The sequence below is a fragment of the Falco biarmicus genome, chromosome 12, assembly GCF_023638135.1.
Source record: "Falco biarmicus isolate bFalBia1 chromosome 12, bFalBia1.pri, whole genome shotgun sequence".
NCBI lineage: Eukaryota > Metazoa > Chordata > Aves > Falconiformes > Falconidae > Falco > Falco biarmicus.
Window position 1 is genome coordinate 29,092,101 of NC_079299.1, and position 143,540 is coordinate 29,235,640.

At 41.7% G+C, this 143,540-nt stretch overlaps 4 protein-coding genes and 2 long non-coding RNA genes across 16 annotated transcripts; 4 read left to right on the forward strand and 2 right to left on the reverse strand.

Annotated features, from left to right (window-relative positions):
• Positions 1-9,477: 9,477 nt before the first annotated feature.
• FERMT1 (FERM domain containing kindlin 1) lies at positions 9,478-32,322 on the forward strand. 2 transcript variants are annotated; one of them, XM_056356733.1, is made up of 15 exons: positions 9,478-9,738; positions 13,246-13,418; positions 16,201-16,434; positions 17,961-18,107; positions 18,704-18,917; positions 19,925-20,027; positions 21,621-21,728; positions 22,632-22,763; positions 22,904-22,953; positions 25,471-25,595; positions 26,921-27,027; positions 27,763-27,984; positions 28,634-28,758; positions 30,612-30,753; positions 32,022-32,322. In XM_056356733.1, exons 2-15 carry the CDS (start codon positions 13,268-13,270, stop codon positions 32,193-32,195), a joined length of 2,034 nt encoding a protein of 677 aa, XP_056212708.1. In that variant the 5' UTR covers positions 9,478-9,738; positions 13,246-13,267; the 3' UTR covers positions 32,196-32,322. The 2 variants fall into 2 exon arrangements, with proteins under 2 accessions (XP_056212708.1, XP_056212709.1); XM_056356734.1 differs by having other exon boundaries at positions 9,558-9,738; positions 13,246-13,339.
• Positions 25,602-55,577, reverse strand: LOC130157330 (uncharacterized). 2 transcript variants are annotated; one of them, XR_008824809.1, is made up of 3 exons: positions 54,966-55,577; positions 49,630-49,750; positions 25,602-26,243 (listed from the first exon to the last, which is right to left on the reverse strand). It is a non-coding gene; the product is annotated as an uncharacterized LOC130157330 (long non-coding RNA). The 2 variants fall into 2 exon arrangements; XR_008824810.1 differs by lacking the exon at positions 25,602-26,243 and adding an exon at positions 39,636-39,753.
• Positions 37,613-47,317, forward strand: LRRN4 (leucine rich repeat neuronal 4). The gene is made up of 5 exons (XM_056356732.1): positions 37,613-37,883; positions 39,566-40,286; positions 41,529-41,733; positions 43,292-43,432; positions 44,598-47,317. The coding sequence occupies exons 2-5, from the start codon at positions 39,599-39,601 to the stop codon at positions 45,925-45,927; spliced, it is 2,364 nt and encodes a 787-aa protein (XP_056212707.1). The 5' UTR covers positions 37,613-37,883; positions 39,566-39,598; the 3' UTR covers positions 45,928-47,317.
• Positions 55,578-55,859: 282 nt separating the features above from the next.
• On the forward strand, positions 55,860-63,507 carry CCT4 (chaperonin containing TCP1 subunit 4). The gene is made up of 14 exons (XM_056356735.1): positions 55,860-56,103; positions 56,541-56,593; positions 56,838-56,927; positions 57,676-57,784; positions 59,018-59,160; positions 59,853-59,974; positions 60,061-60,193; positions 60,577-60,716; positions 61,022-61,118; positions 61,419-61,529; positions 61,835-61,965; positions 62,069-62,303; positions 62,890-63,003; positions 63,298-63,507. Exons 1-14 carry the CDS (start codon positions 55,986-55,988, stop codon positions 63,310-63,312), a joined length of 1,611 nt encoding a protein of 536 aa, XP_056212710.1. The 5' UTR covers positions 55,860-55,985; the 3' UTR covers positions 63,313-63,507.
• Positions 63,508-64,510: 1,003 nt separating this feature from the next.
• On the forward strand, positions 64,511-75,985 carry FAM161A (FAM161 centrosomal protein A). Of its 2 annotated transcripts, XM_056356730.1 has the most exons (7): positions 64,511-64,719; positions 66,070-66,317; positions 66,763-67,944; positions 68,350-68,517; positions 71,551-71,650; positions 72,589-72,743; positions 73,314-75,985. In XM_056356730.1, the coding sequence occupies exons 1-7, from the start codon at positions 64,600-64,602 to the stop codon at positions 73,786-73,788; spliced, it is 2,448 nt and encodes an 815-aa protein (XP_056212705.1). In that variant the 5' UTR covers positions 64,511-64,599; the 3' UTR covers positions 73,789-75,985. The 2 variants fall into 2 exon arrangements, with proteins under 2 accessions (XP_056212705.1, XP_056212706.1); XM_056356731.1 differs by lacking the exon at positions 68,350-68,517 and having other exon boundaries at positions 64,512-64,719; positions 73,314-75,984.
• Positions 71,739-108,549, reverse strand: LOC130157329 (uncharacterized). 8 transcript variants are annotated; one of them, XR_008824808.1, is made up of 12 exons: positions 108,373-108,549; positions 92,643-92,744; positions 90,429-90,504; positions 88,550-90,014; positions 86,453-86,652; positions 84,823-86,169; positions 83,444-83,490; positions 81,557-82,800; positions 79,733-79,822; positions 79,211-79,372; positions 78,697-78,804; positions 71,739-72,195 (listed from the first exon to the last, which is right to left on the reverse strand). It is a non-coding gene; the product is annotated as an uncharacterized LOC130157329 (long non-coding RNA). The 8 variants fall into 8 exon arrangements; XR_008824806.1 differs by lacking the exon at positions 84,823-86,169 and adding an exon at positions 87,493-87,556 and having other exon boundaries at positions 81,557-83,490; positions 108,373-108,544; XR_008824805.1 differs by lacking the exon at positions 84,823-86,169 and adding an exon at positions 87,493-87,585 and having other exon boundaries at positions 81,557-83,490; positions 108,373-108,544.
• Positions 108,550-143,540: the final 34,991 nt, after the last annotated feature.

Consider the following 143,540-nt stretch of genomic DNA (forward strand, 5'->3'; position numbering starts at 1 on the left):
TTGAAGTGCTTTGCAGAACTGATCCAGAATACATAATCTTACTCTTAGGAAAAAGGGCTCTTGGTAAGAGGAATTCAGGCTAGAGAAAGAGAGTCTACTGACGGTGTGCTCCCGGAGGTCTGCCCAAACACATCACAGATGCGCAGAGCAGAGCTCCTCCACGAGCAGCCACAAAGCCCCTGCACACACCTGCCTGGCAGAGATGATAAGATCCAACAGGAAAGAGATTTTTCTACTGGAGCAAATTGGCTGGAATAGCATCTGCAAGCTTGTAATACCCCAAAGAGAGATTAGTACAACAGCCAACTCCTTTTGCCCTTAATAAATTCCACACAAAAGCATGAATGACATAGACCCACCACCACCACATTCTCAAGTTCTCCTGCCGCCTGTACAGTACAGCTGCACTGGTTCCAATCCCAGACACCCTCACCACAGAGTCTTCTCCTAGCAATGTAAAGCCTCTGATGGGGATACATTTTGTAGGAGCAACAAGTTCTACACTTTGGCTTAAGAGGTACTTTTTAAATAGATAATGTTCCAGACAGACTTCATAGTCAGGTGGGTTAAAAATATATATTTATATACATATAAAAAATAGAACTACAGAGGAAGCTGTATGGCTTCCACTGTTTGCTTTTTTTAAAAAAAAAAAAAGTATATAAAAAACCAACCTATTTTTTTATCAAATAACATTTCAGTGGAAGAACTTTTCTCCCAAATATCATCTTTATACTTACAAAACCCCAATACAGCTCAGTAACACTATTTCATAAACATGCAACAGCCAGTGTTTACCAAATGCAGACCACAACGCCAAGCACGCCTGTCTATCATGGCAGAAACCTTCAGTGCCTGCTGGGCCCAAAACAATAGTAACCTGGAAAGAAATATAAATTGCACTCCTTGATGCAGGGGCAGAGATACCATCATGGCTCCCACTCGTACCATAAGGCAAGGGCAAACAGGAAATTCAGACAGGAAAACAAGATTTCCATAGATTCCTAAATAGGAAGGATGTCACCTGCCCTAAGAATTAACCATGTAGACATGTACATAAGGTGGTTTTACCTCATGTCTGTCCTGTACACCTCCAGCATCAGGTGGTGTCACAGATGCCATCATCAGCTAACATGACTGAGAAGGTCACCAGATGTCCCTTTCCTACGCTGCAGTCACATTCACTTATATCCATGTTGCGGTGGTCCCTGTTGAAAAGGCTGCAGTGGCATCTACTGGTCACAGCCCAGTGAGGCAGGCTGTATTTTTGTCGGCTTCAGAAGTTTCTCATGTGACAGAGGAGATTTTCAGGCTTCTTGCATAATTCCTTATTGTTGTCAGTTATTATTGTTGCTGTGAAGTTGTCTTGGAGATGTTACAGCAACGGATATTACAGTTGCCAATCATCAAGGAAGAGATAAGTAAAAACCTCAGGATACAACTGTATCACTCCAACCAGCCCACAGTTACGCCTGTATCCTATCAGTAGGTACAACAAAATTCAGTGCCATGTTACGCCTGGACTAGCTGGGGCTTCTGAGAAGGCCTACAAAACCAGTTATTTCCAGCCACTGAGCTGGGACAGTTGAACCTTCCTTGGTATTTCAGTTTACCACATCTTGCAATAGTTTCATTTCTTCGGGTACTCCAAAAGATCTGCATGAGTGAGAGACAGGATGTGATTCAGTTATAGGTAGAGAGAAAATAAAGCTGAACTCGGTCTGGCAAGAACAATGAAGTGAGACTGATGTACATGTGTGTCAGTACAAGGAAGCAGATTGCCATTAGGGTGTTTCTTGTTTATCAGTGCTCAGCTCTAACTGTAAAGCAAAACTAAACAAGGGCTGAGTTTGAAGAATGCAGTTAAAGCATCGTATTGTAGCTCTCAGTTTGTGGAAATTCAAGTATCCAACAGTCACCTGATCTTACAAAGAAATGAGAGTTTTCTTCTGTCACATGGAATAAAATAATAACTGATCCAACCACAAGTGCAAGCACAGGCAAGAAGCCCAGCATTGGGTCAGGGCCAGAAAACAGAGAGAGATGCAAGTAACACCACTATTATGACAACTGCTGTTTCAGTCATCTTCAAAGATGACTCCTTTTTAAAGAAATATTTAAGGCAGTACTTCAAGGCTTGAAAACCCTGCCAGTTTTTAAACAGTCATGCCCTGATGAGATTATTTTTTTTCTTAAATTAGTTTTAAAATTAATTAATTAAATAAGCAATACAATATTTGCTATTCGTTTTGGAACACACTTGAATCATATTTTCAAATTTTCCTCACTGTTCTCAAAGCCTAGCCTTGCTCTAGGGTGAAGCTCTGAGAAACATGAATTAACATAAGGTTGGCAATCCAGCCAGAGACTGGGGGAAAAAAAGAGCAAAAACAACAACAAAAAAACCCTACCCTCAGGCAGATGAATCTGCAACATGATTTTTCAGAGCGTTAACTACGCTAAAGTTTTCACTGGTCAGTCACGACCCTTGTGGGGAACTCTGGGTGCTGATCAGCCCTTTGGAAAAGGCTGACACCGATTTAGGTGCCGGAACAGAGACAGGGAAGTCTTATTTAATGTTTCTGTTTTTAAAAGACTGGGTCTAGCATTAAAAAAAAAAAAAAAAAAGAGTGTTTCAATGGGAAAACAAAATGTAGCAACACAGCATTTGCATTGCTGTCACCAGAAATTATTCATTCAGGAGAGTTGCACAATCCACTTTTGCAGAAGCATCATTTAAAAAAAAAAGTCTGCTAATGCGTTGCTTCCAAGACAGATGCAGCCTTCTGTTCCACGCCACGTTGTATGGACCAGGGACGATCTCTTCACTTGAGATCCTCTAATGCAGGCCTATGGGTCTAATCCAGCCAACAGGACACACTTATATGGCTGCCTCGGAGGCGGAGTTGTTGCACCTCTGCTCTCTCCAGGGCTGTAGCCCAAAGGCCAGGAAACAGGTAGAAGCAGCTCACAGGACAGGAGCTCCTTGGAAGCCAGCACAGATCCCACCAGCACCGCTCCCCTGTGAGCCACAGGGCTGTACGCCCAAACCCTGCCCTGAGCAGCAGCACTCTGCTCCCACCAGCCTGCCCCCGAGCTGGGGGCTCTGCAGGACCTCCCAAACTGGAGCCGGGGAACACCTGTACAACTCTGCTTCTCCCACCCATGGCTCAGAAACGCCTGACTTACAACTGAACCACTTTGCAACCTCCAGTTGTTCTTCTTTTTGTGCAAATGGGATAAGGCCACTTTTACTCCAAGAGGTCCCCCTGCTGCTGCTCCAGTCTCCTTGAGGCAAAAGACCATCTTTAGTCAATCCGCACAGACATATAACATCCAGTTTCATTTAGATCTTGTCATTAGAGCTGTAATATTTAAAGTGTCTAAAAAGGATGAAGAATGACTTAGGGTAGTATTAATATGAACAATTTTAAACCTAACAGGTCAAGCAAAGGTGAGCCTATTTATCTTAAAAGCTTCCATCCAAATAGCCCCAATCCAGCTTCAGATAATATCTCAGAATGTCACTCCAACTGAGAAATAGTATCCTAAGGAAAACAGTTATTATAACAGCATGCAATCAAACAACTATTTTGAACCCAGCCTTTTGCATTCCAGTTTTGGAAGGAATAGTACAAAACCCTGTTTGCCTTTGGGACTTTTTCTTCACCTGTTCCTACAGCTAAGAGTACAACTGCAAGACATCCCCAGCAGACATGATACAACACCTTAATAATAGACAGTCCAGCACACCACAGGGTGACACCGTACAGTCCTCCAAGATCTCAGAATGAGTTTTTAAACATAAAGGAACATTATTATCAAAATCTGCAGGATGGAGAACTGAGGCTCAGTTATTTGTGTGGTAAGCAGCACACTCCAGATCAGCATGTGGAAACCAAACCCACACCCACCCCCCACAAATACAGCCACTTTGTATTGTGAATAACTTGTCCTATTACCAAAAGGCTGTTAGAAACAAAAGATGTTCAAGCATTAGTTTTATGTACATGAAGTACAACGTGCACGGCCTTCCAGCTAAAGCCGCAGGCTTGACATCAGGATTTTAGCTTTAGTTCCATTCTCTAAAAGACATGTAACTCTGCACAGACCTGTAGCCACTCCAGTCCTCCTATTTCCTACTTGCAGAATGAGAACTGCTACGTCTTTTCTCACACCTACAGCAAAGCTTGTCATGGACATATTAAAATTTGACTTGGGATCTACAAGAAACACAACACAATAGGAGTGCTGACTAAATCCAATGGCCACCATTTTAGATAACGCTGTATCTTGTAGCCTGCAATCTTTATGTATGCAGTCAGGAATAAGAACTTCTAAGTCATAACTTTTACAACTCCACAGCAGGCATTCAGACTCTAAGGGTAGAGAAAGAAAAGGTATTTCTTTTAATAAACCATGCAGATACACATTTAAGGGCAGAGTTTTCAAAACTGACCAACATCCACTTGTTACCACACCCTTGTGGCCCTGACTTGACAGGAGCACAGAAAAGGTAACACCAAAAATTCCTGAAAGTCTTACACTATCTAGCCTTCTTGACAACGAAGCCACTAATTTTTCAAAGCCTGTAAGACAGTCCAAATCACCACTTTCTGCTCTGTGTTGCAACCACTGGACTGAAGGAAGGTAAAAGGCTGAATGGTAGGATGAGTTCACTCCAAGTCATGAAAAGCAGTTCTGCTTGCAACTACGCCTTTGCAGAGCTTCACTGCCTCAGCTGAAGCAGTATGACAGAGGTCTGAGTCATGAAATCAGCTGTCTGGAGAACATATGCATTGTTATGGTCCATTTCAGGCATTATTGTCTTTGGCCTGTTCTGTGTAACAAGACCCCTCCCACTCAACCTTCTCTGTTCCTCATATCAAAGGAGTTTCTGATAATGCTATTAAAAGACTCGGATTTTGCACTAGACATGTCAGTATTTCATCACGAGTTGCTTTTCAAGCATGAGACAGCCACAGACAGGAGGTTGACTTTCAAAATCCTTCAGAAGCACCTATGCCCAGAGGGTAGATATATTCTTTGCGAGCTTGACTCATTATGGATCATTGCTGTCTGCTCCTGCACCGAGGGAAACCCAATGACATCAACCTCAGACCCCAGTTCAGACTGGCAATAGAAGCCCGAACTCTAAAGGGAGAGTAAGTTTGGAGATTTATTGCTCCTCTTAATCCAAGTACTGCTTACAGGACTTCAATTCAGAGCTGAATTTTTTCCAGATTTTCAGATATTTAGACCCCAGCTACTGGTTTCTTCAACTGGCAGTATAGCCATGGGATACCAAAAGATACAGTACTACCACCGCACATCTTGACCATTCATTACAGAGTAGATTTTAAACATGGAGGCCGACAGATCAGGTAAAGGTCAGCTTTTCTCAGCCGCTTTGTCAGTATCACCTGGTAGCCATTCCAGGGTTTGTGTTTATTTTTGTATCCCTCCCATTACTGACCAAAAAATGAATATATATATATAAATATATATGCGTTACTTCTTCACCTAGAGCAAGCGAAAAATATTTTTATTTAGCACAACAAAGGTAAAGGTCATCTGCCTGCCTACTGTGTCTCAAAGGCAGACTTCAGAAATCACATTACAGAAAACCCACAAATTCTCCGCAGTGAGAGAGGGCACCACTCTTACATCTCTGCTTTTTGGGTTTGATGCTGTTACATGAAAAACAGGTCTCCGGTGACCAGCTATAGGACACGGGGACATGACACTGACATTCTCTTCTCAGCTTTATTAGAATCTTCACCTGAAATCTAAGCCAAGATATTCAGCACAGCAACAATAGCATCTTACCTTCAAGGCTTTAGTAAATTCAAAGGTGCCAGACACTTGCAGGGGCATCTGTAAGCCTTTTACAAATGCCTTCACGTGAATTTCACCTCAGAGCTCACCTACTGCCCTCCAAACCCAGGACACTCTCATGAGCAGTTACTTGGGAAAGCTGAGTGAGTAAGCATCTAAAGAGACCTCAACAAATTCAGCACTTGCAACAAGTTGACACTGTCCCTTGCCCTTCCTGCAGTTCTGTTCTGGAGCCGCTTTTGACACAGCCTGACACACCCCAAGTGGGAAAGCCTGCTTCCGTAGAAGAAGGAAGTATTACATCTATTACGTAGAGGATGTGAAGAGATTCTAAGTAATGCAAATTGGATAGGAATAGGAATTTGGAACACAGATGGATCCATGAACTGAAGTGACCCCAACAGTACTTGAAGTTTAATACTGAGCAAAAATTTTTCCCCATAGTTAAGGTAAGTCCATAATAGATATCCAGAGACCACCCAAGACAGGAAAAGACACTTTCTCCACACCTTGTTTGTTAAGACACTTTCTCCACACCTTGTTTCTTAATAGGAGCATAAACACACAAAACAATAGGGCCAGTCTTACATGCCCACTTGGTGATAATTTAAAACACCAGCCTAGTAAAAGTACAGAGAAGCTAAAAAAAGTGTATTGGAAGAAGAAACACATCTTTTAAGAGTATTTATTATTCTGTCTTTGTCATGTTACATTCCCATGCTCTCAAAATATACATTTGTCTTCTATGAGACTCTTAGCTATGGGAATTTAGTAGACTCTATAGTAAAAGGAATCAAACTCTAAACAGATCATGTTGAGTCTTAGCAAACTTCAAGAATGAAGTCATATGTTATCTATATCCAGTAAGCCTCATTCCTGAGCAGAGAATGGTTTTAGCATATAAACTGATTAAGAAGGTGCAAATGGACATTTCCTGTCCTTTTCCACGGGAACCCTCTGGCAGAGAAAAGTTGTTGCTCGGTTACAGTTCCCCCCACTCACCATCTCAAAGGATGAGAGAATTACTGGTCTCCAAATCTGACCTCCTCAGCCTCCCGTGAGCTGGCTGAAAATGAGTGTGTGGCCTCCAAAAACACACTTTAACTTTGCAACTCTTCAGAAGTAAACCATCGCTGCCTTTGATGACATGGGTATGGTCAATGCTGACTGAAAATCCACCTATTTCCAGACACCTACACCTTGTAACAGTTTATGCCAGATTCAAAGAGAACTTACCCAGACTTCTTTGTCTTCTGGCTTTTTCCCAAGTGTTTTCCTCTTCATCCAGTTCCTCCAGCATACAGTGAGTGCATTTCCCTCTCAAAGGGATCTGGCAGATGGATAACAGTTTTCTCCAGCAGTCCCAGAGCAGTTCGGAAGGAACATGCACCAGTCCTCCCAGCACAGCAGAACAAGGCTGACATCAAACTGTACAGTCTCTTCTATCAGGTTAGTTATTCACAGGCAGCTGTGGAGGGAAGAAAAAAATAACACTTCCACTTAGAAAGTCATGACTTGGACCAACCTGGAGATGACAGTCAATGTTTATTAATACTTTTGGCTAGGCAACCACCTTTTCTTGTGTCTTTTATCTCCCAAGCATCTTTTTTGCCCAATTTAATCAAGGGCCTGCAGTCATGCCCACAGGAGGAATGCCTTATTTGTTTAAACAACAAAACACAAGGATTTGTTTCTGAGCTGAGCAGCAGCAGACTCTGCTGTGTACAAGCTTCCTTGGACCTCTGCACCATGTCTCTACTTAGGCTGAAAGATGTGCCAAGAAAAGCTTATTTTTGTGTCCTAGCCACATAGGTAAGGCAAAACAAGCTCATGTAGCCAGCAAGAGCACACACCAGAATATTCTGGCCCAAGAACAACCTTTTAAGTTTTTCTAATTGCTTTTCTATTGAAAATTTTCTATTCCACTATTGAAAGTAACTTAGACCTGAATTTCATATTACTTCACGACCTTTTTCATGAAAAGTCATTTGCTCCTCTACATATGTACCTGTATTTTAAAGAAATAATTAATAAGTAGGTAGCTTACCAAACTGTCCTATGAAATCTAAAAGCCATCGAGTCAAGACGTAGCCAAAGAGCCGCAAAAGCAGAGCTTCTCCACATGGAAGGATGAGCTAGGATCACAGGGTGACCCCTTCAAGTGCTCCCACCGACGAGGGCACCCACAACATCATTCAGGCAAAGACAACACCTAGCCTGAGCTTACTAGAGCTCCTGGAATTGGTGCCAAGTGAGTCTAGCCAGGGCAATTAAAGGCCTATCTGTGCCCTCAAGTGATTGAGAGCCCTGAAAAGCACGAGGTCTCAAGTTTCTGTTTCAAAAGATGTCTGAAACTTATCACAATCTTGGTGCGTGCACAGACAACCTGAAGAGATGAGCATGACTAGAGCGGTTCGGTGACTGAGTCTAGGACAGCAGTAAGGGGAGCAAATATCTTGTGATTTTACCTGTGGTTTGGCAACTTTGCATCTGCTTTATTCTAATGAAAGTAACTGTTGCCCATGGAGTGTCAAAGATGCATCCTTTATACCTCTAGAGCCTCTGGGAGTTCTTTTTCCAGGCTACGAGTTTAACCTGAAAGAACTTTCCCCTTTATTCTCTCTGTTTCTCTTTCCTGTTGTTGGTTTGGGTTTTTTCCCCACTGTGTTTTATCTAGTTGCTATACCACCAAGCAAGCCAAAAGTTTAAGGCAAGAAAGGCTTTCTGTGGAAATCCACCTTTTGGAGATGCCTTTGTCCAGTTCCAGTCAATCCAACCCACCTTTATCCTGTGCATCATAACACATCTCTATATCACAGATACGATTTTTTATTCTTTGCCATTGCACCCTCAGAACTGAACTTATTTTCTCCGAGTAGTCTCAAAACTCTCATCAACTGCAGCCTAAAAGCAACAACCCCTTGTACGTCCAATGTGTGTTGATGGCCTCAGAGTTATGATGCTGCAGTTAAACATAGGATATTGGGAAAAATTTCTTCACTGAAAGGGTGGTCAAGCATTGGAACAGGCTGCCTAAGGTCGTGGTGGAATCACTGTCCTTGGAAGTGTTCAAAAAACATGTAGATGTGGCACTTAAGGACATGATTTAGTGGCGGACTTGGCAGTGCTGGGTCAGTCAGTGGTTGAACTTGATGATCTTAGAGGTCTTTTCTAACCTAAGTGAGTCTATGATTCTACAAACGGAGTCCCTCAAGAAACCATCCTTGCCACAGCGTGTCTGCACGTGGCTCCAGTGAGTGTCCCACCACTCCTTCACTCCGTTTCACACCCGACATCCAGCCTCAGGCAGGAACTCTGCCAGGACAGGAGGAGGAAATCCTTCAGCCATGGTCGCTACCGAGTGGCCTGTCTCCTTGGCTGTGTGCTCAAACACTGGTCGGTGTTGAAGCAGACTCAGAGCTGTTTGAAACTTTCCCTAAAGTTAACGTTTAACTTGTAAGTGGTATTTCTGGTACCGTTGCCCCAGTTCTCACTTCCCGAAGGGTTGATAGGGCAGCATTTCAGGCACGGCTCCCGGAGGGCAACTACCGGCTCCCCGGCCGCCTCCGCCAGCGGCTCCTTCCCGCCGCTGCTCCCACCGCCCGCTCCAGCCGCACGGTGGCCCCGGGCCGGCGGCGGCCGCCACCGGGAGCACACACTTGTGCGGGCTGGCAGGCAGCGCCGGGGCCGGGGCCGGGCACCGCCGCGGGCGCCGAGCTCCCCACCGGCCGGCCGCCAGCGCAGCGGGGCGGGGGGACGGGAAGGGCCGCCCCCCGGGGGCGCCGGCGGTGGGGCCGGCCCGCTCCTCCCCTCCCCGCCCGGCCCTCAGACGGCAGGTGAAGGCGAAGGGAGCGGAGCCGGCGGGGAGGCGCGGCACGGCGCTGCCACCGGAGACCGCAAGTGAGTGAGGGGCCGCGGGCAGGGGCAGCTCGCCGCCGGCCGGGAGCGGGCACGGCGCGGGCGGCCCCGCGGAGGGGCCGCAGGAGGCCTGCCGGGGATTTATTATTATTATTAGCAGCAGCATTTTTATTACATTTGTTTTCGGTTTTATTTTTACTATTACTGCACGGGCGCGCTTGCTGCCGCGGCGGCGTGTGGCGCTGCGGGCCGCCGGCGGGACCCCCCCCCGCGGGGAGCCCAGCGGCGCGGCCGGGCGCTTCCTCCAGCGGCCGCCCCGGCCCCGGCGCCTGCCGCGGAACCAGGCCGGGAAACACCGCGCTGCGCGTTACCCCTTCACCTTACAGCGGGGCTTTTCGTGCTCCGCTACGAGCAACAGCCTCCTCTACTCCCACACACAGTTTCAAGCTGGGAGCTGTAAGGGCTAAAATTTGCGGGGAGCTCGATCCGCAGAGGAATCGCTGCTTTTTTTGCGTGTCTACCTGCGTCGGCTGCAGCGCTCGGTAGCGGCGGGCTGGGCCGGCACCGCCCGACCGCGCTGTGGGGCCCGGGCAGCCCCGGCCTGGCCCGCGGGTCCCGCCGCCGTGGCCCCTAACACACAGCACCGGCTGCCCCAGCTGCTCGGCTTGCCTCTCTCAGGCCAGGCTTCTGTTTGTGCCGCCTGCTCCGGCAGTCAGAGGCACTCGTGTGTGTTCGGAAAGCCGCTGGCTGGAGGAGGACGCGGGCAGCGCGGCTCCGGGGATGACGGCGCCAGGCGCTGCGCCCAGGCCATGGTTTCCCAAGCCGGCGGGAATGAAAGGAAAGGTTTCACCCACCCCTTGGGCGGCTCATTTTCACCCATGTCAGCACAGGCATTCGTGTGCAGAATTAGACGGGGAAGCTAAACCAAATTTAAAAAGAAAAAAAAAAAAGTCCAGATCGGCTCCAGGATGTTTCCACTGGCACAAGAGGGCAGGTGAAACTGTTGCTTTTCTGTAACAATGCTGGCTTCTGGTGGACCAAGTGTAGCCAGATTTCATACCTGTGCTCCTGAAATGAAATCACCTAGTTCTCGTGCTTAGGCCAACTACAGATTTATTTTTAAAGCTGTTATCGGTGCTTAGGAGCAGGACTAGTGGCATTTTGACTTAGAAGTCAGGATTTTTTTGTTTTGCTACGAATACAGTGCCGTGATAACTGTTCTCTCCACCTTGTGCTGCAAGCCTCATCTGCCTGGGAGCCTGGCCCAGGAGCTGTGTCTTGGACACTGCCTTCAGGACAGACACAGCCCCTCTAGCCCCGGCTCCATGCCTTAGCTAGTAAATCCGTGTCACACGCAGCAGCACAAACTCAAAATCCCAGCTCTGTCCCACAGGCAGGAGAGCCACAGTGTTTCCCAGTGTCCAGCAGAATGACTATTTACCAAGGCAAACCAAATAAACTCCTTGGAAAAGTATCAACCCTTGTTGGTTCAGTAACTGTTTGCTGAAAAGGTGTAGGCTGGCACATTCAAGAACCTAATTAAAAACAGCATTTGTTCCTCAGTGTAAATTAGCATCTTGGAGTCAAATGATTATGAAGTCCCAGTTCTCTGAGTTAGAGCTGTCTATAAGTTGTCATGACTTTAGAATTTCAGGGCAGACTCCAGCACGGTTCCAGTGAAACTCCTTGGGAAGGTGATGTTCCCCTAAAAGGATGCCTTTGGGCTGGGCAGATTGTTTTGTTTATATTGTCATTCATTTAGTGGGGGGGATCGGTCTAATTTTAACAGATACGCTTTCATTGCCTTAACTTTTGGAACCACTTTTCATTGTCATTGCCGCCACATTTTTATTATCCCTTTGACACTGAATTTTATATTAGTACAGTTGATACCAGGCGTGGCCTAGGCCCAGAGAGTTCAATGAACCAAGAACCAAGTCTACAACAATAGTATTCTGGGGACAGACTTTAAAAGAACTTCACTGAAACATTTAGATGATTTTGGTTTACGTTGTACTACATAATCCGAATACTGCATGATATGTAATTTAACAAAATATTAGAAGTCTTCCTGTTGAAATTCTTAAACCGTAAGGTGTTCAGAAACATGAATGACACCTGAAAGTCTGGGGAAGATAAGGCTGTAACGGGCTGGCGGCTGTGTAGGCGCAAGGGCCTCCTTGTGCCTCTGGAAGGGAACCTCAGAATGAACATTGAACTGGGCTCTGCCCTGCAGTACTATTGTTTGGCACTAAAAAACTCTTTTATTATCTAAACAGTAGCATAAAGATTTGTTATTATAAATTGGTAAATAGGTGAACTTGAATTTTCACCCTGTTTCTAGATGCATGCCTTTACCTTAATTTTACATTAATGTAACCTAAGCTAGTCTGATCTTGTTCTGCAGTCGGTCCTAGAAAAGGTCATGCCTTCTGTCACTCCTCACCTGTGACAACTGTCCCTGATTTTTCTGGCTTTGACATAACTTTTTAGGTTAGGTTTTACTAAATACCTCTTTTCAAAAAGAGCTACAGAAGTCTGTTAACATTGTAACATCCCCTCTAGCCCTCTTTGTAAACAACACCTAGTTATTTTTTGTTAGAAGCAGTCTGTGTATGGCATCTTAAACAGAGTCTCCCTCTGTGACTTCAGTTCTCAGGTATTGCTGAAAGTCTGCAGTAAGTGGAAGTCATCTACTTCAACTGCAAAGGCTTGTTTCTTTGGGTTTGGTTTGACAGGGTACTGAGTGCTAATCTGCTATCTTCTGTCCCTGGTTAAATATCACAGATCCTTCCTGCAGCATCAGTCACCTTATACCTATAATTTGCAGAACTCTACTGATGATAAGCAAAGCTGCTACTTTGAGCATCTCCTCTAGTTTGGCTTGGCAGGGTTACTGTTCACCAGTCCTGGCAGGAGCTTGGTGGGATCTCAGACAATTCACCCTGCTGAGACAGGATACATGCCTACATCTCTGTGCAAGCAGACAGCAGAAACTGCAGTTATGGGCCTGGATATTGCCAGCAGAGAGCCATTAAAGTTATTTGTCTCCCCAAACATCTACCCAAATAGGTAAAACTACTCTCTGGTTTTGGTCCCATGGGACCAAGCTGACAGAACTGCAAGTGCAGACTTTCATTTGCAGTGAAAATTACAGCTGTAAGTGTACAAGTCAACAAAATTCCTTTGTTTATTGGACAGATCGCCAAAACAGATCCCACCCACAGCCACAGGCTTTGCGGTGTCCAGACTGGTGGATTAGCACTGTACAGTGGGGAAACCCAGGTAGAACCAGGCTGTCTCTACCCAACTGGAGACACTTGAGTTCAGGGGAGAGATCAGAATCGGAGTAAAACCAAAAAATCCCACATGCCTGTCTTGCAAGAGTCATCACAAGAGCACAGTCTAGTGCAGAGGTAACAAGGTAACACAGAAGTTCCAGCCAAGGCCAATGTGAAGTCTTGGCAGCGTGGAGGTATTGTGTGACTATGGAGAAATGCATTTGTTTCAGAGACTGAAGGGAAAATATTTTTGTTTGTTTTTTTGTAGAGCTTACATAGACTTTTCCAAAATGATTTCCTCAAGTGAATATGGGTCTCACTCCTGGGAGCTCTTGGTGACAGTTGATCATCATCATGAAGAGGTACAAAAGGAATTTTTACTACGGGTCACAGGGGACCTTCATATTGGAGGACTGATGCTGAAATTAGTAGAGCAAATCAGTGAGTAAAGACCTGTTTAATTTACACAGTGTTATTCAAGTAATACATGCAGCTTTCCCTCTACAAAAAGAGGCTCCTGCACATTGTGAAATGGCATTGCCTCACTTTCTTTGTAATGGTACACGGAGCATGTAGGTGCTGCAGGCTCAGGGTTTTTATGTGGCCAGAACCCCACCCTGTCTGTGACTAAACCCTCTGTACTATCACAGCGCAAGCAAATCTTTACTTTGTTTTTGTCTTCCAGTTAGACAAATATAATTGGACTAGACTAACTATTCAACTCCCTTTCCAGATAGACTTCACAGGTGGCTGGTTTGAGCGGCAATAAAGGTAGCTGATACCCTATTTATCCACCTGCAGCAGTCAGAGAGACAGGATTAGTTGTTACAAAGGCACTCCAGAAATTACTGTTTCCTGTGCTACTGTGGCCTTCTAGCCACAGTCTGAGCCACCTTATCCCTTGCATGTATCCAGTAGGGAACAGCTGTGAAGAGCAGAGATTGGCGAGTCAAAGCTAGGAAATGAAAGGTAAAATACCCCCTGTACAGTCACAGCAAGTCAATGCTGCAGGCAATAACAGAATCTAGGTTTCTTTAACTCAAAGCCATCAAACGGAGCTGCCTCCCAAAATAATCCATGTGTACTCTGAGCCAGCAGAATGATAGATACAGACAATATAGTACGGTACTTGATTAATGTAGCAATGCTACAGGGTTTTCATATGTGACTCATTATTCAAGTATTGTTCTTTTTCCTGGGATTCTTAAATCTAGAAGTCTTCGGTCACCAGCTTCACATGGAAATGAACCTGTTTGCTAGATAAGACTCGCCAAGTGGGAAGACCATGAGCTTTGCGTTTCTAGGCATTGCTCTAGAAATATAAAGATTTGCGGCAACAAAAATGTCACAAGAGCCTCCTTGAAACTTTAGTCTTTTTTACATAGCTTGACTTCAGACAAACAAGAAGAGAAAAACTGAGCTATAACAAAACGCTTCAGCAAAAGAGCATCAAGGAATTTTAAATCAGCAACTTAATTTCAGAGTTGTTACTACCAAGTGAAAGGTTTTGTTTTCAAATGCGAGTTTTGAAGGAAACAAATGGAGTTGCACAATATATTCCTTCCAAAAGACTCCCATTCAACGGAAGGACATTTTTACATGAACACCCTTTGTGACGGAAAAGCTGTACTTAAACACAGCGATTTTATCAGGGAATTTCTTTTCTAGCATTAAAGCAGGTAGCAAATCTGTAATATGTTTCTACCAAGTTCTCTGCATATTTGCACACACAATTCAGTCAGCAAACCAATGGTAGCCGGAGTTCTCACTTGGATCAGAAGGCTAATTTTTCACAGTATTTTTATAATTAGTAGTCAACTAGAGCAAAAAGCTTTCTATATTAAATAATATTTAAAGCAAATCTGTAAGTGATTTGTGTCAGCCGCTCTCTCGAGCCACAATTTTTACCAAGCAACTCCAAAATAGGATAGGCCTTTACTGTGTTATAGATACACTGAGGAGTAACCCCTACCTAGCAGAGTTGATGAGGAGGAATGAGAAATGATGCAGAAGACTGAAACAACTTGACCAAGTTCATACAGAAACTTTACCCACTACTACACATCATTGGCATCCGGGATCTAATCTTGGAATTCCCCATGGAACTGAGAGCAGCAATGCTTTATCTCTTTCTTTATGCACATGCTTCTCATGCTGATCTGGTCAAGGCTTGACACCTTTCAGGGCAGGATAGCTTACTGCTCAAGAGTAATCAAAGAAAAGCCACTGTTCTCCCCCTCCAAAACTCCTTAAGTCACGAACAAAGTCTCCTATCTGTCCTTGATTCAGAAAGCCTTACTTCATCTGTGTGTTTCAAAATACACAAACATTTTTTACTGAAGCAAAACACAGGCAAGTCCATGTTAATGAAATAAGACAGTCCTCTCTTGGCAGGCCTGTCTATTCTCAGAAGTTTTTGTAGGCAACCCTTTTCAGTCCCTGGTTAGTCATACTAGCCTGCCCTCCTGCACAGACTAACAGAAGATCTAACTGTACAATATTGCATCATGCCCGTTCTACCTCCCTTACAAGTTTCTACGTTTCTTACAAGTTTCTGCATCCTTTGTGGTAGAGAAGGTGGTCTTATTTGTTGGAGAGCTTGTTAATGCTTTCCTGATTGTCACAGGGCTACTCTCAATAATAATTCTTTTCCTTGATTATTTAAAGAATGTTGCACTCGGGTGAACATCCTTATTCGCCTGCCTGCAGCCACAGAGGAGCGCCGAGAACAGCCCTTAGCTGTGTGTCACCAAAACTTCAAGGGACTCGTTGCTGGTTCTTAACACTATAGAGAGGAGCTGTGCAGTGGTGCTTCCCAGGAGGCTGTGGAAGAACTTGTGCCCATCAGAGTGCACACAAGGTTTTGTGGGAGGAATTTCGGTTTGCACTATCAAGTTGTGAAGCGGGTACCTTTGTTATTAGTCTGTATCCCAGCACAATCCATGCAGCATTGGACCATGTATAGCACCAGAATCAGGAGATGATATTTCTCTGTGGATATCTGCAAGATTAAGGGAGTGCCACAGTCAGCACTTAGTTTAACTCTTCAGTTAACTAACAAAGTTAGTTCCCAGTGACTGCCACAAGTATTCAGCAAATGGGGTCTAGGTCCCAGGAACTGTAGGTGCTGCTTTAATGTAAATAAATGCTCCTTTTTGCAGAGCACCAAGTTTTCTGTGCATTTGCTCCGTTGTTTATTAATAACCATTTTGCCTTTTCCTAGAAATATCACAAGATTGGTCTGACTATGCTCTTTGGTGGGAGCAAAAAAAATGTTGGCTTCTGAAAACCCACTGGACACTTGATAAATGTGGGGTACAGGCAGATGCCAAGCTGTTCTTTACTACTCAGCACAAAATGCTGCGGCTTCGCTTGCCAAACATGAAGACTGTGCGACTGAAAGTCAGCTTCTCTTCTATGGTTTTCAGAGCTGTCAGTGATATCTGCAAAATTCTCAGTAAGTAAAGCTAAATCCCCTTTGGCAGCTAAGTTGGAGTATTTTGTTAGGTGACTTTGTTTTAATGTGAAGTCCTCACTCAAAAAAATGTTTAGCTCAAGGTGAAATTTGATTGAGTTGACCCAAGATCAAAAGACAGATATTTTTTTTCCTTTTAGTATCCAGCGCATGTCAGTGGTTCTCAGTCTTCGTGGTAACTGATGCAAACAGTGTTAGAAATGTGTCCCATGAGCTGCAGACTACTGGATAGTCGAAGTCTTGCTGATGGTTTTGAGAGGATCCTTGTCCTCCTTGAGAGGGACTCAGTCCTACTTATTCTATGCCATTAGTTAAGACCTTGAGTTTATTAATCTACGCCAGCCTTTACCATCGGCAGTTTTACTGGTGTCAACTGATGTATCACCTATTTTCACTACCATTAATGATGCTCAACTTCTCCTATTGGTTACACGTATTTACTTCAGAAGGAGCACGTTTTGAACGTTCAGAACTTCTATGTGCTGAAACCCCTTCAGGTCGGGGCATGCCTAACTACGCCAGACAAGCCCATCAATGTTTGGCACCACTGGGTCTCCAGGTCTCTGCTCTTTCCAATAATGGAGCACCTCCGAGTAGAGAAGAGGTTTTGGAGCATGCCAGACCTGTGTGCCTGTGATAAACAGCAATAAGTCAAGGCTGCAAACAGTCTTCAGAATCCCTTGGGTTTAAGGTAAAATGGGGATTAAAATCCTCATTTTAATTTAGATCTTCAAAGCTTAGCCCAATAACACATCCATCTTCAGAAGGAATTTACCGCCTCGTATTGACCACAGCGGAACTTTCAATTTAATCTTACAGCAGTGGATTGTGAAAGGTGTAATATGTCTTTGTTATACTGAACAGCTCTGATAAAATGATGCCATAATTGTTCAACTGACATTTGGCCAAATTAAATATTTCTGCCCACATTTTTCTTCCAGGTTGAGTCAGTAACTTTCCTCATGAGTGAATACTGTTAAAAATGTCTTTGCATATCCCAGGATAAAAATGTTTTTCAGAAACAAAGTGCCAGGTTTGCAACTGGCAATACATGTCTGAATCACTAGCACATTAGGGAACAGCGTATAGCCAAGACAGAATCTTGTATGTGAAATATAGTGAATAATAAAAGGCATGAATTTCAAATACAGTGGTTCCATTTTGGTTCATGCTTATTCATAAATCAGAAAATTCATTGAAGTTATGATGCTCAAGGGTGACTGCAGAGCCATTAGGGAGAAAGAGGTTTTCCCTGGTGTTCTAAAATACACTTACGCTCGCTACAAAAGCAGGCTTAAATCCTGTCACTCTTACAGCCCAAAGTCTTTGGCCTTGATATTGAATTACTGGATTTTCCACGGCTACTACTTTCAACCTGCTAAAAATAAAATCCAGATTGCAACATGGAGCTTCCCCAAATGCTATTGCCAATGATGGGCTTTTTTTGGATGTAATCTGCTAAGTTTCAAATGGTTTATCTTGCTTCACTTCCCAAATTGCCATTTTAGATATTAGACGGTCAGAAGAACTCTCTTTGTTGAAGCAATCAGAAGACACGCTGAAAAAGAAAAAGAAAAAAGACAAGAACAGCAAAGAACCAGTTACAGAAGATATTTTAAACCTGTGCAACTCTCCAGTGAGTTCTGGATTATCAGGTAATGAAAAATCAGTATGAGTTTATTCTTCTGACTGGAAGTCAAAAAGGGGAAGAAATTTTTTGTTATACCATTAAAACCAGGGAGACCGGCTTAATGTAGCTCAGTAGTCAGAGAGACACAGTTGGCCTGAAATTAGTGGCTTCAAGAAGTACTACATTCTCCAATATATCAGTATTTTTCTGTTGTCTGCATAAATGTTTTCCTTTCCATTGATATGAGAAAGGCCATACCAGAAAACAGGTGATCAGCTGCGGCCCTGCACACAGGATGTGCTGCTGCTCCGTGAAAATACAAGACCACTCTTAAATATTAAAATATTCAACAAGCACGGAAACCTGCAAGGAAAACGAGAAATAAAGGCTTGAAAGTATGTGTTTCCTTTCCTCAACACAACTGAGATGTCTCACAGAACAAGAAAAGCACCTCTGTCCCGAGGTCGCCTCAGCTGTGAAAGGACAAGGCCTGCTGCAGACAGCAGAGATAGGAGACTGTCTTGAAAGAAAAGGGTTAGTCGTTTACAACGGACAGCGGCAGACTCCCTAAGTCGGAAGGCAGTTTTCCCTGGAATAATACGTTACTCTCTTAACTTGCAGGAAGTCCAGGTTTATATAGTAAAACCATGACACCCATTTATGATCCCATCAGTGGGACACCAGCTTCTTCTACAATTACTTGGTTCAGTGACAGTCCCTTGACTGAGCAGAACTGCAGCATCCTCGCCTTCAGTCATCTCAACTGTTCTCCAGAAACACTAGCAGAAATGTACCAGCCTCGGACTTTAGCTGACAAAGCCAAACTCAATGCAGGGTAAGATGCCTCTCTTTGAGATCTTTGTTGGCTGGCTCAATAAGGGTACCATTAATCCAGCTTTTTTAGGTGTAAAGCAGAATTTGAAAACAAATCCATGATATATGGCTATATTGATACTTGAAAACATGCTTTGATCTAGGTTTTGTTTCAGAAATGCTTCTTCTTTTTAATCTTTTTTCCTTATTCAACGTTCTTGGTTAGGCAACTTTGTTTTAAAGTGATGACTGATGTAATGTTGCAGGTTCTGGACTAAATTCTGTTGCTAGATGAAGGCAAATCCAGTTTAGCACTGTGGGAGCAGCTAAAGGACAGTTTGGATAGCAAACTTTAAAGGCTTTAAATGGACAGTGGAAATACACCTGGATAAATTCAGTAAAGCATTACAAATAGGTGACTTACTGAATTATACACAAGCAAACGTTGTTTATCGTACACCACAGAAGAATACAGAGCACGAGGAGTTTTGGTGGTGCAAGTGTTTGAGAGGATTGTCTCTCTAGCATTAAAATACAGATTGTCATTTTTAGATTTGTGGAGCGTTTAACAGTGACGTGGATATTTATTTCCATTGGATTTCACTGGAGAACAGAAGTAGGTAGAATCAAACCCCAGAAAATACTGAAATGAAAAGTGGGAGTTCTAAATATTACAGGCATACTTTTGCCCTGGCTTAAATAAACCTCCGGTTTCTGTAAATCAAGAAGAAAGGATCTTATTGGCATAGGTCACCCCACAACTAGTTAATGCTCAGCTTCTCGCATCTACTTCTGATGTTTTGAACAGCACTGGAGAAAAAAGTAGGAAGACTATAGGTACTGTGTTTATACAGTGAAAGTTGGAAATCTGTATGAACGTTCCGCCTTCTCGAGTTACGTTAATTTTCCCCAGACTTGCAGGAATTAGAGCTGTTTGTTCCCACTTTTTGTTTCACAATTGCATTGGAGCTCTGCAGGTGTGATAGTTTTTCCTGTACAGATGAATCTGTGGGTTGTTTTCTTCCACAGCTGGCTAGATTCATCTCGATCACTTATGGAACAAGGCATTCTGGAAGATGATCAACTTCTTTTGCGCTTTAAATATTACACTTTCTTTGATTTGAATCCAAAAGTAAGAGCTTTGTTTTTATTGCTATTCATTGTTTGCCTGCTTTCATGTCAAAGAGCTATACAGCACAAGGATACCAAATTTTAGCTAAGATTTGTTACAGGCCCTTCAGAGATCATATTCAACTTCTTCCCCTCAGCTAAAGCTGCACTTTTCCCCTCTGGACACTGAATCACCCACCATTCCTCACCTGAAATAAGATCTTAGGTATAAAGATCATATCTGAAGAACGCCAGAAACAGTATCCAGATTTCCAGAGGGGCTGGTTTACTTTCTGCCTCTCTTTTAACAAGAAAAAATAAGGGGAAAACTAAACCAACAGTATCTTAAATGATGTATGGGTATAAGCCCTATTTTTGAAAAATGGACTTAAAAATGACATTTATGTTCTGCTGCCCTTCGCTGAATATTCAGTTTTTCTGGGCTGAAGCCCTCAGAAGTGCTCAGGCACTTAAATTTGTTTCAATGTGGCTGGGTGATTAAATACCTTTGGAAAGTTCAGCAAAAGGGTTTAAGTCCCATTTGAAAACAGGACGTGGTCTTCAAAAGTCACTTACATGTTTTTCTCAAGTTGCCTCTCGTTTGCCTTCATTTCCACTAAAAGGCAGTCACAGTGGTTGTGTTAAGCCAGTGCTTTTACAGCCTGGGTAATACATTTAGTGAAATAAAAGCACGATCATTGACCAGTGTAAATCAACAAGAGTTCAAATGTGAATTTTAGCGGATTTGGCCTTGATGTTGTTTTCTGTAAATTCTGTAAAACTCTTTCATTTCAGGCATCTCAGATAAACAGAAGGGCACTTTCTAGTTCCAGTGGCCTGTTTTTCGGTAAATGCCATCCCCACTAAAATTCTAGTACCTGTCTCAACTTCAGCAGCCCAAAGATTTCCCTTCTTTGCCCCAGAGGCAGCCATGGAGCCATAGGATGAAATAACCCAAATGAGCTTCAGGCAACGTCATAGCTCACCACTCTTGGGAGAGGTCACGCTCCAAGGTTTACCCTCCCATCACCTACATTTCAGCAGCTCTGGGGCTTGAATATTTCTGTGAGTCACTTCAGTTTATTAACGAAGATAATAAGAAACGATCACTATCTGAAAAATGGATAGTGAGTTAAAGCAGTTCGCAGTAGGAGCTGACTGACAAATGTCAAGCCAGTTCAAAGATAAAGCCAGAACTGAAAAAGCCAAGGGCAGAAGAGGGGAAGTGAGGAATAAGAGTTTCTGTCTTTTGGCAGTAGTAAGCTGTTGAATGTCATGTGTCGGCCATGTCACATTATTTTCACTATCACAGTGTGGTTTCACATTTCGGTTAAGCCAGTCCAAGGGCTACTACCACAAAAAGGGGATGTCTTAATCTCCCCTTCTGCTTCAGCTAAGGACTCCTAGTTAATTTTCTGTTGGATCAGCAAGCCACTGTGACCCTACACACAATCACATCAGCTAGTAACAGAATGGGAACATATGGCAGGGCAGAGGTGGGGGGTGGAAAGAAACAACCGTTATGGCTTCAGCCCAATATTAGATCAACTGCAGCAGATCATGAATCCATATCTTGATGGTCATTAATGACCAGTGTTGTTCTTTTTTGCTACAGTATGATGCAGTGCGAATAAACCAAATATATGAACAAGCCCGTTGGGCCATCCTGTTAGAAGAAATTGATTGCACAGAGGAAGAAATGCTGATCTTCGCTGCATTACAGGCACGTACTTGATGCAAGTTGCAAAACCCGTTTCCTCAAGAGACAGACACAAGCTAGGACAAGACTAGGATAGAGCCCAGGCCAATAGCTCTGCTTGGATTGCGGGTCTGCTCTTTGAGTGAGAAACAATAAGCAGCATCCATCAACTAAACAGCTAAATTCAGTACCAGCACACCATTATTCAAACTGACACACACAATTATGGAACCATTTACTAACACTATCTAAAGCAAACCATACCCAGGATATAACTCTGATACCAGTCTGTTCTGAAGGGGATTAGTATGATGTGTTGCTTCCCGTACCAGCTGCCACCCTTTCACATATTCTTCCTAGAAACTTCTCTAATGTGTAAGTACATACGTTCACAACAGACTGAAAAAAACCTATAGCACAATGTGAAGGCAGGGATGCTATGGAGTACATAGAAATTTAACATCATCTAGTGTGGCTTAGTCCCTTACTGTAGGTAATAAGGCACAAGTGTTTATTAATAATAAACTCCTTCCTTTTAAATGTAAACAGAGCTGCCAAAAAATTCATGGCCTGCCACTGCGGAACACCACAGAAACTTGCTGCGAAGTTTCCACCTGGTGTGGATGGCACTTACAGCTGACAGTACTAGGGATGCAAACATTAGCACTGTCAGCCCCGCAGAACAGGGACAATCATACAGCGAAGAAATACAAACACTGTCAGTTAAAATAGGAAACTGTTACCAGTAATTGCGCTGGAGATCATAGTGGATGTGCCTGTTTCCTTGTGAAAAAAACCATGGTTCTGTGCTGCAGAATTTGACACATTGTGCAAGACCCAGAAGACCAAATAGCCCGTTTTCATATGCTATGACTGTGTGTTGCTAATTGATTTTATATATATATATATATTGATGTTTTATTTTAGTATCACATAAGCAAGTTATCATTATCATCAGAGGCACAAGATTTCACCTGTGAATCAGAAGTAGATGAAGTAGAAGCTGCACTCTCTAATCTGGAAGTGACACTGGAAGGTGGAAATGCAAGCAACATTTTGGTATGTCCTTTCAGATCCCAGAATTGCTTTCACTGTGTCAAATGTCATTGTCTCTGATGAGCCTGCCTGGTTCCTTATGTTTTTTAACAGACAATTACAAAGTGCATTGTACTAAAATTATTCCTAATTATTCCTGATAGGAGGACATCACAGACATCCCGAAACTTGCTGATTATCTCAGGCTAGTTAGGTGAGTTACTAAAACCAAAAAGCTTAACCATACAAGAGATCTCTAGTTTTTCATCCTAATCTAACTGTAGGTCCTACAGCTATAAATTAACAAATACACCAGATAGGTCTTACTCACCTAATATTATCCTCTTCAAATCTTTATCTCACTGCTTCTGAGCAAGATTCTCAGCAAATCTTTCTAGCTTTTAGGGTGCTGGGGTAGCTATACTTTATGCTTATTAAAGACCAGGCTCTTTATATTTCCTAGCGCTAATCAGTCATAATCTCTAAACAAGAGTCTACAATTTTGTTTTCAATCACATTTTACTGGTTTTTGCCAATGAAAAGCTAGAAAAAAAAAATGGCTCTCCCTGAGAAGAATTTCTAAAAGCAACTCCGGGAAGTTATTTGTTTTATTAAACAAAAGAAACAAAAAAAATACCCCTTTCTAACTTAACATGGGGTCTGGTTTTTTTCTAATATCAAAACGCGTTTCTGTGATCTCACTGTAATACGTTGATTTATGGGTTATTTAAATGACTGCAGTGACCTCAAGTCTGTAATGCCTTTTATTACAAAACAGTCTTCATGTTCTAGAGAGAGAAAGTTTATTGCATGAATATTTATCAGAGTCATTCTATTGAAAAATCTTATTTGTAGTCAGGGAACTGAATACTGCACCTGAAAATTTGTTATCTGTTGTTAATGTTTAAGAATTGTTAATTATTAATTTCCAATTAGGAATTTTGGCATTCAATTTACTAAGGTGGCTTAAGATGAAAGGGGATTTAAGCCTTTTAAGTTCTGTCAGTTACTCACCTCCAACAATGGACTGTTTATTTTTCCCCAGTAGTAGAACCGTTTGCTTCTAAAAGCATTCAGCAGTTATTTTTCATCATGAAAAATTTCCTATCTACATGATAAATCGTTTACTAAACCTAAGACATTGTAGAAACTAGATAAGGTGTAAAACATGTCTTTAAAGGTACACCCACATTTTGTTACCATAGTTATTTGCTTAATTGTAAACCTAAATGCAAATCTCTGCATGTCGTACTGCTGACCGTTCATACAGTGAACTTTTATTCACATTTATTCACAGTACGCACCGCATTAGCACACTAGTAAATACTACTTTCAGGGAGGAGACAACATTGTGGAGAACAATGTGGAGAACATATTGTTGTGTTGTGCAGAACAACAAAAAGCTTTCAGCAACTTAATTTTTTTAGTCTAAAAAAATTATAGTCCCTTATTTTTGAAGAATGTCACTGTAAACTGTCACTTGGAAAACTAAAAGCCAACATATTTGGCAGTTTTGAAAATCCAAGTTACTTCTATAATTTAAACATAAGATCACCATTTCTTAGAAAGGTTTCTACACTGGGATTTCTAGAAAGGCTCCGGAGAAGGCAAGAGTGGATATAATAAATCACTGTTTTCCAGCCAGCTGTATATTCTTTGTACCAACATCTTAGATTTAAAGTACTAAATAGTGGAATTTTTTCCCTTTTTTCTTCTTTTTGACTTCATTCTTGACCTTTGTAGCTAATTGGGAAGTATTTCTCTACTGAAATAGTGCTAATACCTCTGGTTTTCTCTCCTGAAATACACTGAATCTGGGATTTTATCCTGTTTTATCCTGCCCCCTCCCTGTGGCTTTGTTAGCATATTCTTAGAATTAATTACAGTTTTTATCTCTTACTGAAGACAGGTAGGTCTGGCACAACGATTATGTTTAGCCGTTAGTACCTCTTGGTTAATCTTCGGTTCCAAATAGATATTTTTAAATTTACTCCATGAAGGAAATCAGTTTGCATTAGCGAAGTATTGAAATGAAGTAAAATAATTAAAATTAGTATTATATCCATCTATATATACGTGTGAGGAGCTGGATTAACACTGCCCTAGTGGAAGATGGTTTAAACTTACCTTGTCTTGGCCTGCTACAGAAGCTCCATAAACTTAGTGAAGGAATAGAAATTCACTGTGTTAGATACTATTCAGATAAAGCCAAAAAGATGATCTCTACTCCTGTACAATTTAATGAATACAAGTTTGTTTTATGGGTGCAAATCTTCTAGATCAGGAACTATGAAAAACCGAAGCTAATTCTAGTGCATGTAAACAAACCAGCAGGTTACGGTAGCATTACTGAATTCATGCAAAAAACAGAACTGGTCTGTTAGAAGGGAATGGCTTTGATTAGGAATGTAAGGGGGAAAAAAGTAAGAAAAACCACAGAGACTAGAAAGAAAAAAACCTGAGAGAAATCATAGATGGGATTCAGCTAGAATCTGTGAATAATGGAGAATAATTAATATAGAATAAAACCATGTCCATACCAGGACAGCTTGGGTAGGTATAATGCTGGTTCCAGGCGTTTGCCCCCTCACCATTGACACAAGTATGAGTAACCCAGCTGAAGCCACGTGTATGACCTCAAAGCAATGTGAGATCCACAGTAATATCTGTGAGTGACTTAGAAATTTGTACATTTCAATATAAATAAATGTGATTTCTTTTTTTCTTTTAGGCCCAGGAAGCTGTCACTCAAAGCTATCAAACCATATTGGTTTGTCTTTAAAGACACTTCAGTATCTTATTTTAAAAACAAGGAATCTGCACAGGGAGAACCTATTGAGAAACTAAACCTAAAAGGTAGGAATTTTCTTTTCCTTTTTTTCCTTTTTCTATTGCATTCATGAACTGAATAAATCAAAAAATCCCTGCAACACTCAGGAAGGCAAGCACATTAGCATTTAGTCTTGGAACTGTTTCAGTTATCGAGACTCATAAAGCATGCAGACTGCATCTACAGAAGAGATCTAAACAAAAAGGATTCAATAGCTCAGCCCAAACCCACATCATCTGGGCCTGGCTTGTAAAATGCCATGTACTGTTGAATTCACTTAAAGATGAGTCAGATAGAGAATGTGATCTGTGTGACACTTTTATTTCCAAATATTTTTGCTCTGTGTTAAATGGTAGTACTCACCTCTGTCCTTGCCAAATGCACACTGGTAGTAGAGGATGACGGATGATGCAGTGGACAGGAATGCCATAGGCTGCACCTAGATACTGCTGTGCAAGGACAGCTCCAAGACCTTCCCTGGGCCTTGTTTGTAACATGCATGGGGATTTCCATAGCTACAAGCAGCTTTAGATACTTCTGGAAGAGAAACCCCGGGTGTGCACATGGCAAACACCAGCACCATATATAGCCTCCATCTACATCTGCTCCTGCAGGGACATCATTTGTTCAGCGTCAGGGAACCAGTGATGCCCAGGATTCATCCTAGAAGAAACCTTTGAAATAGAAAGAAGATTGATCCCTGTGAACAAATGGCTCTGCATACCAATCTGCATATCCTCAGTAGGTCAGATAAATGCATGGTAAAACTAGCCAGGGTGGCTGGAACCTCACCAGATAGCCCACAGCCTTGGTGTCCCTTGACACAAGGGGGAACTGTAGGCATCCTTGACTCCAGCTGAATCCAGAAGTCCTGTAATAGCACCATCAGCATGAAATACCAGGTTCCTAGAGTTCTCTGGGATCCCTCAACTGGCTAGCTCTGTTGTAGATGTCATCTGCATCCCATTGTCAGTACTAAGTTGCTTCTGAAAATACAGTCCAGGCTTTCAAGTCACTTAGGGGAACATTTCCAGAAGTGCCCATCTCATCAGTTCCTCTCCATTTCAGGTGTTCAGCATTTCCTAAGATCAGGCTGACATTTTGAGAGCACTTGCATCCTTTCTTTTCCATTTTGACTAACATGCTCTCTGAGCATTCATCACCCTGGCAAGCCAGACCAGGCAGTGAACTAGAACAGAAACTTTTCACCAGGCCTAAGCTTCGAAAGTCTTGGCCCTTGATCTCAAAGGAAAACAACCATTAAGTACTGTTCTGTATTATTAATCAATACTTAAAGTTAGTGATGTAGTAACTAAATAAATTAATTTATTTCTGATTCTCTGTGACCTAGGATGTGAAGTTGTACCAGATGTAAATGTTGCAGCGAAGAAGTTTGGAATCAAATTACTAATTCCTGTTGCTGATGGCATGAATGAAGTATACTTAAGATGCGATAACGTGAGTAATAAGACAAGGAAAAGTCTGCATATCAGACTGATTGGCAGATTGTCTAGAAGACCCATTGCCCTGTTCTAGAATTTGATTAGAAAAATAAGGATGCTGCAGAGAGTTTATTATCAACATGTTTAGTAAAATTTAAGAATTACATGGTGATCAGTCTTAATGGTCGAGGGGACAAAAGGACAATGGTTCTGTGTTTATGATCAGTTTCCAAGTAAAGCTGCTGGAAAGAAAAAAAAGACCAAACTACCAAAAAAGTAAAAAGAAGTTACAGTATTTTGTTCCTGTGTTTTCAGAGACCTGAGGTTTGGGGTTTGTTCTTTTCTTTTTTATTAATTAGAACTCTCCCCATTCAGGTGAGGGTAGTGTGATAAGGATCTTAGAATAATTTTCAGTTTCAGTTTATTTCATTCATATTGCAGTGTATCAATCCAAATTGTGTGAAAATGTTCATTAGGTGGAAAACGGTCGTGCAATAAAATTTCCAAGAGAATGTATTCCAAAGTACTAGATTTCTTTGAAAATTTTAAATCAAACTATTCTGCAAAGGCAGTCCTGTAAGTGGAACAAGCCCAGTCAGGGAAGAACAACAGTACTATGGTAACTACGCATCCCCGCAAATTAAGCAGAATGACTCCAGAGGGGTTTTATTGCGCAGTGAAAGACACATGAGCAGTAGCCATCTTCATAAATGGTTTGTGCAAAAATATCCAACAGTTGTCTTTGTTGCAGGAGAATCAGTACGCCCGGTGGATGGCTGCTTGCGTTTTAGCCTCAAAAGGCAAAACAATGGCCGACAGCTCTTACCATCCTGAGGTCCACAAGATCCTTTCATTTCTAAAGATGAAGAACTGGACCATGTCTCCCCAAGCTGTCTCTGATCCAGAAAGCATAGATATGAAACCAGAATGCTTCGTCTCACTACGTTACACCAAAAAATACAAGCCCAAGCAGGTATCCTGAGCATGGCTCGATGGTTGGGTATGGGTGGTTCCAATGGTTGCTTAGGGGTGAGGCTGGAAACCATACAGTAGAATCACCGTGCAGTACTCGTTTGTCCCTTTGCAAGAGGCCTTTTCTTTAAACTGAACACAGGGACAGGTGTCTCAGCACTTCTTCTAAGTACTCCTACCTCCACACCGCCTCCTAAGTCACTCAGCATGTTCTCCTCCTGATAACGCTGTCCCTGAAAGTCTCTTTAGAGTAAGAAAGGAGGGGTTTTAAGGACGGGAAGTCACTGCCTGCATCTTAAACAACAGTGTCTTCCTGTCCTCTTGGCCTGTGTGCCTCTCCTTCCTCCCCACCTAATTCCTTGCCCACTGTTTCTGCTGTGAAAGAGTTCAGCCTGAGGACACAGTCTCCACAGCGGTATGCTGGAGCTAGACCCAGTGCAGCACAAGCCTGGACCTGAGTCCTTGCTGCACTGTTCTGCCCTTTTAGTTCAGGATCCGTCCCCAAGTGTTCTTTGCTGTACAGTGCATGAACAGTGATGTCCGAGTGTCTGAACATGGCATCAGAGCTAATGATGTTTGATTTAGTGAAAGCCAAGGGTATTTTTGTTCTCCAGTCAACTGAAACCTTTCTCTCATCCTGTGATTCCCAGCTGGTTGCTCGTATTCTGGAAGCCCACCAAAATGTATCCCACATGCCACTAGTGGAGGCCAAGCTGCGTTTTATTCAAGCGTGGCAGTCCCTCCCTGAGTTTGGCTTATCCTACTACATTGTAAGGTAAGCACACTGTTACACCGATGTCAAGCTGCCATAACATGTTCACGCTTAGTGATTTGCAGGAAGTTTTTTGACTCCCTGCTCTGGAAACATTCTCTGTTATTTTCCCCACACACAGACCTCTTTTAATTCTAGTAACTTCCATACTGTTGGGGTTTTTTTCTATAGCAGTAGCACTCAGTAACTCCGTTCCTGGAGTCACCTATATGTCTGCCTTCATACAGACCTGTCAAGTTTTGCCTGAAGTAACATCACTAAGATTAAACCATTATTGACATAAACTGAACAAGACGTAAAAAATGCATGTCTTGTTGGTGTTCTCGGGTTTGCAGGATATTTGTTTGCTCTGACTCTTGCTCGTTGGAATATGATAAAATGCTAATTTCTTTGGCATTTCATTAAGAAAATGGGAAATTACCCTTTTTTTAGGTTAATATGCAAGAGCAGTCAGCACAAGAAAGGTCCTGTTGGGTTCACAAGTTTCCCTGGCCACTTACCTTGAATATGACAAGGTTCTGACCTGCAGTCTTTTCTCTTGACAAAATACCAAAAATCTGAAAAGTACTGACACAACCATACTTGGAGGCACCATTCTTAATTTGTGCTTAACACCTCTTCCGGGGCCAGTTAGGAATCATCTGTAGTATAAATTGAACCAGCTGGGAACCATTTTCTGGCATGGCAGCCAGCTGGCATAGGACAGCCCCCATCTGTACTGTGAAACACTCTGACTTCCCAGAACCCAGTAGCCTCGTGTGACCTACCAGATCGTGTTGGTCCTTGGATGTTCCAGTTCCTGAGCTGTACCAGGGAATCATTTGAGAGAGCGCTGCTTAGCTGCAGCCAGAAGACTGTCTGGGACTCTTCTAGCAACTGAACAGAACATGAGTTTGGTGCCTGGGAATGTTCCCCATCACCGTTTAATTTACTAACAGATAAAGGTGTTTTGCCCCATCTGTCACCACTAATTCTGTTAAACAAACAAACCCAACATCTAAACTGCATTTTGGAGTGTAAGCAAAACATCTTGTGATGAATTTCTGCAAGCTAATGGGCAGTATCTCAGTGGGGGCGTTAAGGCACAAATTGTGGTCCAGGTTACATTTTTTCCCTAAGGGCCAGTTTCATCTAAGGAGAGAAGGTTCAGAAACAGGATCAAAAATATTAACAGCAGACGGATGATATTTCTTGCAGCTTTCAGCATGAAGGTAGAGGAAGGTGGTTTCTTCACTGGAGTATTCTTTTCCTAGCTATTCCCAACTCAGAAATTTCTGCCCCCCAGACAGTTCTGATACTTTTGTATTTATTTTTTGTCTCTAATCAGAAGAAAGTTGAAATATCTCAGTATTTTTGTAATGTGATTTATACTCAGAAACATGCATATATTGCTAACAGTTGTTTTGATAAGCTAATGATGATACATAATATAAAGTATCTTTTAAATCTATTTTGGTATGCTTGTATAATTTAGGTGAACATAACTAGAACATGTTAAAACGTTAGTGAAATGAAGCAAGGAAAATTATTGTTGACAATTTTCCAGTAAAAATATAATTAAATTCATGCATTTTGGCAGAACAGTAATTTTCAGTGGAAAACAATGAATTGGAAAGATTTCAGCCAGATCTACCAGATCTAGCCTGATTATTTCCCATCTTACACCATAGCTCACCAGCCTACATTTTAGCTTTATTAACAAATAACATTCTAATAAGGGTCCAACTCTCCTCAATGCCAGGCTGCTGTGACTTTTCCCATATTTTTTGCACTTTCAGAGGAGGGCAGGTGAAATGTTTCTCTAGACAGAAATCATTTCAAACCAGATCTGCTCAAAGGTTTTGGGTTTTTTTCAGGTTTAAAGGAAGCAAAAAGGATGATGTGCTTGGGGTGTCCTATAACAGGCTGATACGAATAGATATAGCCACAGGAGATCCTATCACAACATGGAGGTTCTCCAACATGAAGCAGTGGAATGTGAACTGGGAAATACGCCAGGTAAAACTGGAACAGCTCTCTGCTTTCAGTGACTGCATTTCAGACGCTGGAAGATGTTTTAGAAAATCTTTTTAAACCTCAGTGAAAAGAGTTTGAACGTGTTGTGACATGTTATTGAATAAGCAGTCTAAATTTTTTCTTAATGGAGTCTGTAGTCAAAAATCAGAAACTAAAAAGATCTCCAATTTTAAAGGTTCCTACCAAGCTTATTCTTTGTAAGTTGTCCTTGATTTTGATGGAATGAAATACAGTGTCTCAAAGGTAAATTCCAATCCATTATGTTTACTGCTCTGTCAGCAAAAATCTAATTTTAACTCTGTGTATAATCTTCTAACTCATGCATCACCCTCTAAATTGTGGTGATTCGGTCTATTACAGACTGAGTATACAGGAACCCAGTTTGTCTTTCAAATCCCAAAATGAGATTGCAGGGCCACAATGCAAGCTTCTCTCTGTCAATACGCAGTCCCAAGAAGCTCTGTAGTATGATTTATACTGGGGTGGTCCTGACCCCGATGACGGCTGCCCAGCGCAGCCAGCTGATGCCCAGCAGTCCACTGGAGAATTTGGGTTTGAAAGCTTGAAGCCAGTTCTATAAATTGTAGATTTCTAGGGTGGAACTAGCATGACCTGAGGTAAACTCAAGCAGCCTGGCAACTGTTCCTGCTTACAGTTTTCTGCATCCATCTGCAGGAGCTAGGAGAGATCAGGTACAATCCCTATTGCTCTCCTGCAGTACTCCCTGTGCCAGAGCCTGTAATTCTGGGCAAAGCTGCTGGGTTTGCTTTAAATCCCTCTCAAAAAAAGGCAGAATCCATAGGTAGCAACTAAGCTCAGGTTGGTGGATTTTAGAGCTGACGGTCGTTGGAAGTCAAAACCTGAACATCAAAAGCAAATTTAAGGTCAGCACATAACTATGGCAGTGTTAAACATTACTGGTTAAGTGTATAAAGAGTTGGGAGTGCCATTCCTGCTCTTCTCAGTGTTCACTTTATATGCCATTAGAAAAAAATCTAGTTGAAAGCGTGTTTTTGTGGCCTGCCTGAACAAGCAAAAATATTTTGACCACAAGAGGGCCCTGCCATAGCAGAAAATTGAGAAACAAGCAGCCAAACCCTGTCAATCCGGTAGACCCAGAAATCTTGGTTAGGAGGGACAGGTACTGCTTTGTCATGGTATTTCTGATCCAGCTGTGCTCTCACATTTGTTCTTTTTTCCTGGCTGCAGCTTATCTCTGTTCCTGATTTTGCCATATGCATTTTATTTAGGTTGCAATCGAGTTTGATCAGAACGTATCTATCGCTTTCACATGTCTGAGCGCAGACTGCAAAATCATCCATGAGTATATTGGGGGCTACATCTTCTTGTCAACCCGTTCCAAAGACCAGAATGAAACACTGGATGAAGATCTGTTCCATAAATTAACTGGAGGTCAGGAATGAGGCCAAGTAAACTCTCTCCCCTCCGCCTGCTTCTGCTCACAGCTAAGAAGACCAGAGATTAAACAAAAATCTCTCCGATTGTTAATTGCTGGCTAATAAATATTGTACATGTCTATCCATCTTGTAATATGACTGGACTGTTTACAGTTTTTGTTAAATATTGAAGCTGAGGTCACTGGATGCAGTACGGCAACTCCATCACCAGCACTAGGAAAATGAAGTCGTCTTTGTTTTCCTTTTGTACAGCTAGAAGTTTTTAAAAAAACAGTGTCTAGCCACTGGGCATTTTTGAATCTAGTATTTTTAATTGCAACAATCTGTTCAAGCATCCAGAAGAAGTAACTTGAGGATACTGTACAGCAAATTTTCTCTGTTACAGCCATGCAACTCCCACTGTTAAACTGGCTATTGTTAAAAGGCCAGCATTTAACAGAACTAAAGCTGAATAAATACATATTTTAAAGCTACATTACTTGTCTAACACTTGCACTGGGAACAGAAAACATTCCATCGGTGTTCCAAAGTCCTGAGCTATCACAACCCACGTAGTAGTACACAGTTGTTCAAAAATGTAGCAGCCATATCTACCTTCATCCACTTAAGTAGTTCCCTTAAAGCCAGAGAAGCTACAAGACACCTAAAGTAAAGCATTAATCTTGGAAAAACTGGATTCAAAACACTGATCTTTTGAGGAACTTTGTTAATTACCAGGTTGAAAAAAAATGCTTTAGGTACTATTTTCAAGTGTTTGCTTGTTAAAAAGGCCTCTGAGTGTAGGCCTTTCTATTTTCTGTCCCCATTACTCTGGTTCACTGTGATGTCTAACTAAACTAAACTTGTTCTTGAGTTAGGAGCTGAAATGCCTGTAGAAATGATCTCACTTATGTGATGCAGAGATGACTCGGTGATGCTGCACCTGAGGAACGAGATCAGTAGCAGCCAGCTCTGCATGCTGCAGGGAGCCACACACGTCCACCGAGTTGAAAGAAATTTGGTTCTACCCTACAGTGCAAAGTAATCAGTAAAGCAAGGAGAGAATGAAGCTAAGAGGATTCACGAAACTGCTGGAGAAACCAAAACTGGTTTCACGTATCTAAAGAAATACAATGGACAGGTGGTGTCATGTCACCAAAAGGTGTTGCACAAATCACTGCATAATTTGTAAACGTCACTGGGACTGGATATTGCTGATGTCCTCTGCTTTTCTCCAGCACCTGTCACTAGGCTGTAGTGGAATCACTCCCAATTTGTGCCAGTTTAGCCAAACTATAGCTTTACATTTTGCAGAAAAGCCAGCCGACAGCCTGCTTCCCAGACCTTCCTCAGCCCTTTTACAGAGGGGCTGAGGGACCATTCAGTTTTCCTTCAGCTGAGAACTTACCCACTTCTCACTTGCTTGACACTTGTATTTTCCTCAGGAGTGTGAGCACCACCTGTAACAGATAGTCCAAGCCCACACGTTTGCAGTAATTTAAAACCTGCCAAGGGTGCCATGGCAGGGCTGAATGCGAACCCTAGTGCCAGCACTTCTTCCACAGCCAGCTGCCTTCCAGCCTCGGCCTCCCCTTAGGCTTAGCTGCCAGGATGGTGGCCGTGCCTGCGCTGGAGCCCCTCGCTTGGAACCGACAGGCTCCTGTGAATTGCTCACTGGGAAGCGCAGCCCCACGGTGGCCGCTCTCAGAGCACAGCCTGTCCCTTGACTGCAGTGGAAGCCTGTAGTTGCCACCTGTTGTCTACATGATATGAACATACGAATGCAGAGACAAAGGAACTTTGAACGTCGTTCTTAGAAGAGCGTGTGGCTCATTTTACTGCTAAGTAAACACGCCTGTTTGCAGCCCAAGCTGTCTGGGCTGGATTTCAGAGAAACTATCAAACATTTCCGTTTTCTTTCCTGCTCCTCCCTCAGTCTCGCTCCATGTGTCACTGCCTTTCTAGTAAAGACTGCTTCTGCTCTGCAAGGAGGAGCTCTGCCAGCTCATCCAGGCAGGCTGTACGCCCCACCCTTTCACACTGTAGCTTTACAGGAACAATCCCTTGCTGCTGTCCTCTCTCCGTGTCTCTTTAGTTCATCAGCTGTCTTTGCTTGCTCCACTCACCTTGCAAGGCTTTTCCATGATAGGTATGGAACACGTAGGAAAGGAATCTGTTTCTATCCAGCTGCATGTGACTGTAGCTCTGCATCCTACAAGCAGCCCCTGGACTGGTCGGAGCAGGAAGGCACGACCCAGGCCACTGCTGCACCTCCATAATTCCCAGCTGGATACGGTCAGCAGCTCCTGAGAGGAGGCCTGCACCAGCCTGTTCAGCCTGGCGCCCGCAACCAGCCCAGCTCGGGGCCTGCCACAGCATCGAGTCATCCTTCATCCCACCCTGTGTCACGAGCATGTCCCAGCCAGACTCCAGATGTTCCCCTCAATACACACAGGGAACCACACCCTCCCTTACTCATGCAACAACCTGATTAGACTTGGCTTTCGCTTATTTGCACCGCCTGGTTTATACGTCGGGTTAAAGACCATAGGCTCAGGGGGCTATAGTAAGGAAGCTGTTAATTGCACAATGCCAGATGTGTGTGAGATGTTTCACTGAGAGAGTGAAAGCAGAACAAGGGCATCTGCCCTGAAATTTCACAATGCAGACAAAATCCTGGATAGGAATGTTGTTTAGATGAAAACAAAAACCTTTAGAAAACTTCTACCTCAGCTCAGCTGCAATCCTATCCTGTACATCGTGCTTAATTAAACCAAAGTCAGCTCAGGGTAAAACACTACTCATGTCAGATAGCTGGTGTCTGTTCTTACTCACAACAAATTCCAAAGGGGATTTCACCGCTGCCTTCAGCATGCGTTACTGCAGTGGACAACACACACACCCTGTAGTTTTCTGAAACCTCAGGCTAAATAATCCTGTTCTTGCATTCCCTCCCTGTTCTCTGTAGGAAACATCTTGCTTTGTGCTTGCTCTGTGGACTGACCTGCAAAATGCTTCTTTTCTTTTGTTGGCTTTGAAAGCCATTCTCCAGATTGTTTCAGGATATTTTCATTCTTAACCATCACTTGGACCATGGCCAGTGAGAAACACTCATCTCAAACTTTACAGCCTGGTACCATCCTCGCCTTCTCCTGCTCTCACCATGCTCCACTTATCTTGGTGTCACTAAGGAATGCAGGGCTCATCCCTAGCATTCCTGCAGGCAGAGGGGTTTTGTGCTGCACTGAATCAGCCCCTGGGAGGGGGTGTCTGGTTCAGCTCTTTGTGCATCATCCATGTGAAAAGGGCGTCAAAAATGCCTGCCTTTACTAAAGGTTCCCCCAGGTTGCCACTGAAACTCTTAGAAAAGTAGAAAAAAGGAGGATAATAACCTGAAGAAACACAGCAGCATAAGAACAGGCCAAAGTGACTCACGAAGGGGAAATCTCTGCCTGCTTTCAAGATTTCAAAGAAACTGGTGAGAGAGGGCTGCTGTCTGGCCTCGAAAACCTTCACCAATATCTGAGCAGCTGTTGGAGATGTAGTACCGTAGCAGTCATATTCCAGAGGATTAGCACTTGCAGCTAGGCAAAGAGCTGAGAAAATACAACGCCCACCGCAAAACCTGGGCATCCAAAAAGCAGAAAACAAAGGTGGAAAATAAAAATAACAAAAGCTGATTTTCCACAGGTGCTCTGCTTCTTGCGAGAGGTTCTCTAATATCACTCAGAAATCAAGCAGCTCTGGGCAAGGACTCCACCTCTCTTCCCCCTTCACTGAAATGAGTGGCCCACTTGCTGGGCTGCTTTTCCAGCCTTACAAGGCTGCTTGTCTCAGTCTCCAAAATGAAGTCAGTAAGGCTGTAAGGCAGTGAGGTTGAACACGTTAAAGGTGAGCCAGCATTTGGCTCACCAGGTTTCATGAAGTAGTTTTTTAAGAGATTAAAAACAATAAAACAACCAATGAAAATTCACAGTCTGTAAATACTGAGCTAACCGCAGAAACACAACACTTAAAAGTGTTTTGTCTTAATATTGCATAGCTCAAGGCAAAGAGGGGCCAACTCCCTGCTCCCCAGTTTCTCAAAGAGGAGCTTTGCAGCCATCAGGTCTGCAAAGCCAGAGGGAAGGCAAGGTTTCCAGCGGCCTGCCTGGAGCTGAACTTTCCTCCTATTATACCAGATTCTTTGGATTTTTTTAACCTGCTCCAATTTGCCCTTTGAACCTAAGAGAGCGCAGATCTCTGAAGGAACCTGTTAGTATGCACGTGCCCAGCCTGCACACTGCCCTCAGCCCAGGCCTGAGAGCTGCTCCACCGGGGTTAATCTGTGGGATTAGCCCCTCATTTAGGGGAACTATTTGTCTTGCCTTAGAGCCATTCCACACGGGAACAGTATGTACATCTCAGCCTCCAAGGGAACTGCAATAGCTCCAGAGAGTCCACTAAAAGACAGTATCTTGTTCTGTGGATGTTCTGGTGTTTATCAAGGCTCCCTCCCCACGCAGATAATGAATGGCACCATCAATAGATAAGGTCGCCTGCCTGCGTACATGCAGACTCAAGGTTTTTGGGAAACCAAGACCTTTATCTCCACTTTAGCACTAAAGCATACAGGTCTGTGTTGCCTTCATGTCATGGATCAGATCTGTTTTGTTGTCCTGATAAATGAAAAGCACTGACTACTGTTGTCCCTGGAAATGTTAGTCATTAATTGTCTTATAGTAGCAACTGAATAACCAACCTTTTGCTTTTACGTTGGAAGAATCTCTATCAACTCACCCCTCTTCAGTTCCCTGGCTTGACCCTCAGCTCTTGACCAGACTAATTATTATTTGAATTGTGAGAATGCTAAGAAACCCAACTCAGGGCAGGTCCCTTGGTGGGAGATGTTTTGCATAGTCACTCTTACATATCCAGCAAAGGATGAGAGAAGTAGCAGGAAAGGAATTCTCCCAAGCCATGCAGTACAGCAGATGCAGAACAGAGAACACAACCCACGCACAGCAGGATCGGAAGAGGCCTGCCAAGTCCATCACATACTGCGTGAGATGCCATAGGCCCTCTCCACAGGCTGAGAGAATTCCTCTCTGTGTGAGCAGCAGGTGAGTTTCACTTTCGACATTTCCCAAGGGCCTCCTTAGAAAAGTCCTTTGTCCTATGTGAGCATTTCCAGGACTTACTCCCAAGTGTAAGAATCTCAAGAGAGAAATATAAACACTTGAATCCTTTTATTGGCACCTAGAGAGCAACCAAAGCCCATGTCAGCAGAGCAAGCCTTAGCTTTACATCACTCTGATCTGTCAGCAAAGAAACACAATCATTCCTCTCCCTTCCCCCCTGTCAGTGGAAGACGTGAGAGCTGGGACTACTGACACTGATCTCTTCCCTTTACCCCCCTCTGCGTAGCCAAAGAGGGACAGAGCAGCCCTGCCTGAGCGTTGGGAAACAAGAGCCCTCCCACCCACCGACTCCAGGGCCAAGGGAGCGGGAGAGCTGCCTGGAGCCACCCCCTCTAGGCAGGGGGAAGCTGGATGCGGGGGAGCAGCCTGGAACAAACCTCGCCTGCGCTGGTGGGCAGAGCCATGAGCAGGGAAAGCTGGGAACAGAGAAGAGGCATTTCACGCTCTCGGCTGAGTCACCGAAGTGTATAAAATCAAGGCCAGGCAATCGGAGCCACGCAGAGCGGAGGCACGAGGCATCAGGACGTCTGGACAGGTACGTGCAAGCGGATGCGGTTTAGAGGCAGGGACTAAGATGAAATCTAAAATCGTCATCCAGCAGTCCAGTTCCTCCCATCCTCTCCCTGCCATGTGCTGTGGTGCAGGGAATCCAGCTGCTTCGGTGACCAAGAAACCCTGAGGCTGTTTGGTGCTTGCACAGTTCCAGATGATGAAAAGGACACAGGCAACCAAAATATATTCTTTTGCTGGTCAAATATACTATTTTGCTGGTCCCTACTTCAAACCAGCAACAGATGACAGTCTGGACAAGACCTGGCAACATTCAGGGAATAGCAAATAGCTGTTAAGGTTTGAAGTAAGTCTGAGATATTTCATACTACATGGGGCTTCAGCCACCCCCCTATACTGTAATATATTTTTGGATGAGGAACAAGCACAATGCCTAGCAGCACAAAAGACAGCTGAGTAAGAAAAGCGCTAGTGTTGGGCTGTGGTTAACTCCCTCCTGTGACACAGATTACCTGCGCAGCCCTGGACAAGTCACTTAGGACCCTTTTTTTAAAAAAAATTAAATAACAAAGGCAAAGCTGGGGTGGGATGAGGAGGGAGCACAGAGGGAACTGTAACACTGAATAAGGTGCTTCTTGGTACCCAGGCCTTTTGGGCCCTGATCCAGGAGCATACTCTTAGTTTCTGACCACTTTCACCGAGAAGTGGTTCAGAAGCTGCATCCTTCAGTATGTCCTTTCGCCAGCAGTCGGGCTGCGCGGCACGTCTGCAGCACCCACCTGCAGCAGGGCCCCACTGGCAGAGGGGCTCCAGGGTGCTGCCAGCCGGTCAGGAGTGGAGGAGGAGGGTGAGTCTCACAGTGCCTTTGGGGTCCCCATCATGGCTGTCACTCAGAACGGGGCAGAACTGCCCTGGCAGAGCCCACACAAGCTGCAGGGTTTTGCTGTTTCAACTTCTGCTAAGGGAAGGAAAGTCCTTCCTAACCTGCTTTTATCCTAACAACACTTCTGCCTGCCCACCCCATTGCAACTCAGCCCAGCTTGGGCTCATATGTCCCTTAATTTTGACAAACCCTCCCCTGCCTTTGGATCCATACGTTTGCTTTGTACATACAACCTCACAGACAAAATCCCTTGCTACAGTCACACCCAAGTTCAGGTATCACCCCATTAGATAATTCTTCCCACTGGGCTGGCCAAACTGGGCACTATGCAGCAGAACAAACCAGTAGAGAGCAATATATAGTCATATATAGAAGTCAAGTCTCGTAACATGGCAATAGCCCTCTCCTGCCGCTTGTCCAGTATAGTACCGACTGGTGTTTTTATCCAGGAGCAGCACTGGCACTCCCTCATCCCCCAGTGCTGCTGGGGAGCCCACCTTCTGCGCTGTGGCTGTTCTGGGTGCCAGACTGGTACTGGGGGTACTGGTGTGGGAACCAGACACGCGATACAACTTGGTTGCTTTCTGCATGGAAAACTGTAGGTACACTTAGACCGCACGGTACTTCTGTCCCCGAGGGTTCATGTTTACTTAGGTTTAATTACAGAAGAGACATTAATTATCACTTCACTGTCTGGATGCAGTAGGAAAGGACTTACAAATGTTTCACTTTTAAATAGCTTGTAGCTGCCTGGAGGGATTTTAATTTAGCTCTTAATGCTGATGATGGTTTGTTTTCCTCTCCCTGAAACAAAACCCAAACAGATCTTGCAAGTTAATTCCAAGCCGCTTAGGAGGATGTTTTCACCCTTGCTCGTCCTCTCCCTGCTGGTGGGGAACACAGCGTCCAGCCGGCTGAGCAGAGCCGAGCCAGCAGCATCCAGGGATGTCACCACCTTTTTCCAGCTGGCTCAGGAAGACTCTTGGGAGAATGTTAATCTCACCAGCATGTCCTGTGAGGATCGAAAGAATGCGACATGGATCACCCTGCAGCTGACCAACAGCAGCCTGACAGCTTTCCCCATCTGCCTACCAGAGGCCCTGGAGACCTTGGATCTCAGCAACAACCTCTTAGAAGAGGTGAACAGCACGGAGATAGCAAACCTCCCACACCTGCACACCCTCTCGCTGCGGCAGAACCCTCTCCGGTCAGTTAGATGGGGATCTGAAGTCCTCAGCAGTCTCCTCTCCCTGGATTTAAGCTTTAATAAACTGTCATCTGTGCCATCATGCCACAGCTCTGCCCTACCTAACCTGAGGTGGTTGTCCCTGGCTGGAAATCCACTGATTGAAATCCAGCCACTGGCTTTTTCCTGTTACCCTCAACTACAGTTCCTGAACCTCTCTGCAACGCTGCTCGGGCAGAATGACAGCAGAGGAATTAGGGAGTCTGCTTTTGCCATCAGCACATCTCCCAGTGAGGCCATGAACACAACTGGAAACACCATCATCGTGCTTGATCTGAGTGGGACCTTTCTTGAGAAAAGTAAGTTTCTGGATTTCCCGGTGTAGACATGGGGCTTGGTCAGGTCAGGGGCAGCAGAAGTTTTGCTGGGACAATAGCTCCTGTCCTGGCTGATCCCAGGATGGAGGGGGGAACATCCCATGCTGAAAGCTGCAAACAGCTGGTCCAAGTGTGAAAGGCACTCTCCAGCTGGTCGTGTAACTGCTGGGGGAGAAACTCTTAGGCAGACCAGCCTCCCAAAGGATGGGCAGAGACTAGACACCACGAACCAGGACTATTTGTCCCACTGCAGTCACCCACCTCCATCCTAATTTCACTGTCTGCTATTGACAGTCATCCCACTGTCAGCCCTGAGATTAGCTTTAGGACACACAGGAGGAAATGAATTTCTCTTTCCAGATATGTTACCGAAATCCTTCTTTGTCTATCCCCACAGTTGCACTCTGCTTTATACCGCTGTATTGAAGTGGCACAGAGAGAGAGGCTTTTTGTGTCAACCGCAACTGGCCAAATTCTTCCACACAGCGAGACAATCCCTGCCCTGAGCAATTTACAGTGTCATTTTTTTCTTTTGTCTGCTTCCCTGCCAGCCTCAGTTTATAACTGAGGTGGACAGATGTTAGATGCTTTGCCCAGCTGCCCTCTTCCTGGGTCAGAGCCAGGACTTAGGGACTCCTTGAGCTAGAGGTTTCACCTCAGCTCACATTTAACAGACACACCACCAAATTTCCTCCGTGAGTTTGCCTAATCCCTCTTGTGGTAGTGACTTACACAACTGAGTCATGGGATGGAAAGGCAGTTTTGTGTAAGACCTATTCTTTCAGGTTTATGCCTCTCGGCTCTTCTTCCTGTGCTAGGAGAAATCAGATATTATCTGCCCCTCTCACACCAGTCAGGACTTTGTTGATCTCTCTGATCAACCCCTACCCACCACTTCTCTGAGCAGAGAAGTCCTTGTTCATTTAATCTCACCTAACAGGAAAGCTATTCCATATCTCTTATCAGCTTTATTGCCCTTCTGTCTTCCCTTCTTTTCCTCTGTCCTGCGACAGCATGACCTGCAGGTAGTATTACAAAAATGTGATTGCATGGGTGTTTATACACTGGTGTACTGATTTTTGTTCTATTCCTTTCCCGAAGAGAATAGCTGCAGAAGACTACAGAGATATTTCGTACCTCAATGAATTCAAAACATTTTTCTAGGCAGAAATCCACAAGAATGCTCTATTTAGGCAACAGGTATAAATCTTTTTTCTGCTTCAGTTGAACCAGAGTGGACCAGAGACTTGCCCAACCTCAGATCACTTCACCTGACAAAGATGTCACGATTAAGAAGCCTCAACACTGACTTCTTCAAGTCCATGCCTGGGCTCCAAGAGCTGAACTGTCAAGACTCCCCCTCACTGGGTTTCGTGAGGACAGAGATGTTTGACAGTGCTCCTCATCTGAGCCATCTCTCGTTCGAGAAGTGAGTTTTCTTTTTTTTCTTCCTCACATAATGTTGCCTTTGCCTCACAGCACCATGGTGCCTGAGAGCTGATTTTTTTTGCAAAGTATGCTTCTTATCAAATATTTAGGAAGGAGGTATGGTCTTGTGTGCCATGGAGAAACATGCTGTCTTATACTCAGGTATGCCATGTAAAGCCTATGATGTAGACCTGATACAGTAGAAGAGGTGATACAGCCGAAAAAGGTGGCACAACACTCAGCACAGTTACTGGTTGCCTGAGATTGTATCCATTGTGCTCCCGCTCTTCTGCCTTATCTCCCTGTCCAATGGATGAATTTGTCTAGCGCTGGTAAGATTAGCACAGATCCACTGAAGCCCACGTGTGATACAGACCACGCTTCCAACACAGTTCCAATGGCAGTGTCTCACCAGAGGAGAAGTGGGTCACTGAGGGTTCCTTGCTCCACAAAGGATGAACGTGGACATTTGCTAAAATCTACACCTTGGAAGCAGTCAAAAATCCTGTCCCTTCCACTTTTAGCGGGAGAAATTAATATTAGTTCCTTGTTCGGCATTAGTAAAAGCAACGGCTTACTCGTTATTCTAGAGGTAACGCCTCAGTGTGTGATTTGCTTGGTATGTCACACGCCTGTTGAAATACTAAGGGGAAATAAAGCTCTGATTTATCAAAATAAGAGCAGGTAAACTGCACACTGAACGGTCAGCATAAAGGAAAAGATTTGGAGAGCACCCTAGAAGTTTCCTATAATACAGGCCCAGACTATAAACCCAGAAAACAAACACAAGAGCACTGGCTGTGCTCTAGGAACCATTCAGGGAAATAAACCCATTTAAGCAAAAAAAACCCCAGTGGATTCCACCCCCCACTGGATAGCCACACTGAATTTACACAGCACTTTACAATACCTACAGGAATACCAGTTCAAAGTGCTAAAAATCGTGACCCAAACTTAAAAAACAAACCAGAAGCAGTTAAAAGGCAAAGACAAAAGAGCATCTTCTGAGCACTCAGACTGCAGGGAGGCCACATTATCACACTCCTGCAGCTAGGCCAGCTTAACAGTGAAGGCAAGCAAGGTCTTCCTGTATCAGTCATTTGACTTTAGTAGGTGAGAGTCTATATTATGAAAGAGGCAATTAACATGAAGAGGATGATTGGCATACAGTCAAGCCATGACAAGCAGACTGAGAAGGAAGCTAGAGAAATGATAAAACGGTACGGTAACAAGTGTAGCCGAACGCATGATGGCAGAGCGATTGCCTTTCACGGAAGACCCTTGCCAAATGCTAAGCCCTTTCAGTTGCCACCTCTAAAGGTGTTAGCCCCTCACCATGCTTTTGTTACACTTTAACACACAGCAGCTACACTACACTGTGCAAATGAGAGATGGTTAGCCTGGACTTTAAAATGCAGAATGGTGATGTTGATAACTGGCTGCTTCCGAGGGAACTGGGAATATTGCTTTGTGTCTTACACATGCTGAGATACTAAGCACACTCCAGTCCTTGGTACGTAGCTTAGTGCTTGCTAATTATTTCATTTGTCATCTCGCAGCTGTAACCTGAGTTCCTTTAATCCTTGGAATATCAGTTCATCGAACAGCAGCATCATTATCAACTTGTACGGAAATCCTCTGTTATGTGACTGCCAGCTCTCCTGGCTGCTCTCCATACCCAACAAAGTTGTACTGCAAAAGTAAGTGAGTTCAAGGAGATAAAATAACGCTCTTCAGACACAACTTACATGTCTAAGTTTTTTGGGGACCAAACATTCACCATCATCTATGTTACTCAAATTCTTTTGTGTGTTCTTCCCTTCCACAAGAGGTAGAAACGCTAAACAGTCCCCTTCAGGGACAAAGCATGGCTGAGTTAGATTTGCATGTAGGCAAATCCAGTGGGTACATGTAGAACAGTATAAAGTGTTATTAGCTGTGGATTCTACTTTAAGGTGAGAACAGCTTATTTTCTCTCTATTTCAGTTCATATTTCTCTGTTACCTGGAGATAAAAAATGAGCTAGCTTGGTGGCCTTGATATGGGCCAGCACTGGGTGCAGAAACCGGACGACTTTGCAAGAACTTTAGCAAATTATTTTCTTCTTTGTCCTTGCATTCCCAAAGCCTACTTCAGCACAGGCGGTCAGCAAAATCCCTTGCAAATAGCACCATTTGTCACCTATTGTTTTCATGCTCTCCTACAGTTTGACAGACTAATTACAATAAGCTGTAGTTAAAAGAAGTACTTTGCATGTGTATGATCTCTTTCTTTTGAAAGGCCACCAAGAAGATTTGTCATTCTTAGCAGAGAGAGCAGGGAAGTAGATTGTTAACATTAGATTATTTCTCATCAGGATGAGCTTAGCAGTTGCATTCTTTACAAAAACAAGCAATGCCTGAGTAAAGAAAGAGTTTAGTCATTGAAAAGCACATCCCATAGCAGCACAGCTCCAGCTGCCTAAACCAGCTGGCTTAAGGATCTTGGGGACCACACTACAGCTTTCTGCATGCGTTCCCCTCTTAGTGTGGCATTAAAGTCTGACCCTTTATGATGAGTTGTCATGAGCCCCAACACTCTTGCTAAGGTTCACAGTCCTTGTACTAAAGGATGCTTCCTCTCAGGCAAAAGATATTCAAAACAAAATACAAAACCAAAAAGCCAGTCAGCTAAGTTCCCAGTGTTGTGGAAAGCCATCTGCCAAGCACAGGACTATTGTTAAGACAACTTACCTTTGGTCTAGGTTTCACGTCTTCTTTAATATAAAAACAGTTTTTGGACAGCAGGTTGCCAATTCCAATCTTGGCAGCCTTACGGGAGCCTGTAATGTTCTTGTGGATCTTTTCTAATTTGTCCCCCCTGCAGAGCTTGGAAGACTTTTTGCAACACATCCCAGGAAGACTGGGGCAGACCTTCAACATCTTTTTCACTGCTAGAGCTCTACAACAAATGCCAGTCTGAGAGAAATGTTACACTGCACGATTCAAAGACGCCCTCTCCAAAACACGATGCTTTCAGCCTCACCGGTTATGACACCACTACTGTAGCAACAACGGTAGACTCTGCTCCACTAACCAAAGACACTTACACCAGCTCCCTAATTCAGAAGAATGTAACGAGCACAACTGCAGCCAACCCAACTGAGCCAATGCTCACAAAGGCCAACAGTTCCTCCCATGAGGAGGTGGCAGCTGCTGAATTCACGAGCCATCTCCTTTCTTCCACGTCCATAACAACCTCCCTGGGTTTTCTCAGAGAGCTCTATAGTCAGCCCTCAAATTATGGCTACACAAGTCAAACTGAAACAGACCAGCTAAAGAGAGAGCTCAGAACAACCGATGCAACATTTCCCCAGAAAGGCCCGTTCAACCAACCCACTAGTGATTATTCTACTAGAGCAACAGGAAACCCCAACGCCACCGACCATTATATGCACTCCTTTGCCACTCGTGCTGGGGAAGGTACACCACGTATGAACCTACCACAGCTGAACTCCACGAGGACCGACGCTCAGTCAGAGCCTGCATCCACCAGATCACTGATACACTATGTAGATGACTACGATTACGATGAACAGTCAACAAAAACTCCAGTGCAGGCATATACCTCCTGTGACTACAATCCCTGTAGGCACCTTCAGAAGCCATGCAGTGAACTGCAGAATGCATCCCCGTGTTTATGTCCTGGCATGTCGAGGGAAGATGAGGTTCCAGATCCACCAAGGCTCAGAGAGGTGTCTGAAGTTACAGACAGCTCTGCACAGATACGCTGGTGTGCCCCAAATTCAGTTGTTCACACCTATAAGCTGACACTTCATGCCCAAGGCAATGAGGACAGACAGTTTGTCCTGGACAATATTTATTCCACAGCAAGGCAATACACTCTGTATAATCTATTACCATACACCACTTACCACATTTGTGTGACTGCTTCAAACAAAGCAGGGTCAAGCCAGCCAGAGAGTCAGGGAATTCCAGGTAATTCGTGTACCAAATTTAAAACAAAACCTAGCTACAAGTGTGTCTTTGCTGCTCTGTCTGCAGCAAGTGGACTCTTTCTCATTTCCACAATTATTTTGTCTGTTTGTCTGTGCAAGGCATGTAAAAAGCCTCAGAGTGAGCAATACGGTACACACTTAGTCTCTTATAAGAACCCAGCATTTGATTATCCGTTAAAACTACAAACCACTAATTAGCTGTAGGTGATTGTTCCACACCTTCAAAGCTCACTGTCTCTATCACCTTGGTACGTGTTTGCGAGAATCACAAAATGTCCTTCAGCAAACCTACAAAAGACCAGACTTCATAGCCCTTATGTTTCTAAGGGAGAGAAAAGCACAAAAAAAAAAAAGAAAAAATAATAATGAAGGTAGTCAAACAGAAAAAAGTCCTTGGACTCTTGTTCATTTGCTACGCAGCAGCAAACCTGGACACTAACCTTGAAAAGTTGTGTTTATGATCACTTACAAATATTCTAGCACACATTTCACACAGTGAGAGGCTGCCTTGCCCACTGTCTGTCTCCAGTATGTCTCATGAATACAGCCCGCTGAGAGCCATGACCCAAGATGCATCTAGCTAAGCAAGATAAGACTCTGCTTTTATTCGCGTAAGTGAAGTTCGGTTCTCAGTTTCTTCTAATGTCCATATAAAGTTACTATGCAAAAAGAGAGTACTACTGGAAGGAGTGAGAGAAAGGCCTCCTTGGGCTCAGTGGCAAGGTGCTGTGCAGACCTAACTCCATTAAATAACTCCCATGACTGTAACTGCTCAGCCTAACTTCAGGTCAGGAAACAGAAACATGAAGATTAATTGTAAAAAGGGACACTGCAGGGATACTTAGGGGAGAGATAATTGTTTTGTTCTGACTTTGTATGATGTTTTCTACAAGTGGGGCTCCCACCAGTTCGCAGGCAGTGAGGAGTCTGCAGTACAGCAGTAACCCACAGAAGCGGGGAACACATTAGCATTTGCCTCACAATTGATTTTAAGCAGAGGTGATTGCTCAGATCCCATCCACAGATTTCGCAGGCTGACGACTTACCTCATACAGAGGCAAAGAGCCAAGTAATGAAACAATTTAATGCCTGTGTTGCTGAGACTTGAAAAACTGAACACCCATCCACTAGCAGCAGGCAGTTATGCAGGCATTTTTCAAATGTACTTTTGGGTGCTAATTTCTGCTACAAAAATAGTAAGAGATGCTGAAAGTTCCACTTCTTCAGTGGCTTTGAGCATGCCATTAAAATTCCGAGATGTTTGTGTAAGGGGAGGCGTTTGTCCTGATCAGATACTTTCTATTCGGAGACCCATAGGTTTATGTTCCAGTAGCTGCGAGTTTCTGCTGCTGTGTACTGCTGTATAGATATGTAAAATCCCCCCAGAGCTCAGAGAGTGAAAGTTGCTATACAGTGTAAAAAAGTCTATGTTCTGTTCATTTATTTTTTTAATGTTTCCAGTATTAATGGAAATAAAAGGTACAGAATTGAGTTCTGGTTCTTTGTTAAAGACCTAGATCTTCGTGTTGTCTTTACTATCTACAACATTTAGCCTGAGAAATTAAACATTTTGTTGTTTTGGAACAAACTTTCAGCATATAGTAATGTTTTTATTATGGTAAATTCGTGTTCTCTGATGTCATAAGAGCTTTCATTTTGTATGTGCATAAGGTGGCCTGTGCCATCCTCACCACTATGAGCTGGTGGTCCTTTCATGGATGTTTGTCCTTTCCCCTACACCAGTGCTGGGAATGACACTGTCATCGGATTGATGCTTGTTGCAAATTCCCGCCGTGTCTGTCCTGAGCTGCTGAGCTTGGCTGAGCCTCATGACTCAAACTCACAATAGAATTGAAATGCAAATAGAGAAGCCAGGATGGCGTCACCTCTCACTTTGAAAACCTCTTTTATTTTCATATTCTGGTAGTTCAGACTTCCTTTTTCGTATTTATTTCTGGCCTTTTTTTCCCCTGCATTTTCTGGAAGGTCTAGTGAACAGGCATAGATGATACTTTAACTTCGTTTGGAGTGAGCAGGAACCTTCAGTCTTTGACTCACTATTCCAAAGTGGGGCAGAGATCATATACTCCCTTGGGTTTGCACAACACAGCTCTAAGAGACCTTGACAGGGGTCTTTGGTATTACCAGAAACAGAAACAAAGTGGAGCAAAATAAGAGATTTGTGAATAGCAATTTCTATAGTCTTGAAGATTAGCTCTAGAGGAGAAGGACAAAAAAAATACCACAGCTAAAAATAAAGATTGTTCCATCTTAACGATAAGTTAGCCCAAAGCCATCATTTACAATGAGATTTTGAGAGGATACATCTTAACTACACTTTACAACATTGCAACTCATAATCACTGCAACACCTAACTAGAAAGCCACAAGGCTCAGCAGAAGATGTGCCAGTAAGAGGATTTGACTTCTTGAGGGCCAGTGACCGGGGACACTCCAATCTGACACCACCTGGAAGCACAACCTTATACCAACCCTAGTCTCTTGAACCTTCCCACCTATTGTGAGATGCAGGTTCATCATGACTGATTCCTTCAACCAGTTCTCACTCCTGACTTTTCACAGGTCTTCACTGCCTTCAAGCCAAAGCAACATGTCAAAGCCTCCCATTCTTTAAAAGTCCCCTTCCTGGGAGCCAGGCAAATTAGTCCCACTCCCATGTCCCCTACTTGTACTTAAAATAGCCCTCAACAGCTGATGAAGCACAGACCCCCAGCTAGGGGTAGTATCTCTCTCTTGCCCAATTACGCTCCACCCTTTCACAAGTGGGATGTAAGAGATTTAGCAGCAGGATTCAAAACATGGGACTTTTATTTCTCGACATTTCTGGTAAATATCAGTGCTTCAGGTGCATAAGTGCTTTCCCCACCACTACCACTTTATAGTTTCACCAATTTTATTTTAGTAATGATCAACTTCACTGCGTTGTAATTTTTCCCTTCTGTTTGAATCAGTGCTTCACTTTTTCCTGATATTTGTGCTAAGCTGCAACCACTCTTCCTTGGATATATTATATATACATTCTGAAATAATTTTCAGGTCACAAAAGCTAATGGCTTTATCCTGCCATAGCTCAAAAATTCCAGCTTAGATAAAAAATCCTCCATTGTATTTCCACCCAGAACTTGCGTTGTCTTGTAAATAGCTGCTGCAGCCCAAGAAGAGGTAAAATGGCACTCTAGTCAAAAGGGCAACTTTCATTTGAGTAAGTCACAGTATTTTCAAAGTAACTATTCAAGTATAAAATCTTTCTTTGAAAGCACTGCTTATTGCTAGTTCTTAAAAACAGTGTATACTTCTAGAAAAACTGATTCACCACATTATTCCCTATAGATTTTTTTATTGTAGCTGTACCTACTGATTTAGAAAGTAAACCCTAAAAAGCAAGCAGTATTTTAATCATTAGGGTAAAGTTATCTTGAAGCCCATTTTCTGGCTTCTACATAATCCAAGTATAACTGCAGAAAAAAACCCTCTGTTACCCCATTCCCCAACCTCAGAACCCAGCGCTGCCATTCTTGTAAACACAACTAACAACTACTTTGGACATTTCCTGTATTGTCATTGCTTTGGATAGTCACAAGCAGTGGAGCCGGCTCTCACGGTGCTGCTTGGGACTGGAGCGGGTGAGGAGAGCAACCAGGGAGCGAAACGGAAACTCTCCCACCCACGCATAAAGCCATGTTGAAGTTGCCCAGCTCTCCTGGTTGTTCCTCCCCCTCTTCCTGTTTGCACCCAACAGCAAATCCTGTTTGCGTCTCCAACCCCAAAGACATAAACCTTTGGCAGTGTGACTGGGATACCCAAACATATCTGAAACAATTTTACAAACTAAAAAAAGCCAACCCATTAAAAAACCCCACAAACTAATAATCCACTTACTGTTTCACAGTTCAGCTTGTCCTGTTTCTCTGTGAAAGGAAGATCACTTGGGGGAAGCGCAGACAGCATTTAAGTATGTTTTCTGAAGAGCTTGTGTAATTTTTTTCTCTGGCTTTTCTTCCTAAGAAGAAACCATTATTTGCATTCCTAAGAACCTTCTCCATTTGCTTGTCAATTTTTTCTTCTTTTTATAGAACCAAGTTCAAGCAAAAGAAGTCCAAAATAGCCAGTGGTGCATGTGGGTGCATCCCCAGAGTGTCACGGCAGAAGTGCATGCTGCTCCATCTCTAACTTGGCATTTGAAAATCAGTCACTGAGTCTCATGCAGAAACACTCTGGGAAAGGGAGCCGATCCCTGAAAATGCCTCCGTACAGTAAAAAAGCAGCTCTCTAAGGGCCAGAACCCACGCAGGCAAAGGCCTTGCTGGCTGTCAGGGAACAGAGAGGGACCACCGTGTCTTTGGTACAACAGCTGCCATTTAGAGAAGCAGTCACCAAGAGCCCTGTCCTGGGCAGCAGGAGCGGGTGGGTAGGAAAGCCCAGCACAGCAGGACTGGGCGCTTCAGCCTGATCCACCTCGGTGACAGAAGGGAGCCTGCTTTTGAGAGTTGTCCCTGGCCAGAATTGTGAGAGGCATTTAATGGGCCAGCTGGGAGACAAAGCAGCCCAAGGCAGGGACCTCACATCATACCACTGGCTTTTATCAGCCTCTTCCTGCAAGGATGCAAAAATCAAACCACCATGCTCATTCGGCAAGCACTGCACTCCTCCGCAGCGATCTCCAGAAAAATGCATTCATGTGGTGTTAGAAATGAGGATGCCTCTGAGGGTTCAAGACCTTGCTTGCCAAGAATCATCTGATTTGCACTTTAGTTGTGAAATACAGAGATACTTATCACAGGTGCGAACATGTTTCATGTTTGCGGAAACAGACACTAATAAAAGAACATGTTTAAACTCCGGGTGCTTTTTCTTTTTATCAGCTGTCCAAAGTATGCAGAGTTTGTTTTGAAGCAGGGTAATATATTACAAAAATAATTCCAACCTCTTTAAAAAGTAATCAAGCAGGACAACAAATTATATTCTTTTGAAATATATTCAGGAAACAATCCCTTACAGCCAGGCTGGTGTTCTGCTGTCATCTAGAGGGAGCGAGTGAAAATCATCTCCCCAGGTACTCCCCCACACGGAAATACTCGCTTTCACCGAAGACCCTCAGCCTGCACCCTACAAACCAAGGCTTGCTAACTTACACTACCCATTGCTCACCTGTGTGCGCCTGTGTATGCTTATTAATAACAACCGAAGGGAAAGAAAGCAGAAGTGCTAAGAATTAACAGTAGCAACAGTCCCAGTTCCATAGCTGGCATTCAGCAGCTCATTTGTCCCTCCCTCTAATTCTTCCTGTAGCCTGACAACCAGCATTTCTCTGCCAACCTGACACTCATAAGGAAAAATGTAAAATTTTTCTTAAGAGCAAGGAGGGGATTACTGTCTGGGAAAACCCAAACCAGTAAATCAGTCTACAAGTGCAATAAGACTTTTTAAAAATATTGTAGATTTTGGAAACAGAGATCAGATACCATTCATTGCGCTTATGGGAGGGGGAAAGGCAAGAATTCAGTGTTTTTTCATTCAGCACAGACAAAGATAAGTAACATTAAGTATGTTTGTGTTATTTGGTATCTTGAAATTCATTTGCCGTATCATATTATTGTGGAATAGTACAATAACTGGATGGGGATCTTCTAAGCAGCTCTTACCTGCCTCAAAACCCACTGATGATTCAACTGATGCTTGTGGATTTTGTAGATCCAGGGCACAGTGGTGACTTTTATAGTGCTGGGCAGAGAAATGGACCATGCTCTGAGCCGTGCCGCAGTACCTACGCGGTCTGCCTAGCCAGGTGCAGTGCCTCTGCAGCATCTGGTTACTCAGTACCTGAGCAGATCAGTGCCCCAGGCCCACTGATACATATAATTGATCTGCCCGTATGCAAAATGTAGCGGCTTGCATGCCCCAGCTCTAGCACCTCTGAAGACTCAGGGGCTGCCAAGCAAGCGTGAAATAAATAATCTCCATTTTCACTGCTAGAGCTGACCAACCCCTAACTTCAAGCTGACATTTCCCATACCACAACACATTGTTAAGAGTGCTTTGACAAATGTAGCCACCTTTAAAGGACAATCTTTGAAAAAAAGGTCTGAATCTATAGGAATCTCTTATAGCAAACTGCACAGGATTAGCAATGTTTACGCTACTGTCTTAGCAGAACAAAGTCACTATAAACAGAGTATTTTTCTTCTCTCCCAAACCACAGTGCAGCACTGTATTTTGTACTGCTACTTAATCCTCACCCTTCCGTGCTGGATGGTATTACCTACAAGTACATGTAAGAAGATAATACTTGTATGGCACATTGTGTATTTCCTGACATACTACCACAGTACATGTCCTCATTTTTGCTAGATCTTTTGCTGAAAAGGCTGGATGAGCAGCATTTTCAACTCTTTACCATGGCTCTCAGACTATATATATTTTTTAAAGGAACGTAAGGGAGAAAAAACCCTCACAAGGGTTTGTGTGGAGGGAGTGTGAGAAAAGGGACAAAAAGTCTCCACAATACATAGCCTATTGGATACACCCAGAGCGGGAGAGTACCAAAGTAAATCAAAACAAGTAAAAGACCCCCAAGAGAAGTCCATAAACCCCATTCGCCGTCTCCTCCAGAAGGTGGAAGCAGCGGTGCAGCTAACCCTGCCATGCAGGCGGGCCGTGCCGGCAGGTCCTGCAGGGCTCTAACCGGGGCACAGCGCTCCCCCACCACGAACCATAACCTCTGGGCTGAAACTCTAGCCAGAAGGGAAAGGAATCACACGTTCAGCGCTAGGTAGAGACTTTCTTCTTCCTTGAAAAACTAAAATCTACTTGTTGTGCAAAATATTTTGTGCTAGGAAGTCATGAGTATTGCGTTTATTAAGTGTTTAGAAGCCACTTCTCTTATCTGAGCATGATTAAGTGACGATTCTTAATAACTTATCTAAGGCCATTAGGTGAAATGATGTCACCTTCTCTTTGGCAATCATTTGTTATGCTGTCATCAGTACTGCCTTGAGAATAGCTGGCAAGTTATCTCCAGGAAAAAAGACCCTACATGAGTCTGATGGTTATATCCAACCTGACGTAAGTGCAGTAAGTAGTAAAGATACACAACCCAGGCATTTTTTCCTTGCAAAAAGGACAGAGATGAAAATATTCCCAGAAGTCCCATTTTATCCTAATCATATGTTTAGTTGTCCGCTGACGATATTTATGCTGTGAAGGTTGTTCATGTTGTTCACATTGCAGCAGAACTAGCAAGGTCCACTTGATATTAGGACTCCATTTGACAAGATGCTGCACAAACAGCTAGTAAAAAAGCGTATCATCTAACTGCACCGGACTAGAAACAGTTGAGGAAGAAAAATAAGAGAGACAGAGGTGATGTGATCCTCCCAGAGTCTCAAGCACCTTGTACAGCTGTGACTATCAAGATGACACTAGATGACAACAGCCTTTAAATTAGCCAGACAACTCCTTTTAAATCCAGTGCAAACCTGAGTGCACAGGCTAACGCTTACAAAACCCTTAATCCTAACCGAGCCCTGAAGCCTAGCTCTAGAGAAGCAACCCTGCCAGACCAAAATTATTAGTAAGAAGGTAGCTGCTAACCATTGCAGCCCTAAACTTAGCTCACCAGCTTGTTACATAACAAGTGAAAGTCCAGGCTCTCCACCCAGCTATGGAAAAAACTCCAACCCCAAATGATTTGTAACACTACAGGGGCTGGTTTTGCCACACATGGAGCTATGTGTGGCAAGGTGGCTGTGACAGCAACACGTCTAACCTTCATTTCCTTCAAAATCCTGAAAAAACCTTGCTCCTAAGCCTAGCGCAACATCGAGCAGCATATGCTCACGGATGGTAAGAGCATACAAGCTAGCTGTGTCAGAAAACCAGGGCCTTTGCGCCTCTTTGGCATCACCAAATTCAAAACCTCGTTCAGCACCAGAGAAGCACTATGTGCCACTGCCTGAATTCACACAATACCCTGAAATGTAGCTATAACACTTACATACATTCAGGAGAAACCAGGAGCCTCCTGTAATACCACAACAAAATCTAAATGATGCCTAACTAGAGGCGACAAGCGGATGACCAGCTACAGCAACCTAAACGTACCTCAATAGCTCTTTTAAAAGCTTGGCACTCTATGAGTTCTAGCTTTAATGTTGCATTAGCGTTAAATGTCCAGGATTTAGTGCTGTTTCCATCGCTGCTTGAGATACTTTAAGATCAGCGTCAGAGTCCCCAGTGATCTCGGTCATTTATGATGTCTTTCTGATGATTTGGAAGGTGATATAAATGCAGGTCAAGCCTCTTACTAGCAGACCTTTCCCCTGTCTATGCCCTGGATGTATCGCTACCTTTTTATGTAAAACTCTTTTCTTCTCTGCCTGTTAAAATATGAATGAAAATAAAAAGTCAAAGATAATTCACTTCCAAAACCTTCTCTCTATAATCTCCAACAGACAAAGAGCAGTTATCTACGTTTCAGTGGTGCATAAATCCAGAGAAAAAAATCCAAAGCAACTGTTAAGAACAGGTGAGAGATTATGAAATCATGTGACTGCGGAGTCTTTTTTCCCTGTTTTTTTTCCTGACAACAGAGCTGTCCAAATGCTTGATTTTTATGTATCACCAGACAAAGCTGGCACTAGAAAATTGCTCGCCATGAGGATATGCTTCACGTGCAGTGAGCTCCTGATATAGATGAAGATACTTGGAAACTGAGCTCAAGAGCTCACATTCTTTGCCCGTTTCTTACAACGCACTGTCTTACATCAGCAGCACCTCACTAGTGCAGGGACACATTTCTTGTATAACTGTCTCTACATGGGAGCACTGTACTAGCACTGCCATATCATAGATTCTGACTTTTCACATCCAGTTAGAAAGGGATATGCCATAAAAATGCTATGGTTTAGATATTACTTGGGCATTTTTCTTTCAGTCAGAACTCTTTGGAGCTGCTGTGTCTTACTGTGTGTCTTACTTTGAACAGCATACAAAATTAATTCACTTTGTGGATTCAAGTATATGCTTTGCATCAGAACCGTATTTTGTTTGTATTCTGTTCAAGCTGCAGAAAATAATTTAAAGAGCTATTCAGAAATCCCCAAAAGACAGGCATACAGAAGCATCTTGTATCAATACAGTAGTTGAAGCAAGATCCTCCTAAGAGATGTGAGCTATTTTTCAACTCTAACATTATTTTTATTGGTAATAAAGCCTACCTTTTTACAGTGGTGATACAAGCTGAAACATGAGTCCCTCAGGCATTGGTTCTGTTCTTCTCCTGCAATTAAGTCGGCCTAACTCCACTTGTGAATAAAGCTGCTGCTTAAACCCCCTTTCTGGCAACAGGTTCTGCAAAGCACAAAAACCCAGGTGCTTGAAACCTGCCCAGAAGAGCCAGGATGCCATGGCAGGCCTTGGTCTTAGCAGGGAAAGGCGGCAAGGCGCCACACCAAGGCATGTAAAGGGCCAAGGCCAGACCCGCCAGGCCAGAAATGGCGCCGAGCTACAGCTGTGCTCCCGCCCAGAACCGCCTGCCAGGTGTTTCTGGCACAGGCGTGCAGCTGGATTTCACAGGGCCTGTGTGGTGACGATGAGACCAACGGCGGGATTTGGTGGCCATAACATAAGGAAAAGGTACCGCTCCTCACAGCCCTGGGAGCCGCCTTCCCTCACGGAGGCCCCCGCTAGCGGGACCCTTTCACCAGCCGCCTCACGGGCGCAGAACCCACGCACGGCTCCGTGCCTCTGTCCCCCGGAGCCCCGCCTCGGTGCCCCTGCTCCCCCGAGGGGCAGGCGGAGGGGGATGGGGGGGAGGAGGCGCCGCAGTGGAGGACGCGGCGGCCCCGCTTCCCGCCTCAGCGCGGGCGCGCCCCCCCGCCCCCTAGCGGCGGTGGCGGCAGCGCGGGCCCAGCCCGCCATTGGCGCAGCGCCGCCCCCGGAGCCCCGCCCCGCGCCGCTGGGCGCGAAGCCGTGGCGAGGCCCCGCGCGGCCCCTCGCGCAGGCGGCGGGCGGGCCTTTGGGTGTCCGCGGCGTTCGCCGGCGGGCGGGGCCGGCGCGTCTGGGCGCGCGGGGCGCGGGCGCGCGGCGGGCAGCCCCGCGTGACGTCACGGCGGGCGCCAGCCGGCAGGACCCGGGCGCGTCGAGGCGGGGGGAGCGGCGGCGGCGCCTTCTGGAAGGTTCCCGGCGGGGCTGCCGTTACCGCTCGGCCCATCCGTGCCCATCGGCGGCGGGCGACCATGCCGGAGAACGCGGGGGCCAAGGGCCACGGCGGCGCCGGGAACCGGGCCAAGGGCACCTACCAGGACCGCGACAAGCCCTCCCAGATCCGCTTCAGCAACATCTCCGCCGGCAAAGGTGAGGGGCGGCCCCGGCGCGCTGAGGGGAGCGGCCCGGCCCGGGCCTGGCTTGCAGGGCCGCGCCGCTGGGGTGCCGAGCCGTTCCCCTTGGCCGCCCCCGCGGTTGGTGGCGGCGGGAGGCGCCGGGCCCGGTGCGGGCCGTGTGCGGCGTGTGGCACAGGCCGCGGGCGGGCTGTTCGGCGTGGAACGGCCCCGTGCCCGTGCTCAGCTGTAAAATGGCCGTGGCCAGGCGGCCGTTGTTTCAGAGGAGCTGTGGGAAGCAGCCCCGAGGCAGCGCCGGGTGCCTTCGCTGCTCGGTGCTGGCGCGGTGGCTGGGCACTGCCCGGTGCCGGGAGGCGCCGCCTGGCCAGGAGAAACGTTTGGAATGGTGGAACCAGCGCTTGTAGCTCTTCAGATCTTCTTGGCAAACGTGTGGGTTTTTTTCCCTCTCCCTAGCTGTTGCCGATGCAATTAGAACAAGCCTTGGACCAAAGGGAATGGATAAAATGGTAAGCTTCATACTTAAACGTTTAAAATGTTAAGTTTACTGGAGATGCTGTAAAGTCAGCGTGGTTTATGTAGGATGCCATCTTCTGTCTTGAAATTATTTTCTAGTTTTCATTTACTTAAGGGAACGTGTGACCTAAATGCACGTCTCCGAAAAATAATGTCAGGAGAAAAGTTCTACATCAAGTATCAAATTAAAGATCTGTAGTTACTGATCAGAGCTGTGTTTCTCCTCTTCCTTCTCAGATTCAGGATGCTAAAGGAGATGTGACAATCACTAATGATGGTGCTACTATCCTGAAACAAATGCAAGTTCTGCACCCTGCAGCCAAAATGGTAACTGTTTGTTTTCCATTGCTTGGACAACGGCAGAGCTTAATTTCTGGGACAAAAAAGCATAGTAACACTTTATGTGGATTTGAAGAGCGTTACTTGCTAGTATCTCACTAGATAGAGCAAGAAGTTTTGTGCCGTGTGCTCCAGGAACATATATTTTGATTGTAAAATGTGCTGAAGAGTTCCAAGTCCTTATTTCTTACCACGTTCCTTATGCATAATAGCTCTGGTCATGCTGTAAGACACAAAAGCATCTAGCCCAGACTTTCACCTCTCATTTGAGAGAGAAGAGTCAGTGATGCCCCAGACCACTAGGACAGAAGAGAAAGAAAGAAGAGTATGAGTTAATGTTATGGTCAGGTGGCCTGAGGATAGGTAGCCTGGCCTTTTGAGATGTTAGACCTCTTAGATTTGGCTGTGGTTGGAGGTGGAAATGAGCCTCCTGTGACCCTCCTGCAGGAAGGGGAAAGGTAGACCTGTTAGACAGGTGTGATCAGATTTAAGCTTGGGAGAAAAGCTTTTTTGTTTCGTTTTACCATAGCTGTATTTCAGCGAAATAGGTGTACAAGTATGGGAAGTAAGTCACAAAAGGTACAAACTTCAGATTAGAAAAGACATGATTCGTCCTGATAGCAAGTTTAACTTCGGTAATGCTGCATTCTTGACTACCTTTTGTTGTTGTTGCAATTGTCAGTGTTTGCAATTAAGTGGCAGTATGTATAAATTTTTGTTATAATCTGTTGTTTAGTTGGTAGAGCTGTCAAAAGCACAAGATATCGAAGCTGGTGATGGCACTACATCTGTTGTTGTCATTGCTGGAGCTCTCTTGGATGCCTGTTCCAGACTTCTTCAGAAAGGTAAATAATATATTTAATACAAAAACATGACTGAAGGTAATTGTAAGTCTCTTAAAATCCTGCACGTATCTAATGAAGCTTAAAGTACCTGTGTCCGGTTGAAACATGAGAGGTAACTGGAGTCTTCACACCCAGGTTCTACTTGGGTCCCACTCCTGCTTAAAAAATCCATTTAGCTTTTTATTTTTAATTTAATGCATTACTGTTGATACAGGAAGTAGTAGCTAATCATGTGATAAATGTTTCTGTGCAAATACTCACTTTGATTGTATTTGTACTTCTTGCATGGACAGAGATAGTCTAAGAAAGTATAAATGAAATTTGGGACCAGTGATTCTGTAGGTTTTTTTATATTTGGCAAATTTATCGCCTCCCATCGCTTGTAATATATGGCTCTTGAAAAAGTCTAGTCAGGGAAAAAATGTGAGTTCTTTTCCATCATCTCAGGGCATTCTCATGTAGTCATCTTTCCTGCAGTTCAGGAGCTTTTGTAGCTGGCCAGCCACATAAGAATTAGGTTTCTGTGTGTGCTGGAAATAGTGAGGATGGTTGGACCTGCAAAGTTCTGTTCTGCCTCAGATCTGGACTTAAACTTGGCGTCACCTTGGCAGACACCATTTTGCTTGTTGTCCTCTTTCTGGCCCCTACCAGTAGTTTGCTTGTGTTCATTTACTTCCTTTCCTGGTGCTGGTGGTGCTGCCAGACCAGCAGCCTGGCACCCTCTGCTGTAAGAGGTAGTTAGAAGATCCCTGTCTTAACATTTGCCCGTAAGCTGCCTGCTTTCAAAAGATAAAGGGTGTGTCACACACTACAGAGACATCAAGGACTTTCATACACAACTTGGAGAAAACAAGTCTTTGGAAATCTGAAATGAGATTGCTGTTAGGCTCCTTGTAGGTAACCTGAACAGAAGCAGCTTTAAGAATGCCAAGGGCAAAGAAAACAGAGAAACTATGTTTCTGGGGTGTCAGACACTGCAAGGAAATGTGCTGTACTTGACTGTGAGGACAAATTATTAGGAACGGTAGAGCTTTTTTCCTCAGCTTTAAAACTGGAAAGTAGTGTGGGAGGTCATACACTCATGAAGAACACGTGTTGCTAAAATATCTTCAATTTATTCTGACAATTAGGAGCCTCTCTAATCTTAAAAAGGAAGGAGAGGGTGAGGAAAACCCAAAAAAACCACTGGTTTGAAAGCATGACTGTTTAACAGCGTTTTTATACTGCCCACAGGAATTCACCCCACCATCATTTCAGAGTCATTCCAGAAAGCTTTGGATAAAGGTATTGAAGTATTGACCAACATGGCACAGCCGGTTGAACTGAGTGACAGAGAAACCTTGCTGAATAGCGCAACTACTTCGCTGAATTCAAAGGTATGACTGATACTTGAGCTTGTACCTCCAGGGTAGCTGGGCCTTTTTTTTTTGTTCAGTTTTTCCCAGTTCCTGCTGCTCTTCGCTTGATAAGAATACCCTGTGCATCACAAATCCACTTGGTTTTCAGACATTGCCTTTGACTTTTCAGAAAGTCATGGTTGCCTCAGATTAAATTGAAGCACTCAAACTGAATGCCATTCTGAAATACATGGCGATCTCAGATGTCGACTGTAAGTGTAAAAACAAGCCTCAAGTGAAAATAGCAACAGAAGAATCGGGTGGGATACTGAGAGCTTTTGCCAGCAGTTTGTGCAGGGTGTTTTGGTTCATGTGGCAGAAACTCCTGAGACAGTATCCAAATCTGGAGAAGTGTGCTAGTTTCCCTTCCAGTGCAATAATCTGGGAACTCTCAAAAGTCTTCTTCTAAGAGTCTAAGCAAGAGAAATTAAAGCCGCTAAGCATGGGTTTTCCCCCCACATGGCTGTGCTTTCCTTTAAACGGAGCAGCCATTAAGAAGACGCCACGTTATGACATCTGGTTGATGGACAAGGAGGGAAAACAAGCTTTGTTTTAAAATTCAGAGTCAGACACTGAAATACAGTGTCAGTATTTTTTTGAGTTTACTGTTTATCAGTGTTAAATCTCTCACCTTTTTTTCCCTCTCCTTTCTTTACTATTCAATCCCTTAGGTTGTGTGTCAGTATTCTAGTTTACTTTCTCCAATGAGTGTGGACGCAGTGATGAAGGTGATTGACCCAACTACAGCTAGTAGTGTGGACCTGAGAGATATTAAAATTGTTAAGAAGTTGGGGTAAGAAACAGTTCGTAACTAGATGAATTTTGTCTCTGGATTCAGCTTCCCAAAGTGCTAGAGTCATAGATGTTTTTTGTTTCCAGAGGCACAATTGATGACTGTGAACTGGTTGAAGGACTAGTCCTGACTCAGAAGGTGGCAAATACTGGTGTAACCAGAGTGGAAAAAGCCAAAATTGGCCTCGTTCAGTTCTGCTTGTCTGCTCCAAAGACAGATGTGAGTTAAACCATGACCACAGTGAAACCTTTTGCTGTAGTACTTGGGAGATGCAAATGTAATGGTAACACGTTGGGTTTTAAGATGATGTGATGTCAGCTCTATTCCACAGCTATAATGAAGGTCTGCTGGGTATTGCATAGATACTCATAACTCTTTAAGAACTTGGATTTGGTATAAGAAAGAAAATAGTTCAAAAGTCCAGTATTTCTCATGATTTAAACAATCTCTAATTAGACATATTCTACTGTCATGTTTGTTTGCTTTGAATCGCAGGCTCCTAAGTTAAAGAATTTGGAACATCTTAACACTTGCTTTTAAAGTCAGGAGTGCATAATACTTGTTTTTCTTTCTCTTTTTTTTTTTTTTTTTTTATTAAATAGATGGACAACCAAATAGTTGTTTCTGATTATGCGCAAATGGACAGAGTACTGCGTGAGGAGAGAGCCTATATTCTAAATTTAGTGAAGCAGATTAAGAAGGCTGGATGCAACGTACTGCTGATTCAGAAGTCTATTTTGCGGTATGTTAATACCGATGTACTGACTTATGTGGGTGTTTGGGGGAACAGCTGGAATTGTTTGGAATACGTGGAAGATTGAAGCCAAATACTAACAGTCACACTTGGCAGAGCATCAGGCTGGCTGTAACAGTGACCATACCTTTAGAAAGCAGCACTAGTGTTGTCTATATTTTGAGTTTAATGACATCCCTACTTTGCAGTCTGAAGAATTTCAGCACTGCTGGTAAGAAGCATGCAACTGGCTAGTAGTATGACCCGGTTACTAAAATAGCACTGTGGACTGACTACTTCCCTCTTGTTTTTAGGGATGCTCTTAGTGACCTAGCCCTCCATTTTCTGAACAAAATGAAGATCATGGTGGTTAAAGACATTGAAAGAGATGACATTGAGTTTATATGTAAGGTAAAGTGAGTTCTATAAATGGCTGTTAAAGTAGCAGTGGTGTTTAAAGTCTACCCCAAAACTCTGTACCCAGCCAGTGCCATTTATTGTGACACTTCATGAGCTTCATGTTCCGATACATCCCTCAAAACCATTCCTGTTCTGTTGAACAGTCACATTTCTAGAAAGATTCAGTACAGATGTAAAAGTTAAAGTCCTAGCTGCGTTTTTCTGTAATAGGCAGAAGAAGTTACGTGGTGTACTTGCTGACTTTGCAGTTCATGTGCTGGATTATTTTTGTTCCCCCCATTATTTTTTCAGACAATTGGAACTAAGCCTGTTGCTCATATTGACCAGTTTACTCCTGACATGCTGGGGTCTGCTGAGCTGGCAGAGGAGGTCAACTTGAACAGTTCTGGGAAACTAATAAAGGTGAGTGAGTGACAAAATATTAATACCTACTTAATTATGTTAATAACAAGTGCTAACTTTTAATGTTTTTTTACTACCGAAATTACTACATTGAAGTGCCTACTTCTGATCCCTGAGTAGCCACTGACTTGGGAAGTGTAGTGGTTTTGCTTAGCCAGATGTCAGTACTGTTGTAGAGCTTGCAAATACAAACTCAAAACTCAATTTGTTTTGTTGCTCAATTTGTTGCAAATACAAACTCAAAAAAGTCTGTTTCTGTCCAGAAGCACTTTTTTTTGGTCTTAGTATTCGGGTTTATGTTTTAGATTACAGGCTGCACAAACCCTGGAAAAACTGTAACCATTGTGGTACGTGGATCCAACAAACTTGTTCTAGAAGAAGCCGAGCGTTCAATTCATGATGCCCTGTGTGTCATAAGATGCTTAGTTAAGAAAAGGTAACGTCTGCGTTTGGTTAGAGTAATCAGTGTGCTAATACTACAGAGAGCTAATCATTTAGGTACTGAGGTGAAATGGGGTGTAACTTTAATTTGTCCGCAGAGCTTTAATAGCAGGAGGTGGAGCCCCAGAAATTGAGTTGGCACTGCGCTTGAATGAGTATGCTCGCACTCTGAGGGGTATGGACTCGTACTGCGTCCGTGCGTATGGAGACGCACTGGAAGTCATACCGTCTACACTGGCTGAGAACGCTGGTCTCAACCCTATTTCAACTGTAACAGAGCTAAGAAACAGACACGCTCAAGGAGAGAAAACAGCTGGCATTAACGTCAGAAAGGTAACTGTTATATGCATAGCATAGCTAAAAAAATACTCGGGCAGTACAAGGAAAATACGCAGCATTAGGGCAGAGCTAAGGACAGGGCAAGTTTGTCTCTCCTAAGTGTCGAAATGTCCCTAAAATCAGTGTTCAGGTAGATGATAGCTTATTCGCTGAGGCTTTAACAGCTTATCTTGAGTATTGATAATAGCAGGTATTAAATACAAGAAACTTCCTGTATCTTTTCAAAAACGTTACTTCAGCTACAAAAGTGGATCCATTTAGAATGGTCCATCAATATTACCGGCAGCAGAAGGTGCCCGTATGCTACGAGTAGCACACCTGGGCTAGCTTCTTTCAGTTGTCACTCCTTAAGCTGGCATAACTGTGCTTATCTTTTCTCATGGCTGATTTTTGACTGGATATGCCAAGTGCTTGGGGGAGATGATGTGTACCATAATATTCCGGTTGAGGGTGGGAGAGTACAAGCCCTTTGATAGGCTAGTTTAGAGCTGACTGTTCTTCTTGGGATTCTACTAAAAGAAAACTTGCAAATCAAACTGTAGTCTGATTTGCAAAAAGTAAAAGCTCCTTGTTCTCATAGGGAGGCATTTCCAACATCTTGGAGGAGTTGGTTGTCCAGCCACTGCTAGTGTCTTTGAGTGCACTGACTCTTGCAACAGAAACTGTGCGCAGTATTCTTAAGATTGATGATGTGGTGAGTAGTGTTTGCGTTGTTTTGGTTATTTTTTTTTTTCCACAAGCACCAGGATGGTTATTGTCATCTAATTTGCTGTACCTCAAAATACAACTGTGGTGTAGTTTTCTCAGTTGTATGCTACTTAAACCATTTGGTCTTCTACTAACCGCAGTTGGAACAAAATGAAATGCATTATAAATCTGGCACTAAAGTAAGGAGCTAAAAGTGACTAAAAAGCCACGATGTTTAAGTGAAGACGTAATTGTTGCGTATCTGGTGGGCGTGACTGACTGTGTGAGCTCCTCTTTGCAGGTGAACACGCGGTAAGCTGAACCTCCGGAGATTGGGGACCGTGCCCTAGACCTCCTTCCCTGGGGTCTGGTTTCCTCGCCAGAAGCACCTGCGTGAACTGTCTTGAAGCCCCCAGAGGCTTACGTACTTTTATCAGGTTAATTTAAAAAAAAGTAACTGTTTTCAAAAAGGAAATCCTGTTTATCAATAAACATGCGGTAGTCTGCTTGAGTCTTCGTTTTATAAATTTGCTGGAAATAAGGTAAACCTTGTTATATTTGCTTTTGTGTGCCACATGCACTTAGCTCTGGAAAGTTTTAACAGCAAATAATTAGCTCTTGTAACATACTCTTAAAAACACCATTGAATTTGCGCTCTAGTGACGTGCTTGCTCGGAGCTGCTTCTATGAAAGTTTTCCAAATTGAGGGGTATTACTCAGTGGTGGAAGCTTTTAGACATCATAAGCTCCACACCCAGCCCCCGATCAGGCTGTTTTCCCCAAGGTGCGTGAAAAATCAAAGTATACTAAAGTATACTATTGTATAATAATGGAAATTACACTGTCTTAAACAAAGTCCTAGAATATCCCTTGAATTGGATTACTGCGTAAGGGAAAGTGACATCCCTTGTTCTGGTCCCTGTGTCTTGGTGCATCAGGTAGTGATGGGGGTAGGGTGAGCTGTAGTGTGGGGGTTCTCGGCTACCAGGGAACTTCACGAGAACTCAGTTTTGAGTTAATTTAGTTTGTTTTTAATGTTACATTTCATAGTTTAGAATAAACATTTTCCAGCTTCTGCTTCCTAGCCTGAGCTGTTGAATGTCCCATAGGACATCCAGCGATGATCTCTTGTAGCTTGGGTGTTAACGTCCATTAAAGCTTGCCTGCCATAGCGCGAACTTCCAGTTCTTGACAAGACTTAGAACAACTGGTGTGTGTGATTTAATCTATTCATCTGCTTCTTTACGGTAAAAATACTCGTAATTCCACTACCATAAACGTGTGGCTCGGTAACGCCTCTGTGCCGAGTTGGGAGAATATTCCCGCCGATCCCGGTTACCCCGGTTCTGGAATCGCTGAAGTACAGACGCGGGGGCGGGAGAAGATGCTGCAGAACTTCGAGGGGCGCAGAGCGGGGCCGGGCGGGGGGAGCGCGGCGCAACCGCGGCCACCTCGGCGGGGCTAGCGGGCGCGGGCGCGGGGGGAGCCGGCCCGGGGGGAGCCGGCCCGGGGGGCGGGCAGGGCGGCCGGCGCTCCCGCCGCTCCTCCCGCTGCCGCCCAGGCGCGGGGCGTGGCCCGGCCGCCCCGGAGGCTCCGCCCCGCCATGGAGGCTGCGCACCGCGCCGCGCGCCTGGCCGCATCCTGCGTGCGCCCGCCGCTCCACCCGCGCCGCCGCACGCCCGCCGCGCTGTACGAGCGGGGGCCGCCGCCCCGCGCCGCGCAGGTACCGCCGGGGGGGGAGGGGCAGCCGGGGGGCGCGGGAGGCCTGAGGCCGGGCGATGGGCTCAGCGCGGGATGGGAGCCCGCACGGCCTCTCGCTCGCGTCTGCGCCGCTGGGCGGCGACCTGTGGCACAGGCACGCGCAGCCGCCCACCCCCCAGTACACCCACGCACACAGCCACCTGCACGCTCACCCCCCAGTACACCCACGCACACAGCCACCTGCACGCTCACCCCCCAGTACACCCACGCACCCGCTCAGCCGTACAGCCACGCACCAGCACCCCCTTGACCCACCCACTTGCACACCCACCCACCAGTACCCCCATGCCGCCACCCCCGCGCAGCCACGCAGCGGCGCAGGAACCTGCCCGACGGCCGGGCGCAGCGCCAGCCTCCTCGTCAGCTTGCTGCACCGCGGCGCTCAGAGGGGGGATGATGCCCGGGGCCGGGCAGGAGCCCGGGTGGCTCCGAACAGGAGGGTCATACGCAGCGTCGGGGAGCGGGTGCAGAGCACTGCGCTCCGTAACGGCTCTTCACATTTACCTCTTTGCTCCTGTAACTCCTGTTGTTAGGTCGCTATGCAGTGGAAAAAAACGAGTCAGAGACTGTTGCAGTGAAAACCTGACAACATAAAGTAATTTTGTTGGAATGTCAGTTTATAAAAATCCCTCTGTGTGAAAAAATATCACTTTAATTTTTGATAAAAAAACCTGTGCTCTTAATTTTTCAAAACACGGTGCTTAGAAATAACACAAAGGAAGCCTTTGTAACGCAGACTAACCTGGTTTGAACAACTTCTCTAACTTCTGTAAGCTTTAAAAATAACTAAAGAACGTGCTTACCTGCAAACGGCTGCAAGCAGCCAGTGTTGGAATCATAAGCTGTGCAGAATCCCTGTTGTTTCACAGTAAATTATGAAAATAAACATTAATACACAAGATATCTAAGGACTTACTTTTAGGATGCTTGTGGAAATGGGAGGCAGAGAAGGTTCTGTTGTGGTTTTGTTTGCTTCTAAATAAGGGCTTTTTTAGAGCTGCATAGTGATCAAGGAAAAATTACACTTTACAAAATAGTTAAACTTTTTTCTTTTATTAAGTTCTTTTGATCTTATTTCCTGGTATAAATATATTCATTACAGGATAGACTTTGGAATTTTTACATGCTTTAAACAGGACCACTAGGATATAAAATATCATGCAGTAAGATTATTCCGTGTAACGCTGCACTTACATTATCTATTTGGTGTTACTGTCTCATTCCTTAGACTTAATTAGGATAAAGCAATGTTAAGAAGCTTGTTCCCCTTTCTTCTAACAGTGAGAAAATTTTACAAACATCTCTCTTCTAGGGTGGTTTTGAGTTGAATTCAAATACCGACAAAGAGCAAACTGTCTCTCAAAACGGAGACTGTGACGAGTGGATAGACGTCTCCAAAATGTGCCATTCAAATCAGGAATATTACCTGAAGCTAGAAGAGTTGAAGAACGCCCACTTGGAGACCATGGCAAAATTAGAAAGTATGTATCGGAATAAACCGCATTTAAAAGGAACACAACCCCTGGACAAGAAAAATGCCGCTTCTAAGAGGTGTTGTAGGTAAGTTTAGCGGTGCCTTATCTGAAGATTTTCAGATGCTTTGCAGACATCTGTAAAACAACAGGCTTTTTTTCTGGGGCTGGAAAGTGTTACTCCCCCCATCTGCTCTAAGCAGATAATCACAGAAAAGTTAGTTTTAAGAATAAATGATGCTTATTCACCTTGCTAACGGACTGAGATTTACAAGTGTGGGTGCAGCAGAGACTGGGCAACGTGTTTAGTAGAGCGCAGTGCCTTTTCTTGAGCAGTGCTGACTTGTTCGTGATCGGCACTTACTTAAAACTGTGATCTGGCGTGAGTGCCCAGCGCGCTTCTCTTTTCCCATCTCTTCCTCCTCTACTCATCCCACCAGTGCTGTTAATTTTTGGTTTTAATACCTTAAAGTGGAAGTTTTGCATCACTGTTGGACTGGACCCAAAACAATTTCTTTTTTCCTTTTTTAAAGGCCAACTTGGGAGAAGAGCTTGTATCAGCCTCTAAATTTGCACAAATCCTTTTCAGACTCTGACTTAAGTGATCCCTTAGGCTCAAGCATATCTGATGGGTCTGACAGAGAATCAGTGTTTGAAGAAGATGGTAGTGACACTGAATCATCTGCATTTGCTAAGCAACGGATCGAAAAAATGTGGGATGGGTTCTCTGTGGAAGACTACATCTCCCGCACCAAACACAGCTTACCAAGCTCGCCAGCCTTCAGAATGATACGGAAGAAACAGAAAGCATGGTCACCAAAAGTTACTGTGCCCAGGCCTTTCCAGATGACTATCAGAGAAGCTAGAAAAAAAGAACAGAACGTCAAATCAAAGTCACAGATTGAAATAGAAAAGAACTTATTGAAGAAGCAACTAGAGGAAGAAGCAGAGTGTCAGAAAAAATTTCGAGCCAATCCAGTGCCCGCTGCCGTCTTCCTTCCACTCTACCATGAAATTGTGCAACAAAATGAAGAACGCAGGAGGTCCATGAAAGAGAGAAGCAAACTCAGGCTTTTGGCTTCTCAGAAACCATTTAAATTCATGGAACGAGAGAAGCAAAGGAATGAAATCAGGAAAATGCAGTTAAGAGATCTTTCCACACCTGAAAAGAAAACAAAACTGTTCAAAGCAAAACCAGTTCCTAAATGTGTTTACAGTCCAGCTGTTAATGACAAGCTAAAGGAGGAAGAGCTGTACAGAGAAATCAGGATCAGGATGAGAGCTGAAGAGTTGCTACGTAATTCATCTCTACCCAACAGCAGACTGGCTTTAAAAGGTAATAATAAGAAGAAACACAAATGCGTGGAACCAAGGCAAACACAACACAAACCCCAGATCAAAGCAAGCGTTCCAGATTTTGAACTACTACACCAGAAATTTCAGGAACGGCTCCTGCAACAAAAACAAGTGAAACACCTTACAGTCTGTGAACCTTTCAACCTTCGGACTCCATATATTCCCTCAAACAAGGGGAAGATCTTGAAGGACATCCAAGAGGATGAAGAGAAGTTGAAAGAAACACGCTGGCCGTATGCCTCTCCAAGACGTAAACCGGAAATGAGACATTCGAGTGCAAATTCACCTCTCTCAGGATTCAGAGAATATAAATTGCCAAAAATCACAGAATCCACAAGACGACGGCTGCAAGCCATAAGGTGACTACTTTAGTGACGATCTCCATTTTATATAAACTTTAATAAGAGCAACTTCTTTTGTATTTCTACATATGTAGTTAATTCTTCCATGCAGTGAATATAGGACTTAAGATATTAATATAAGGGCTTAATTATAATATAAAACTTAAAATATTTAAATAGAGGACTTAATTAGTACTTATGATTGTTAAAGAAACAGTAGTGCATCTTTCTCAGAACATCCATCGGAAAGGGACAACTGGCTGCTGTTTCCTAGGGTATGTATGCCAGAATCCCTTAAAATGGTACATAGCTTGTGTCCTTTTATGCCAATCGTGTTTCCACCCTGTTTTTCTCTTTTGAATCTCCTTTGGAGTCTTGCTCTTGATTTAAAATCAATTCAGCCTTAGTTTATTTTTCCACTAGGAATTCACTTGAGGAAAAGAGAAAGCTGGAAGAACAACATAAAAGGAACAGAACAAAGCAGAAACAAAGAACGAAAAAACTCCAGAAAATTGTAACAGTTCGGGCTGAGGCCAATGACCCACATCAGAGCCTAGCTCAAATGTCTAAATCCAAATTAAAAACATTAAGGTATTTTGTGCATTCCCCTGAATCCTGAACCTCTCATTCTACATTGTATGTTAAACATACAATGTAAAAAAATAGCATAGTCTAAGCTTACAGGTTTACACATTTGATAAATTATACACTGTACAAGCAGCTAGTTAAAAAAGTGGCCAAATTCCAACTGGGAAATTGTTGCCTGTTCTAATGATTTCGCTCTATATGTTCCACCTTACAGTATTATAGATTAGCTACCAGGAGACTCCCGTGTTTTCTCAATTGACATACCAACTAACTAGGAAAATTTTAAAGGAAAATCAAAAGGAAAAGTAACAGTGTAGTTACAGAATATCCTTGCACTGCTGGATTGATGGGTGTTGGTACAACTTCAGTGCTAGCTGTCTCCTACAGTAGCAAAACTGCCACAGTTCACTTTGTGAACCCACTTAAGAAGGGAAAATTGGAGCAGGAATTTTAACTTGGCACACCTGTCAGCAGCTAACTAGGAAGCTGCTGGTGCTTCGGAGGAGTGGGATCCAAAGTTAACTTTAGCAGAGATACAAAAATTGTTCCGATGTGACTGAGAAAAGTAGTACACAGGGAAAAGCATCCGTGCCTTCTCAGCGTGCGGTAAGCTAGCCGGCCAGGTGGCTCCAGCTCCCTGATGCTGATCTAATTCCGGGAGTGCTGCTTGACCTCGCATTGGTGGCTAATTTAGCCATTGCTGCTTCTTGTTCTTTTTAACCCCGGGGGGGGGGTGGGGGGGTGGGAAATATTAGTCCTGTTTGACTGGGTCTTTAGTGAGGTTTATAATTTGCCTTGGCATGGTGGCACTGCAGCAGTACCGTCCATGTAAGGCGCTGTTAGGTGCAGACAGCGAGAGGTACCGACTGCTCTGCACCTGCTGCTTCAGGCACAGGCAGGATTCTTGGGCAGTGCCTGTGAATCCTAATTCCCAGTAACCAGGCACATTGCCAGCAACTGACAGTAGTAGGGCAAAACACTATGAGGGTGAATGGTAAAGAGATAGGCCTGATTACAAGAGTCATAGCTTGGGTTAGCAACTTCTAAGCTACCATACTAAATTCTAAGGCATTTTGAATGCGGTTCAGGACAGAGATCGTTCTGAAATGAGGGTGGAGGCTAGGGCAGTCTTTGTGGCTGAGTTGAAAGGTTACAAATAAGGTTTCCTCATTTCTTTTTTTGCTTTACACTGGTCTCTTCTTTCTGTATAGCTCAAACAGAAAACTGTGGATATATTCTTAATAGACTTTAAACTCTGGGCTGTTATAAGCAAACTTGCTAAAATAGTGCAGCACCGCCTGCGAGACAATACTGCAGGTTGTTCCACCAGCAAACTTTCTAATGGTTATTCACCACCAATGTTGCTTCACTGTGACCAGAAAGAGAAAATGGAGCAGGAGCTGAAGCACGTGCATTCTCACCTGCTGAAAGCATGAAGTGGAGTGGCTCAGCCGGGATATGCTAGAAGCAGCGCTGTAACAAGCATTTTGCTGGGCCACAGGGGCAGCCAGTGACTATCCAGCGTACACCTGCACCCGCCTACAGCCTCCCCCAAAGACAGCTGAAGCCAAAGCACACACAGAAAGCAGCAGTGGTCTAGGAGAAGCAGGGCTTACACAGGGTCCTGGAGAGCAGAGATGCAGCGGTAGAGATGCAGGTTGAAGAGGGCAGTCCCTTCTAACTATTTTGTTAGTCAAGAGCTGAAGCACAATTGCTTTTGTAACATGACCAGCAGATACTGTTAATAACAGGAGCTTTGTAATTTAAGTGTCCTTGGGCAGACGATCTGCTGACTCTAGGACAGAAGCAGAAAATAATTTGCGTTACGGTAGCAGAGCAGACAATTAAGAGAGACAGTGGGTGTGTTTACAGGTTTGATTTGAGTTCGTTCAGCAGTGAACTCCACATTACAGTATTTAGCTTAATCAGATTTCAAGAGTATTGTAAAACACTCATGCTTAATTCTTGTCTGCACATAAAATTATGCTATTACAAAGCAAGATTACTTCCCTAGTGCTGATGCATTAAGGCTGGTACAAGTGCTTAACTTGATAATGCTTATTTCAGCATAGGCTGGGTAATAAGGTATATTAATGTAAGTGCTTTTCTAACAGATAATTAGGTTTGTAGAAAGCCGCCTGAGAGAGCAAGCAAGTAGCAACAATGAAGTTCACTCCCTCAGAATGGTGAATAACTTGCCTTAATGCACAGCCGTATTGCAGAAATTCAGAGGATGGCAAGGGAAAGAGGCAGGAGGAGACAGAAGTGTAAAATGCTCCCTAGTTCTCATACTTGCCCTTAAGTGTCTGATTTAGTAATGCTAGAGCTGGCCCAGTACAGAGGCATCATCACAAAAACGTGTCTTTGTCACACACCGAGGATTACAGCCCACGCTACCTGGATTATCTAGTGCTTGCTATGATCTGAGATACCATTTCAGTTGAGGAATCAACAGTTTCATCATCCTTCTATACTGATTGGGCCCTTGAAAAACCAACTAGGGAAAAAAATCATACTGTGATCGAGAATGGGCCACCCCTCTTGTGAAACAGACTGGTTAAAGTAGCAATATTCTTATCGTCAAACTTTACCTTAAAGTCCTGATTTTTATTTAATAATACTAATTTCTGTCTAAAATTCTGTTTTGTTTTGCTTAGAACAACTGCAATATGTCGGTATGAAGTCAGCATTTAAAAAACCCTAAGTATCCAAATTAAAAAAAAACCACTTAGTACCCAAAAAACCCCAAAGAATGCAAACTCAGGCAGCCTCTCTTTAACCTCACTAGCCAGGACCTCTCTCTGCTTATCCAAAGTGACTACTCCAGAGACAGTTTTGTTCAGTACTTAGAGGCAAGCAATTACTGTAGACAGTGAGACAGTATACCTCAGACCCTGTAACCACCATAAAATAATTTACCTTTTATGTGTCTTTAAGTAGGGTAATATTTAGTTTGTTATGAGCAATTTAGCTGCTGTAGAAAACTACTTGTATGATAAATTAATAATAATTTCTCTTGTGCTCTATTTCCCTTAGGAATTATGAGAAACAGAGAATGCAAGAATATTTGCAAGAGTTGCAAGAAATGGAAGAAAGAGTAAACCAAAGGCCGTTGCTCTTTGAAAGAGTCACTCAGGTTGTCTTGCTTCTGTATTACTTCTTAAACTTACCTTCAAATACTGCAAAAGACATTTTAGTCAAACATTTTTAGAAGATATCTAAAAAATACTTTTCACACCAGTATTAGCCCATTTTAATCTCTGCTGCCCCATCTCTGTATAAATATTACTAAATTTTGTAATTAAACATTCATGGCATGTTTGCACAGGGAACCGAGATGACTGTTGTAAATATGTTGTCCGATAGGGTTATCATGTGATAACTGAAAACACAACAAAAAGTTACAGCAGAAATGTGAGAGGTTTAAGCTGGGAAAGAAGTGATAAGAAATTAGAGTCTACTGTAAAGCTCAGGTGCAGCATATTTTTCTGTTTCCATTTCAGTACGACCATGTGCTGGTAGTGTGGGCTCTGCCCTGTTTCCACACCCAGAGAGGCAGCAAGTCATAGATCGCTGGTTCCCTCGTCCCTTCTGGCTGTGTGGGTTTCCTGCTCTGCCATCGCTGCGGGGCAGGAGCATCTGCGTAGATTGGAGGGCGAGTCCTCCTCACTTCGATACTACCTGCAGGAACAGAATTTACACCCTCAGTTTCAGAGGCAGAGATACACATCTATGTAATTTGTTAAATAGCGCTGTAAGAAGGTTAATCAATACTGCTTTTTAAGGGCATTTTTTCTACATGTCCACATCTTCCCCTCCTCCCTCACCGGCTATATACAGAATACATAACTCTTCATTAGCCAGTAGGTGCAGGGAGCAAACCAGATTTAGGTACAGAAAAGGAAAATCTGGTGTAAAGTTTTCAAGTATTGTTTTGCCATTCTTCCCTGCAGTGAATAGTCATTCAACTCATCAGATGCAATTAATGGGAGAGAGTATTAATATAAAAAAAGTATCGAAAGACAGGCATTTAATGCATTTAGGTAACACATAACCATTGTGGTTTTCCTACAGAAAAATGCCAGAATAGCAGCAGAAAAGCATTATTCTAACAGACTGAGAGCACTGGGGATATGCCCAGAGTTTGTTTCAAAGAAAGGACAAACAACTAAATTGCTACAATGCTCCAGTTCTGAAGATTTTAGTATCTCCACTGGTGCCAGAGAAAGGTAGAGATTACTGAAGGCTTTCTCCCCCCTCCCCATCCCCCCCGTCCCCATGTAGCTAGTAACTAGAAAGTAATTTTTGATGTGTAGGTTTGGGGTTTTTTTTAATTATTGGTAATATTTCCCAGGTAAATATTTGACTAGGTAGTTAGCTTTACTATCGTTAGCAATAGTATGTATTTTTTATTGGTTTTCCTGAATTAAATACTGTTTCATGAAACAGAGCGAGCACTGGATATGTTTACGTAACACACCTCAAAGAAGAGCGAAGAAAAGCATTTTTTATTTGTTCCTTTCACCAAAAATTCTGGCAGGTTGCTAGGAAGTCACTTCATTCTGCACTACTTTCACTGATATTTTTTTTTTTAAAAAGAAGAAATATATTAGCAATACTGTTGAGTTACTTTCTAGCATAAAAGGAGACTCTAGTGTCCCCACCTTCCCTTTTATCTCCCTGGTTCCACCCCAGCCAAGTCTACCAGGATTTGTCCTAGATTACCTGAAAGTAGTTTAAAACCTACTTGAAAGCACCTAACCTGAAAATAAAATCACATGTGCAAATTGTCTTTTCAGAGTTGTCAAAAATAAAGTGAAAGAAAAAGAATCCTTTGAGGAAGCAGCTAACAGCAGTCCTCGGTCTGAGCAGTCCTGTGAGGAGGAGGAAGAGGAGAGAGAGAAGAGGAAAGGCATCAAAACTTGCACCCGGGATGGCCAGTCCAGTGAGCTGGAGGGTGAGGAAGAGGCGAGAGCCAGCCCTTCTGCTCATCAGCCGTGCCATGCAGAGGAGGCTGGGTCCAGCCCCTCCTCTGACCAGCACCCTGAAGAGGATGAGGAGAAGGAAGAGGAGGCAAAGGCAGGCATGTCACTTGGCCATTCCCAAGAGGAAGAGGAGGAGCAGTCAAGATCCAGCTCTCAGTCTGACCAGTCACATGAACATGAAGAGGAAGGTCAGTCTGATGCTGAAGCGGAGGGTGCCTTCAGATATGAGGATGAGGAATATGAAAATTATGATTCAGAAGAGAAACCCAGCGATGACGAAGCTGACTGAGAGGGGGGCAGGCAGGACAGCCTGGGCTCAGGAACCTATTTCACTGCTGGCAGTGAAACAGACACCAAAGAAAAACTTGGTGCTTCGCTACCGATACACAATTCTGTGAATGTAAACCTCGTAGCTTAACAGTCTTTCCAGCACAGAAATTGTGTCTATTTTCCAATAAGACAGATCAAGTTACTAATTTCCACCAAGAAAAGAATTTACTTTTGTATTAGTCTTCTTTATTCTAGTCTTCTGTGACTGCAATTAGCGTACCTCTGTTCATAAAATGAACTGCAACCACTGTTTAATAACAATGTCTTGCGTGCTGTGTTGGTAAGTACTCGGGTCTTATGTCCAGCTCTTTTGACATGCGGGCAAAGCCAGATGAGCGTTTGGAGCAGCAGTCTGCCATTACCAGTGCTTCCCAGTCTCAGGTATTTCAGTACTCCTGGGGTCTGTTCCTGCAACACCTGGGATGGCAGCGAATAGACGAGGGTTTGTTGTACAGGCCCTCAGAGTGGTTTTAGCAGAGCAGCTGCTAGGAAGACAACTTGTGCAGTCAGACAATATGGCCAAAGCTGATCTGTTCAGCTCCTCCCTCTTCTTCCCCGGGGGTTTGTCTTCTGCCCGCTTCAGTGAGCTGAATCGGCTCAGTGATGGGTCAGCTGAATGCCAGGGCCAGAAAAGATCACTGTTTTTGGAGGAAACAAGCTGTTTTATCAATTCAGCTACTTCCTCTAACTGAAGTATTAAAGAGTATTGCAGTTGCTCTCCCTATAGTGAAGAAAATGCCTAGAATGCACCGAGAGGAGCCACTTAAACTTTCACAAAGAATTTTAACACTCACAAGTAAGGCAGAGGAGTCAGTCAGCAGAATAGCATTTATGCTGCAGATCTTGTATGACTACCTAACCAAACCCCAAAACTGTTCTTTCAACTCCTTTTGTTTTGAAGAGCTCTTCCCGTGGATCATGTAAAATCATTCTGCATAACATAATAACAAACGCTGACATTAATATTCAAATTTCTTTATTGAGACAGTAAACATACACTGTAAAGAGAGAATCTTAATACACCAGGGGAAAATGCAGCCCAAGCAGCTCTAGTTGCATGGAAGTATGGAAATAAGTGCTTTAGTACCTTTTCTTACACACTTGCTACTCAGGACTTAGCTGCTACACAACAAAGAATGAAAATAGAAGGGTTTTGGTTTTTTCTTCTTTATGATAGTAGCACCTTCTCCTCCTATGACTAGCTTTCTTGCTACCCTGTCATATGCAGTGTTAGGAAAGAATGCATCCACATAATACCAGACCACAAACAAGGATTGCAAGCAAGCCTCGTCAGGACAGAGTATAACGCAGCATTGCACAGGTGCTCAGAACCTGTTCACTGAATAGTAAATGCATTTGTTAACACTACCAGGTTTGAAAAAGCATCTGCAATGACTAACAACAAGGATTATTTTTTATTTTCTTCCTTGCTGCATGCAAGAGCATTAGCTAAATCTGTTATTATTTCCTCCTCCTGACTTTGAGAAACTGTGTAACAATGTTTGGAATTTTTTAAACGTTATTACTTTTATTTATTTTTGAAGTGTGAGCATAATTATTGTGAATGTGAAACATTTTTTTACTTAAATAAAATATACATTATATACATGTCATAAATGAAAATATGAATCATTACTTCATAAGGAAAATAGCTGTTTACAATCTCTAGTTATACCTGACAGCCCCACAATACAAACTTGAGGTTGGTTTGCTTGTCTTTGTCCGTGTTCTGTAATTCTGTACAATATGTTATTGAATTCACAGTTACGTATTACTGATTCTTGTCTCTATGGGAAATCAGGTTTTTTTGAAAGAAGGCAGAGGAGCTCTAAATAATGGGTTGGGGTTTTTTTTCAAACATTACTTGAAGATTTTTTTCCTCAGAAAAAAAATCAAGTTTCTAAGATCTGACAGCACTCAACTAAGTGTTGTAAAAGAATAAATATGTAATTGTTGAACTGTTAATACAGAGACTGAAAACATTACTAGGACTCCTTTGAACTGGAAGTAACAACAAATGCCCTTTTTTTTTTAAAGGTTTTAGGAGGAGTTAGGGACCTATGTATAACTTAGATTGGGTTTTTCACCAATTTTTTACTATATTAACCTTAACAATAACCAAATTAATGAACACTGATAAATATGATACAACAAGGACAGGGTAGTACAGCTTTTGGAGGTTATGTCTCGACTTTTTTAGCATTTCCAAAAAACTCAAGCAGAATCATGTGGACTAAAGGGATCCGACTGACACTTCGTTTACCAAGAATTTACCAAGGTTAACCTAGATTTCCAGGAAGTATTTGACACAATTTGCTATCAAGGGATCTTAAAGAAACCAGCCTGATTGTAGGAAAAGAAAGGTCTTCATAAATTAGTAACTAGTTAAAAGTTTAGGAAAGAAAAGGTCAGTTTTCACAGTGTAAATGCAGTTATTGGCAGACATGCAATGAGATTAAGACTGCTCAGCGTACTCCGAAGGGATCTGTCGTATCCATTCCAAAGAGTTTGCTGAGGCCACAGAGTTATTCAATGCTGTGAAAAAATGAAAATGACTGTAAAAAAATGCTGAAGGATCTTATGAGAATTACAGAAGTTTTAATAAGTGCAAATAAATGCACATGAAGGTAAAAAAATACTCCTGAACTATGTAGTACTATAAAATGAAACAAAGCAATTACATCTTGAATACTGTGTGTGGTCCTGGTCCTCCCATCTTAAAAGGGATTTATTATGTAACTGGAAGAAGGCAACGAGAATGATCAAAGATAGAGAATGGTTTTTATATGACAAGAAGGTAGTTTGGTTTTCATATGACAATACATAGTAGGATTCTTTAATTGGGAAAAGATTGCAGAGTTCAAACTTTGAGATATTAAAGGAACCATTTATGAAAATCACTTTGAGCAGCACAGATTTTGAAAGCGGAAGAATAATGAAACTGCAGTCAAAAAAAACATTCAGAAATTGCATTACAAACAAGAAAAGGGTAAGTGTGCCAATAAGGAATTAAAAAGGAAAGAAACAGCAAAGAAAAATCACAGATGACAGAACAAAAATGGCGAGAGACAGGTCAGGATGAATTAAACCCCATGAAGCAAAGTACACCAAAGAAAAATTCTTCAGACAAAGAATGAGGCACATACATCACACTGTCATGGGATATTTTTTGGACTGGCCTATTGTTCCAGTCATCATTTGATCTTCTTTTATTTTTCTGGCAGGGAGGATGGTTTAAAGCATAGACAAAACAGGAAAAAACTAATAGGATTGTGGCACTGAAAGGAAATTTTTTTTTAAGGAAAAAAACCCTGTACCTTCAACATGAAAATCCAAATCTAGGATTTTGGTAAATTACAGGATGCAGGGTAGTACCATAGAAAGGAAAATAGAATATGCGGTACTTCCTGTCAGAAGTCAAAATGTTTTGATGCAATTAACATGGAGGAAAAAAGATATCATTTGGTTCATAAAAGACGATATAATACAACATTTTAAGGTAAAAAGCCCATTACAGGAGAAATGATGCAAGTTGTACTTTCAGGAAAGCCACCTAGCAGGACTGAGAAGAACAGAAAAGTTTCTCACAGATTACTGAATATTCTGTCTTTAATATTTTAATTAATGGCCACAGCACAGAAGTAGAAACATGTTCAAAAATTTGCAAAGAAAATGAGAAAGGTGTATCCAAAAACAGGTTTAAAAATACCACAGGGGAAGAAGAAGATAACTTCACATGTAGACTGCAGTATTAAACAGTAATTTCTAAACGCAAGAATAACATTTTTTTAATGGAAATTCATCACCTGAAGCTCTAAGGAGAAAGACCCAGGTGACTTGTTGAGCAACAGATATTGTACCACAAAATGTGATCATAAAAAAAGGTGACAGAATCAAAGGATATGGCAGACACAGTATTTCCAGCAGGACTGGAAATACTTTTATGTCTTTTATGTCCACAAACACTGCAGATCCCATTCTGGGTTTCTGAGTGATTCTCATGGTACTGAATATGAGCAATAGCCTTGGTTGGAAATTCTGTACTAAGCCTCCCACTGCGTATCTGCTTACACCCGCCAACAGGTTCCCACAGAGATAAGCTGTAGCCGTATCCACCGCGCTGGAGAAGGCTGGTGTTACAGCCAGTCTCAAGGGTCAGCATGATCACTCGGCTGCAAGGCACTGGCTTGCAAGTGGGGATACACATCCCAGGAAAGGGATACAGATCCTGGAAGTGTAGTGCTCGCAGGCAGTGCAGTTGCTATGAAAAGGCTCTAATATCTGGCAAGCCCAGGCTGAAAATGGTCATAAGGTCATAGGACCTACACTGTAATAAACCATCTGTGTTTGCTGAAGTTTAGAGACATCGGAAATGGTATGTTTTTAGCAGTAGCAAATTCTACAGGAAAAGGAATATCACTGTCAAGTAAACCAAACAGAGGTACAAGGCCCACAGAGAAATAAGGATTACTTTTAAGTTACAGCCACATGCCGTGCCCTGTGTGACTGTTCAGCACCCACACCTAAAATACTCATTTTAGGACTAAATACAGTCCTAAAATATTAATATTGACAGGTTGTACATCAAGCCTACTTATATGTATATTTTTATATATTTCTAACTCGATATATAAATATTTATTTTCTTTCTATTTATATATAATCTAACTCAATATATAAATATAATATTAAATATAAATCTTGAAAAACAGGCTCCAAAAGCACACTCCCTAGCTGGACTCCAGTGAGGCTATGGGAGCAAGAAGAGTTGCTACTGTGAACCGTTAAACAACATCTTGAGCTTTGGGCAGCCAATCACCCCTCTTTTAGGGGTGTTTCTACCTTTTGGTTTGCATTCCAAATTTACCTGCATTTCTCAAGCATTCTTCATATGTACGATAACACTTCCTCTAGAAACCATCTTCTCATGTACATAATTACCATAATATCAAGCAGGATGTTACGTTCTTTTTTCCTTTAAGAAAAAAAAAAGTTACATCACCACCTTTTACAGCTGCTCCAAATGAAGAGAACAACAATATAATTCAACTTTTTGAAAAAAAAATGTTTGAAGTCATCACTATTTTGAAATTATTTAATTATAGTCTCATTCAGAATCCTCAGGCTTCTGGAATGACAGAAAGCAAAATATTTGCCTGAGCTTAGCAGATAATAAGCACTATAAAGATCAAAATATATATTAAAAATTATTTCTAAAAGTATGTCTATACAGTTGCCCACAAATTTAAGTCAAACATCAGTTTTGTATGCAAAACACATTTGTGCAGGAATACTAACTAGTCCATTATTACAAGTTAGAGCAGCTGCAAATGTTAGCATGCAGATAAAATTGGAAAGGGTTTGATGTCTGTCCTCCTCACCCTTCAGTGGAATTTCAGTCTTAGATCTGTGGTTGTATAGTATTTTGAGAATCACCTGGCTTTAGGAAAAAAAAAGCCCTTGCACACTCCAGCAAAACTCAAAATTGCTTCTTTCTTCAATAGGAATTTCAGGTGTTTGAGGAATGTCAGATCAGAACAGACCTGCAATAGTATCAGAAAAATATTAGTTCTGTATTGAGCAGTAACAGTATTAAGAGGCTTCCACTGTGCTAAGTGTGCACAAACACACGGAAAAAAAACCCCAGTCCAGTCTTACTGGGCATCTCTGCATATTTCAGAGGAAGTACCTCATTTTTCACTCTCAGAGTAAATCCTTTCATAGCCAGCTGTGCATATAAAACAGCTTGCTTGTGCCCAAAGAGCACAAGCTCCGTTCTCCCCATGCTTTATTTTCCTCCCTGTTTTTCAGACACTTTCACTGACCCAAATTAACTTACTAAAACAGCCCAGCCAAATGGAGGGGGTGAGATTAGGAGATGACAGGGACAAGCAGGACTTCACCTTTTTCATGCTGGCCAGTTACAATCAGCATCTCAAAGAACTGCATCCCAGGAATAGCCACATGAGAAAATCCCTCCTATACTTAAGCCGCTGTAGTTCAGAGAAGGCAAACATTAACAGGCAAGAAATACTGTTGTTTAATGATAATTAAGACTGTAAATGACCCCATGTTTAATTTCATGAACACAAATGGTATCATGAAAGCCAGTTGTCAACAGAACTCAAAACAAGCGTATTTGCACTTGCACGACTCAAAACTTGCTACTAATAGTTAGAGCTTTCTAACAATAAGCCGATTACTAACAATAGTTAGGCAGGTTCACAAGAAGGTTAGTAAGATTAAGCAGGTTACCAATTAACAATAAGGAACCACACAGCTAACACAGCTAGGAAATTTGAGTTGCCAGCATAACGAATTGTTACAGACCATCCCATTACCACATTCAGATCATCACTGTCTTTTCAAACATAGCCTTCCATACATACAGATGTACATGGTTCTCACAAAGGGTTTTTTAATGCATATTATATATGCATTAGATAGATATATATATAATTATACTTTTAAATGAGTATTTTAGGCCATCTTACATTTTCTAAAATGGATGAAAGATACACAAGTGATGTTTGTAATAAGCAGTAGAAGCAAATAAAGAAAAATCAGCTCTTATAGCTGTTTGTGTGTGTGTGTGTGTGTGTCATTCATTGAATTCAGCTCTGGGGAGCTCAGTCCAGTAACAACTTTATCCCTGAAAGTACTGGAATTGCCAAGGGCACCACCACAGCTAGCCAAGTGATGAGCTCTCAGGTCTAACGCTCAAGGGGCCACGCAAACAGCTAGGTGTGAGTTAACATATTGCTTGTTGATGGCCATTTTGGGGTTTTGAACTCCAAAGAGTTTTCTAAGAAAAAAAAAGCAATTCCAAATATTACACAGCAGAATTTCAGCACAAAGCGCTAAGGCTAGTCTGGCTGACACCACAGGCCTGCTTATCATGCCATTGCAAAATATCCATTATTAAGAAATGGCTATCAATGGGTTCATAAGGTTTATGATACTGCAAAACTGTGATACCTCCTGAGGCAGTCAGACCAGAAGCACGTGAGTATCAGAGCTGAGATACTAAGCAGTTAAGACTTTAAATAAAACTCAGAAAATAAATTTGCAGAGTCACCCACTATGAAGACTAGAAAAAACTCTTATTTTAAATCCTTGTCCATTTAGTTTCCTCAGTCAGAATTTCCCATAGCCCTTGCTTGTTAACTAGATACATAGTTTATTCCTGGGTGAATTCCTTTCTCCTCATACCCTGTTAAGGCTGATTTAATTTTGGCCTAGCAAGCTGAAGCTGAGTTTAACCCTCCTCGTGTAGCTGGCTGGGTACCTGTTTGCCTGCTCCAGCTTGTTTCTAACCCTGAGAACTAGCAGCAGAACTACCCATGCAGCACACAGGCTTGCCTGTCCACACAGCTCCCTTTCCTCCCTTTCCCACCGAAAGGGAGCTCAATGTTGCACAGAAATAGCCTTCAGCTTCAAACCAGCCGTGCAACTTCACTCATGGGGCTGAGCAGCTTCTGAAAGGAGTATCTAGACTTTTCTAATTGATTGTAACAGCTAGAGCCATTCCTCACTGGATAATAAAAGTGCATGCATAAAATAATGAAACTGTTTAAAACTGAGACAGCCAAGTTGCACCACTGCTTTCAGAAGCCAATAATCACCAACCACATGCCAACAGTTTTGAGTCTGGGGCAGAACAAATTTATCTCAGTGACTGACCATGTTTCTGAGCACAGGCAATGATGCCTCTGCAATCTGCGTACCTGACCCAACATCCACTGGTCTCTGCTGGGAAGCTGGTAACCTTGCTCCATTCTCATGAACAGTTGAGGCCAAGCTACGCGAGGGAGATTTTCTCAAGGGCTTCCTGCAGTTCTCTCATCTTCTCCAGAAGCAAACTGTCCTCTGTTCTTACCGGCCAAACCAGATGTGCGAATACATTAACACATTAAAGAAAATGCTATCCACCAAGATCTTTATGTTTCTGAAGTTACTTACAAAGCACAGGGATATTGCACAATGATGCCACTTCACAATGGCTGGAGACATCATTATTTCTAAATGAGATTTAGCTACAGAATACCCAGTCATTGATACATTTAGCATTGATGAGGCAGCAAATATACTGGGTAATATTCATCATCATATAAAGAGTAACTATGAAAAAGTTCTCAGTTTTATTCAACAACTACTGCTCTTTTAGACAGTACAATACCAAAGCCTACTGCCTGCCCTCCTTACTCTAACGTAGAACCAGCAACTATAAAACATGGGGCAAATTCCACTTTAGGCCACACAGCTGAGCTCAGCACTATTTACCTGTGAAACACACTCAGTTTAACACTAAATGGAAAGAAAATCCACCTTGGAAGTTGTTTCTGTGAAATGAATCCCTGCATAACTCCTCTCTCCAGGACAGCATTGCCACATCCTAAAGGAATTTCCATCCCCTGCAACCGCTGGCAGCTGAAGGGGATGGAAACCTAAGTGGGGACTGTCCAGGTACGCCAAGGACCATCCAGCATGCAGCCTACAGAGCACTTTCCACCCCATTCTCACAAGGCCTGTATCTTGACAAAGACAACTCCTACAAAACCTGCAAAAAGCTTTTAATTCCTCAGGTAGAAGACATTCTGGAAGGACAAGTATTAGGATAAAGAACAAAGTCTGTAGATGAGATTCCTAATGTCACCAAAACCTGGGACTACAACTCCTTAACAGCAATGTAGTATTAAGAAGCAGGCATTATTTACTGCAGTGCTGGATGCACGGGGGATCGCTCCACCTAACGTGCATCCCAAACTATTTCACAGGTCCCATTTTATGTCACATAGCTATACAGATTCACTACATTTCCCAGAATTATTTGCGTATGTACGAGTCTTCCCGGGACCTTACGGTGTCCTTTTATGGCTGTGCAGTTAGGCCTCTAGGTGGTTGTCTTGATGGTCTGTGGTCATTACTTCCTCTTCACTCCTCTTCATCCCATGGTTCACTCTGTGACCCCCTAGATTTGGTACACATCCCTTATTTGGCATTTCTTCACAAACCATAGAACCAGCTCGGCCTGGTTTTGCTGCTACAGATCCTCTCTTATCACTTAACACATTCCTTGACTAAGATAAACACTTCCTTACATGGTTAGTAGCTACATACAAGAACTACAAGGCCTAAACAACAGCTGGCCCAAGGACACAGCCAACCTGCAACTAAAAGCTAGTTTCTCTACATAATCCAAACTTCCACAGAACTCTTTTATTTGCTCCTTTTCTTTTAAGGATTCATAGTTTTATAGCTATGATCCTCTTTTCTAAATACATTCATCTCTAGAACAAAGGTTCATGCAGCAATTACAGCATTGTATCATTAAAGGTTTCTCCAAACAGAGCGCAAAACAATCCAAAGAAGCTGCACAGCAGAATTTGTCTGCTTTCATAAGTCACCTTGCAGGAAACCAAGCAGTTTCCATGATGTGGTAAGATTTTGGTTAGTTTGTTGTTTGGGTTTTTTTAATAACAATTTTAGAAAAACTTCAGTAAAACACATTATCTAAACAACAGCATAGAGATGCTGAAAATATGCTTCCCTTTTCTGCTGCGAGTTGTATTCCAGCCTAACTCACCACCACAAGAGCCCCTTTCATACAGTACCCATTCAACAGAGCCTTCAGCTCTGCTATTTCCTTCAGGCAGGCACCCTGTAAAATAAAGGAAAAGATTTAATTTGATAAATTATTTGCAATTTGTGCATATAAGTCTGTGGATACAATTCACTCACCATAAACAAGAGCAAAGGACTGAGTCAGCATGACATACTTGATAAAGTACTTGTGAAATTTTTTTCTTAATCAACCTGTGCTTTCACAGAAACGTTTGAAATGAATTGAAAGTTTGCTTCTAAAAGTTTGCTTCAGGTGAAAAGGACCAGTCCCTTTCCTCTCTCCTGACCGTTTACTATTGAACAGGGTCTGAGGCGTGTAAAGTGCAGATCAAAAAGTCCTTCTGAGCACCCAGCAAGCCTATTCACCTTGCTAAAATAGTAGAAATAATCTTAGCAAAACACTCCACACCACAACAAAAGCTCTTCCCAGCCATTTTGGTGAGCAGCAGGGCAAGCACAAGGGGAGGGAAGATCAGATGACTGCCAATAAGGCGGGAGAAGTAAAGAACAAGATGAGTTGTTAATTTGTCTCAGTCATAATGTACAAGCACATCCCAAGCCTGCATTTCTTATTTTTTGTTTACTGCACAAAAATCACTTCTCAAACACATGGAGGGATCTGACTATCATTTTCCCCAGACTTCTGATATAAGCCTAGCACAGATATTTTACAATAATTTTTAAAATTTTACCTTTGTTGTTCATTAAGACTTTTCCTTTCTACAAAGAACAGCTGGAAGGTGCAGGTCAAAAGACAAAACCGTGTACACAGAAACAACTTTTTCACCAGCAAGACTGTGTTGCTGGAAGACATATTCAGCTACAGCTTCCCCCACCTCTGACCCCCTTAATGTCAAATACAATTTTGCCAGTAGCTGCATAGGGTACACAGTGGTATACCGGTGTGCCCCTGGAATTCCTCAACTGGGTGCAGCCTTAGCGCCCACAAAAGAGGCTGAACAGACAATATTTGTGTTTCTGCAGCACCTACAGTATATCATCTTGTCTACAGTTGGACTGCAAACTCCTCACATTGTCCTGCCACAGTCACGGAATTAATGGTTTTTGAGGTACAAGCAAACAGTCCATTCTCCCCTCTAACAATGGCCAAAACCCTTTAAAATTTAGAGAAAAGGAAACAACAGCAACCCACCAAAACCACACCCTCCCTCCCCACAAAGCTGGAGGAGATAAAATGAACAGAGAACTAAAGATTTTAGTTCTCCCCTGACTCCTCAAATCAGTTTAAGCCTTCCAAATTTCTACAAATTTTCACTCAGTTTAGTTTCCTGATCTGTTCCCTTGCTAACCATGCCGCTTCTGCCATCACAGGGAGAAATGTGAATAATAGCAAAGAGGAAAAACCAACCTTCTTCAGCAGTAATACCAGCCTGACGTGTGTGAAAGCCTCCCTGAAGACTACAATGCCGTGCAGTCACAGGGGTCTGTTTGGATCAACTGGCTGTATGGAAAAACAGGAGAACCAAAACCAAAACCCCGCCAACCACTCCCCACTAAAAAAAGCAACAACAACAACAAAAAAAAAATCATTGCCAATGGCAGATTGATGTCTTTTAGCAATCAAAATCAAGATTTTCAATTCTGGAGCAAATCTGATTTTCCACGAAGAAAGTATTCGTTTTAAGAGAAGTGTCCTAACAGAAGAGATAGGCAAGCTTACATTCCAAAGGATACAATAACTTTCCACACAGAAACTATGGCAGTCTTTTAGGGTTTTTGCTCATTTGTTTTGTTTGGGGTTTGGGTTTTTTTGGAGGGTGGGTGGGAGGGGATTGTGTGGGGCTTTTTTAGAACTTCCTGCAGCACAAGCTTTTTGGATTCTGTATCCCAGACATTTTGCTACAGAATGCCTACTTATGTCCCAGTCACACAAAGAACAATCATAACAAAAAGTATTGTACTCTGTACTATAAACACTGGTAGAGTGAAATAGAAAGACTAATGAAAAAAATAATTAAAAATAGAACTCTTTTCTTTCCAAAGGAAATAATGTTATTTTTACCCCAGCATCTTTGTCATTGTTATAACAATGGTTCATTTTAGGCCATATCTCACTGCACTTAGAATCAGGAAACCCTGGTACAAATGTGCTACAGCACCCTGGGCTTTGTTCGCACTGTATGTCTGGGACAGCACTGCAGATTCCAAGGGACTTGCTAGAGGTTAACACAGCTTTTTCAGGGGGTAAGTTTCCCTAGAGCACAACTCTGACAACACCTGCAGGACTGGAGAGCTCTGCAGGTTATGGAAAGTGAAGGTGACTTGTTGGAACATCTCAACTCTCTAGATGAAGTCATCCATTTTGCAATGGGGCAGGTTCAGCGACCAACTGCTGATGAGGCTCAGATCCCAGTTTGATACATGAGGGATACATGGCAGAAAAGCACTCAGCAGCAGATTTCCAAGCATTCTTACTCCTAGCAACACCCCTACCTTTGACTTTACAGGAACGGTAAGAATTCAGTTCTCAAGATTTGACTTACTAGAGGAAAAAAATTCTCCCACCCCCCTTAGTCACACAGCAGTATTGTGACCTGCAGACTCACAGCCCTGGAGAACATGGAAGTGTTGGGAGGTCTTAACTGCTTCCCCCAGCGTTTTTCCATGAAGAATACATCTTCACTACCAGCAACATAGTGTTTCTCTTTGCACTGTAGCAAATCCAAAGTTTACATTGAGGTTGTATGCTTCTCTCCTAACAGGAACACCAAAATATCACGTTAGTTTTTTTTTTTTTTACTGTACAAAGATAAAAGGTTGTTTCTCTCTACTCAATACCAATGGACATTAAGGAAATGCCTCTCCTCCCTTCAATGGTGCAAAACCTGCCCCCCTCTTCTTTTTTCATCTCTCTCAACACCGGAAACAAGCAACAACCCACCTGTCTTTTAATATATTTCAAAAGTCAAAACACTTTAGAATAAGCATGGGAACTGGAAAGAAAACTGTTGTGCACTGGTATACATACATCAACACACCTGCATTTCCTCTGATAAGCACCTTCTCATTTTCCAGAATCAAGATTTTTCCTTTTTCCCTTCCTTTGTCCTTCTTCCATTTAAAGAAAAAACAAACAGCTTGCTGTGTTTCATGGTGGTCCTCTGGGTTTGCACCTCCTCTCCATCCTGAGTTCCTTCCAGACAGGCTTGTGTCCTCCACTTTAATTAAACAAGCTGCCCTGGGTAGAGGGAAAAAGACACCACGTGCTCCATGTTTATTTTGAAAAACAGCTTCAATGTTCTCTGCTCAGCCTCAAGAATGTGAGCACTTATTTGAAAAAGCGAGGTGAAAGGCTAGGTGCCAGTAAGAGAAGTGGGTGCTTTGGCTGAAACAGGGACCAGGGTTTCACCCACATCTCTCTCAGGAGTAATTTTAAACACTGAAAATAAATGTTATAGCTGGGCACTTTCCACAAGGAAGACTCCAGAATCCCTGCCAGCTCTAGAAATTGTCTATATTAAAGCTGTGCATTATCTTGTCAACATTTAGTATTCTTCTTTAGCAAGTCCATTAATATTAATGAAATTGTGTCTATGTTAGCCCTTTCTTGGATATGTCCAAGTCCAATGCTAATTACATTCTGAAGGAGGAAGCCGTTGCCAGACACAGCATGCGTCATGCGGTAAGGCTGAGTGCTTCCTCTCTTTTCAAGCTGTGCAGAATACAGGAGAGACCTATCTTTCTCTAGATATGCAGAAGAATTTCATGCCTAGGGTCTTTTACATCTCTCAGCTGCAGACCACCAGAGAATGTTGCTCTTCACTAGCTCTCTTGCTGTCTTTCCATTAGGATTCCTTCAGAACTTCCCTATTCCCCAACACTCTGCCCAAGAGGTATACTCATTTCCTGTATCATCTTAAAACTATGATGCTAGATCTTCCTGCTGTGATGATTTAAAAGCACCTTCAAAAGCCTCTGAATTCCTTTAAAAAAAAGTTCCAAGTTTATGTTTAAATATCTGAGACTGACTCAAACAACTCTCTTAAGGGACAACAGCAATATAAAGACTAGAGCTCACCTGCACTTGAATTCCTTCTGGCATATTCTGGCTTAATGGTATTATCAGTTCTGGCAAATGCTTCCTAGACAAGGAGAGCTTGGAGTTCATTTTCTAGTGTGTGGGACACCACAAAGACATAAAGCTCATCAGCCTTTGAACAAATTAAATTTGTGGTCAGAGACAAAAATAACATTGGTGAATATCCAAGATTGCCTTCATTCCTATAATATGTTTGGCCCATGGAAAAAGTAGAATATGGAGTGGTGTGCTATTTAAGTTAACAGATACCAGGGAACTTTCAGGATGATGAAAGCAACCAGTTGTTTCAAAGCACCAGTGTGCAGTGGCTGTACACTGACAGCATTGGGAACGAAACAGCTTTCTTCATCCCCTCTATCAAAGATGTAAATTTTTATGCCAAAGTCACCTTCATCAGGCAGTGTAGGATGGTAGACACATTAGCAGAGGAAGGAATCAATTCAGTCAATAAAGGAATTGATATCTGTCTATAGTTAGAAAACACCTTTTACAGAAAAGGCTGTTCTTCTGAACCATTGAGAAATAAAAGTTCTACTGAGTTTCCAAATACACAGATACATGTATAATTAATATTGTCTAACTGCCAGACATTAAGAGTGTCTTAGGATTTTAAATGTTTTCTTCTTTTGTTCTTCCCTTCTCAGAGTGCATCTAACAGCCATGGAGAAAAGAACAGACACGTAAGAGAGTTATGAATTCCCTGTATAATGAGCAGGGGGCTGGTATACAAAGCTTCAAGTAGTGAATACAGAGACTACTCACTCACAGAATCTATTGAGCAGGAAAACAGGATTCAGTCTTCTCTTTCTGACCCATTGGTGGGTGGCAGGACAGCAGCTTTCTGGCTTCTTCAGCCATAAAGTGCAAATATTCATCCACATTCCCAATACTCCATGAGATTACTGGGCAGAAAGGCCTCATGCATGCAGAATTACTAAGTAGGACATTCCAGGGGAGAGACCGGGAGATTTCCTTGTCTCCCAGAAATCTAGCTTCTGCTCAGAACAGGCAATGAAGCAAGAATGCACGTACTCACAGGCAGGATTTGTCTGCATCAGACCTCCCTGGCAGTGTTATCAGTCTCACTGGGCTGGAAGATGGGCTGCCTTCAGAGCTCAGAACAGTCTTCACAAGACAGCTTGGAACACACTGGCAGCACAGGCCCTCCTGCCAGAGGCTGCTCCGTGCTTGCAGGGCATCCACTGAATAATGGTCAGCAGGCACGCTTCAGGAGAACTAAACTCATCTTCAAGCTTCTGAAGCACATAAAAGAGATGAAACAAATCAAAGGGTACTTCCACGTCACCATCTGGTTGGCTGCAGAATGCACTTGATGCAAGTCTTCCAATTGTCTATGCATCTTGCACTGTGGTTCATATCACTGAGTAGTCTTGAAAAAATGCAAATTGGATTCCTTTTGGATCAAATCAACCAAAAGATGCATCCCAGCCACCACTGGGCATCTGGTCCCAAGGACTAAGAGCTAGGCAAAAGTAAAACCCTTGAAACCCCCACAGATCAAACATCAGGTTGTTGCACTGAGAGCTCCCCCCTCCAGATTGCCACACCTGCTAACGGAGCTGCAGGTAGTGTCCCAGCACAGACCAAGGACACCATGGAGGGCATCCATCAGGTGACAATCTGCTGATAGCAGTGACAAGCAAAGCCTGAGCAGGAGGTCCCGCTTTTGGCAGGGGGCTCAAGGACAAGAATGTGGGGAGAGGAAGACAGTGCGGAAAAAAAAGTGCTTAAGCTTTACGTTATCCACTGATTTTTCTCTTTTTGAGAAGTTCAAACAAAACAGGCAACAACTGTGCAGGAAGGCTTTCTTGGTGTTACGGATAAAATATTTTCTTAACCGTATAAAAGCACATCATTCCACAAAGAAACATCTAATTTTCGTTTTACCTATTCCTTGAAAAATGTTTTATTAAGGTGGGATTTACAGCATGAGACAAACTTAGTGGTATTATTCCAAGTAATCAGTTCTACCAGCAAACCAAACAAATAATGACCTATGAGCGTTTTGTTTACCACTAACGTCATCAAGAAGTGACAACGCTGACAAACAGCTTTGTTTAAATCTTTGAGAGTATCCATTAAAAAGCAAACCAAAAACCCCAGCAGACATAATCCATACTATCAATACTATAGGTTCTTATCCCTTCACCTTATCCCAGAAATAATTAGAAAAGATGTGGGTGTCATAGACAGGAGCTAGACATGACTTCATACAGAAGGGATGAGTGACTCCATATAGAAGTCAATATAGCCATTTCTGTGTAGAATTCCATCATGAAACACACTCCAACATACACTGACAACAAGCACAGGAAATGAAAAAGAAAAGGTGCAATCCTCTACAGCTGAAAGGCAGAAGACTTATCTTAGAAAAGCAGACGTATTCATTCCCTTGGTCTGAAGGTGTCTCATGTCTGCATCTTTTCAGTTCAGCTTCCAGTTCCACAGTCCTTTTCTGCCAGGTATCTGTCTCTTTTGGACTGCAAAACAAATTTCTTCTGCATCACCAGGTGACAGGTATAAAAGCAACAAAGGAAGAATAACTCTTAATTTTTGAAGAGAGGATGGGGGAAATGCTAGGATTTTTGTAACAGATGAAGAGGGGCCATGGAAGCAAAACAAAATTCAGAAGCGCCAACGGAATTAAGTTGAATTTTTATACAGTCTTGTTCCTCAGATTTACCTTGATCTTACAGAGCTTTTATAAATCTCCGTTTGTACCAGTAGAAGTCAGAAATAGCAGCCTGAAATTAACAACATTACACTCTTCAAATGCAGCACAAGCAGCATGTCAGTACGCATCCCTGCTTGCTGTTTCTTGGAAGAACACAAGGCATATTTACCAAACCACAATTCTATTACAATTAGTCTAATGGCAAAAACTTTGGCTTTACCTTTCTTTCATTTGGATTTTCAAGTAATCCCTTTTTTTCTCCTTGGATTCTTCTGAGCATAAAGTGCACAGTTTGTCTTCAATTAAAACAGAAATAGCAGAAGATCAATAAAGATTTTCATCAGAATAATAGTAATAAAATCCAATGTCTCATGGAACTATAATTTATACTCTCCACGGCAGTGATTTTCTATTGATGAAGTCAGTAAAAGAGCTTCTTCATACGAAAGTTTCAGTTACAAATTAAAGTACAGCCTCATGAAAGCATCTGCCTGCAGAACTGGCCACGTTACACAGACTGAGTTACACTGCAGAAGTATTACCCATTAGACGGCGAGCTTTGTTCAAAATGCTTGACATCTGCTACAGCACCCAACTAATGTAACCTAAATAAAAAGGCCTACTATTATTTCCATACATGTTGTCACAGGATTATCAGAATCAGTCATTAGAGTAACTACACTAACACCACAGCATTGCATTAGCATTTAACAACACTATACCTCACCGTCGGGGTCACAACAACCCCACACAATGCTACAGGCTTGGAGAAGAGCGGCTGGGAAGCTGCCCAGCAGAAAAGGACCTGGGGGTGTTGGTTGACAGGCGGCTGAAGATGAGCCAGCAGTGTGCCCAGGTGGCCAAGGTGGCCAATAGCATCCTGGCTCAGAAATAGCATGGCCAGCAGGAGCAGGGCAGTGACTGTCCCCCTGTACCTGGCACTGGTGAGGCTGCACCTGCAGCACTGTGTTCAGGTTTGGTCCCCTCACTACAAGACAGACATCGGAGGTGCTGAGATGTGAGGAGGAGGGCAACGAAGCTCCTGAAAGATCTAGAGCACAAGTTTTATGAGGAGTGGCTGAGGGAGCTGGGGGTGTTCAGCCTGGAGCGAAGGAGGCTCAGGGGGAGGCCTCATCAGTCTCTACAACTAGTCTCTACCTGCAAGGAGGCTGTAGTACAGTGGGGTAGGTCTCTTCTGCCAAGTAAAAGTGACAGGGCAAGAGGAAATGGCGTCAAGTTATGCCAGCGGCAGTTTACATTGGGTGTTAGGAAATATTTCTTCACTGAAAGGGTGGGCAAGCATTGGGACGGGCTGCCCAGGGAAGTGGTTCAGTCACCATCCCTAGAAGCATTTAAAACACGTGTAGATGTGGCACTTGGGGACACTGTTTAGTGGTGGACTTGGCAGTGCTGGGTTAATGGTTGGACTCAGTGTTAAAGGTCTTTTCCAACCAAAATGATTCTATGAATCTATGATTTAAGGGCTTTAACTGGTATTTAATATCCAGGCTCCAACCCAGGGTGAGAAGTAGTCATTGTTACTTCCAATTTCTGTCTTCTATTCAGTCATACTTCTTGCAACATACAGGGGAAGGACAGCATGTCATACCCAGTTCAGCATTATGCAATTACAATAACCTTTCTCTCACCTCCAAACCCTTAAGTGGCAAACCATTACTTACTAGCTATAGGCCAGTTAAGAGATGAGATTGAGACAGGAAAAAGCATTGTCTCAAAATAGCATTTAGGTGAGAGACCAAACTCCACACAAACACAGAGAAAAGGAAGGACGCTAGGAGCCCTTCTGGCACACCACTTTTTGCCTTGCTGGTGGCTTATCCATTTTTTAAATCAACAGTGACTTAGCAATTGTGTCATAAACAAACTCCTCTAGACCAGAGGATTTGAGTAATTGTCCACAGGAGTTAACAGTGCTGATGGTTGGTTCTATTCATAATTTCCCATGGAGCAGGGTAAGAAGCCTCTGATTTTTGCAACTTTTGCAAATGTCTGTGCTTATTACAAGGGAAAAAATAATAGCTTTAACTGTGTAGCATCAAGTGGAAGTTCTAATCGACAGTGAAGGCTCTAAGGCCACCCTTTTGCAGATCCAGGAAGAAACTATATCATACGCTTGCATACTGCCTACAGCTATATGCATGAGAAATGCATACCTAACTCACTTTTCACTGGTGATATTTTACAATTAGAAATAAAAGCATAAAGGTTTGAGAAAGTTGGGAGGAGTACTCATTTAAACCTATTCATTTAGATATACTCATAGGAAAATCAAGGACTTTAGATTATAGCAGTTGGGTGAATTCACCTGCAAAAGCCGCCTATCTACCATGAATACATTAATTTTCACAATCTGCTGCAAAAACATTGCCAGGAACAGGAAAAAAATACCTACATTATACCTGACAAGCACTACCTTGAATTTGGGAGGTCTTCATAGTTTGATTTTTGATTCATCTCACTTTACAGACATAGCTTCATACTCAAAAGAAGTGATAACAAGCAGTTTCCATGGGAGCTGAAAAGATAAAAGATGTGTGTAAGTTCTGATACTGACAAAGACTGTTCAACATCATTTCAGGGAATATGGAGCAACTTGCACTCTTTTCATATAACTTCCAAGGGTTTGTCTCATAAGCTCACTCAGATTAAAAAAAAAAAAAGCAGCAATGGCAGCAGTAATGCTCACAACAGAAATGTTAGGATTAGCTCATTATGGAAACCATTTTGGAGCCGAGAATGCTGAAGTAGAGAAGTATAAATTATCTTATTATTTCTACAGCACTTACTAGGAAAGTATTGGCTAGCACAAGGACAGAAGCACTTCTGCAGAGAAAAAAGACAAATGTTTTGCCATGATCTCCAGTGGATCATCATCATCCAAGAACCAAGTTCTGCTTCTTTAAAGAGGACAGCCCAAAAGGTCTTGTATTTCTGTGGGACTGCTTCTGACAGTAGCCTGAGTGGGGCTGGGCTGCTGTTCACTTCTGTATGGATGCCAAATGAAATAATGTTTCTGGAATCTTAATCTAAATTGTCATTGCTGTATGGGAAAGGTTTGCATATGACAAAATTATCATGATTAATTGCATCTACATAGCAAGAAGTACCTCATGACCACTGAGCCTGAAGCTGTGCTAAGAACTACACAGTATAAAAACAGTTCCCAAGAGTTTATAATCTTAAGTAATTATGGCAGAAAAAGCTACATTCTTATTACAAATAAGCCTTATAGGCACAGTATAATATATTTTAATAAGGACTTATCCATGATTCCAAACTGATTTTATCAGTGTTTTTACCATCTAATTCAGAAAAATATTACCGTGTGACTAATTCCACCCAGGGAAAAAGAAAAGGAATTAAGGACAGTATTTTTTTAATACGAATGGTACCTCGTAATCAACACTTTAGTATTTTATTAAAAATCCTGCTATTAGAGAAATGTCAAAGTCCAGATTCAAAACATACTTGCAGGTCTCCTTATTGGAATATGGTTTTCAGTAAACAAATATGCATTTTTAAGGCTTCTCTTAATATATTAAAAAAATACATCCCTTAGGCCAACAGTATCCTATATCAAACACTGAGGGGTACACTTCTATACTTGTAAAACTGCATTAGTAATTGTCTGTGCAGCCATCTGGTTTCAAAGACCTTTGTGCAGTTTAGGCCTTAAATGTGAAATTAAGGAATCTGAATAGATAAAATGAAGAATACAATATGTACAGTTCTGCAATCAAGAAGGAAATCAATACACCTAATATTTATAATATAAGGTAAAGAATTTCTACAGTCAGAAGTGGGAAGCTTGGAGCTTCCTTGAATAAAATTCCTGTCTATCTTGTATCATGAGTTTGTATCCTCAACAAGAAGAGAACAAAAATGTAGGAAAGTGTCCAAACCAAACTGAATAACCAACCATGTTGAAAATAACAAATATTAGGTATTCAGCAGGCACAAAGACATACTGACGATAAAGCGATCAGTTTAGATTACTTCTGAAAGTGATAAGGAAGTGTGATAATAAAAGACTTTGCAGCAGTAAAGATGGATTAGATCTCACAAAGCACACTAGAAAGATGACAGAAGTTCTTTGCACTTTTAACAGATCAACTCAGGGAAAGCAGAATTGAAACTGAGGTGGGAGGAATAAAGCCAGGTAGAAATCAAAGATAAACAATGAAAATAAACAGGTTTCAAAATTAAGCTAAAAACTTAAAATCCTACATGACCATCTACACTGATAATGGCAGCCAGTGGAACATAGGCCAGAGTGGGAACACATACAGACATCGCCACTCCCCAGGTAGAAGCAAAACCTGAAGATCTTAATGATTCTAAGAGGAAGTGCTAGGCAATTTCCATCCCAGACTTCTAGAAGAACTGCCATATGAAGTTAGAGATCTGGGAGTAAGCAGTGAAAATAATTTGGGGGTAGTATCATATGATGAGAGTTGCAAATACGGCAGCTATATTTAAGAAGTGAAGGAAAACAGGACACAATCAGCTGTGGATCTGTTAACCTAGCCTTGACAACATGCAAAGTTTAAAGGTATATACTTTTACAAAAACAAAGATACAAAGTTTAGTATGAAAAATGAGATATAATGCAACACAGATTGGTAAAAGATCAGTTCTCCATGAACCAGGCATTTGCCTTCGAATAGATCTACTTTATTATCTATCTATCTATATAAAAACCACTTCTTAGCAGTCTGGACTTCAGAAAAGCACTTTGTATGCCGAGTTAGTTAAAAAGGGGGTAAGAATACTATTGTAGGATGGGACACAGCAAGCCAGGGAAAAGACATAATGGAAAGCATTAGGCTAAGGGAAGGTTGAAACTGATATAAGTTAATGGCCTTTCAAATAAATAGTGGAGAGAGTGAGGAAAGAAAAAGGAAAGAAATAGAGTGCTAATAGCACAGGTGGGGAAGACTCTGGAGTGGGAAGATAGCAGCTAATCTTTTAATTGCTACATTGTTTAGATTTGATACAGAGTTGCCCAATATCACACAACCATTTAAGAACAAAGGCAGGAATAAAACAAAAGAAAAAACCTTAACACAATTCCCTGTCCCTTCTAAGTGAGATTAATTGACGGATTTTTAACAGCATGTAGGCACCTAACTTCCACACCCTCAAAACACAAAGTTGAACCTTTTAGAAAACAGCTAAGGGGCCCACACTCCCATTTACTCTATACAAGCAGACATTTAAAAGGCTACAAATATGCCTTACAGGTCACTAGCTACGAGGAGGCCGAAATATTTCTTATATTTTTCATGCATTTATCTAAACACAGGGGAGCCTGATGGCCAGTGTTCCTAGATGCTACAATGAAATAAGTTCACTAAAAATCCTGCCCCTAGAAACGAAAAAGAAATCAGTGTTTGTGAAGTCCTACCCAGATTCAATTTTACAGACAGTGTTGAATTACATATTTAAAGACTTCTGTTCAACAGCTGATATTCCTGATCTAAACAGCATCACGGACAAAATAAGATTTCAGTATTAATAGCAATTACCGCTCTTCTGGAACGATAAAGTGTTAATGCACACACACAAACCAAACTAGCATTTCGAAGTGCCATGAGAAGAGATTACATCATTACTACAGACCATCTGCTAGGAATAACACAGAATAACAGATGATGAGCCAAGATCACTTCTGGCAGAAAAGGATAGAGGTCCACTAACTTCAGGAAATTTATCCCAATGTTCCTGTATGTTACAGATTAATAAGATGACACACATTACAGACTAGTAGAGGTGAAACAAAGTTAAAACCACAAAGATTGATATAGCGTACTCAATTAGAGCAATTTATTCTTTTCACTACAAATATATTTGTAGATGCTAAAAATCAAGACTGTGACAGCTACTCACATAAGTCAATATGCTAAAAAAGTAGGGTATTTCTGCAGAGATAAGAAAGAACATATGGTCCTTACTGCCAGCTAAGGGTCCTTTTTAAAACAATTTTCCTCAATCTGATTTGCTTTACAATTACACTAAATCCTGCCATGATTGCTCTTCTAGAGCACTTACAGAATTCGGCTTCCCTTAGAGATGTATTTTTCCTTCTCCTAGTTACCGCCTTTATTATTGATTTTTAGATAATCCCTGCAGTTACTAGAAAAAGGTTTTGGCAAGTTTCCCTAGAGGCCTGCAGATGCCTATTACCCTTATCAATAGACCATCCTTTCACCCCCTTAGCTACCATCCTCAGTTACTAACTGGTTGACTATGCATATATTCTGTTCAGAGAGCAGCAGGGAGAACATTTAATATCCTCTCTCTAACAAACAAGAAAGGCAACAGCTGCTGGCCTCAGCAGAGGGTCTGCTCAGGGAACCTGTCCCAGAGAGAAGTCTGGCTGGACCCAGCTGCGGAGAACTAAGCAATTCCCCCTCCCCATGGCAAAACGTGCTGTAAGAAATTTGGACCATTTTATCCTCTCCTTATTGGAAGGTTATTGTACTACTTGAAAAACCCTTTTAACCAGTGCAGAAGAACTGTAATCAGAAAAGTATTTTCATTAACATCTCTGACACAGAGAGGTCATATCACAGAAGGGGAGGGGGTTCTTTTGTCAGAGAAATAACACACCAAATATTCTGTTAACAGAATAGAAACCACAGCCCTGAGGACAGGGCTGCTAGCATGTAAGCTGCTTTCTGAGAACTAATTGATTGGCTAAACTGAGAAGAAAAGCTTAATGAAACCTTTTAGAGCTATTAGCATAAAATTCAGAACTAATACCCAACTCGGGCTGCCTGTGTTGTATGGGACTCGGACATGCCTGCTGCTCCAGAAACCGGGGTAACCAGAGGCACTGCTTACCGCGGGGGGTGGCTACATGACTGTCAATGCCAATTTTGTTAGGTGAACAGCCACTATGCTTAAATTTCTTATTTTAGCATTTGGGGGGTGGGGTGGGGGTTGTTTTGTTTTCAATGTATGGTTTGAGAAAAACATCAACTGTAGATTTTTATATTTTTTTTAAGACAGAGAAGGAAGAATTTTATTATAGTCCCCCATTCTTCCTCCAAGTGAATGCCAAATCTCAGAAACCACAAAGCAAATACAAGAATGTCAAAGCCTATTAAACATAATTCAAGCATTTTTCCTTTTATTTTTTGGGTTGGCAGTCCTGTTCAAAAATGGGGCATTTACACTTCAGAGCGAAAACAGAGAGAAAGACTGAAGGGGTCCAGAGCTCCTTTGAAGAAAGGAGTTGTGCCTTATCTCCTTTAGCTCCTTTAAAGGGAGCTGTGCTCTCCTTAGTCTCCAATTGCTCCAGCTGCCACTCAGGAGAAGGGACAGAAATGCTCAGGGTTAAAAGCTTCTCCCCTCCCTCCAGCCCAAGCAATCAGGAGATAAGATGACATAAACTCAAACCATGGCCCCAGGCCAGCCCCTTAAAAGGCAGCCAGAAGCGTTTAAGGAAGACCGCTGGTGCTAGGACCTGGCTGCTGCCCATCTCCGACAGCAGTCGCTGCAGTCCCAGGGCTGCACGAACTGCTCAGCACTGCGGGAACTGGGAGTGCCGGGCTCTTCTCATACTGGGCGGATCCAACACTCGCTATCGGTAATTTTGCTGGCTCTGTTCTTGTCCCAGCTTGCTCGGGTTCAGCAAGGCTGGTACAGGGCTAGACTGCAGTTGAGCAAATACCCTTGCAATTCAAAGCTCCTGCTTTTGTTCTGAGATGAGGAAAACTGCTATTTTTCCACGAGCACGAGGTACAGCCAAGGTTGCTCTCTGATAACGACTGATTAGAATTGAGTGTAATGGAAAGCGGAAGCCTGCTGTTTTGGGGCTAATTCGATGATTGATTTATACCCGTTAAACAGGTGGTAGAACTTCTGGCTGCTAGTTAAAGATTTTTCCCCTTTACTGCCACAGTATCCCACTATATGACAAATATTCACATTACTTGTTATCACAAATGCACGTAGTTACCTGGCAGGAGTATCTGCAAGTAGCCAAAGGTCAAGCGGAGCCATCTGAACTAGCTGGTCACTGAGAAACTGTCACCAGGGACTGAGCCAGCTGGCAAGATCAGTGGAATTCCTACTGCTGCTCTGTGGATTCACATGAAAAAAAGGAGAAAAAAAAAAAAAAAAAAAAAAAGCCCAACCAAACCAAAAAATAAACAACCCAAACCAAAGCCAAAAAATGAAAACAAATCAGCCCAGGAGATCAAACAGGCATTTCCCCCCATGGTAAAATTCTGTGTTAATTCATATATTAAAAAAAGTAAGCATCTAACAAGAGAATGAAACAACAGAATAATCACTGGTGCATGGAGATGTTTTTGAGTAAATCCCATGCAGTTTTGTTTTCTACCCAAAATAAAAACCTCTGGCACCCTGGGGATTAGAAACAGAAAAGCTGACAGATTTAACTCTTGCAGCACAAGTGGTTTTACTATAACATGATACCAACACGATAAGACTGAAACCTGATCACAGTGTGACTCTCATACATTAGAATGTGAATCCCGTTACTATCCAAACACCAATAGTTAAAATGACAATTCGTTTCCTACCACATATCTGTTAAAAAAGTCTTGTATGAGAAGAGGCTCTTGGTTTATTTATAGGCAAAACAGCTGTTTTCTGCATTCCACGACCTAGGCTGAGGTCTGCTCCAAGTCCTGCATGTACCGAGACTGCCTGAGTACAGAGATACCTTGTGTGGAAGTGAAATGTGGAGCTCCTTTCCAAAGCAGTGAACAGTGCCTTCTTCACTGTGTGCTGACACCTCCTACAGAACATAGCTTTAATGGTGATTTTCTTTAATCACAAGAAAAATGATCCATTTTTGATGGTGGTGGCAGACTAACCCAGGTCTGGAACTTGGTTCATTTTAGAAAACAAAGTAGAGAGAGACCTTTCACATCTGTTTTCCTCTCAATTTCCCTCCTGAAATGCTCATTAAATATATAAATGCAAAAGCAAATAATAGCCTCCAGTCAAATTAGCTCATTCATCTAGATAAGATGAAAATATGTTCCTCATCTACACACTGAAATGATTCCGCTAATATCATCCATGTACCCACTTGCAGTAATTTTTTTATTACGGCTCACGTTCTTCTATCCTACTGTACTGTTAGGTGCAGCACACCCAGTTGTGCATCTGCCACTTTGTAACTGAAGTGTAGAGCATTAGGTACTTCTGTTGGTTAACACTGGGTATGTGAATGTCTGTTGGTACAAACAGGCAACCACCACCACCACCCATATTGTTGCATATACAAATCCCTCCTTTGTAAAGATCCACAAACGATGAGGACTTTTTGGTGTGATCTATTTTGTTCTCAAGTGATAATATTCATTGCAACCAGAAGTTTTCAGCTCTGTCTAAACTTTTATCCTCATATAGATTCACACTCCTATAGCATTGAAATAGTCTACACTTCTGCCCTCTTATAAGTTAATAACCTTTTAGAGGAGTTTTACATAATTTATTTAGATTCATTATTGCTTTTCTCTCATAAAAGCCACTTCATTTAATACAGCTACCCCTTTCTTAATGTTTTCCTGTCTAGAAATTGGGGGGGGGGGGGGGCGCACACATGTCCTGTTCTGACATCATTATCAACATTTTGCCAAGCAGCAGCCAGTATCTACAGTCTTGCCATCAGTCTCATGCTGGAGGAGAAATCAACGATGTATTCTAGATTGCTTTGCTTTATATGCATGCAGGCTACAAAAAGTCAAACATAAGCAAGCAATTCCTTCTCCCAGGAATTCCAGTCTAGTATCTTTGGCTGGTTCCCCAAGGCCAAAAGTAAATCAAGAAAAGACTCAAAGATCAAGACAGAATAAGGCTTCCTATGACTTACACCATTTCGGACAGGACCTCTACACAGTCCTGAATAATCCCAAAAGAACTATCAGCACAATACATCTTCCCAAAACAGAACATTTACACACTAAGTAAAAGAATGTGAAAGACTGGCCGTCGCAATTTGGACTCTTCAAACACATTTGGCAATGCTCGTCAGTCCAGTTAAAACTGCTCTGTAGTTTACAGGGGAGCACAAAACTCATACAAAGAAGCAGAAAATGATACATGCACACATTGAGGTATTAACGTTGATTAAATGATCAGTTTAATTAAACTAGGCAAGTTTAAGCACAGACAAGCCCTGCAGTGTATTTCTACTGAACACATAAAAAAAAAAACTGGGGGGGGGGGGGGGGGGGGGGGGGGGAGAGACCCACTAAGTTTTAACTCTTTTTTTCCCTCTCTCCCCACTTCATTGCCCAAACATACTCATCTTGTTGCTCAGACGGCATGCATGGTTTGTGCTGAGCCATTCAGATATTACAACGTAGTTGTTGGATAGGTCTGCTGTAGGCATTTTCCTACGAAACATAGTATCTCCCTACACGTAAGCCAGCACAGCCTTCACTACTACTCATGGCCTTCTTGCTTTGACAGCCAGCAGGTGCTTCAACTACTGGCTGGGCTAAGCCTGTACTAAATTGAAGTGCAGACTGAAGCAGTCCCCAGCTGGCTCCACAACTGATACGGCAGGTGAGGGACTGACAGCCAACTTTTCACAGCCCTCCCCTTATGTTCTGAGCGTAACTCTGCTGAGCATAAGCCATGCAAATTGCAGAATGTGGCTCCAAGGTTTGTAAACCTCAGTTTAATCATACGTAGCATATCCAAACAGGAGCTCTGTATGTCTTTTTCTTCTCTTTGTTTTCTCTGCTTTCTCAAAAGCTGTAACCAACGACTTGGCTCTTGTTTCATGCAAGGCTGCCAGCTTCTATAAACAGACTCAAAACCTGGCAATCAGTATGCAGAATTCTGGTTGCAATATCTCTGCTTTGCTGTCTATTTTTGTAGATGCTTATTTCAAATGCTTGCAAGCCAAGGGTTTTTTCCTTTGGTTAACTATTCCATCTTAAACAGTATATAAGATAAATGCCTTCAGAAAAAGATTCCAACTATCCTTCAGGTGATTGGTACTACATGAAAGGGACTTAAAAAGAGAGTTTTTCTTTCTGTCATTGCCAGATTTGCAAGTCAGTATTCTGCACACAAAAAACCATGCTCATTTACTCAGTTCCCTTATCTTCCTCCTTTCAGTCTCTCAGCTGATACCAGGCATGCCAAGTTCATGGTGATTCCCTAATGCTGCGCTGCTGCTCACTAACTCTTCCAAAGGAACATTCTCTACATCTATTTAGCAAGATGGCTTTTAAAAATAGGAACACAAAATCCAGTGCCGAGTTCAGGATAATTATGGGAGATACAGCAGGTGCAAGTATTCTCTTACACAGCATTTTCTGATGACATGACAAAGAAAAACTTTATTTTCAAAGGGCTTAGAGGGACTTTTCAGGGTACTTCTGTTGTACAGCTTTTGAGAACTAGAGTAAACAGCCTCCTGTAAAGAAGCGTGGCCAAGCTAATAAGTGGAAGTGTAATTTCCGAGTGATGTTCAGCCTGCTTGATAAGCCAGACAGCATTTTTCTCTCAAAAATTCACCAGGATCCTGTCAGAAGAACAACCTAGATTTGCACCACAGACCACTTGGCCCAGAATTCAGGCTCCTAGTGCCTCCAAGGTCTAGGACTCAGGACCTTCATTCCTTGGCTGAGGTAAGTACTAAGCCTTCGCTACATGATCTTCGAAAGCTACTGCTTTAGTCCCTGCCTGAAGGGAGACAAGACAGCCAGGAGCAATGCCATAAACTTTTTTTGATATGACATAGCATAGGAGGGACTAAGAATTCCCAGGACGGATCTACCGTTCCAAGGGGAACAATCATCATTTTGCAGTGGCACCCGAAGTCTGTAAATTCACCCCAGTGTTTTCTGGATAGGGCAACCAAAATCCCTTTCATCCCATGAGTACTAGAAAATGTTTTTGTTTCAGTTTCAAAAGGCCAAATTACACCAGACAAGACTGAGCTCTCTGAAAAGGGCCAGGAAGGTGTCTGCGCCTCCTTAGTTGCACCTTGTCCCCAGACTTCCCACTTTCATCCATTTCTCACTGTCACAGAATTCCCAGTTGAAGACAGGGAATTTGAAGACAGTAAATGTTTGATAAGTGGAAACAAATGCAGATAAACCACATCTCAATTTAATCTGTGATTTACTGGAATTTGGAGTGGGGACCAGACACATAGCCTTACATGCATACATAGCCCTGTATTTTGATTGTGTGATAATTCCAGAAGTCAGCTCATGGTGTTTATACTCTAAAATATCATGGAATAACTTTTGTGGATAAGAAATATGTTACTGTTTAATCTGATTAATTTTTTTCCTCTTGCCTGATGCTGAATAAATTATTTGGAGATCAGCTTTTAATTTTCCAGCACAAGAATTTTTCATATTATGGAATTTAACACATTAATGTGATGGTTGGTTGATCCTGTTGAACCTATTTCAAATCCAGCCAAATTCAGTCTAAAGATTTATCCACTTTGCAGTTAGTTTTACACATCCATTGGCTTTTTCTGTTCAACAGCAGAAGCATTGGGGAACATGTTTCTTCTATGCAGAAGCAGACAAAAGCTTTTAACATAAAATAAGAGTTGCAACCTCCTCTCTTAATGAAAAGACAGGATCCAATTTTATATTATAAGTGCTGTCCATTTGATGGGTACGCAAGTTCCAGCAGTAGCAGGTGCACAAACTGGGAACCCTATCTGTTTCAATCCTGACGGCATTTCTGGCATATCCACTATCTTTGATCAGATACCCCTGCAACTTGTTATTTCCAGTGCTGCAAAGCTGTAGCTCAACAAGCCATGCTTAAACCTCTCCACTTCCAAGAGATGCTCTCCTGACTGGTAACTCTTCACACCTTTCATTCTTCCCAGACAGGAAGCACTTTGTCTTTGCTACAGCAAGATGTAACCCAGTCCTTTTATGTCAGTCTTTGTGCTGGCTGAACTGCTCACCTGATATCCCTCCAGGGAGCTAGTTCAGGAAACTAAATGGTCAGCAACAAGTCCCACAAGAACTTTTCTGCCAGTTAGCTCGCTAAACTGTCCCACTCTTCTTCCAAAGCTAGCACAAGGCAGGGGATGAGCCCTCTCAGGGCAGTTAGCCATCCACATATCCATATATAGCTACAAAGCAAAATTTAATCTCATAATGTGGAAGCACTCATACCTCGGACCACTCCTCAGAGGGCCATCCACCACCTTCAAAAGGCAATACACTAGATAAAGTCACCTTATGCATTCTCTCATGTGCATCTTTCTTTTGTCCTGTCTTGGTGTGCGCTACAAAGAATAGTAGCACTGAAAATATTAGTGTGTGCTTCATAGGCACTATTGAATTTGTTATGCTGTTCAAAAGGCTCACAGATAGCAATATACAGCAAAAGGCTTCTGGCTGAAAAAAGAAACCTGGCAAAGGGAAAACGATTGCCTGCTGAAGTGTGAAAGATTTCTACCATAAAATAATAAAGGTGTCATTTTCAAGTAACAGATTAGTACTTCAGAATGTAGTATAAATGCTATAAAAGACTACTCAAAAGAAAAAACCAGAAATTTTCCCAGGTGTTGACAGTGAATGTAAGTAATTCACACAGCTTTTCCATCTAACCTCTTCCTCACAGTTTCATTTTCAGAGACCTCAAAAACCTTCTTACTGCAACATTTTAGGAACAGAAGTCTTATCTATTACAGCACAATAAAACATCAAATCTAAATCAAGCTCAGCTACACTTATTTTACTATCAGGTTACAACAATGCTGCAAGCTAAAAATTTAGAAGCAAGTTTTGGAACTAAGACAATGCCTATTTGTAAACAATAAATACAACCTAATTATGTAATTGTTTCCACAGTTTTCTGGAATGCAATCTGCCTTCCTAGACTTTTTTTTTTCCCCAAACTGTATCAAGTAGTACGAAGTTCTTAGTCTCATCTTTCAAGCTAAACAAAATGCACCAAAATAGTCTCAGACTACAGATCTATTTTTTTTTAATGACAGAATGATTTAGACGCATCACTGATTTTCTAATTCCTTGTGCTTAAAATATTCTGTTGAACTACCCAGAATTCAAGAAGTTTTAGAGATGCCGGATTTACTAATGCTGGCACAAAGGCAAAAAGCCAAAGCCGCCCCCTCTAGACTTAAGAAGGTCAAACAAGAATAAACACAGCCAAGAATTAGTTCAGAAATTTGGAATTAGATGATGTACAATCAAATCTTAGCCTCATTATAGTCATTATAACACAACTCCCATCCGATGTCTTCAGCAGGTACAGGGGGTTCACCTTTCCCCCAAAATATCTTGCTTTAGGCTCTAAACACTCAAGTTTCCAGTGCTGCAAAATACTGAATCTCAAATCCAGCAAAGCAAATTACTAAATACTTCTGCAGGACTGCTCTGCTTAATGTTGGCAGCCAGCATGCCTGGAGTATCAGACATTTCTCACTCTCTTTCATTTCCTTATTTGACTTTGCTGACCCCAACTGTGATATGGTGAATCACATCTTGTCCTCAGGCACTCCAGTTCTACCCAGTCCTTACTCTCACAGACATCCCCACCCAGGCTGGGGGATTTATTTAGAGGCACAGGGGTTCAAAGAGTTTTTGCACCTTTCTAACAAAGAGATTCACTGTAACCTGCAGGTAATCTTTGATCAGCAAGACAATTCTCCTGAAGTTCCTAGCCTGCTTCACAGATTACTCATGCTGTGAACTCGATTGATCATTCTGTTGGCAACCTTAAAAGTTTGTATAAGTAGCAGTTCTACTCAGCTGGTAAGCCTGCCAATGGACAGAACTGACCCCAAGAACAGAGTCCAGTTTCAAAAGAACTCAATTGTCACTGTTAGTCCATCAACAGCAAATCCAAATATTAATTTAACATGCATGTTACTGAAATAACCTGATAAGCATTAGTATACAGGCAGGAATCAGTGACTTAAATTATATTTGCTCTTCTAACACATCTAGTGGAAGCCTGAAATTATTTTGCTAGCTAGAGGCCTCTCTTGTGTTGAAAAATAGCTGTAAAAGAAAATTATTTTGATTCCTCAGCACCAAGTGTTTAAGATTGTTTACAAATAATTGGTAAATCCTAACGACCTAGCACAATACCTTTCTATTATTTCCAAGCAGTTAATGCCAACACTTTCAGAAGCGGCTCTTTTTTTGGTGCATTTTTTTCATCCAGCTTTTACAATCTATTGCTTTTCCTTGTTCTAGACACTTGAAGTATGCAAAAAAGATTAGCCATAGAAATTTAGGTGTTCAAAGTGAGGGGATCCCTCTGAAATTTTGGATGTAAAAGACTAGCACATGTTCAGAGCTATTTAGTATCCTTACTGTTGGATTTTCAAAATACTGTTATTCTGCTCCTCTATTCTATAGTGCCTACTACACCATAAACACTCAAAATAACAACTGACAGTATAAAGTGTTTCCCAGAACAGGTGCTATTTCAACTATTCAAAATTCCTTTAAAGACTATCCAAATGCCACTCTCCTCTTTAAAACAACAAGTTTTTCAGAAGTGCTTCAGTAGACAACTGATGTCTCTCCAAAGGGGATTCAGCCTTTCAGCAGATGGTGTTTAGTTAAAACACAGCAGGAAGGACAACATATGTAATGATCTTTACTTTGTTGCCTTTCTTCTTACAAAACATTCGTCCTGTCTAAAAAGGAACAGTCAGAATTGCACAAAAGGCTTAATACCTCACATTAAACTAGGATAAATTATACTGCCTGCTAAGCAGCCACAGACAAAGGAAGTTTGCGCAATGGATATCACCAAACAAAACCAAACGGGTGTGCTGTCAAATTGCTGCGCTTGTTCGGGAAGGGAGAGCAGTGTGGATGGCAGTTTCTCCAAACTCACTCTCAGCAGAGGCCCAGTACAAAACACACTGAGGACATGGAAAAGGATCCTGAGGCTTTGGATGAACCCTATGAGACTCTGAATTATGGCACAGTTCTTGGATTGTGACTTGCACTTAAACAGCAATGCCAGGTAAATGCTGCCAGGCTGTTGTGGTGTCACTCACCTGCAACAAGGTCTGCCAGAGAGAGTAAAGAGGAGACCCATCTGCTTTTGCAGCCACATGCTGTTAGAGGGGGAACACCTGTGCCTGCATAGATATCCCCATAGCCTATCCTAACACTACATTAAACAGCAAATACACCTTACTTATTAGGCTATTTAGAAACAAAATGACAACATGCATGCAGCCTAAACCAGAGCAACATCTGTGATTTGTGGCAGTTCAACACAATGGACTTACTGCCAGACTCAAAGGCACTGGGCTATGTGGCAGGGAGCAGGAGCCAAGCGTCCCTGTCACTTTGGAGTGCAGCACAGGGTGGGGGTGGAGCGGGGCGGGCGAGGAATCTATGCAGGACAGCCCACCCTCTATGCCAGAGCTGCTGCAGGTGTGAGGGCGGAATTTTCTTTGCTAGGGTGCTCCAGGAGAAGGAGGGGATAGCTCAGAAGCAGAGATTAAATAGCTTGTTTGCGACTCGGCAAGTCAGTAGAGCAGCCAGACCAACATCATGCCCATTGCCCTATTCTGCTGCAACATCTGCTTGTGACAAGAAGATATATATTGCAAGCTATGATAAGCAATGTTTGCATTATCCTTGCCAAATAAAAAAAAAATTAAAAAAAAAGGCAGCACGACTTGTCCCTGATGAGAAAAATAAATCTCTCAAAGATGGGCATTTCAAGACCTGCATTCTCACATCACCATCCTGGTTTCTGGAATAAATATCATGGTATATTAAAGAAGCATTTCCTGGAGACACTGTACCAGCAGTTACCTGCATGTTTAGTATGTGAACTACAGACACTGAGGAAGGGGAGGTACAGCAGGCAGAAAACAGTGTACACAATTTTGTATGGGAGGCTAACGAATAAGAGCTGGTCATGTTCTTGTTATGAAACAGACAGGATATACTTCAGAGTATATATGCTTTTTAGCTCCAAAGAAAGCAAATAATATATATGCTTGTCAGCAGTTTTAATGCAAAAAGACTTGAGAATGTTACGAACAACTAAAACAGCTGATACAGAATTACTGCAAGTACATGAAAATGTGGACACTACCAATTGGTGGAAATTTCCAGATTCATATCTTTCTTCACCCAGATAAAGCCTGCCTAACAGTCAGCAACAAACTAAAAAACATTTCAAGTTTTCCTTCTCCCAGCTGTCACCTTAACATTGGTAGACAAACATGTATTTAAGCTATAGTGCCAGCAAACGTATTTTCTCCAGATGCTCTGCTTATTTTCTGAATAACCTCTTAAAAACAAACCAAAAGGACTACATTTTAAGGACAAATAAATAACCCATTATTATTATTATTATTATGCAGGTTTCCTATACGCCACTGATGAGGGTAAACATCAAATTCCATAGAGGAGGAAGAGAACTAATAATACACTTTTCAGCACTTACCATACAGAATTTTTATTGTAGTGAGGGAGAAGAGCAGCAAATTTCAGAGTACAAAATGGAAGGCAATTTAAAAATGTTTCAAAAAAGGGCTAATTACACAGATATTTGTATTTGCAAGCCCCTCCATGCTAGCATTGAGTCACTCCACCCAAAAATACAGATCCCACTTCCCTAGTATATCCACTTCCCAAGCTCATCTTTACTTCTGCATACTTACTTATCAAAGGCCAGTAACTCTTCTGCTGGGTGTAGAGCTGCAAGTGAAATACATTTGTCTTATCTGTTCTAAGTTCCCAACCAAACTAAAGTAAGGATTTTTGGAACCATCTCTTTATGAAATCACATGAAAGGGATATTCCCATTTGCTTTCAGATTTAACCAGGGATCTAACTGGAGCAAAGGAAGTTTTCAAAGTCTGGCCCTGTTGCCACTGAGGAAGAAAATGGACTCATTATCCGTATGCAGTTCAGACGCTATGAAGCTGAGCAGTAAGAACAGGAGCAGTCTATCTGCAGGAAGAGCTGGAGGCCAGGTGCAACTAAAACTAGCTCTAACCCACCCATTCCTCCCAAGATTACACCTTTCATGGAAGGTCCTGTGGAACAAGGTAAAAAAGAGCAGAGAAAAACAGATGCCAAGAAAATAAAGACATGGACACATTCTTACTTTGCAAGCATTCCACCACACAATATACCTGAAAAACATACCTCACCCCCACTGCAGCTCTTCCTACCAGATGCCATCACAAGTGTTTTACCTTCACAAAGATTAATTGTGCAGTGCAGCTAGAGTCTGAGCTCACAGCATGCTCACATCCCAGGATCTCTATGCTTACCACTGAACGATGCAACAGGCTGATTATCCTGTCCCTCCTCCCGAGCAGTCTGAAGGTAGCAAAGATCTGTGTAAACTCCTACAACAAACATCTGTCTCATTACAGGCTTGGTGAATTATTAATTGGTTGAACGGTAGAGATGGCAGCAAAAGTAATGATTATGGGAAAACATCAGAAAAAATAAATCTCTAATAGCTACAGATTTTTTTTTTAAATTTGAAATTGATCCATGAACACGCACAATTAAAAAATTAAAGCAACTCTAAACTACTATCAAATTTTTGCACCCAACAAGTTCTGTTACAGTCAAATCAATGATAGCTGCAAATGTCTGGAGAATGAAAATTACACAACTTCAATAAAATTTCTATGCATGGGTACTCACCAAGGAACAATAAGAAGTATGTTGAAAGTACAGGGTCTGTCATTGACAGATCTCTTCAAATAAGTAGAGCAGTACATTTAAAAGCGTACATCCCTCACAGGAATAGGCATTGCTCCCTGCAAACAGAAACAGGACTCACTGTGGACAACAAGACCCTTGCAGCTACTGGCAGGGCAAGGATGGCTCCCTTGTGGACGGGAAGTGGGACTGGGACACTTTGCGGTCCCTAAGAAAAGGCAAAGACCTAGAGCTGCTGGACTTGTGTGGAGATGAGTGGGAATTCACTCAGCAAAATGCAAGCCTCCCTCTCCAGTTATCATTCCCTTATTCCCCGTAACTGGTCCCCTGCCTCACCAAGCCAGGGATGTCCCTGGGACAGTGGGATAATTTACGGTTCCCTCTGTGTACCCACCATATGCAGTGAGAGGGAACAGCACGGGGGCAGTGTCAGACCCCTGGACAAAGCTCTCCCCAGGCATGTCCAGCTACCAGCACCTCGGAACCAGACCAGCCTGTGATTATGGCTGCAGCCAGGGGGGCTGTGGGGACAGAGGAGGCAGAAGGGAACAGAGATGATGGAATGAGACAGAACTAGGAAAGGTTGACCAAAAAAAAAAGAAAAGGAGGGGAAAAAGGAAACTTTGACAAGAAAAATGGTGAAAAAGCAAACTGAGAAGAGTGCCCACCATAAAGCAAAGAAGGGAAAAAGGGAAGAAACATGAGGATGAGTGAAAATGCAGACTCTGGAAAAGACTAGAGCACCACAAAAGGAAATAGTAGGCCAGACAACAGAGAAAGAGCAGATGCAGGGAAGTCATGGTTTTGTTCAAATTTTACTGTAAGTTTCATTTCTACAATGACCTTGGTTGGTTTAGTTGCGCTAGCAAAACAAAAACAAAACTGGGAATTCCATAGTTGTCCAAATCAAAAAATGTACAGAAGAAAACTGAAATGACAAATGTTTCTATGATTTTGGAAGAAGCTCAAATGGAAAAATTGAGTTCAGTTGACGTTTTCATTTTTTGGGAACAATGATTTTCTTTTAAAATTCTCTTTGAGAGATTTTTCTTATTGGTACCTTATTCAGTTGGAACAACATCTTGCATTTACATACTTGTACATAACACTAGGTCTTTTTATCACTAAAAACAGTTGTTAATACTGTAATAGTAGTTGAGTTTCAGTATTTGGTAACTTAAAACTTCAAAATCTCTGTGAAATCCATCCACACTGAATGCATGGCAGCATCTGTCAGCCTGAATTAATTTAGAACCAGGCAACACTGAGTGGAAGTTTATGCACAGGGCACAGTACACACGCAGGCAAACAGCATGGAGCATGCTTTCAAATATATTTGACTGTACAAGCACATAAACCACCAATAACATTACAATATTTCTTCCCCTTAATCAGAATCAAAGTCAATAATACTGTGCCTGAGGTTCTGCAAACACAAAACCCAAGAAAGTAAATGTTTTTAGTTTCTCAACATCAACAATCATAATTTGTCTTTAAAGCACAGATATAGAAAGCAACATTTTACAGTGTGTATCTATGCATGCACATAGACATTGTCTATACATATAACATGTAGTCCTAAGTTATTCAAAGAAGGAAACAGCTCCTTTTTAAATATTTATTCTACTGTTTTATCAAATCTGAACTACTATGCTATCTCTCATAACTGCTAGTGTCATTTTTTTATACGTGCAACTATCTTAGCAATTTAATTGTGTGATCGCGCTGATGATAATATGCTAGCAAATGCACTGAAAAGCATCAAAGTAACAGTAATTACCTTTTAATAATGAGGCCTTTTCCTGTCACCAACTGTTGATGTTTCCTTGAGGACTGGGCAGGTGGAAACCTAATTTGGCTGCATAACATTTAAGGCTGTGGTTTTTTGTGTGATAAGAGCACCTATTGACTTCAAACAGGAACAATAGGACCTAAACCAGCATAAAACACGGTGAGCACAGAAGAATCAATACCTGTGCAAACCCATGTTAGTTGTTTTAAATGTAACAAGCAATATTACTGCATAATACTTGATGACTGGCAAGAGAGAAAATACAACTGTAAGATCGTGTCCTGTATTCCTCCTCCTTGGTGTGTAAACTCTTCAGTAGTTTAAACACAACCCTGAAGAAAATTATGACCTATGGATCTCTGCTCAAGTGCATACATCTGTCTTAACACTATCATCATAGGGTTGGCTTCATATACAATAAGTCAATGTTGTTACGTGTGATTTTCACAAGAGCTACATTTAATAAGCATTATTCTTTAAGCTTGCATAATGATCAGGCTTGTACACTGTGACCCCAACACTACGGAATTGTGCCTTTTTTATTCTTGCCAATGAGACACACAAGAGAACACAAAAAATGTTTCTCTGTATGTAAAATAAATAAGAACAGGTAGATAGATCCAAAATATAGCAAAACAACAAAATCCTATCTGCAGCTAAAATATGACATGAAGTTAAACAGGAAAGAAGAAATCTAAATCTTCTTATTTGAATAAGAAGTCATGTCTCTACTTTTAACCGGCCAGCTCCAGCTGTGCACAGCAATTAAACATACTATATGTACAGGCCGGTGCTATTGTGTTGTGGGATTTTTGTTTAGTCTGTGGTAAATGGCTTCATTTTAAAATAATAATAAAAGAGAACTTTATCTTATCAGAACTCATGCCAAGCAACTATAAAGAATCTTGATGGCTCTTTCATTTCACATGGGGCTTTAATCCGCTACAATTACCTTCTTCCGGCATGTGTGTGTTCCCTCTTCATGACTGACAGTGCATGTAGAAGTCAGGATAACTGATATTGGCAACAAGCCACTTTGGTACAACCTTTTCACTTACCTATTTAAAGCATTGGCCATTCCTGAGGTTTAATCCTCAGTTCCTCACTTGGCCAGAATGCTTATGGATCTGGGTTTTTTTCTACAATGGATTAACTGACCCATTTATTTCTGCTCCCCTATTTCCTAGACAATACGATCTCATCTGTAGTTGACTGGAGCACACACCTTCAAGAGATCAACAAAAACCAGCAAATTACAGGTTTTGTTTGTATATTTCTTTCACTTCACAACCTACAAACATCAGGGACATCTAGAACAGAACTAATGTGCTCCAAATAACGCAGGATTCTTTGCAAAAATATTCTTCCTATAAAATAATAAGTCCCTATTTGTGTTCACCACTGGACTCACTGCTAAAATTATTTTAATAAGATGTCACTGTATTTATTGTATTGTTAGTAACTTCTCAGGGGTTTAGATTCTTCCTATTTTAAAATTGCATAAATAAATCAGCATAAAAGGAAAAATATTTAACTGAGACAATTCAAGACCCACAAAACCAAAGGAAATATCCAAGAATTGCTTTTAAATGACTACTAGGTGCCATTTTCAGTTTATGACTGATTTGTGATTTTTACACCTCTTATCCAAACGATCCTAGATATCCTTGGCTTCTGAGGAAGCTGGAAACCATAGAATTATTTCAAAGATGTCAGTGATTCTTTCAAATCCAAGACTGAAAACAAAGCTCTCTGATCCAATCTCACAAGTTCACATACCAGTAGTTTGCACTAATTTCTGCAAACACAAATTCCACGTAGTGTAGATGTAAGCAAGGTTGCAGCAAAACTGAAGTTGATGGGTTTGTATGCTACTAACAAATTTCCCCAAAGAACTGAAAAAAAACCCCAAAACAGCCAACCAACCAGTGCTATCACTGAAAATCCCCATTGGGGAAAAAAAACCCTTGTATAAATGAAGTGTTAGAAAATAATTTAATCTGTGTATGTCTATAACTGAACTAAAACCTTTCCTTGGAGCCAGGACAGATTGTTCTAGAGCAGTACATTCTTCCAGGATATGTACAGCTACATGACCTGTTCTGTTTTGCAGGGGAAACTGATCTTTTCCGAATGGCTGCACTGAATGTAATTTTCCATGGAGTTTTAAGAGACTGCAATTACTGACATTACTGCTGCAAGCAAAGAAGGTGAAAGTTAAGTGTTAGTTTGTAAGATGTGCTAAGCCATTAACACAACTGCCTTTTTGCAAAGGCACAGACCTTCAGTGAACAGCAAGATAACTTAAGTTTTGCTGACCAACTGAAGTTACAACAACTAGGTAGATTACTCTTTTTAAAGATTAAAATATAAAGCAAAATATTTGAGATATTTTCTTTTTATATAAAAATTCTGTAACTCTAATAGATGCTTATCTCTACTAGAAGAACTATTCCCCAGCAATGACCAGAGGGTAGCATGGTATAAAAAAGCCAGCATGATCAGATTAGAATAAGATAATTTGGTTCCTCTGTTTTAGAAACAACTGGTGTTTCAGCTGAAACAGTCATCAGCAGAATAATTGTCAAAGTTTAACTTTATTAATATCAATCTAAGTTACATTGCAATGAGGTGAAAAGGGTCTGTTCACTGCTACCTCTGAGCTGTCGCTTATTTGTCCCAGCCTTGACTCTTAATTAAATACTGTCTCTGTAATAACTAGCAGTTCTTTAGTGAGGCTCTCATAGCTTTTCTGAAAAGCTTAAATAGTACGAACACTTAAGAGAAGATTTCTGAAAGCTCAGAGGTAGCTTTCAGTGCCATTTGTACTTCTGAATCACCAAGGAACCATAAGAAATTTCCCCAGGAACTACCATGAGATTTTTTTGCTATCTTACCAGCTCAGCGTGATTTTTAGTAGGAAAACTGTTCAAATTACATGTCAGGTTTACAGATTCAAAACACTACTCAGTGTGATGTCACCCAACTTTACAGCAGCTGTTACAACCTTAAACCTTTGCAGTTACTCAAGTCTATTTGAACTCCTACAGTCCATTGAAGGTGACAGCTTTGCACAAAGGCTTTACTATCCCATACTAATACAATTAAGCCTTAAAGCCTAGATCCTTTTAAGTATTTCAGATGGACAGGCTGTCAGTCTGTACAAACATCTGTCACACAGGGCCTCCAACGCTGCAAGGTCTTACTGACAAGAAACAGCTTACAGGTCTGGAGCCTACCTCTGTATTGTAGCAAACAGGTACTTAGTATGTTTTACATGTAACAAAACATTAGTGGGCTAATAGCTGAGCAATTATTTTTTTAAACCCGAATCCTGGAATTTCTCAAAATTCCTGTCTTCCCATGTTTGTTTTCCTGTTGTTATTATGGAGAAGCAGAGCAACTATCCAAACGCATGCCCCCTCCACCCCACTGCAGCAAAATATCATGAAGTCTTCATTACCTCTAATAACCATTCTTGCCTACACATTTCTGTTGACTTGTGCAATTGTGTGCCTATTAGACAGGCTGGCTCATTGATTCAGCTGAAAAACAAGCTCTCCTTAAGAAAAGTACTTTGCAGGGGACTCAGTCCAAGGGGTGGTCCAAGTTACTGCACAGCTGCACACGAATCAGGATGCCTACAAGTGAAGGAATGAGAACACAAAACCAGAGAAGAAAGAGAATCCGTCTGAGATCAGTGTCTGTTGACCATAAAAATCACACCCTCAAATTAATGATAGTGCTAAACAGGCCGTTTTGTAGGTAGTTCTCAGCCTGTGTAAGGCCTCATCTTCCAAACAAGAATCTGTGATCTACTGCCAAACTTACTCTAGTGTGGACTTAGAAAAGAGTTGGAAGGCTGAAAACACTTCATAAATTATTGGTAGTGCACATTTTTTTTACAGATGCATTACTGTTTACAAATATCGTCAATATAAAAGGACAAGATGTATTTCTTAATGCACCAGTTCCTATCTCCTAGTCAGTCAACAAGCCACATGAAAGGAGCAAGACAGATTCAATTAACACATAACTCAGGATGTTTTATAAAACAGAACACTTACAGAATAACCCATTTAATCTACTGTGGTTTTAGAAGCTAAATAATTTTTACAAATTTGAACTTGCCTACATTTATTTTTTGTTCATTTGTGTTACTATAGTTACAGGCCTAGGAAACTGAAAATTTTATGACAGCAGACTAATAATTAAATATTTGGTCAGACACCTTGAATGCATCAATTCAGCTTCTCTCTAGCACCCTCCAAAATTCAACAGATCTATCAGTTCTGTTCAATTCATCAATTTTCAATCATTCCTGTAAAGTTCCGCCTCATTACATGATTTCATTCTTGAACGCTCACATTCACGCTACTGTCCTATTCTCAGATATCCCCCAACCTCCTCACTCCCATTTCTACAGTTTTCTCTGTAACAAATGTCAGATACATGGTTGGGGGGGAGGGGGGGGAATAAATAATTAAATCACCAGATTCCAGGAACCGCAGCTTTAATATGAACTCTTAATACTGTTATCCTAATAATAATAATAAAAACCCTCACAAAACTTGGTACTATTTACCAAGACTTATCATCTCTGGTCACACTAGAATTCATCAAAGCTCTATAATTAATCATCTTGATGGATATGAATATGTCAAATGTGCATACTGTCAGACACACCCACGTACACAGTGAAAGGAAACTTATGCCAGTATTTTCTTCTATAAACAAGCTTTCATTTAAAGTGTTTAACAACTTTGGCTTGTAAATGGAAGATACTAGAGTAACACAGCAGCAAGCAAATTTATAATGTAAATCAGAGCCTTCAGTTGTTCTTATCATCAATAAGCTATATTGCTTATGTAATGGGAAACCTAAAATACCACATCCTAAAAGATCTGTCAAATATTTAAATTAACTGGACATGATCTGTACAGTGAATAAAGTTACCTCTCAATTCTAAACATAACACAGTAGAAGATCTCAGGTTCACATTTATCAAAGACAAATTTCATTGTTTCTGCAAATAATTTATTTTGATGCTCAGAAACAAAAAAGTACTGCCAAATAAATGCAGGGACTATCCTTACATGGCAGCTTAAATGAATTTAAGAGCTTGTCCATGATCTAAATAACAGTTTTCCTGTCAGTCTTGCTAAAAACAGTAGGACTGGAGAGTGGTACTCAAATTACAAACATATTATGTACTTCCTTCTCATGATCTGAGAGACCGGGGAAGAAACAATGAATCACGGAGCTGAAATTGAGAACAAGTTCTAACAGCCTCGCACACTTCAGCTGAATCTCTGCTAGAGTGAGAAAGTCACTGGTATAAAGCACTGGAATCCATCTGCTCTCTTCTCTCAGCAGGGGTTGTTTTATGTGGCATAGAGGAGAGACTTGGATGTGGGAAAACATCATATTCTAAATATCAAGCACTTCTGAAAACTGTCTGAGGTGTCTTTCTATGTTCAAATACACCTCAAAATGAGACCACTGATTGCCACTTTTAATTGGCCTTTGGCAAAATAAACCAGGAGGGAAAAAAATATTCTTTTTAAAGAAGTGGTATGAAATCCACAGTTACACACAATAGGTGTTTCAAGGTTTGGAGCTCAGAAAAAGAGCACATGCATGTCCTACTATGCTCTTTGCCTGGGAGGAACCACTGTAAGATCCCATACTGACCACATACACAGTTCTAAGTTACAACATTACATTTTAGTACACTTTGTTATACATTAAGTAATATACTGTTTTGCAAACATATTACATAAAATCTCTGGTTAGTATTTTTTGCAAAAAAACCTTCTTTTCCTGCAAATATGCCAGTCACAGCAGGGCAAGTGAAGGAGCCTCCCTGCAAGGCATGTCTCTGGGGCAGGGACCCCAGCAGCCCTGGAAACTGCTCTGCAGGCTTCTCAGGTGCTAGGGCACCCACATGGGAGTCTGAACTGGAACCCAGGCAAGAGAACTGGTGATCTAATGAATTAGAGCAGTGCTCATCCAGCCTCCAGTCCCACAAAGCCATTGGTTTCATGGAGAAACAAGGATGCTCAGCACCTGAGCAAGGAACTCAATACTTTACAACATAAGGTCCCAAACTCCAAGTGACCATTCAAATATCCTCACTCAGGTGTGCAGTCCCTGCAACACCAATGGAATCCTTGTGTGGTTATGTTCCTTTAACTGGTGGTTTAACTGAAAGATACTAGGAATCAGAAATACTCAAAAATTTACTCTGACTAGAACCGGATTTAAAAAGTGCTGCGGTCTGAAACAATACACTGTTTCCGAGTATATTCTCAAGAGCAATGCTCTGTATATAACGATCACAAATACGCAACACTGGGTGTGACTGCTCGTACTTGTTTTGTTTTGATTTGTCCTTGACTGTTTGGGAAAAAACACTCTTGTATTCTGTGCCATTAGTCATCTCAGAAGTGACATACCTGTTACCACAAGAAAACTCAAGCCATGCAAGAACTACTACTAGTAAAAAGACCTGGAGTGAACCTACATTTCATGTTATGAAATAGGTTTACAAACTACATGTGCTCCATTTCTTAATCCTCATCAGGTTTGCAGGCCAACTTTCAACATCACAGAAAAGGTAAACTGTTAAGCAGTTAATACAGTCATATATATGTATAATGGACATATCATGCCATCAGTATTTTTTTCCCTCCATTGAACTATATCTTCTCCTATCCTTTTGCCTGCTGTTTGAAAAGAACTAAATTAAAAGGATTTAGAGTTGACACGCACACAAATCCACTCATTCTTTCTGCACAGATGTGCATAAATGAAAATCTAGCAAAAGACCATATCTATTTTGACAAAAATAATGGCACCTTTCCTATGTTTATAATAATCCAATTGCAAAAGAAGGCTCAAAAACAACAACACAAACCTACAAAAAGCAGACATTTTCAATGTGGCCTCTAATGTAGGTGGAGATTCTGCAATTATGTCCTTCTTTCCTTGTGCCATCACCACCCCTGTGGGTGTCTGCAATCTTCATCGCAACACCCCATTTTCAAGTCCAAAAAAGTCTATGCTTGTTCCCCTCAGCATGCACAAGAGATGGCAGGGTAACAGCCAGCAGAATTGCTAGTAATAACTAGCAAGGGGACAGTGGGCTAATATTTACATGAACTAACATGTTAGTTTGTGACATCTGAAAATATTTTTTTCTTATCCTGGCTGAGATGCAACCAATTGTGTCAGAACTATGCTGCAGTTTGAGTCAGGCGAAAGAGCAAAATAAATGAATTGCAGGATAATAGGAACAAGCAGCAACATTTAAAGCTGGGTGCCATAAGCACTAGAGCGCTATCACAGATCACAACAGCTATTACTCATCTATATTCTCAATGCTCTGCAGTACCCCCACCTTGTAACAGATAATTTACCAAAGCAGGAAGATCCGAGCAGCAGATGATACCAAGTACATCCATTCCACAATAGCCAGCATCACACAAGCGCCTCAAAACCCACTTTACCTACTAGGTCACAACATTACTTTGACGTTTAAGCACCAGACAACCCCCTAACCTACTTTGAAAGTACTTAAGTGGAGTGTGTGTTCCGGTTCTACAGGGAGTAGGACAGAAAGGAAATCAGAGGTCTGCTTTACCTAAGAGAACAGATGTCGTCAAAGGTAGCACATGGCAAGACGTAAAAATAAGGCCACACATCTTGCATGCTCCAAGAGTATTCATATAACCACAGATCCAGCCATGTGTACATTTGCAGCTTATACCGAGCAGCATAATGCTACTTGTCTTCCTTACTGCTGCAGAAAAGGTGCTTCTCTAAATATCTTTTTAATCTAGGAGAGGAGCCAGAGGATTCTTAGGACTCTGGATTCCCTCCACTTCCCAGTTCTATCCCAATCTAGCAGTAACAGCTCCTTTCCAAGCAGTGAATACAACATCATAGCACCCATCACTCAGAAAACACAAGCCTTCTCACAGGATTTGGGAGCCCTGAGGCCTAAGGGGAAGATGTTGAGAATTTTATTGTGCTTTGCTTCTTTCTGTGCTAAACAACAGGCCCCAAACACCAGTCATCATCCCTGAAGGGGGAATTCAGCAGCGTGTAATCATTTTGTAATGCTTAATGCCAATGATGGCTCTTAGATCCTAGGTGGGATGTAAGCATATTTCAACTTGGCCAGCATTTTCCACAGTAAATTTGATAGAAGTTTGCCTCACACTAAAAATCAAGAAATTCTTTTTTTCTGTTCTTTCCAGTAATATCTAAAACATGCCACGCAGTTTCCAAACACCCTGTTCTTGCCTTGAAAAGTTCACAATGCATGCAATAAAAGGACATGAGATAGGCACACCCATACCACTGGCCTAGACAATAAACACACACAAAAAAAGTTCATCTGGATCTTCTAGAATTCTGTTCTCCTGCATGTTGGTACCACTATCGTATCCCACTCCCCTGAGCAGAGGGATTCTCATCTCTTGTAGATGCTGAAATAAGACGGGGCAATTATTTTGTGACTAACTTTCAAAAAGATGATAATTATTCACAAGTTTCAGTCACCATGAGTCAGGTCCCTCACCTTCAGTAACTCCACTGTAATATTCGTTATTGGGATCTATAGTCCAGACAAAGAAATTAAGCGAGGCAAAATACAGTAATCAATGCAATATAACTTGAAGGAGTACTCACAGAAGTCATCAACTAGAAACTGTGCTAGCCTCCACTTCATCCTTTCAAGATGATGTTAATGTAGTTTTGATCCCTCCCCTACTCCCTATTTATGTTTGTGTTGCAGAGGGACCTAAATTAAGATCTGTCACTTATCTAAGGTATGAAATAAAATCCTTTCTTTAAACCAGCTTAAATACGTTGCCTGAAATTTGTAAAGTAAACCAACCTTTCCTAGGAGGAAAAAAAAAAACCCAAAAAAACAGGAGTCATAATTCAGACACCGACCCTTCCTCTCCAATAGCACAGGTAAGCTTATGCAGTGAATTGAGACTGATCTGCAGAGTCCTGTCACAATTCCTTCATCATTCATGACAGTTCATAAAGAGAGAGGATGAGAAGTTTCCCAAGGAAAACATTCTTACTGCACTTTGGAATGTGAAACGTTTTATGTTTATCCAAATGAAATTGAGCCTCTGAGCCTTTCTGAAGAGGTTTCTTGCTAGTGAGGTACTAATAATGCTGAAACAGAGGATCAAATAGCTGTCCAAATAACCTTATCAAGACGCATTCACATTTACTTACTAACACCGCACAAAAATCTGAATCAAAACACCATGAGGCAAGAACCTGGCGTAAGTCTCTCTTATGTGGGTAATAAAATATAAACCATTGCCTCAGTTCTAATCAGATTATCATATGAAAACGGAAAGTTTTAAAGGGAAATTACACTCTCATCTGTATTTCTTTCAGAATTATATTAGGATTTCATTCCAGGAGCAAAGGCGAGATCCATGACAATTCCAGATGCTCAAGTTTTCTAAAAAGCAAGCACCAACAGTTTCACAGTACAATTTTTATGGTTTCTTCATCTGTTTCGATGAAAGAGGTGGATCACAATGTGACATCATCAGAAACTGCCAGGCAATTTTAGCCCAAGAATAACAATTTGTTTCAAAGAAAGTCTTTTCCTTATTTAAGATTAAAAAAAATGCACCAAATGACAATAGCAGGTTAGAGCTAGGACTTCGCTTCCTGCTAGCAGGCAGATCACAGCTGTAACTAGAGGGAAAGTCACCTTGAAGTGTAATGCAATTCCCAGACCATTCAAGGTCCAGAAGAAATCCATTTACAGCTAAGAACTATATAAATATCGCATGCAAGAGAATGCCAGGACAGTAATGTGAGAAGGTGAGAAAGGAAAATGGACTATTAAGAGAAGGGAAATGAGGAAACACAGCTCAGGGATTCTTTGGTTAGAAGAAAAAGAAGTCACGAATGAAGACTGATGTGGGCCACTGTATTTTGAGATGTTCCTCAGAGGGCCAGGGAAGAGACCGCAGCATTGCCTGAAATTGAAAAAAGATTTTCTTGCTTTTGGCACTTCATGATTTCAAATGGAAATCGGACCTAACGGAAGGTATAATAAGTTTAGTCTTAAATAAGGGACTTAGCAGGGAAAATTATAAATGGTGATATAAATGAGAACAGAAGCTTTTCTGGATAATACCTAAGGATTCCTTCAATCCCAGAGAAATTCTTGCCTGGCCTAAATCAGAACACCCTTCAAGCTTTATTTGTACTCTTCTGAGAAGTGCTAAAGGGCCACTGCAGGTGCTAGAGGTTTCAGGGACTTTCATCACTGCTCTGTTTCAAATGAGCCCCACCTGGCACTCATGAAATAGGGGAAAATAAGAACAAGGAAAAGGGGAAAAATACAGGTTATTCCAAGACAACACTGCATTAGCTCCTACACTACCTTAAGACTTACTCTGTCCTAATTACTGAAGACTTTTGCCTACTGCCAGAACTGGATTGCAAACCTAAATGTCAGCCAAGAACTGGATATGTACAGCAATTCCCAAAACTACAGTATGCAAAAACCATCCTCCAAAGTCAAGGTAGAGCAGTGTTACAAAGAAGCGTCATACGGAGAGGTACCTTTTAATAGACCTCATGAGCCACTTCTAAACCTGTGTGCAGCCATTTGTGATTCTTCATACTCTTGCGTCAACATCTCTGGTTCCTCCAGTGGAAAAGCAATGTCAGGTAATCAAGCATCTTCACTTAACATGCTAGAGGAAGCCAAAGTGACCAGCTGATTTTGTGCCAACTACTGGCAAGTGCTTCTCTGACTACCCGCAAGCCACAAAAACATATGTGGTGAATATATAGCAACAGACAACGGAAGAGACCTCTTCCATGCTAGGAATTTGTTAGTAGAAGCCGTAGTGAACTAAAATTAAGTTCTAAAATTGCCACAAGTATTTATCAAGTTGGAGGAAAATTCCTGCATCCCCTTCCATGATGTACCCATTTTCAGTCATTTCTGTGGCCCTCCAAGCATTTGTATATACAGATTTTAACTTGGCTGTAGGAAACTCGTGTAAGAAAATTCTGTATGAGATCTTATGAAAGGGAAGACTGTATTAATTAAAAAAAAACCACTTCTGACTACACTGGCTTTACTCATTCATACTCTTATATGCCCACAAGCCCCAGGTTTTCTTTATCAGAATATTGTATGGCTCCAGTTCAGTTCCTGCATCTTCCTGGCACCTTATCTTTAGTAAGGTCCTCCTCTTCATTTCAATGAGATCACACATCTGGCATTCTGTAGCCATTAACACACTGTTCCATTTACCCCTTGATTGACCGTTTCCTTTGGAGCCACCACAAATACTTTTTTACTCATACTAGTCTTAATATAGCTTTACATTAATTTAAAAAAAACCCAACACCTGTACACATTAAGTTCCAGAAACAATTACAGTATTAGAGCTACGAATAATTGTAGCTACAAACAATTACAAGTTGAGATATACAAAAATCAGCAAATAAAATCTTAAAGTAGTGTTTCTGATATGATCACAAAAAGCACCAAACTGTTTCTCGTTGGGGAAAAAAACCCCAAACTTATCTACTTAACGTATTTGTCCTTTGGAACAATTCTGGACATGTAACAGTGTACAAAGATAGAAAAAAGCATGCATAGTACCTACCAAGGCTGACCTCAGTTTTTCAAAGTGTTCTAATGACCACCAATTGGGCAAAATAAGAGATCCTCAATTTGTTATTAGGGGAAAAAAGTCAATTTTGTTCAAAGAATGCACTTCTGCACATAAATTATGTTAGCAAACCTACAGATACAGTGCGTAGCATCTGCATAACAGTGGTTCCTTCATTTGCTCTGTCCAGGTCTTTGTTTCAGTGGCAAGATCTACAAATTAATTCTATGTGAGGAATAAAGCCAGAACAACACTTAAAATCACCAGCAGAGCCAGGAGACAGCAAGGTATACAACAGCGCCAACACACTGTCCCACTAAGGACACCTGACATGCAGATTAGTCACAACAGGCATGTTTTACTGATTACAGCCTGTCATATGACAGTCCCTTGGCTATTTATGTACAATTAGCATCAAGTTTCATCCAGGGCTATCACTACTTCATATTTAATTTTACTTGGATCTGACTACACATAAATGCATCTTCTACTGTAGCATTCCTTGGTGTGAGAGCTGTTTTATCTTGAAATTTATGGGGTAAGTTTTCAATAAGGCCGTAAAAATGCTAAAATTTATAATTTGTGCCTTTAATCCACTGCTTTCAAAATGTACACATCACTAGTCTCAGGCTCAAAAACATTTCAGGCAAAGACACAGACATGAACTCAGGTTAAGGTTTTCTTTAGCTTTTCACCCAGAAAATGAGCTGAAGTTAATACTTTACAGTGTTAATTTGCACCTGCGTTATGGCCAGCTCAGGAGAGAGGCAGGTTAGCTCTGCCAGAAGCATGACTAATCTCAACAGAAAATTACGTGGGTGGGTCAGACAGCACTTTCAAAATGCAGGGACCAGGCCGCCTGACTATTAAAACGTTTTCTCAAAGGATGTTGCGTTACTCAATGTCTGAAAACACTTGAGAGCTGCAGAATGTCAGCCCTGTATTGAAAAAGAGAGGGGAAGTGAAGCCCCATAGTAACTGTTCAGATTTCTTCAGAATTTGAAAAACACCATTTTATGGTGTCCTTAAACAAAAACCCCACATACATCCCCCCTTAAAAAGAAACAACAAACACCCCCCCAAGATTTACATTATTCCTGTGTGATTGTATTTTGATTCAGCCATTTTAACAGTTCGCTAAAAAGTAGCGCACAATACAGTTAAACATCAAACCCCATAGTTCTGTGGGTATCAAATACTACAATTAACAGAACAGCTTCAGCTGGCACTGAGTTAAAAAAGAGAGAGAAACCTAAATGAAATCCAGGCCTTGTTATTTCATAGACCAATCACAGTGCCACATAAAGTTAACCAAGCTACTTTTAGGTACTACCTCTTCCATATAGGCTTCTTCATGTTGGGTTTATCAATGCAGAACATGTCCAGTCTTGCTCCTTTTGCTTCACCGCCCTGCAATCATCACAGTGCTAAGTTTGAGGGCATTTAGAACATCATGGGAGACACTGTGACAAAACAGACCCAGGGGACAGCATATCATATTGCAATATACTAGTATGCTGGCATAAATATTTTGTATTTCTACAGGAAGCACAAACATTATGCTTCAACTTTGAATTTTAGGGTCTTTCACATCACTGTGATGAAATCCCTAAAGGACTAAGGAAGTATAGGAAGGGCAGAAGGTAAACCTGAAATGTGAGGACACAGGAAGAAATCTGCATTGGTCTACAAGCTTCCTGGCTCCAAGTACATATATACTAACTGTTAAAAAACAACTGGAGTTAGGATATTAATTTTGGACTCAAATGAAATCACAGAGTTATCCTGATACAGTAAAAGGTAAGAAAATGGAAAACCCAAGGGTGGAGTCCAGTTTAAAAGACTAGAAGACTTCCATTCAAATGCATTTTATTTTTTATTTTTTTTACTTTGAGATAATCTGTTACCCTAAGCATGATTTCTTCCCAGACCACTAGCTGACTATGGAGATAAAACAATTTTTATAGTCTCCAGCTGAGACTGATAGCAGATCCCTTCTACCTCTCCCAAGTAAGTCACAGAGCACTCTTAATCAGTACCAGTGTGTTAGTCTTTTCATCTGTGGCCATTTACTGGCCAGGAATGGATTTTAAGTAAAATCCATACCCAAAATACAGCGTTGTGAACTGCAGTTAGCTATGTTACTAGAGATGACCTTCTACAGTCTCAAGAAAAGCTAAATAAACAAGCAAACAAACCCCTGCGAGTCATTACCGCTCTGCCAGACTCACACTAAACAACCTCACGTACACAGATAGTATCCAAGTTACTCTGAATGCAGCTAGTGCTAATATTAGCAACAGAAGCTCCATCAAGACAGTCGTGACAGAGGTCACAAATCACCTCTGGCAGAGTGCGGTTACTGGAAAAGTAACACTCATTTGCATGCTGCTTATTTCTTGCTTTGTCTTGAAGGTATCTAGTACTGTTTAAGCTTTAAAAAAAAAAACTGACTTTGCCTTCATTCTCAGAGCTTGTCCAACATATTCTAAAGAGCAACAAAAGAACATCCTCTTGTTTACCTTTCTTAATGGAGTTACATATTAAGCTAAGCAGCATGTTTCAGTATCACCTCTAAGTCTTCTACGCTGCAAGTCTGACATTTTTTCTATAGTTAGTTGATACTACAGTAAATTTGTGGTGATGCTACCAAGGGCAGCCAGAACTGAGAATTAGGTTTTCAAATTGAACAATAATTTGTTCACAAGAGGGCCCACAAAAGAGAAGGATAGAGAGGAGGGAAATTCTTCTTTTTACATTTTAGCTATCTGGTTGCTGGACAAAAATTACCTTTCCACATGATGTAACTGGCTGGTCTACTAGAGAATGGGATTTCTCACACAGCAAGGGAGCTTCTTCAGGGGTTAAATGGCATCATTTGTGTCTGGAATTTTTCTGCCCTGTGGGTTTCTCAGGAAGCACACTTCCCTGCATGTATTGAGACTTCAGAATGAAGTGTCAAATGCCTTCTTCAGTCTTCATGGAAAAGAGTGTGATTAGATATTTACTTAAGTAAATAAAAACAAAAATTCCTTTTAGAATATTATTTTTATCCCTTTCACTGATATGGGAATAGAGCTCACGAAAAGCAGTCAGCGTCCATTCAAATGGTCAGAAACAAGACTAGAAAGTAGGTCTTAGCTCTTCTTCCATTTGGTCATCTGGTTGTCACCCATGAACCTCACCACTATGGTATTTTATGGAGGAGTTCAGAATCTCACGGGTAGTGCAGATCATTAATAGTATACAGGTTTGGAGCTGGATTGGTATCTAGAAATTTTCTTGCTCTCTTTACCACAAAGCTGAGTAGCCATTCAAGTTAGCCAAAATTAGCCTGCCTAAAGCAGTCTTTCTGTGTAAAAAGCAGATTAGAAGCATTGTATAAAAGCATTGAAGTAATGTTTGAAATGCTGCAGTTATTGCATAAGGTTATCATTAGCGCTTCAAGTAATTCTTTCCCAGACTCAGTGTTAACATGCTGTCTCTCACAAAGCAGGGGTGTGCAAAATAGTAGCAAGTGATCAATACTACTTTTCAGTAGCTTGCAAGGCATTTGTGGAATGTATTCCCCAAGCTTGTCTACATGCTTTTATTTTCATGTCTGCTATCAGCTTGTTCTGTAAATCACTATCTACAGTGATAATCTAGACTGCTGATATTTTGAATTGTTTCTGCTGCATCACAGTATCAGAGTTTAGTTATCAGTTAGTGATGCACTTACAACAATAGTGGTTGCCCAGTATTTTAAAATCACTCTGAACTGACAATGTGCCCTGTCTAACTGAGACTTTGAATTGCTCCAACTCATCTTTTCTGATAAGAAAGTTTCTACAAAGATGCAGGTATGCAAGTCCACCATAAAATATGTCTATATTATTTGCTATGTCATGAAGCTGAAAGTGGTTTAGCTGTTCTGCTTAGATAGAGTAGATTACTGCTGGTTTAGGTCTCTCAGGGCTCCCAAGATCAGCAAGTTCCTGACCACCTTTCTGTTTTATCATCACCTTTGTAAACTGCCAGAGATTAATGGCTGGAAGAACAGACTGGTGGTGGTGGTGGAGATTAATCTTGTGTATTTGCTAAAGAACTGTACGAATCATTAGAAGGTGTGCAAAGAGGAAAAGCCATATTTATTAGGAATAATTTAACACACTTTGCAGGAAGGTCTTTGGTATTGACTGTGGTAAAGGCTACATGTCCTGAACACTTTGAAAGCATTCCTGAGGAAGCCAAATGACAGAACAAGAAAGAAGATAGATAAATGTAACGCATCTTTACTCCCAAGTCATGTAGACAAAAAAGCCAATACTCAGCCTATGCTATCAGGTCTTTCTCCATTGGAAGTTATCTTCCAGGTTAACTTTCTGCAGAACTTCAGCTAAAAAGTGAGTCAGATGTAGTGGGAGATGTCTGGCATCTGTGCACCCCACCCAGCCGTTACACCTCTAAGTCATGTGACATGGCTGTGGATAACTATTTTCAACTAAAGGAAGACTGGCAGGGAAGCAGAGGGTCTTGCAGTTGAGGAACCAGAACAAAGCCCAGAGCTCACTTCTACTAGACTCCCTTGTGATGCTGATTAAAAGTCTCTTAGCCTGTCTGACTCTTAGTCCCTCATCCCCTCAAAGTGGGAATACAGACACTGTACCTCATTAAACTACAAGCTTTTTGTGGCAAGAAAAATATGTCATCGTATGCCTGTCACAGGCCAACACCTGTTAGAATGAGAGTTCAGACATAATGCTCTACTGAAATATAAGCAACAGCACTTGGTTTATAGTAAGGAGAAACCCATCCTTTTCAAATAGCCAAACCCAAAACAGGCTGCATGACCCACAGCTCCAGCTACAATTGTAACATACATTTCACAAGGTTTTCTTTCTGTACTTTCTTTTCATGGAGGTTCACACTAGTTAATGAAACATCTTTGTGTCTTTAGCACATTCATTCAGAATCCATTGGGGAATTATTACTTCATGCTGCTCAAACAATTCACTGATTTGCTTACAGAGAAACCATGATAAATAGTTGGACTGCTGTAATGACCCTTCACCCAGATCTTTTGATAGTGGTTACTAGAATGTCATGTAAAAATAAATTAAACAGCATTAAACAAGTTCCTACTAAAAGCAGTAAGTGTAAGTAGAAAGATAAATTCTGTATTATGTCTAGCAAATGCAGGTCTTTGACAAACAGCTTTCTTGTGGATGAATGACAGTTTTACACAAGCATTTACCACTGATTACCGCTCAGTAACTCTGTGAAACAAATAGCTCAGGCATATTATTGCATAACTGTGTATGTATGCTGCGATACAATTCACAGCAAAGGACTAAAGACTCTCCAGTCAATTCTTAAGGAAGCCCTTTCCTATTTCTGTAGATTTTTTCTCACACTGAGGCATGCTTGCTTTCATTTTGCTGCAGAATTATCATGCTAGTATATTATAGATAGTGCTAGTCTTCAGCAACCAAATTCTGGTAGAACTCAAGTGCAGATTCTGACACTATAAATAGCAGATTTAGATTAGGGTGGTTAAAGCAAATTTCCTTTAATAGAAGTATGTATAGATAACGCCAAACTCTCCTCCTCTCCTCAGATGAAAACAGTCCTTTGCAACCACACTTTCAAGAGCATTCAGTCTTTCCTGCACTGAATCTCTTCAGCAGGTATCACATTTCTGAAGGAGTGGGGCAGTTCTCACAGGAGAAGCGATCTGCAGCCCAGCTCAGGGCTGTAAATTTCCACTGCCCAGCCTGCTCCTCACTGTGTGCCGCCAGGCTGGCCTGACCTTTCCGCAGCGCAGCCCCTGTCTTTGTCCCATGTTTATGTGCATTCCAGCAGCCCTCCTGGCTCCCTGTGCAAGGTTAACACTGGGGGACAAGGAGGGGGAAAGTTGATGAGACACAAAACGTGGAAGAATTTAAACAGCCGATGAAATCCTGAAGCTAGGAGATTTGCTACATAGTTCCTGCTGCAAATAAATGAGACACTGATTCAGTTTCCAGTGAAGTTTGTGTTGCAGTTGCTATAAAGTGAGGAGAATTAGGCTCACAGCCAGTTATTTTGTCGTGATGACAGAGCACACTGAGAACACGCATCTTTTCGGTCAGATCTCTTACCTAACTGGCACATGTGGACCTGTAACTGATTTCACAGATTAGGGCCCTTAATTACAGAGCCCTCTGCTGAGGGGAACAGAAATGTCTAAATGCACACAGTTGTTTTTTAATACCCCGCCCCCCCCCCCCCCAATGTGCTTTTAAAGACAACTTTAGAAGGAAGGGTACACATACTTCTCTCCTTCCGTCCTTCCTACCACCAAACCTCTTCTTTTGATATGTGAAATATCCAGCTCCTACTCGCTATCCTGTCAGACCCCCAGGGACAGCAGCCAGCGCCTGCCTGGCTGTGCTATCAGCCCCAACATAAACAGCAGGAGCCAGAAGGGCAAAGCTGTAGGAATAGCAGGGCTGCAGGCACTGCTTGGACCATGCCGGGTGCTTTGCTCTCCAGTAGAGATCAAGAGAATCAGATGTCTGCTTTCAACAAACGCTCACTCCCTTATCCTTTACTTTTCCTTCTCTTACCTTCTAACATAACAAGCCTTCCTCAGAGGGCTGGACCCTGTGCTAACCTTCTTTGAGCTCCCAAATCAGGGTTATAAAGAGAAACCTGACTCAGAGTTTGCTGGGCTTTAAAAGCCAGCTGTCTGCTCCCTTTGTCCTGGAACCTGGAAAGGGGCAATGGTGCCATACCAGGCATGTGAAAGACCTGGCTGTATAACCAGTAACAGAAGCCACGAGGTCAAAGAAGGTGCTTGGGATCACTTATTTGAACTGATGCTAAAAGCAGGGCTGTACAGTCAGCACAGAAGGTGGCAAAAACACAAAATGGAAGTTTCACTTCAGAGGGATGAGGAAGTTTGCCTCCTAATGTGCACAGTATCAGGGAAGACATCAAGACAGAGAGGAGGGTTTGATGCAAGATTTGGGGAGGCTGTCCCTAGCTTGTTAGGCCCTAGAGACTCAGCCCTTGCAAAGCTTAGTTTTAATGACAATAGAAATACAAGATATTATATTTCATTGCCTTGCCATGTGCAGTGTTCTGCCTCTGCTATGTTTTCAAATAGAAAACATAATCCCAAGAGATTAACTCAATTTGATTTTCATTAAAGCAGTGAATATTTTACTCATGGGGAACAGCACAAAACTTCTTGCAATCCAAGGCTATACTGTCATTTCTCTGGTCAACAGAGTTCCCTTTGGATGAACTCTGGGCTTTGGCAGGTGTCGTTATGTCCATTGTTGAACCACTGTAGCCAGATTATTAGTGATCCATGATAATTAATGGACTTCCCATAAAGCCTAGAACTACTCTCTGCCTTTGATTGCTATTACCAATGCAAAACAAGCATCTCTATCTGTTTGATCCCCTTTCTGAAAACGGGTCCAGTACTTGACATTGGAGCACTACATTGCATCACCATATGAATTTTGAGTATAGGTCATAGCTACTTTTTTGCTATTTTACTGATCCTGAGGCACTATGGTCTCAGGAGGTCTAGCATTCACAGTTGATTCTGTTCTAGGGGCATATTTTTTCCACTGACAGTATTTCCTATGATTCTTAGATTAATTCTTAGATTCTAATATTAATTCCTACACCAGTATAATCCCATCATCTCTCGTCCCAAAGGGCATTTGACTTCTCTTTTAACCTCACGACTAAACGAGGTATTAAAATTCATTGCAATTGGCTCTTCACAGCCTTCTGCAGTATCTTAGCTGGCCTTTGCCATGCTAGTCTCTCCTTCGTAATGTCCCCCCAATATAAAAACTGTGCTGACTAATCTAGGTCAGGAGTTAGTAGTTATTGCTTCTTTTCTGGTCTCAGCAAGAAGAAAGCCTGTTGTACGCCATGAATCCTTCTGCAGATGTTGTCACAGCAATAGTGGACCTTGGGACACTGTTGGAATTAATGAGAACCTACCAGTTCCTGACACAAAGGCAGTCTGTCTAGAGACAGGTATGACTTTTATATCCCTTCACTGAAAAAGGAAAGCCTGTCACTGAAAAAACAAAATTAAAGATGCTATCAGAAAACAAGGTCTTGAGGGTAGGGTTAAATGTGTACATAAAAACAATACAAAAGAAATATATTTACTACACATTGTCTTGAAATGGATGGACTCACTAGAAACATCCTACCTACGTAGCGCCTCTGGACCGGAAGGACTCCAGGCCCTACATCAGCAAGGCTTCAAAGATATGCCCACCCAGAAGAAAGGATCTGAGGAGGATACCTAGCAGAAGATAAACTATGTCTCTTCATTCCTGGAGTGCCTAAAGGATAGTCTAAGGATATGTTCTGCTTCAATTCCTGGCTCCTCTAATACTACAGAAACCACCATCAATCCACCTGTGCTGGGGGCACATGCAAGAAGACTGCTTTGCACGGACACAGCCCATAAAGTAAGGGATTAAGGCACTTCACTCGAAAAAAAGCTTACTCCATACTGTATTAAAGAACCTTACAAATATATGTACACATAGCATATGTAAGCTGGGTGGGATTTTGCTAATTATATTCAGGACAGCAAGACTGAAATGCAGAGGAACAGAAAATATATTCGTAATTGTGGAAGAACAGACAATATTAGTGAAAAAGCAATCCCCATCTGAAATGAGTACCTGAAAACTAGGTAAATGATGGTTTCTACTAAATTAAGGGGTTTTTCTTGCAATGAATAGGTGCAAGTATACTGTGCAGGTATTTGTAAACCCACAGAATGAGATTGAGCTCCATACACTTTAAAACTCAAGCCAGCAACAGCCTTGTATAAATTTGTTACAAAACACTACTTTTGAATAATTGTGCTGCAGTAGTATCTGCAAGAAAACGTCTGGCTAAACCTGCAAATTTTGGATTCTCTATAGTTGGTTTCTCCCAGTTTTTAGGAGGTTGCAGACAAAGCATTTTAGTATATTAAAGAAGGTAAAAGTTAGCTTCAAAACTAAGAAGCAGTTTCCAACTTGCCCAGAGTAAAGGAGTGTTCTGTTCTTCCAGCAATACAAAGTAGGTTTGATTTAGATTCCTGCCCAAAACAGCTGTCTATAACACTTCCCACCACAGTGAATCTAACCCAAATTCATAGCCTCTTACATATTACAAAAGGCATAAGAGTATTAAGAAACGTCATTAAGGAGGGGATAAGGAGAAAGGTAGAAGTTAGGAGCTTCTTCTGGTTTAGACAAAGTGAGATGGGCCAGAGTCCTACTGAAAATACGCTGGTTGGAGCTGGGGACACGGAGCTGCAGCCATCTTACCCCTCTCAGGCTGTCAGATACAACTTACTATCTTTTTCTCTAACGGGATCTAATATCTCTTTGATATTTTTCTAATATCAAAGAACCTCCTAGCAAATTCCAGCAGACTTTGAAGGGAAAAATATGTAAAGAAAAATTAGTAAGTTATACACATGAAGAAGAATGTTGGAACACAACTGACTTCAAACAAGTTACACAGACAATTATATACTTCACTCATATGAATCATTGCTCTGATCATAGTAGCTATAATGTCGCAATAAAAATCATGTTAACTAGGCACTTAACTGCAGTTCATTTTCCCAAGCATAACAATCAGTCACAAAGAGGCAAAGACGACTGTTTTGGGCATCCACCTGCAAAAAGAAAAAATTTGAAAAGCTAAATATTTTAAGACCTTTCTATATCATTGCATTTAATCCACTTTTTCATACTTAGATAAAATCCTGCTCTTCTGAAATCAATGCTATTTTTGCTTAAATTGATATTTACACTTTAAAGTGCAATCTAGCATTAGTTAATTTACGATATTGATTTTTGTACCTGTGTCTGTAGCAGGAAACATATGTATATACATTAATACATACATACACATTTAGATAATTCCAAATTAACTAGAACAAAGGATTTGAATATTCTACCCCTTCAGTTTCTCAAATTATATACAATTAGATCACCAGCTACAATATGTATCAAAACCCACTCAAATATATTATTAGCTGTTTATACAGTATTTTTAACCAACAAATGTAAAAGCCCTTTGCAAATGAGGCAAATGCCTATGTTATGGACAGGGTAAACTGAAGCAATGTGAAGGGAATTCTTTTACTGGAAGCAGACCCAAAGCGTCCACGTTTCTAGGCCAGGTGCCTACCCTGTAACCTACACTTCATCTAAAAATGAGTCTTTGATTATGTAAGCAAGTTAAGTATCTGGACCCCTGCACGTGATACTGAAGCATGCAATCTTGTTCCAGTGTGTAAAGTTTTTTTTCCACTAATACTTCCTTGGATTTACTCCCTTTGTATAGAACAACCATAACTACAGGGACATTGGAGCATTTGCGGATCCACTGTTTATGCCCTTGAGAGATAAATAAGTAAAAACTGACAATGAATGAAACAAAGCTCATTGCAGAATAATACTTATAATCAGAAGGTACACAAAATATATTAAATACACAAGTGAGAACAGATACTGAAACAATTAAGAATGGAATGTAACATCTGACCTTTATAAAAATCACAGAAAATACAATAGCCTATTATTAGGCTGTAGGATACAAAGACGTTTCAGCTAAAAGGCCTTATGTAACACTGCACTGTGCTATACTAACGTTTCCCCCATACTAACAGCTTTATTACTCCAGGCTTAACAATGAAATAAACATCAGAGAAAATCCATAAGGGAGAATGTGGTGGTTTTTTTATACTCTATTATAAGTAAAAGTGATAATGGACTATATTGCAATTATGAATTATTATAGAAAAGCATGGCTCCTTCTAACATGTCTAGACAAACCGTGTTTGCATTCCCAGCAGAGTCTACACCATCAGCTTTGACTGTTAAATTCTGTTACAACATGACTGACCTACCTGTAAAAAATGTTTCCAGGCTCTGTCAAAATTAGGATAAAGAGGTTTTAGGGCATGGTTGGGAAGGCAGGGGTGGGAAAAGGGCTAATGTACTAGTTTGCACTTTCAATTAGTATATGTTTAACATGAGTTAGCACTTAATACAGAGAAGGCATAATAATAAAAATCGTGCTAGTTATTTATGGTGAATTTCCTTCTTTTACCACACTGTACACTTCAGTCAGTTACAATCCACTCTGAACTGAAATGCAGATCCTAACCAGACCAGTAGATGGCACAAACCATTTATTTCACTCTGTTCATCACAATATTTATTGTAATGTCACAGAATCAGAGAATCACTTACCATCTTCAAAATAGTGTTCCTGTACATTCTGCTAACTTAAGAGCAGTCAATCCTAAGATATTATAATTTTTAAATGAATTAAATAGCTCATTCTAAAAAAATCGCTTAACATGTATAGCACCGAACAAAAATTCTATTATATAGGTGTCAAGAGCAAATAATCCTGCAATAAAGTTGGTAAGCAAATAAGACCTACATTTTAAGCTTGTTGCATATTTGTAACAATTGTTAATAATCTCAAATACCAAGTAAGAACTTGTTTAACCCTGTAGAAATTAATCTAACATGAAAAAGCCCTACAGTGATGGGTGCAAGAGATAAATACGCTGGTAAAACGTAACTTCACCAAGTAAATCTATAATGAAAAAGTGACTATAGATGGCAATGAAAAATGCCAGGAAACAATTACAGCAGTTGCTAAAATAAGACAAAATAAAGTCTTAGAAATTTATAATAAAAAATATTATAAGGATAGAAGTAATACAAATCAGCTTAAACTCACAGTGAGGGAAAAAGTAACCTTTATGTTAGTTATAAAGTGCTATAGGTAAAGATTTAAAAGAAATAGCAAATAATCAAACCTTCAAAAACTCTAAGAAAATTTAAGGGGGGGGGGGGATCAAGAGCTCTATATATTTGCCTAACGCAAAAAAAAAAATATCTAATAGCATCTATGAAATCCATATAATTTCAGTGGCAAGTCAAACAGACTTACCCAGTACCCAAGAGAATCAAGTAGGTTTTAAATGCCAAAAATGTCTAAATACTTACAACGGAATCAGTTTATTCTACAGACAGACTTCTGAGCATACTTCTGCATAAATCATTCATGACAGAGACAGTCATGGGTTATCAGGTTCTACAGAGGATCTTTCTAAACAAGAAAAACAGACACTAAAATATCCATAGATTGTTTTCATTATTTCAAAAAGAATACACGCTCCTGAAACATACCAGTTGTTTGCTTTGCTATTACAAACATGTTGGAAAACAGTCTTGGAAAGAACCGAGAACAAAGGAAGTGAATGACACTGAAATACAGGGCCAGGGAAGTATCATGTTCTGTAAAGCACGATGCTTGCTCTTGTACAATTTTGGCAGAATTCTTGGACTACTACAGAGAGAAGAATCAGGCTACCTATCTCCATTTTCTAAGTTGCAAAGATAACCTATAGCTCCGTAATTACAGGATTTAATGATACTTAATTTTATGTTTTCAAAGAAATATTATGACATCATGTCACTTTACAGGGCAAACCACTTAGCTTTATAGCTCTTATTCACTGCAGAAGCGCGTATTAAAAGCTATGCAATCATAGGGTAAATTATGCTCATATCTGTTGGTCAAATTACAGCTTAATAACATGAGAAAATTGTAAATAATGTGAAGATTCATAGTCTAATTATTTTTAATAGCAAGTAGTTTATCAAATAATTATGAAAAATAAAGCAGCAGCCAGGTCTAGTGGGCTGGAATATACAAGAACATCTTTCTGCACTAAGCCAAGAACTCCTGAACTGAAGTATTAATGCTAAGAGCATCCCTCCCACCTCTCATTAGATCTACTCATCATACAGATCGTTCAACAGGTTTATCTGAAAGGAAAATTTGGGGGTTGACAGATTTGTTTTCTCTTGAACCAGCCCACTTTGTGCCACATGCTTGTCAGATCCAGTGCAAGGGGAGAATAGGAAATACACTGCCAGCAGTGGAAGAAGTGCTTTTCCTCATCAAACCCTAGTTGTACCAGATTAGGTACAAAGCCAAACTAATGATTACTTAAAAAGTGGGACAATTTAGCCTGGGACATTTGACAAAAGAGTATTTTGATGGAAACATTTACAATTTTATAGATAAAACCAGAAGTAACAGACACTTGCTCACCACTGCAAAGAAACCACATTAGCATAACCAAAAAACTTAATGAAATTTAGTGCAACATCTCCAAAGCAATATTATGACAACACCATTTTGCAGGTTAAACACTCTAGTTTTATTGCAGGGATGGACAGCTGGGCTGTTTACCTTAATTTCTGAACATCTTGGACATCCACAAAGCACCTCCAGGTTGAAATGGAGAGCAGTAACCTAGTCAACAATCACAAGAAATTTCTCCACCCGTTACTCCCAACCACCAGGCTGAGGTTCTAAATTCACTGATCTCCACTTAGCTGGAAGTATGCATTTGACCCTCATGAGCACAACTACTCTGCTTGCATTAGCCTGAGCACGTGATGTGGTGTTTATGCCTACTGCAGGAAGACATACTATGCCTGGTTCAGCGTAGCAAAATTTTAATAATACATTTGATCTGGCAGAGTGAACTTGAATAAAGCACTGCTTAGCATCATGAGACTGCTCTGTTTTGACTCAGTCCTAGGTGCATTAAAAACAGATTTATTGCCCTGGGAAGCCGCGGTTCATTCAAATCCCCCTCTCAAAGCAGGCTGCAGGCAAGCACATGTTGCTCTACGGTGCCTTTCAAAAGTCAAACACCTTCAAATCACTAAGTCTCATGTCAAGCAATGGTCCCCAGTGAAGATATTCCAGAGGATCTGGTTTACCTACTGGTATAGCTTTTGAGAGCCTGCTACCCTTGCTCTTGCTCAGCTGGTTTCTGAAAATATACTATGTTCTCCCTTTTTCTTGTATCCAAGAAAGTATTCCACTTCTGTATCCCTCTGGAAGTGGAGCTTCATGCTTTGCTGCCGTCAAAGACGAGAGAATCTGTGCTGGTGGCAAATACTACTGATAGATCCTTTGTACGCGAAGCTTTTTATGTCCTTGTTACCTCCTCACTGCATGTCATCTTAGAACTCAAACTGGAGGAGGCACAGACTCATAACAATGTAACTGCTCCTCCTCTGAAGAGCTGGTTTGCTGAGAAAGGAAGGCAATGAAGACAGCCTTCACAATTTTGATCGTCCCACAAAGGGCTGAGGAGGGAATCAGAGATACCATGAAGTTAACAGGAAGCTGAGGCAAATGCCTGTCCCACTCCAGAACACGCAAATTCACTTCTGACTGCAGCTGTTCCAGCTGAAGAGGCTATGCTGTCTCTCCACTTAACTCACACAATTACTCTGTAACACATTTCTGCTAAAATGAGCTGCACCCTTATATACGTGCTACTAGAGTTGATAACAGTAACCCACCTCATTTTGATTTAAAAGCATTAGAGAATGACCATAGAAAAAACTTAGTTGGCAGTTCTGAAAAAAACAGTAACAGGGATTAGCGATGTCTTTAATTGATACGTAACAGTAGTGATAGTCCTTCACAGTGGAAACAGACAACGGTCCCTCTACTTGCCCTCAAAATAAAAGAAATTTGTTTCCAGATGGAGTATATCCTCAGTGCTCTACTCTAAAGCAGCAGAATAATTACCTAGTGTTGAAGCTTTGCTTCAAACAAGGCATCCTGTCAGCGGTGATTTCCTGATGTTGACAAAAAGCAGAGCACAAACAAACAAACAAAAAGACAAACAAGGTATCTTTAGGAGCTAAGTAAAAGAAAAGTGGAAGCACTGGACATTTCTCTGATGGCTTCTCTTGACTGCACCAAGACAGTATCATTGCATGTCATGAAGGGTGCCCATATAAACACAGAAGTGGATTGAAGCATGGATAACCTTGTCACAGCTACTGAGAGAAATCCTGGCCCAAAAGCAGTGGTTGAAAAACTGTCTTTCAGCTCAGGTAGTATCAATGTCAGTTCAGGTGTGACAGCAGATCTCATTCTATTAGATGAGTTCTCTGCTAATCTCATCTTTCTCCAACTTCTGGCCCAAGAAGATTCAGTAGATATCTCCTCAAGTGAAACCCTTACAATACAGTAATGCCTTTGCCAAGGCTACACTGTGACTGTAAGCCCAAATTTACAGGACAGTCTTGCAATTGCATGGGACAAGACCCCGACACTGCTGACAGGGTGCTGAACTGTAAAACATCAACATACTTAACATTAGCGTACAAACACTGAACTTCTACTTCAAATAGCAATTTGCAATTTTGCATGAGTAGTAATCTAAGGATAGACTTGTAGGTGAATCTCCATAAGCCAGAAATTTTGGGGTTTTTTAACCACATAAGGAGGCAAATGGCGAAAGATTTGTTCAAAGTTCAAATCCCATGGTGTCTAAAGAAGAAGAAAAGTACTAGATCAGAAACGGGCCAAAAAAACTACCTCAGCAGGAGACGAGAGAACCAACAAGTGAAACTGCTCTTTGACTACGAGTATCACTGAGATGGAAAGCACAAAGTACTGGGTGACGAAAAGAATAATGATCATTAGAGTCGCAAGTGTTTTGGGTACAAGACAGAGCAGACTGATATATTCCAGCTGAACAGTAAAATACCCTTGTTATTGGTTATTTCCTCAAAAACCTGGCTGAACAGCCCCCTCCAGGGTACAGAAACGCTACACATTAACATTTGGTGGAAAGTTTTCTTCCAGTACAAGTAATGTAACTACTATCCTTCCAAAACTTCAGTAAATATCTCTGTACTAACAGAGGAAATATGAACTGCATTACAAAGATAAGTTAAAGAAAAAAAAAAAAAGCTATTCTAGGTGACTACATAGGTATGGGTCTCCGTAAAACCTGTAGAGGTTCCTTCTCCCAACGCTGTGACAGAAATAGGAGGGGAATATTGAGTTTGCAGATTGGTCAGCAGCAAGTTCCAAGAACTTTCCAAGGTCCTCAGTTTTCTGAGGGGACAACAGACACAGCATTTATTGTTCCTGAAATTAGCTTCCCTGGGTCAGAGACTACTACTCAAAGAATGATTACAGACTTGAGGGGTTTTCTCTAGTCAAAGAAGGGAAACAAATGTCATACTTAAGTATTTTAGCAACTCTCGCCACAGAGACAATTTATTGTCTCAGAACAATGACCATAAATACAACATCAAATAATTCAATTGATAAATGCTGGCTACAATCTCCAGAGAGAGGAAAAACCACCCCAAAACCAGGGTAAAACCTGCTCCTTTGGAGCCTTGTCAGCTTCTCTCTGAAATACGCTGATTTTTTAATGCCTTCCAAGGCTACCATCTCACCTGTTGTGACAGTGGTCTTTTAGCTAATATGTTTGACTTCACAGTTTCAGGTCAAAAATATTTCCTCTGCAAACACGGGCAAGTCAAAGTCCACAGACTTCTCAGCTCTCACTTTGTGTGAATGTTGTGAGACTTCTTCCTTACATTATTTTCTGACATGGTAAATTTTTTTGAGATAGCATCTGCCTTTGTGTGTGGGTGCACTGTGCCTTGAACTATCAGGTCCTAAAACTGGTGGTATCATAGTAAAAAAATTATTAAAAAAAAATTCTAGCTCAGAGGTAGAAACACTTTTTTCCCTCTTGTGGGTAGCTATTGCAAAGCTACAATTAACCTCAATTAATAGGAAGGGTAAACTTCATATGAAGAATATGCTGTTCAGGTGTTCTTAATGAGAGCAGCACTTGGCACTGTTTAATCTCTGTTTAAGCTCTGCTGGGGTGAAAATTGAAGTGGCTACAGCTTAATCCAAGAGAAAAATAGGGTTGGTTCCTCCCCTCTTCCCCCACAAAAAAAGCAATACTTCTAATAAAAGCTACCTAGAAAAGAGTCTGTTTGGACCCCGAGCACATCAATTGGCCTTAATTGCCCTAAACATCCTCATTTGAGACCCCCACCCCCACACTCTGTCCACTGACCCATTTCAGCTCAGGCTGAAGCCCCTAGTCCTTCTCCGAGCTGCATAGGTAGGTCACTGCTCAGTCCTGACCCCTGCTGTGCCTGACTTGAGTGGACTTCCTGGATTCCTGACCTCCAGCCTGCCTCATCACCACACATTTGTGTCATTTCTGACACAGTCATCACATTTCTGATGATCACTGGGCTGCACCCAGAATCTGTTAGCGTCACCAACCTCAACCAGCTACTGAAAAACTAATTTTCTGCAAACCTCACCTTAGGCAGTAGTCTAACAATTAAGATCTTTCCCATTGCTCTCGCTGTTCCTTCCACCTATTAAAATAAGAAATATTCAAAGTGCCAACTTACACTCTACCTACAAGATGGGTGGAACTGACAAGAAGAGATCAATTTCACTAAAACTAAAAATAGGAGAAAATGATTAAACCCTGTAAAAAACCTGTCCTCTCTATAGTTTCTACTGTTGTAAGATTTACATTTTCAAGTAACGAGGTTTCCCTCATCCCTTGAGATACATTTTATACTCAATACACAAGAATTATTTCCTATTGGCGCTCTCAGTGCTCTCGCAGTTCTACAAACTTCTTGTGGACTATGCAAAAAAATAGCATTCTATGCATGCTATTTGTATCAATCATCTAACTATCACAGACCAGCAATATTTACATATACAGTTTAATCATTATGCCATCAATCCAGGCTGCCAATTATTTTAATTTACTAATGATTTTTTCAATATTGTTTCCCAAAGTAGAATATACTGGACAATGCATTGTAGAAAAAAAATTGAGGATTTTAATTTTGATTTCTGAATTTTAGGGTTTTTAATTGAAAACTTCCCTGTGCATCTGAAATTACTTCATTTGTATTTCTACGTAACTTAGCTTTTTAGTGGTATACTTCTGAGGGGAGTTATATTGCCTGATATTTCAGACATACAACTAGCTCAGTACGAAGGAAGAAGGGCAAACATCACTACCTGATCAGATGGCTGTTGACCTTGGAACATCCTCATCTAAACTAAGTAGGCAGGTACAGCACAAGATCCGAGTAAGAGTCTGGGTAAAGTAAGAGTTTGGGTGAGATAAAAAGCTTCAAAATCAAGCAGATACAAAAAATTGAAGGGGGAAATAAGTCAACAAAATGTATTCCCAAATCATGAGAATATACAGTTTAAGTCATAAAAAACTTTTACTGCTGCTGAAAGACAGTTTCATCACCCTCTGCTTCCCACTTAATCCCGGCTACGTATCTGTCCCTACGGGAAAAAATGTTTTCTACAGCCACAGTGATCCATATGCAGGTTAAAACTGATCACTTTTGTCAGGTTATATTTCAGTGCTGGCTTAAAGCATATGTGAAACTACAGCCTCATTAATCAGCAAATTTTATCTAATTACCAGAAGTCACAAGGGATGACCCTGCTACTGCACCGTTTCACAGCTTCCATTCCCAAACTTATGGGTTGTGTTCTCCCCTTTTGTCAAGCTTGTGACCCAAATACTAGCACGTACGAACAAATTCCTATCACCCTTGAGACCCAGTCCGTATCTGCAGTGGTCCCCAGCTCCTAAGTTACCGCTGTACTGCATAGCGAGAAGTTCTTAATAGAAATTTCTCACCTGATTCTGCAGACTTTTCCTTGCATTCACCTTATTCCACCTGGTGTCAGGAAGCAGAGGAAGATGCAGTGTCAAGCTGCGAAGATTCAAACAAATCCTTCCTCCAGGCCCTTCCTATAAAGCTGTTCCCTGATCCCCACTACAGGCAATACAGCGTCAGCCTAGATGTCCGTTTCCCACTTTGAAAATCTGTTCCATTCAAGGTTTCAGAAAATAGAATAATTTTATTCCAGCTAAACTATATAGCTTGGTTTGAGTTTCTGTGATAAACTATTAATCTATTTTATATATGACAAGCATACATATTGGAGAGAAGAAAAGCTCTGCTTCTGGACTACTTATGAAATAACACAGGGCTTTTACAAGCTCTTATCACTAACCTAGCAGAGTGGGGCTAACAATAGCACATTTTCTTCTAGAAGAATTTACTGTATCCATTTTTTTCCCCAAGAAAGCATCTAAGCCATTCTGAAAGGTTACAGATTATAATACTTATTTAAAATAGATGAAACATTTTAGTCTTCCCATTATCTACTTCCATGAGAAAATCTCCATGATTTCCCTTGAGTTCCCCTTTTGTGTGTAGTCTAGACTATCATAATAGATTTGACAATTATTTTTATTACATAACTTTGAAAAAACAGACTCTCATAGAATTTTGTTGTTAGAAAAATTCTGCTCTGAATAAGATAGGACAATGTGTGGCTTTTTTTAAAAAAATACCATGAATTCCTCTATTGTTGGTTTGCTTTCAAAGTTGATCTCTTAGTCTAGAAAAGCTAAAGCCATGAAATGTGTTTTAGATTGTACCAAACACAGCAGTATCTACAGGAAGATTTCCTTTTTCTATACTTCCTCCTGTGCATAAGGAAGTAGTGGAACTCCTCATGCAAGTAAAAAACAGAATTTGGCCTTAAATCACTATTCCAAATGTAGTAAAAAGATCATCCCAAACCAACACTAAATAAAATTTGTAGTCACCAATTCACCAAGCTATCTGATTGAAGACAGCCACATCAAAGCTGTATGTTCTGCTAGTCACAGTCAAAAACTCCGCGGTATAAATACTCCTTTAATTCTCTCTCATTATTTACTCCTACAGGCAGGATTGATTTCATACTGCTCTGAGGAATTAGGTGTGATAAATATTTGTAAAGAAATTTTGATGTATTCATGACCACCATTACCTGACAAAGTGTTCCTCACTGTGTCTTTCAACTAGGCAAGAGACACAGGCAGGCTTACATGACATACTACAAAAGTATTTTCTATTTAAAATAAGGTTGCTTTAGATGTGGTTTCTGCTAAGTACCTTTATATTAAACTATTTTTGGTGCTATTTTGACCTCCTCCACAATTCAACCTTCTGCACTACTCCCCTGTACTGCTTTACAGTTGAAAAGGGTAAAAAACCCCACTTGTTAGTGGTAAGCGTTAAATGGAACAAAGATTCCTGCTAATGGATTATTGATCATACTTGAGCGATCTATTGAGTATCACATGCAGAATGCCCTTCTCCCCCTTAGGTTTAAGAATCTAATACATTACAATATTAACATTACATGCTAATTATTTTCATGAGGGAAAGTAAGCAGAGATGTACATCTCTGCTGTAAGAGGAGGGGGCACCTCTATTTTTATAGCCACAGATTTTATGGAGTATTTTATCAAGTTTATAGAACTCCTTTAGCAAAAAAAAAATAATCATTATAGAAGTTCTTCATTATTCTGGCATAACCACAAACTTGTTTGGCCAAAACATTTCACAAAATTTTCTACCTCCCTGCAACCTTAAAGCCAGAAATTTTAAACAAAGAGTGAAAGACTTAGCAGATGAAAAGGGTAATTTTATTTCACGTACATTGTCCTAGAAATCTTTTTTCAGTTTTGTAGGTTGTATGCTGACATGCGACTTAAAACTAAGATTCAGAACCCGAAGTCCTTTTCCACCTACAATCTAGGCCGTATTAGATAGATTTGAGTTTAAGGCTAATTGCTGTTAGGTGACACTTAGCTAATTCACACTGTTGGTTTTTTTTCTACAGTTGGAGTTATAATGCCAGTATTTTAGTTTTACTTTATAAAAAGTCATTTCTCAGAAAACTTGTCAAACAGGTTGGTCAGGAAAGAAGTCATCTTCATATAAAATCCCAGTAGGGGACAAAAGAATCAAACTGGAGACCCTATGAATACACCTATTTTTCAACTAAGTTCATAATGAGGTTTAAAGTGGTTAAAAGGCACACCAGGTTTGCATCTGTACAACACTGTCACACTGTGTTAATCTAGGTTTTCATTTTGATCCAGACAGTTCACTGGAACACTTGCAGGAGAAGACATGCTTCTAATCACCAGTTTTCTCCATGCAGGCAGCTCTTAAAACCTGCATTTCCCAAATCATTGAAATTAATTCCCCAGCAAGAAAATGCATCCAGCCATCCTTCCTGCAGTCCTATAAGTAAAGACAAAATTATAAAAGGCCTATCCATTGATATGTACGAGTTGGCCATCTATACCTGCCAGTGCCTGCTTTGCACATTGCATATTTTGGGAAGTAATTGCAGTTATT

What these genes read in the sequence shown, in the direction of transcription:
- FERMT1 (XM_056356733.1), top strand. Translation starts at nt 13,268, where the DNA reads ATGATTTCCTCAAGTGAATATGGGTCTCACTCCTGGGAGCTCTTGGTG. An exon ending in GAAATTAGTAGAGCAAATCA is followed by an intron (nt 13,419 to 16,200) that starts GTGAGTAAAGAC and finishes GCCTTTTCCTAG; the next exon opens with AAATATCACAAGATTGGTCT. An exon ending in AGTGAGTTCTGGATTATCAG is followed by an intron (nt 18,108 to 18,703) that starts GTAATGAAAAAT and finishes CTTAACTTGCAG; the next exon opens with GAAGTCCAGGTTTATATAGT.
- LRRN4 (XM_056356732.1), top strand. Translation starts at nt 39,599, where the DNA reads ATGTTTTCACCCTTGCTCGTCCTCTCCCTGCTGGTGGGGAACACAGCG. An exon ending in TGGGACCTTTCTTGAGAAAA is followed by an intron (nt 40,287 to 41,528) that starts GTAAGTTTCTGG and finishes TTTCTGCTTCAG; the next exon opens with TTGAACCAGAGTGGACCAGA. An exon ending in AACAAAGTTGTACTGCAAAA is followed by an intron (nt 43,433 to 44,597) that starts GTAAGTGAGTTC and finishes TCCCCCCTGCAG; the next exon opens with AGCTTGGAAGACTTTTTGCA.
- CCT4 (XM_056356735.1), top strand. Translation starts at nt 55,986, where the DNA reads ATGCCGGAGAACGCGGGGGCCAAGGGCCACGGCGGCGCCGGGAACCGG. An exon ending in AAAATTGTTAAGAAGTTGGG is followed by an intron (nt 59,975 to 60,060) that starts GTAAGAAACAGT and finishes TTTTGTTTCCAG; the next exon opens with AGGCACAATTGATGACTGTG. An exon ending in AGATGCTTAGTTAAGAAAAG is followed by an intron (nt 61,966 to 62,068) that starts GTAACGTCTGCG and finishes ATTTGTCCGCAG; the next exon opens with AGCTTTAATAGCAGGAGGTG.
- FAM161A (XM_056356730.1), top strand. Translation starts at nt 64,600, where the DNA reads ATGGAGGCTGCGCACCGCGCCGCGCGCCTGGCCGCATCCTGCGTGCGC. An exon ending in GCTTCTAAGAGGTGTTGTAG is followed by an intron (nt 66,318 to 66,762) that starts GTAAGTTTAGCG and finishes CCTTTTTTAAAG; the next exon opens with GCCAACTTGGGAGAAGAGCT. An exon ending in TCCAAATTAAAAACATTAAG is followed by an intron (nt 68,518 to 71,550) that starts GTATTTTGTGCA and finishes TATTTCCCTTAG; the next exon opens with GAATTATGAGAAACAGAGAA.